Raw genomic sequence first — 144179 nt, forward strand, 5'->3', positions numbered from 1 at the left:
CAAGTGTAGGTTACGTTATGTTATGTTGAGTTGGTGTAATAAAGTGTTGCTCCCAAGACAACGTCTGCGACTCAGTTGGACTCACTACACTGAGATTGTAGTGCATGGCCAAATTTCAGGATGTGCCTATATTGTTTATTGTGCTAAATTTAGGAAACCTCCACTCGACGTCTTATCCTACTTGAGGGTGTTGGATTGAGAACTGGACTCCATGCAGAAATTGTGCATACTCATCTTTGCTAATTTTTATCAGCGACAACGAAAGATAATTGTGTTCTATATTTACAGCTTAACATTCTGAACACCATCAGATTGTGAACGATATAACGTGCAAGACTCTAGTTGACATATGAACCTTATGGCGGGACCCTGGGGTCCCGAATAAACAGAAATCAAAATTGTAATCAATTAATGTATTTTTGGCGACTCCGTCCCACCGCGCACATAAACGCTGCGACCAACCTGGCGTGGATCATTCTGGTGTCGTGTCGTGTCCTAGCGCGGCAGTGAGGACGAATGCGCAGAAGAGCTAAACAAGCGAATGCACTCCATGCTCGGGTATGGGCAGGATCATAAGTCTCATCCAAAGCTGCTCAATCTGCCTACACGACTTAAGTACTTTATTTGTCATAACTGTATGCATAAAACGGTGAAACTGCTCTTATCTTGATTATGTGACCTACCAATATCTGCAGCCAGGATCAATCGATGACAATCCTATTACCTGCAGATATATAACAGATGAGATGCGTTGCACCGTTAATTCCTCCTGTTTGATAATACTTCTCTTGTCAGTATGCATCTGTGCAGATAGGTTTTTTTTGCGGTTAAGCCATAGTCCAATGCGGATAAGAGGAGCGGCGACCCACTACTCTGTAGAGTGACATTGGTATAAACGCTTGTTACAATATGAACACATTGAAAACGCGTACTATTTTATGTACTGTTTACAAAGTGTGTTCACAAATCCACACTGAGAAACACGATGATTGACAGAAGGGTGTAAATTATTTTTTCGATAGTGTATTTAAATAGGTACTGAAGGGAAGAAGTTTTCAGTTTAAAAGGCAAGGTTTAACAAGAAAACACTTGCCACCATCCTTCAAATCCATTGGTGAAAAAGAGAAAAGGTTTGTTTTCATGTTTATGCGAGAGCCGGGGGCTTATGGGACCCCGGGGTCCCGCCATAATGTTCATATGTTGAACTTATTTCGCACCGTACGTATCCAATCATATTAATCGGAGGTGCAGGGGAAGGATAACTAATCACAAAAAGCAATCCTGGCAGTATAGGCGATTTTGAGACTGCAAAGCCTCGGGTCCCCAGTGCCCCCCACTGTCAAGGCACAACCCTTGTTTGCGTGCAACATTTTACTGGTAGGAACCTCCTAGTTACACCAGCCCACAGGGGATTATTGTGTCCGTCGTGTAGGGAGGGGCTGGGTGGGGAGGGGAAGGGCTGGGTGGGGCTGGGTGGGAGGGGTGGGGCTGGGTGGGGAGGGGCTGGTCACCCCGTGGTGCCCTTATAAAACTCAACGGTTAACCTACTCACGCCGGCTTGTGCCCGCCCTCACAGTCGGGCATATTTGCGGAAGACACCACGCCGCTGTTGACCCGGGCCATTGACCGAGCAACCCAACGTTCCTACCAGCTCCCTCCACAGGAATGTGTTCCTGTGCTGGAGAGTGTAGCAGTGAACGTTATCAGGACGGAACCCAGGTTTCAACTTCCCTTGTTCGAGTCTTGCCCAGGCAGTTTCACGTGTAACTTACTTTACCACTTAGTAGGCTTTCGCGACCAATATTATCCATGAGAGGTGTTTGGGTTAGATCGCGGAAATATAAATGTGTCGTTAAACCCGCCACCACCCGACACAGCCAATTAGTAAAGTTTGTCACGTAAACAAACCGTGAATTCTGGCTGTCGCCTGAATGATGCTCGTTATAATTACCGGCGAAACGTCGTACTCGAATTGTAAATGTTGTGGGTTTCCTCTCCAACACACCGGGTGTGCTGTACGAGTAACAAATTGGCATGGTTTGTTTATGCAACAAACTTTACTAAGTGGATGTGTCGGGTGGTGGCGGGTTTAACGACACATTTATACTTACGCAATCGAACTCAATAAACCTCTATGAAAGTGTAACTTGAGAATAGATTTTCCCCTTTTTCTGGCAACAAAACAGGTGTTAAGATGTTAAAACACCAACAACCTATTCTTATATTTTGGTACTGGCAAAGGAGGTCCCATGATGAAAGTGTAACTTAATTAGTCCAAGTTCAACATCCCACCCAGCGCAAGGAGAGAGCGAGAGGCCGTATGCTTTGCTCAAGCAGAATTCTCTGTGACAGGAACATTCAGGCGATCGAGTGCGCGTCACCCATTTCCAGGGAGCAAAGTCCTTGATGTCAAGAAGACAGTCATAATATCGGCATCTGGGAGCAGTGACCCTTATTAGTCCCGAATATCTGTAGCGTTAAGAGTGTTTGGTTTTGTGTCGCGCGTTTAGCTTCGTTGGTTCGCGAGTTAAATTATTAAATGTTGTGGTTTCGAAGTGAGTTGGCCTCCCTTTCGTGGGCTTGAGGCTTGCCCGACTCGGGTGGTTCGGCTTATGGGTCCTGGCGAGTGGGTAGCTCAGACGGTGCCCCCATCACAAAAACTTCGCAATACTTTCACGGCAGTCATGGCAACATTGATTTTCTCTTACAGAGGAACAGCGTCGCCCTCCTCTCGCTCTCTGCCTCACTAACTCTCCACACCCCCATTCGTCTTGGGCTGTGAAACCACTTCCTGTTAATTTGGGGTCACGGAGCGACAAGAAGACATCTCCAGAGCGGCACGGCATGTGGCGCAAACACGACGCGGATTCGCGATGCACAACCCTTCTGACTCGCCTCGCTGAAAGACGGGGGGGGGGGGGGGGGAGACGGGCAGGCATGCTCTATGAATGATAATATAATTACTATACTGTAATGGGCAAGGCTGCGGAAAAGGAAACTATATTCTAATTTGGTCAATGGGCGATAAAAAAAAGAGGTCCTTGGGATGCTGAATACTGGCTTCAGGAGTGTCAAGTGAATTCCTTATACAATGTTAACGGCAGCTATTTTAAATGTATCTTGTTCCTCTCGGCACTTCTACAGAATTTTGTGCGACTTGAACATGAAAGGTTTTGAACTGTGACATTCGCATTTGTATTGTTCATGAGAGTTGACATCTGGAACGCACTACGCTTTTCAGAAACAGTCCACGGCACTGCTCGTATAAACACACAAGCATATGGTGTCAAACTTTTTATGGCCAGTGGTGAAGCAAGGCCCACAAAGACATGCAAACGTATATTCAAATTTGTATAGCTGAACACATGCAAATGCAGGAATTCTCATCAGCATGTTCATGCATGGCCTTTGGATAGAAGAGTTTGTTCATCAGCCACGATCAATCCACTCTGGACGGAGGTCCCAAGCCGTCCGTCACCACCGCTCAGTCATGTGATGTAACAATCCACCAAGAACCTGGAAGGGCTAAGGGACAAATTAATCCTTACACAAGGAGCAGCAACACCACGTGTGCCGGTTCCCGTCAAAACTAAACACGTCGTATATACGGCACTCGAAAATGAAAAGATAACAAAACCAACAGGTAGACAGCACTCAATTATTTTCGTTCTCGTCATCGCGATTCAGATGATGGGATGAGGGGCTTGCAAATCGTCGCTGGAGGCTTTAGAATCGTGAGCGGTAACATTTCCATACGAAGCGTGCCGATTTAACGGGGCTTTTATGTTGATAAGGAACGATGGCAGACATTCATCGGGGACAGAAACCCAATTAATGCCCATTGGCGTTTCACTTTAATGAAGAATAAAACAGCATAAATGAAAAGCAGCCACACTTTGTACTGGGCAGCAGTGTGACCATAACGTTCGTTCTGCATAGAAATGTAACTTTTTTTTTTACAAACGCATTACACCGTGGTACTTAGCAGTTAGTGGTAATTGTATTAACATTAGCAATGATGGTTTTTGATGGTTCACGCAAGTGCGCGAGCCATCTGGTAAACCGATTCACCGGGTGGCTTGGCGGTAGAGCGTGCAGCTCGCAGGGGTTCAAATACTGTGGGTCGACTTGACCAATCATCCCTCTAGGGTCCACGTCTGCAGTAGCCAACAGTAGTTGCATTATGGAGAGCCTCACCCCCGGCAGGACATAGGGATGTGGAACTTACACCTCCCACTCAGGGTTATAAATACGAGATTAGCATCGATACACTGCCTCAATGCTCATTTGAACAGGATATCACCGACTTGCACAGATATTCACCACCCCTAGCAATTTAATAAACTGTTACAATTAGATTATTTCATGCAATTGTTAGTCACATTTGTATCGCATCTCACTGTTTTGTTTGTAGTTGGGTTTGCTCCGTGAGCTTAAATCTAACATCAGCATTTTGTTCACGTAGTTTATAGCCCTGTCAATCGACTATTGGATGAAGGCCTCCCCACGTAGTGTTGGTCATGTCGGTTGACCACAATTGACCACTGTGGGCAGTGCTGGTTGGTGAAGCAGTCGGCCAGGACCGGTTATGGCATCACTTTCCACGAATGTTAACCATGGCTGGGAATCGAACAGAGGCCACAAAGTTCATAGTGCAGTGCACTTACCCTGGTGCCACCGCTCAATCCCACAGGCAAACACTCATGACAATTGTCAAACACATCAACAAAAGAAAAAGAGTCCTGAGACTCGGTGAGACCTCTCTTGAATAAATTAGTGTCATTTATAATTATATGAATGGCAGGTCCATAGGATTGTGACTCCATCCCAGTTGGGAAGAGATCCGTGCGACTACACACGTACAGGTGTTCACGCACCTCTCGGATACTTGTCAAAGCCCTTCCCCGTCAGTACTTTCCATGAACCATGCAAACCAAATCAAAGCGAGCTCCAGTTATGGGGTGGGGATACTACCTGCAGATTTTTTTCCACACGGCCTGCAGCCACATGGGGCCCCCCCCCTACCACATCCAAGCAGCCGGCAAAGAAACATTATAATCCATCTATGCAAGCATCCTAGATGCACGAGAATAGGGTACGAGCAGGGAATGTTTTAACCTAATGAAAAATGTGTGTTCTAGGACGAATTTCAAGTGGATAAGAGCCTAAAAAGGCAATGAATACGTAAAGTTCTCACGTTTGACCCTCGGTAAATAAGTCCTATTTGGCCCTCGGCAATGAAAAGATTCCCCACTCAAACATGATGTTTAATGGTTAGGAAAACAGAAATATCACACCAATTATTAATTCCTTTTCACTGCATTAGGCATGCAAGGGGCAACCAAAGGTAATCAATTACATATGAAATTACAGCCGCAAAGGAAATCCGCAGAAGCCGAGAAACATAAAAACTTTCTAACGACGACGAATATTTAAATATAAACATCTGGGTTAAAACCTCACGGGGAGCTAAACTCTTGTCTTGCCAACAAAAACAATGCAAAGTTTGTCCAAGGAAGTTGGTCGGTTGCTTCTGCGAATTTCTGCATCGTGCGCAAGCGCCGTCGCGTCACTTGAGTCGCCGCTGCAGGTTGGGGATATCGGCCGCCCTTACGGTCTCGGGGACCTCGGGCTGGCCGAACAGCGCCCGCCCACGGTGGTTGAACGTGTAGAAGGACGGCCGATTGCTCATGTTCTCAAACGTTCTGCGGGAAAGAATGGCGTGAGTAGGCACAGTGGATAGGTCGCAGTTACTACACATTTCAGTTTCATTTATTTGGTATAGCCCTGTGAGCCATTCGGCTCTTGAATCGGGTGCAACCGCAACAAACAAAAACATGAACAAGAAAACATCTTAAAGTGACTATATGACTATGTGCAAACAGAAAATCCAAGAAAAGACAGCAAAATATTGCAGAAAAAGCACCGTACACCAACGCTGTGTGCAAAAATCCCAGTGGGATGCAAGTCAAACAACAACAACCACAAGAAAACTTAGATTAAGGCCATCAGTCTAACTCCGTACGACAAACAAACAAACATGGCCAAACCAAAAAACTTTTCAAAATCACCAAAATAAAGCCATAAAAGCAATGTAACAGTGATCATAGGAACTGTTACCGAAATTTCACAATAAACGACATAAACAACATGTACCACCAAACCCTGCAGCCATAGCTAGGTGCAAGAGTCATTCCACAACAGCAGGAGCATCAGTCGGAGTATCAAACATTTTCAATGCACCTTTAAGATCAGCACACTAAATCAAAACACAAGATCATACTTTGCAGCGGTCATCCAGAAACGACACAGCCCATCATTTATCCAGGGTCGATACAAGTGGTACCGTTTTGTGGAATGTCAAAAGTAGAAGCCAAATCGCTGACACCCACAGAGGAGCCTCCGGGGTTCACTTGTCCCACAAAAGTCTGCATTGAACTTTATCAGTGGCCAGTTGACACTGATTGAGATAGGAGCTCTGGCCATTGTTGTCTTTAAGTTGCTCTATGCAATGGGCCCCACGGTTTCAATGGTGGAAGCTCAGCGCTCTGACCTCTGAGCCAACTCATCACCTCGCAAAGCATTTGACTACCACCTCCCCTACCAAAGTGGGTTGGGGGAAGTGGGGGTTAGGGAGTAGGGCATGGAGAAAGGAAGGCTCATTGCTCAAGGAGCACACGGCCAGATGGCTTGGTGCTACTACTGTTCATGGGTCATTCCTGCACCAACAATATCCGAAAACCAGCGGTTATGGTGACAAGGACCGTGTGTGTGTGTGTGCTTGTGAGCACTCAGGAGGAGTTGGAGGCGCTTCTGCTGAAACTGGAGCGTGCCACTAAAGAGGTGGGGCCTTACCATCAGCTCCACCAAAACTAAGCACCTGCCTGGGTATTTTGTACCATCAGGCACTCCACCCCCACAACTCCCAATCGGTGATGGGGCAGTTGTGGAGAGAGGGGAGAGTTTCCCATACCTGGGTAGCGTGCTCACGACCGGCTCCGGTTTGACAGCAGAGGTCTCACTCCGAATCAGTCGAGCGGCATTATCTTTTCATCGGTTGCGTAACGCTGTGTGGAAGCTACCTGGACTGTCGCTCCGCACGAAGCTTCAAGTCTTCTCGACCACGGTCATTCCCTCCCTTCTCTACGCTTGCGAAACGTGGACCCCCCTAATGGAGCATCTTCGCCGATTGGAAACATCCAGCCTGGCACAAGCGTCGTGGTGACGTCACCGCCACTTAGTGGCGAATGCCGGTTGTTGTTGTTGTGAGCAAAAGTAGGGCATATGTGCTCGCGATCAGCACTTACCCCAGCAACTCGCATAGGCTATATGGGGGATCTTTGTCTTTGGCGAGGGATTAGTGGCAGGGATGGCACAATCTCACCTACCTCCACATTATTCACATTGTCGAGGACCGCGCCTCACAGCGACTAAAATGTGGAACGAGAAGGCCGATAAAACTCGATGCCATGGCAATCAAGTGACCTGAGTGATTCGGATGCAGACCTGTGACATCAAATGCAAGAGAGAGACAGAGAGACAGAGCTCCGGGAGGGGGGGAAACTCACTTGTACTTGAGCTCGGCGGTGGCGTCCATGTCACGGAACTCTCCGGCGATGTTCACCACGCCGTACACCGCCACCAGCAGCCCCAGCAGCGTCTGCAGCACAATCTGCACGGCATGGCACAGCGCTCGCTCAAGCCACGTTTAGCAGATCCACGTCAGAATCCTTTAATTGGACAGTGACATCGCGTAGCTAAATAGCACGCTCGCCACTTGTGGCGGAGGTATATAGTTCGAATGCGGCAGGCCCGCTGGTTAACGCCACGGGTGCAATGACCATGAAATATGCGTCATCAGCTTCAAGGTGGGTTTTAAAGATGCCATGGTTATCATTTGAAGAAGAGACGGCATTTTGTCCTGGCGTCGTGGTCCAAGTTTTAAAACAATTACTCGCAAATTAATTAATTGGGGTAACACATACCAATCGTCACTTACTCCAGGAAAACAACCTAGGAGGATTTTCTACTTGAGACTGACTGTTCTGGGTAGTGTGTAATGTGGAACAACATTTAACCAGGAGATTAAATAAACCTGCTGAGACACATGAAACATTGCCTCTTTGCAAAGGGCTGGGTTACATTCAGATAACTTAACTGCACGATATTAAACAGTCATAAAATTGTAAGTAATCTAGACAGTGTACACATAATTTAATGTTAATTTTTGAACAAAGCTATATAAAGAAGGTGCAATGCACTTTAAAAGTGGATAAGCACGAAATTTAATGCAATTTCTGCAAAGGCGATTTCAATCGGTATATAGAGGCAATGGAGAAAACTGCACTAAGGGTTATAAAATGGAAATAAATCAGCTTAACGCAGCCAGAAAACATTAAAACAAGGTTGACTTATCCATACCAATGTTCTAGAATAGCCCAAAATCGCCGAGTGGACTCTCTTAAATAGAGGTCACACATACTGGACTCAGTATTCATCACCGCAATTAGAAGTCTGGTAACAAGAGGGTATCTCTCTCGCAACACTCCAGTGATCACGATCACACCGTGGAGCGCTTTTCTACGTTTACATTACCGGTCTTCTGCATTCAAAAAAACTCATCACGTCGTTACACACTGCACGCAATTCGTCAAAGGCTTGACAAAAATAAAAAAAACAAGCAAACACAATTTGGGAACTTACGAGAAAACCGAAATCACGATAACTGTTATTGTAGCGTAATTTTAATACGGTGTCATAGCGTGAAAAAGATAAAGACTGTGGCAACCCGAGTGGACGGCTGCGCTCACGTATTGCCAGTTGAGGTGGTTCGGGCACCTGGCAAGGGATACCCCCCCCCCCGTAGACTCCCCCTGGAACTCTACCAGGCAGCAGCACGTCCCACTGGGCAAAGACCCGGGGGCCGGCACACACTGGCGGGACGACTATGTCTCTTGGCTGGCCTGGGAATTCCCCAGGAAGAGCTGGAGTTTGTATCGTAGTTTGTTATATAAAGCAGTGTATATAGTGTAGTGTATAGTGTAGTGTATAGTAGTCTATAGAAGTGTATAGTAGTGCATAGTGTAGTCTGTAGTAGATAGTACTGCATAGTGTAGTATTGCTGGAGTCCGTTGCCAGGGAAACAGAGGTATGGACCGCCGCTACTCAACACGCTGCCGCCGCGACCCTCACCAGGACAAGCGCATTGAGAAATGAGCGAACAAACTTATTGCTTGAAATCACGGCTGCTGCGCCGCACTGGCTGAAAGGCACAAGACGCCAAGCAGCAGCCAGCAACAAACAGCACTTACGTCGGAAGGCAGGCTTTCGTTCTCCTGTTCCGTTAACCTTGTGTACGAGCGATCTGAAAACAACATCACAGCGGGTCACTTCAAACCGCCGATTGAATTAACACTCAACGTCTGTCTAAAAGACGTGCATGTGTGTCAGTGCCGGATTAAGCAAGTGCGGGGCCTGTAGCATATGTTATAAAGGGGCCCTAAATATAAAAAAACACAAATATTAAAACACACATGTTTTACTTGCATAGTAAAGTAATTTTATTATTTTATTTGCTATACAGCCAGATAATACGACAAATTGCTAACACCCGGTCGTTCATAAAAGTTGAAGGCGGCATAGTACTACAGTAATAGAGCAAGTGCAGAATCACTGAACCGGAATTGACGGCTTGAAAGCATTTAGCACGGGGCCCTTGAAAGTGCGGGGCCCAAAGCATAACATGAACCTTATGGCGGGACCCTGGGGTCCCGAATAAATGGAAGTCAAAATCGTAATTAATTTATTTGTGGCGACTCCGTCCCACCGCGCAAATAAACGCCGCGACCCACCTGGCGCGGTTCATTCTGTTGTCATGTCAAGCGCAGCAGCGAGGACGAATGCGCAGAAGAGCTGAACAAGCGAATGCACTCCATGCTCGGGTATGGGCAGGATCATGAGTCTCATCCAAAGCTGCTCAAACTGCCTACACGACCCAAGTCCTTTATTTGTCATAACGGTATGCATGATACAGTGAAATTGCTCTATCTTCATTATTACGTGTGACCTACTGCAGCCAGCATCAATCGATGACAATCCTATTACCTGCAGATATTTAACAGATGAGATGCGTTGCACCTCCTGCTTGATAATACTCTTGTCCGTATGCATCTGTGCAGATGTTTGTTTTTTTGCGGGTTAAGCCATGGTCCACACATACCGCTCGTCTATGCGGATAAGAGGAGCGGCGACCCACTACTCTGTAGAGTGATATTGGTATAAACGCTTGTTACAATATGAACAGCGCATTGAAAACGCGTACTATGTCACGTACTGTTTACAAAGTGTGTTCACAAATCCACAGAGAAACACGATGATTGACAGAGGGGTGCAAATTATTTTTTCGATAGTGTATTTAAATAGAGGTACTGCAGGTAAGTAGTTTTCAGTTTTGAAGGCGTAGTTTAACAAGACAACACTTACTTTTTGGGTATTTCGGTAAAGTCACGTAGATATCTACAACGCACTGGAAACGAGTACTATATCTACGTGACTTTACCGAAAGACCCAAAGAGTATGAATTCCTGCAGTCACGAAAGCTTCAAGTCAAGACAACACTTGCCACCATCCTTCAAACCCATTGCTGAAAAAAAAGCAAAGTTTTTGTTAACATTATAATATAATGTTTATGTGAGAGCCGGGGGCTTATGGGACCCCGGGGTCCCCCCATAAGGTTCACATGTAGCTACTTTTGCTACGAGGATAATGCGGCACTGTGTTTGGGTTTGTGGGGCGCGGTAGTGTGGCGGTCAGCGCGCTGCGCTACGAACCTGGCGAACCGGGTTCGATTCCCACTCACGGCCAACACTGGTGATGGTCCTGGGCCTCCCCTAGGTCGACTCAGCCTCAAATGAGTACCTGGTGCGATGTGCAAACATCGCCACTGGAGGAGACAAAGGCGGCCGGGCGTGGTGTTGGCCACCCCACCCCCTCGTGTGCCGTTCCCGCCTTCATAGGTGCTCGCTAACAGCGCTTGCCCCTACAGTCTGTTAAGGCTACTCGGGGGATATTTGTTTTTGTGTTGCTGGTGTCCTTTTGTCAACGCACTGCTGGCCGAGGGCCCGAGTGAGGCTTCAATTTGCACCGCGCGAGTGGCGTTTTATCGTCCACCCGTCCGTGGTTCTTAACGCGTGACGGATGAAGGCGCCACAACCGCAGTGGACTCGGCTCACTCTGCTCGCCTGCAGCGGGGGGGGTGCGGTGTTTTGTCGACAAGAGGGGGGCAGAGCAGGCGAGGCCTGCGCAGCCTGCCGCGAAAAAACACCACCACCACTATCCACTCTTACTACCACCCCCACCACCCACTCCTACTACCACCACCCACTCCTACCACCACCACCACCCACTCCTACCACCACCACCACCCACTCCTACCACCACCACCACCACCACCCACTCCTACCACCACCACCCACTCCTACCACCACCATCACCCACTCCTACCACCACCACCACCACCACCACCCACTCCTACCACCACCACCACCACCACCCACACCTACCACCACCACCACCACCACCCACTCCTACCACCACCACCCACTCCTACCACCACCACCCACTCCTACCACCACCACCCACTCCTACCACCACCACCCACTCCTACCACCACCACCCACTCCTACCACCACCACCCACTCCTACCACCACCACCCACTCCTACCACCACCACCACCACCACCACCACCACCACTCCTACCACCACCACTACCACTCCTACCACCACCACTACCACCCCCACCACCACTACCACCCCCACCACCACTACCACCCCCACCACCACTACCACCCCCACCACCACTACCACCCCCACCACCACTACCACCCCCACCACCCACCCCACCACCACCACTCCTACTACCACCACCACTACCACCCCCACCACCACTACCACCCCCACCACCCACCCCACCACCCACTCCACCACCCACTCCTATTACCACCACCCACACCTACTACCACCACCCACACCTACTACCACCACCACCCACACCTACTACCACCACCACCCACACCTACTACCACCACCACCCACACCTACTACCACCACCACCCACACCTACTACCACCACCACCCACACCTACTACCACCACCACCCACACCTACTACCACCACCACCCACACCTACTACCACCACCACCCACACCTACTACCACCACCACCCACACCTACTACCACCACCACCCACACCTACTACCACCACCACCCACTCCTACTACCACCACCACCCACTCCTACTACCACCACCACCCACTCCTACTACCACCACCACCCACTCCTACTACCACCACCACCCACTCCTACTACCACCACCACCACCTCCTACTACCACCACCACACCTACTAACACCACCACCACCTACTACCACCACCACCACCTACTACCACCACCACCACCTACTACCACCACCACAACCCACACCTACTACCACCACCACCATCCACACCTACTACCACCACCACCATCCACACCTACTACCACCACCACCACCCATACCTACTACCACCACCACCACCCAGACCTAGTACCACCACCACCACCCACCCCTACTACTGTAGGGCTGTTACAGAGAGCCCGTTATGCATGGCAGCCTATGGTAAACAAGCACAGTGGGCGGGGCTACGTCAGTGCACGGGCAGGTGCCCTCTACGACGTCCGCGCTTCGGACGTTACGATCCCCCGGGGCCCCACCCCTCAGGGAGGGGGGTGTATAAAAGGGGAATGTATCGGGGGGCTCGGGAGTGATGTTTAGCTAAAGAAGAGGAGGCGGAAGACGTCTGAGATAGAGCCCTGGACTCCCCCTGGTACGCCGTCCTTATCAGGACCGCGCAGGCTTGAGCCAGTGGCGTGGTACCAGAGCCAGAGCCAGTGCTGGTCTGGACTCTGGGTACCGGGCCCGACTGACCAGTGTCGGGCCAAGATAGCCTCCCCTAGCCCATTAGTGGAGGACTCAGAGGCAGGCTAAGGTTAGCCTAGAGGTGTGTCCTCAGATAGACGGGTGAGGGGGCCGATACCCCCTCAATTGTGTATGTCACAAAGTTGGTATTCAAATAAACAAGTGTGCCTCCAACTCCGGTGTCAACGAGTCATAAGCATTACTACATCTGGCGTCAGAAGTGAAACAAAGTACGAACATGGATACACGCCGGACGACTCGAGTCGGAGTACCAGGAGCGGAGGACACCGCTGCAGTTGGAGAGCCCGAGACGGCTGAAGATGCCATCGAGCAGCCGGGGCTGGGTGCATCCACGCCACAGCAGCTGGAGGAAGGGGAGCCGTCGACGGAGGGGCTGAGGCAGGCGCACGCGAAGCTGGCCGAGCTGCTGTACGCCGCAGCCGCCATGCTCGATAACATCACACGGCTGGGGGCTGCGGGACCGCCACGAGGCGACAGCAGCCAACGACCACAGCGCCTTCCCGCCATTTCAATGGAGCAACATTTTGAAACTCCCGCCATCGCCGCAGCTGCTGTTGAGGGCGTGGCCGCTCTAAGCATCGCGTCCAACGGCGGGAGTACAGTACCTGCCGCGTCACCACGGGTGCGACCGGCGATGCCATCGCTGCTTCGGGCCGACGCTGAGTCGAGTGAGGGAGACGAGGGAGCGCGATCGTCCTCTGCAGCCGCTGCCTTACATCAGCAACTGCCGCCGCTCAAAGAATTTGTGGGCGAGGAGGGCGACTGGGGCGGCTTCCAGCGGCGCTTCCTCGCTCACCAGGAGATGGCACAGTGGACAGACGCCGAGGCTCTCCGAGCACTGCCAGCACTCCTCGACAGCGACGCCCTCGCCACACTAACATCGGCAACGAAGGAGAGGCGTTCCACGCTGCGGAAGGCGATGCAAGTGCTGTCCGCTGTGTATGGGCCACCATCGGACTGTCGTCAACTCTTTTACGATCGCCAGCGGGGGACGAAGGAGTCGCCCCTGGCGTACCGTACAAGCCTCCTGGCGCTGGCAAAGGAAGCCTTTCCACGAATGGACGACGAGGGGATCGACGCCATGGTGACAGAAAAGATACTTTTGCTGGCGGACGACTTAGACATCGTCATTGTCGCACAGGACGATGCAGAAATGTGCTCCCTCCAAGCGGCCCGTCTCCTCCACGCAAACCTGTCCTCTCAACGACGGAAGGCCAGCAAGGCGGCGAGCGGGCGCGCCGTCGCTGCGGCCACCCTCCCGGCGGAAGAGGTTTGCGCCATCAACCATCGACGGCAGCACGGAGCGGGAGCGCGGGGGGACCGGGCCGGTTCAAGCCATCTACAACGTCCATCGTCGCCACCAGCGCTTCCACGCTGCTACAACTGCGGCATCCGGGGCCACGTCGCCTCGGGGTGCCGCTCTCCTCGGCAGCGCGGGACGACACCTCAACGGGACGCCGGCCCTCGTCACAAGCTCCACCATCATAATCCGGCGAGTCGCGGCACCCCTCACGTTTGGCCCACGCACACGCCCGTCGCACACTTAAACACCGCAGCGAAGGGGGGGCCAATATCGCGTACCATGGCACCAACACGCACCGCTCTGGGTACTCACATTGAACCCAGCCAGTGGTCCGTGTTGGCCCATCGGGTTGTAGCCGCGTCGTCGGGGTCGTCGGCCGTTGTGGGTCACATCGATGGGGTGGAGGTTCGCATCTTGGTCGATACAGGAGCATCGGCGACCATTATTTCGGAGTTGATTTATAACATTCTCCCTGCCCAGAGCCGTCCTTTGATGCCTGTTAATGTGCCATTCTTTGCTGCTAACGGGGGTTCACTTGGCATCATCGGACAAATTCGAGCCCAAATTTGTGTCGGGGATATTAAATTATCTGGGCCGATTTTTGTTTCCTCCTCGCTGGCGGTTCCGTGCCTGCTGGGGACGGATTTCCTGGCCAAAATGCCGATTAGGATATTAATCGACCAGGGATGCATTGAGCTCCCATCGGGCCGACGCATGGCGTTTTTGCCATCCCCCGCTACGAGCCGGACGGCGTTCGCGACGGTGCCGGCGTTCGTAGATAGAACGGTGCGCGTTCCTCCGGGGGCGCAAATGTTAATTCCTTTGAGACTTCGGCGGCCCTTCGCTAAGGGCATTGGGGCTCAAGGGGTTTTGCTGGGACCGTCTAGGGCCGGGGTCAGTGGACCTAATTTACTCCCGGCCCAGACCATAGTGAGAGGGGATGGAGAACCCTTCATCGCGGTCCTCAATGTGGGCTCGCAGACGGTGGTGGTCCCACAGGGGACCGTGCTTGCTCACGCAACGCCGGTGCCCTGTGAGGAACCCGTCGCGAGTCATGTCGGCGCTGCCCCTGCACCGCGACCACATTCAGACAGCGATGAAGGGTGGCTCGAGGCGCTTTGCGCGGGATCGACGGACCTGTCAAATTTAGAGCGCCAACGTCTTAAGACACTTCTGAGGGAATTTTCCGACGTTTTCAGTCGGGATAAATACGATTTGGGCTGCACTCATCTGCTGCGTCACCATATTGATACGGGTGACAGCGCGCCAATACGCCAAAATCCTTTTCGGTTGAGTCCCGCCGAAAAGGACCATGTCAAATCGGCTGTTGATGACATGCTAGCCGCCGACATAATTTCTCCCTCCAACAGCCCTTGGGGAGCGCCGATCGTCCTGGTTAAGAAGCAGGACGGTTCGTTGCGGTTTTGCGTTGACTTTCGGCGCCTTAATAAAATTACGGTTGCCGACGCATACCCGCTCCCACGGATGGACGAATCGCTTGACGCCTTGGCGGGAGCGCGATTCTTCTCCACATTGGACTTACTTTCGGGATTCTGGCAGCTTCCTCTGGACGATGATTCAAAGCCTAAAACTGCTTTCCGTACTCCGCACGGCCTGTTTCAATTCAACCGGTTGCCGATGGGCTTACACTCAGCGCCGGCAACTTTCCAGCGGTTGATGGAATTGGTTTTGGCTGGATTGCAATGGGAGTCGTGCCTGATTTATTTGGATGACGTCATTGTCTTTGGCAAAACTTTTGAGGAACATCTCCAGAGGTTGCGGGCGGTTTTCCTAAAGATGCGGGCTGCTAATTTGAAATTTAAGCCCCAAAAATGCCATTTGTTACGCGAGTCGGTGCGTTATTTGGGGCACATCGTGGGGCGCTCAGGTATTTCTACCGATCCCGCCAAAACGCAGTGTGTAAGCTCCTGGCCGACTCCCACCTCAGTGGGAGAGGTTAGGAGTTTTATTGGGTTTGCGTCGTATTATAGACGCTTCGTCGCTAATTTTGCGACTATCGCCAAACCCCTACATGCTTTAACATCTAAAGGGGTTCGGTTTTGCTGGGGTCAGGAGGAGGAGGCTGCTTTTTGCTCCCTTCGGGATGCTTTGGTAAACGCTCCTCCCCTGATTTACCCTGATTTTTCAAAACCGTTCTTGCTCGACACCGATGCGAGCAACACGGGTATTGGGGGCGTGCTCTCCCAGGTGGTTGACGGCGTGGAACATGTGGTTGCGTACGGCAGTCGGGTGTTGTCTCCAGCGGAGCAACGGTATTGTGTCACCCGTAGGGAACTGTTGGCAATTGTCCATTTCGTCCAACAGTATCGCCCATATCTGTACGGTCGGCATTTCACCGTCCGCACAGATCATGCGGCACTGCAGTACGCCCTGAGGGTTCAACAACCATCGGGACAATTGTCCCGATGGTTGGAGGTCCTCCAGGATTACGATTTCCAAACCACATACCGTAAGGGCGTTCGCCACACCAACGCGGACGCTCTGTCACGCTTGCCAACCACCTCCGAGTGTGCATGCCTCCTGGGGTCTGGACGTTGCAGGCCTCCAGGGGACACATCGGTACCTGTCTTGGCGGCCGCCAACGACGACGATGCAATGGTTCCTAATTCGATCGAACAACAGGGCAAAGATTCCCTGTTGGGGTTGCCCGTCATTGAATGGGGGCGCCTCCAGATGGAGGATGTCTCCCTCCTCGGGTGGCGACGTCGCGTTGGCGGTGCGGCGGGGGGAAAAAGAGGTGGTTCCGACGCATGGGAAATGTGCCAAGGTCTGCTAATGCATTGGGACGGGAAGTCACGTCGACATCGGCTGGTTGTCCCTACTGGGTTGCGGGGTAGGGTGGTATGGGCCGCTCATGAGCGCCTCCTACACCTGGGGACCCAAAAGACTCTCGCCTTGCTGCAACTTGATTTTTACTGGCCTGGCATGACGAGGGATGTGGGGGATTTGTTGGGATCGTGCCCTCAATGTGCACAACGCAAACCGCCGGCACGGGAGTCTAACCCGCCCTTGCAATCGATCAAAGTGTCCAGGATAAACGAGCTGGTCGCTCTGGACATTTTGGGACCATTCCCCGCCACCCCCAGAGGGAATAGATATTTGTTGACGGGTGTCGAGTATTTTACACGCTGGCCTATGGCCTGGCCTTTGGCCAACTAGTCGGCAGCAGCCATCGTGGAGGCCTTTGTTCAGGGTTATGTCCTGGACAAAGGTGCTCCGGAGAGGCTGCTGACCGACCAGGGCAGAAATTTTTCCGGTAAACTACTCAGACAAGTCTGCGATCTCCTGGGCACAAAGAAAATTCGGACCTCCCCATATCACCCACAAACTGACGGGATGGTCGAACGTTTGCATCGCACCATCTCGTCCATGTTATCACAACAAGTTTCGGACTCGCAAACGGATTGGGACCTACAAATTCAGGGGGTCTTGGCGGCGTACCGGATGGCACCCCATGCGGCTACGGGGTTTTCTCCCTTTTACCTCATGTACGGCCGAGAACCAGACCCGCCTGTTCGTGCCCAGTTGCGGATCCCCGTGCCGCAGGGAAAAACTAATCTGGCTGACCACGTTAAATTTAATCTGGACAAATTGACCGAGGCACGGGATGCTGCAATGCAAAACTCTGACCTCCGTCAGAAGGCAAATGAGCGCCTCAGATTGAGTCGAGCGCACATGCTGCAGTGGAAGCCGGGGGACAAGGCATGGTTGCACTGCCCCCAGGTGCCACTGGCAACCTCCTCTAAACTTGTGCGGCCGTGGCGGGGCCCTGTGGAAGTGGTGGAGGTGTTACGTCCGCAGTGCGTGCGCATCAAGTGGGGGAAGCGGCGATGGTTCGTGCACCCCTCCAGATTAAAACCCTTCGCTGCGGTACACAACCCCACTTCACACGCGCGTGGCCAAACATGTGGGGGGTCGGCCGACTTGCTGGGTCCGTCTCTGTCGCTCTCACCAAATGCCTTGCCGGCTGTGCCACCTTCAGGAGCATCAGGAGTGACGGGCTCACGCCCGATCACCCCTCCTGCGGATACCGAGGGTCACGCGGAGTCAGAGGAATGCTCACCTCAAGACGGACAGTCGCCACCTGATGGTCCGCCACGCGGGGTTACCCCGTGTGAGGGGCCCGCTGCAAGGACGCGCGCTAAAATGCGCAAACTGTTGTGAGGCCGGAAAATGTGTACATAGCTGTTGTGTTTATTGGCTGTTGTGTGGATGGTGTGTTTCCCGCTCCTCGGATGTACATATGTTGGGTTCACCGTTTGTTGTGTGTGCGGGGTGGGTTCCCTGCTGGTTGTATATAAGCTGTTTTTTTTTACGGAATTCGTATTTATTCGGGGGGGTGCGACGGGTTGTTTCTCATCTTGTTGTTGTGTCTTGTTCTGGTTCCTGTTATGGTTCAAAAATAGTGAGGCACACGTCAGGGGGTGAAGGCACCTTTATTGTCAAATTTTGTATGTTGGCAGCCGGGACGGCTGCATGCTATGTGGGGGGGAGTGATGTAGGGCTGTTACAGAGAGCCCGTTATGCATGGCAGCCTATGGTAAACAAGCACAGTGGGCGGGGCTACGTCAGTGCACGGGCAGGTGCCCTCTACGACGTCCGCGCTTCGGACGTTACGATCCCCCGGGGCCCCACCCCTCAGGGAGGGGGGTGTATAAAAGGGGAATGTATCGGGGGGCTCGGGAGTGATGTTTAGCTAAAGAAGAGGAGGCGGAAGACGTCTGAGATAGAGCCCTGGACTCCCCCTGGTACGCCGTCCTTATCAGGACCGCGCAGGCTTGAGCCAGTGGCGTGGTACCAGAGCCAGAGCCAGTGCTGGTCTGGACTCTGGGTACCGGGCCCGACTGACCAGTGTCGGGCCAAGATAGCCTCCCCTAGCCCATTAGTGGAGGACTCAGAGGCAGGCTAAGGTTAGCCTAGAGGTGTGTCCTCAGATAGACGGGTGAGGGGGCCGATACCCCCTCAATTGTGTATGTCACAAAGTTGGTATTCAAATAAACAAGTGTGCCTCCAACTCCGGTGTCAACGAGTCATAAGCATTACTACACTACCACCACCACCACCCACACCTACTACCACCACCACCACCCACACCTACTACCACCACCACCACCCACACCTACTACCACCACCACCACCCACACCTACTACCACCACCACCATCCACACCTACTACCACCACCCCCATCCACACCTACTACCACCAACCATACCTACTACCACCACCACCACCAACTACTACAACCACCACCACCACCCACACCTACTACTACCACCACCACCACCCACACCTACAACCACCACCCACACCTACAACCACCACCCACACCTACAACCACCACCCACACCTACAACCACCACCCACACCTACAACCACCACCCACACCTACAACCACCACCCACACCTACAACCACCACCCACACCTACAACCACCACCCACACCTACAACCACCACCCACACCTACAACCACCACCCACACCTACAACCACCACCCACACCTACAACCACCACCCACACCTACAACCACCACCCACACCTACTACCACCACCCACACCTACTACCACCACCACCACCACCATCCACACCTACTACCACCACCACCACCCACACCTACTACTACCACCACCACCCACACCTACTACTACCACCACTACCACCTACTACCACCACCCACTCCTACTACCACCACACCTCCTACCACCACACCTACTACCACCACCACCACCCACTCCTACCACCACCACCACCCACTCCTACTAACACCACCCATTCCTACAACCACCATCACCACCCACTCCTACTACCATCCACTCCTACCACCACCCACTCCTACTACCATCACCACCACTCACTCCTACCACCACCACCACCCACTCCCACCACCACCCACTCCTATCACCACCACCACCCACTCCTACTACCACCACCACCACCCTATCTCCCCGCCTCCTTGAACCAAACCGAACCTCGCCGGCGAGAATGGCGACACCGCTTGACATACGACGACGTTAGGCGACGATTGGCGGTGTTGGTGACTCACGCTGCGCGGCAGAGAAGGCTGCGTGAGCCAGGGCGAGCAGGCCGAAGGCGACCATCGCCTTCCACGCCGACTTGCTGCTGCTGCTGCTCGCCATGACTGCGTCGCGGATCGATTCCAGGATCGAATTGTTTTCTTTTAAACAGCGGAATCGATTCCGGCGCCGAATTGTTTCTATTTAAACAGCAGAATCGATTCTGGCGACCGAATTGTTTCTTTCTTAAATAGCGGAATCGATTCCGGCGACTGCGTGCAATTGGTGGTAGCTACAACAATCCATTAATATATTCTCGTTGGTTCTTTCGGTAAAGTCACGTAAGCTTTGCCACCTGTTGTGCCCGAAACGTCGTGATTTATTTCATACCTACGTTACTTTACCGAAAGAACCAAAGAGTATGGATTCCTGCAGTCACGAAAGCTTCAAATCAAGATGAATCCATAAGAGGTTTTTTTTGGGTGAGATCGCGTAAATATATACATGTGTCGTTAAAACCCACCACCACCCGACACAGCCAACTCGTAAGGGTTGTCACGTAAACAGAACGTGGCCAATTCGTCACAGAGGCGTAGACGTGGTGATCACGCTTCTGCACTCTTGCGCAAAGTGGGGGGGGGGGGGGAGAGATTATGGAGGTGTAATGTAGTAACTCGGCGGGAGACGACTTCACGGGTAACACACTCTTTATTTTATCAAACTCGTTCACAGGTGACTAACACCTACTTTGTATCTCGGGTGACAAACACCCACTTAGCTACTTGGCGACTAACGCCCACTGAGCTACTCGGATGACCAACATCCACTTAGTATCTCGGGTGACAAACACCCACTTAGCTACTCGGCGACTAACGCCACTGAGCTACTCGGATGACCAACATCCACTTAGCTACTCGGCGACTAACGCCACTGAGCTACTCGGGACACTCCCTGCCCGGGGTATCCGTCTCGACTGTGGGTCCCCAGCCCGACCCACGGGGGCGTCGGACCCCGGGTCCCACAGCCTCGCCTCCGAGCCACACAGGGCCCCGGTCCCCACAAGGACGGCGGGACTAGGGGTCTCGGGGCACTAGGTCTTCAGCTCCGTCTTCGGGTCTTCAACTGGGTAACTCTCCCCGAGTGCTCTCGCGCGTCCCCCTTTATACCCCACCTGCGGACGTCGCTGCGAGCACCCACTTATTCGACCAATCGCTGGGCGCTGGCTACGATCCTCTTTTCCCACATCTCATCGTGCCTCACCACCCACGCCGCGCCGCCCCGTCATCTGTCACTCCCGGCGCGCGCGTCCACACCACGCCCACAACGCGTGCCCAACCCCGCACCCCGCGCCGCCCCGTGATCCATCACTGTCACAGTCGGCGCACGTCAATACCACCACTACAGAGGCAACATACATTAGGGGCCGTCCATACATGACGTCACGCGATTTTGGACGATTTTTTACCCCCCCCCCTTCGTCACACGGCGTCACAAAAAGTCAGACCCCCCTCAAATATGACGTCACAAAGCTCTGCCCCCCCCCCCAAAAAAAAAAAGCATGCTTCAAATCGCTTTAAACTATTGTCATTGTAGTGTGTTTTTAATGTGGCCGAAGGCCCCCCCGATGGGTCAAGTGAACTCCGGGGCCGAGTGTGGGGTGCGCCGCGACTCGCTTTAGGAAGCAGGGAGTCGTGGGAAGGCGGACGTCCCGGGGGCAGCCGTCGAGGAACCCGGCAGCCCGATTGGACGTGCCCCGGTAGGCCGCAGTTGTAGCAGGCGACACGTCCACTGATGGACTGGGATGATGCAGACCTCGTCCGCCGCCAGTCGTCCCGCTGCCGATCGTCGTCACCCCGACGATCGCCGCTCCGCTGGTGCAGCGAGCACGCAGGAGCAGGCTCCTCGTCCGCGTGGGCCCCGGGCTCCGCGGAAGATGCAGAGCACGCCACCAATACCCTGTCACGTTGCAGGGTCTGCTGCGCCTGTATGCACCTGGCGATCTTGAGTGAAGACACCTCACCGTCTTTGGCGGGGAGCACAGTATGGAGGTCTTTGGCGAGTCCTAACATCTTCTCGAGGACCAAGGCATTTTTGGGAACGTGGCCGTCACTAGCGCCAAGAGCGCACTTCGGTAGGCAAGAGCCGACTCACCATCCCCATTTCGTCTTACGGCGAACTTCTGGCGGGTGTTCAGCGGAGGCTTGAAAATAGCGGCCATTTGGTCGAACACCTGCATGAGGGGCAACCTTTCGGACGGCGGAATGCCATCTGTGTCCACAGGCCATGAGATGACCGGAGGAACGGGAGAAGGGTCGGGTCTTGAAATTAGAAGAGACAGACACACACACGTACACCGGACAAACGGTCACAATCAAAAGGACAATTGTTCTGTCGTGAGAGGAAACCGACAAATCACAGGCCGAGGAGCAAAATCAAAGGAATTCCGGTCCTTTGTGAGAAGACGAGCCGGAGGCTAAACATTTCGGATATAACGAAGAAGCCGAACCACCCAAATGAGTCTTGCAACGGCAAGCTCCGGCGTATGGTCCTCGAAATCAACCATGGGTGTTGCGTCTTGCAGAGGAGAGGGGCGATGTGTTGCTAAGTGTTGAGTTCGGCGCTGACAGACGGAGTATCGCTGAAAGTTTTATTCTACATTCATCCTTATGTTTTGAGTCGCTTGCAGAGTCAAGGACTGCGAGAAGTTGTATTGTACTAAGCTACAAGAGTCGTGATATGCTAAGAGGTGTGCAAATACATTTTATGAGTTTTGGAGAGAGCGGACGAGCAGCTCAGAGCAGGAACCTTCCTGGAGGAAAGGCTGGGAGCGCCAAGGGTGCTCGCGCGAAGCAAGCTACTGAGACAAGGAGGAGAGGCGCGGTCACAGGCATCCCGACTGCTAATCGACCCGGGCGCACAGACAATCTGCGGACGTGCCGACCTCGGAAGCCCCAAGCACACTCCAGCAAAGGTCGAGAACGAGTCCCGATCAACAGTGTCTGGTGCCAAGGGGGGTGACGCGCTGCCGCCCAGCGGACGAGCTGCGATCGCCATCTGGCAAGGCGACCATCACGCACATCAACGCAGACGGAGCCGGACCCATCATCCCTGCCAGCACGGGCACCACCAGCACGGCCACCGTTTCCAGTGTGAGCAGCGTGCCGACTCAGCAACCACCGCAGCGGTGGAGAGAGACTGACGGGCTCAGCCGAGTGCACTGTGTGTTCGGCACATCCACACGCCGACCCAGCGCCCCCTGCCGGGGACCTGTGGTATTTTCGGTATAAGAAACGCTGCACAACGGTGATGCTTCTGATTCGTCAAAACCTTATGTTCCATCCCCCTTATATACCTCTCGGTGTGGCCAGAGGCCCGCCTCTGGCCCCCTTCCAGAACCTTCGAGAATCTTCCTGACTAACCGCACCTTTTAGCTTTAACCCAGATACGCCCCCCTTCTGATTAGTTGTTACATAACCTTGCCCATACCCGTGATTACCCTTCCAGGCCGACAGGTGGCACCCTGTCATTACATTTGTACTGACGTCAGCATAGGTGTATAGAATCGATTCTGGGCTATCCAGATCACGCTCAAACGAATAGAATATTAACATTACGAGTATGGATCTCGCCAAGAGGAATCTACAACTCCCGCGCTATTAACCGCAATTGATTCCCTGATATATGTACTAAGGTTATCAGAAGTTTGTGGAATCGATTCTGGGCTATGCCGATCATGCTCAATTGAATCGAAAATTAACATTGCGGGTATGGATCTCACCAAGAGGAATCGACAACGACCGCGCTATTAACCAAAATCGATTCCCTGTTATATGTGTAGGACTTGGAATATGCCGCGCCACGCGTTCTGTGGGTCTGTTGCTATGCAAGCGAGCAGTGTACAGTAGGGGGTATTTGACGACGATGTTGTTGTTGCTGATGCATGAGGGAAACGCAGTTAAGTGGCGTAACAGGTGTTAAGGGTAACCGGGGATACAGGCCGGTGATTGGCTAAGAGGGTGAGGGCTTAATGACTGGCGTCGCCCAGGCGGGAACAACAAGGCCACGTGAGGCTGGGGGCCTGGGGGGCGAGGGGTAATCGGGGGGTGAGATAATTAATAGGGACTAATTGGTGCGGGGATATAAGACACAGCGTAACAGGGAGACGGGAGTCTTGGTCGGAGTCTTGGTTGAAGCTGGAGCGATGGGGAGCTGGAGTGATGGTGCCCGGGGAAGAGAGGAGCAGGAGTAAGTAGGGAGATACGATAAGGGTAACCGTGATAGGGGGAGTCTTGGTGGAAGCTGGAGTCTTGGTTAGAGCTGGAGTCTGGATAGGAGTTGGAGTGATGGTGCCTGGAATAGCGAAGAGCAGGAGTAAGTAGAGAAGTTACGATAAGGGTAGCAGTGGAGAGAGATAGGACAAAGTACGGTAGCAGTGGATAGAGGAGACAGAGTGAGTGGTAGCAGTGGTAGCAGTGCATCGGAGAGATACAGAGTAGGGTAGCAGCGGAGTGACGGACTCTGGGAGAGCAGGAGAGAGAACGGAGAGACATAGAGCGCCGTTGATGGCGGATAGCGTGACGGAGCGAACGGGGAGACACGGAGCGGTGATGAGGAGAAGGTGTGGACTTAAAGGAGCAAATAAACGAAACGAGAAAGACAACCCGAGTACGAGTCCTACATATGTGCTGATGTCATCACAGGTGTGTGGAATAGATTCTGGGCTATCCCGATCACGCTCAATCGAATCGAATATTAATTTTGCAGGTATGGATCTCGCCAAGAGGAATCGACAAAGACCTATTATTTCATAACTAGCCTTTTGCCCGTCCAAGGAGGGGTGTATTGTAGTAAATCTGAAACTTGCAAGCGAAAAGCAGACCACGACGTGATATTCATTGCATCTATTCGTGTGCAATTTGTAAGGCCGCGGTGACACAGACCTATTTCATTTAAAGGTTATAATCCCTTGTTCATCATGACGTCCTTTTTACTTCGATGTCTCAACAGCGTTACGGAGATCGCGTGACGTGAGGGTTCTGCCTTTGTAGTGAGGGAAGTAAGTTGACGCTGAGGAGGGGGGAGGAGGCGCCTCGCCCCCCTATGTGGAGTGACGTCACCCGCTAATTATTATTAATGGAGGGGGGTCCATGTGGAGGACGTCACCTGTTCATGATTATTAATGAGGTGGGCTGGCCGACGTGGAGTGACGTCACACAGATATTCTTGGCTCATCATAGTAGTAAATATATTAATGGCGTCATCACACGTGTGACAAATCGATTCTCTGCTATCCCAAACACGCTCAATTGAATCTAATATTAACATTGCGCGTATGCATTTATCCAAAAGGAATCGATTCTAACCCTAAACCTCTGGCACACTCGGTGGGGCGCTCTGCCCCACCCCCTCGCCCGGCCCGCAGTCACTCCGCCCTCGCTCTAAATGACTTCGATCACCACAGTGTCACTCATCCTGCAGTGTCACCGAGTCTCGCGACTCTCTCCCAGGGGGGTCCTGCGCAGAGATGTTTGGCCAGTTTCAAATGGCTCACGTGGTTCCCACTTACTGTCTCCGAATGCCCTAAACGCCTTGGAATGCCATCACTTCACAAATGTATTTCATATTTGATCTGCGTGGGAGGGAACCGGAACAACAGCAAATTATCATTTACATCAACAAAACAGTTTGCCTCAGCAGCTTTCCCACTCTTTTTTCTCCTGATGACGATTGCTTGTGTTGCGATCGAAACGTCGTAGTTTTTGGTTATTTTGTTATTTTCTTTGAACCTATCTATGTGACTTTACCGAAAGACCGAAGAATAAGAAAATTATTGCCTTACTGAGTTGGAGACAGAATATTGGAGGAACTACATAAACCAGACACCATAATAAACGGAAATAATGTTGTCGAATCGAATCACCATCCCGAATCGTGACACTCCGTCGAGGTCTAGGAGGAGTATCGGTGAATGGTGACAAGCCTGATGGTCGCTATACAACTAAGCGTAATCCTTCATGATGTCTGGGTTGATTGTATCTCGCACACACGAATATCCGTGCAGTGGTGGTGCTAACACATTGGCAGGCCTAAGCAGAAATTACTTCAATTTATAAAATAAATCGTCAGATGACAAAGAGATGTGGAGACAACAGAGGACCACAAACACAGAACCAGCTTTTCCACCTGGCCCCTTCCTCCTCCACTGTCTCTCTCCCCCCACCTCTCCCTGCCCTCCGCACTCTCTCACCAACCCCCCCAGACCATCGGAACCCGGCTCATGAGACCCCCCCACCCCGCTCGGTTCAGCAGAGCATCATGAGCTCGCTGTGAGGTCGCAGGTGCCTCTTGCTGGACGACAGTTACTTGGATGTGTCCCTTGAGACCAATTAATGAAGCTTAAAATGACGACGATGTCCAATTAGCCAGAGCCATGGCACTGTTATCGGCCTCATGCGGGGTCTCCGAAGCTTGAGCGCTCTGGTGATTGGACACCGCGCGCTCCGCACGAGGTTCGCTTCGTGCCTCCAGCACCAATCCCTTCCCTCGCGCCAGCCAAGCCGATGGTGAGCACGTGGCTACCATGTGACGGACGGGGACTAAAATGGGCTCAGTCATTTGTAAACACAGTGGCCTAATTTCCGTGCGATCTCATTGGCCAATGTGGGCTGGGTCCAAAAAACAAATGGGCCGTTGAGGAAGAATATTTGGGGATGCCGAATATGTGGGGACTCAATGCCAACTGAGAGCGTAAATAAGCAACGAAGCGTACACATTAGAGGTCATATAATATCTTGATTTGAAGCTTTTATGACTGCAGGAATTCATACTCTTTGGTTATTTTGATAAAGTCACGTAGGTAGAAAATAATAGATCACGACGTTTCGATCGCAACACAAGCAACCGTCATCAGGTGAGACCAACACAGCAGGGTAAATGCTGACGAAGGAGAAAGAGCTGCTGCGACAAGAGGTTATATAAGGTATGAACAACTGACAAACGAAGTTGTGTCTGCGGCAGCAGTTACATCGGAGAAATGAAACGACATGTCTCGGACCGTGTTCGCGAACACAAGGCAGATTTGAAACACGGCAGAACCAATACCTCTGCCGTAGCTGATCACTGTTTTAACACGGTGGGTTCACACGATATTGTTTTTCACGAGACCAAGGTACTCTACAAACCTTCGGGCTACCATCAAAGATTTGTCCATGAAACCATCCTGATATATAAATACAGACACAATTTCAACCGAGATGGGTACAAACTGAGCAATCATTGGAAGCACGTTAGTAACCGGTTTAGGTCATAACTGGCTATGATGCCCCTCTTCCTGCCTGCCGATGTTAGCAGCTATTCTCGACTCTCTGAGTCACATTCACTAACACAGCTTTTCTCTCCCCCTGCTACCGATTATCTCTGCCCCACCCCCTCTCTATCCTCCTGCCTCCGATCTCCGCCTTGTCTCACGCGCAGCAGTCGTTTATGGGGTACTCCCATTTCTACCCTTTAAAAGCAGCCTGCATCAGCGGCTTTCCTCCTACCTTATATAACCTCTTGTTGCAGCAGCATTCCCCCTGCTGTGTTTGTCTCATCTGATGACGGTTGCTTGTGTTGCGATCGACACGTTATTATTATTTTCTACCTACGTGACTTTACCGAAAGAAGCAAAGAGTAAGGTCATATAATACTTCAATGAGAAAAAAACTATGTTTTACTCCGATCACATTTCCAATTTCCCCAAACAGACCGGCCCACCGGCCGTCGGAAAAGACCGGCCCACGGGCATGTGATACTGCCTGTAGTGCAGCAACAGAAGCAGTACTGTGGGCACAGCAGCAAGGGTTAGTGGATCGCACACTGATGCCATGCAACTCTCTTCCCCGTGGGTGAGGAATAGCCGTACCCTAGCTCTGCCAGAAGACGGCGGTAGAGTAAAGTGTGGACTAATATCCTTCTGTCCCATATGAATGGGATAGAGTGTTGCCCCCTCGCACGCGTGGGTCTTCTCTGGGTTGCTCCAATTTTCTTCCAAACTTATACAAAATAAATATACTGTTTACTATGAAATACATTTAAATAAAATCTAAAAATACATTACGAATTATATTCTTTGAATTCTAATAATTATAAATTGATTCTAAATATAAATGATAAAAATGATAATTGAGAATTTAAAAAATCGGATGAGAATATCTTCATCTATACAGATTGCGCAGCGCTGGTGTGACGCAGTTACAAAGCCATGCATGACCGCTACTCTATAAACGTTCACTATGATTTAGTTTTAATCATATTTATGATTGTGTGGCGCTGTTGCACTGAGATCCAGCACATCAAACACACATTTACAACACGGAGCTTACGCTGCTTCAGGTCATGAGATGTACAGTTCCACTTGGAGGAGACGGCCTGCAGTGAAACGAGCTGAATTCTATTTTCAAAAGGTAAGATCTCAAAACAGTGCGAATGAGATTACAGGAGAATCGTGTAGTAAACCCTACCTATGCTGCGTTGTTTACTCAAATAAATCCGACCGTTTCGCTGTCCAATTCCACTGTTGTTAATCTCTCGCTCCACCGCGGAGGATGCGCTCATAACGTTGAAACGGGAGAATCCCACACGACAGCTACATTGTGCCTGAGAGCTGCCCCGACCTCAGCCCTAATTGCGTGGGAAAAAAAACTAGAGATGTAAAACAAACAATCAATGATGAGCCTCAGTGGGCTTTACCTGGTAAGATCAAAACAATACTTTAGTTGTATTGTATATTTTTAAGTGATTTACACTTTGATCATGTTTTGTATTGCTTGTTGTTGTGACGTTCTGATCTACCCTTACTAGACATCTGTAAAAATAGCTTAATAGCTCATCGGGTTCCTCCAGTATAAATACATTTCTGATTCTGACTTCCCTCTGGCCTTGAACTCGGTGCATGGCGAGTGAGGGAATGGTCGAGTTCAAAGAGCGGGGCGTTGGGAGAAAATCCGAGCCGCTCCACCAAACAGTTCAGTTCAAGTCTCGTCACCGCGATGGGATGACCGCAGCAGGAAGGTGAGAGGAGGGGGTTGTGAGGCTGACCAGACGGTTGATGGAAGGGGTCGCCACGTCGGAGCTTCGGGGCTCGTGCACAGACAGAGTTTAACTTGAGCCGCAGGTGTCCGGGGATGAGTTCCGGAAAATATTATTTCACACCCCCCCCACCACCACCCCGGAAAATATTACGTAAAAAACGAAGCCCTTGCTCCTGTACACCGATGCGGTGTTGAGACACACTTGGTGAGCTGTCCCTGGTGCTGTCCCTGGTGCTGACCCTGGTGCTGACCCTGGTGCTGTTCCTGGTGCTGTTCCAGGTGCTGTCCCTGGTGCTGACACTGTCCCTGGTGCTGACCCTGGTGCTGTCCCTGGTGCTGTTCCTGGTGCTGTCCTTGGTGCTGTCCCTGGTGCTGTCCCGGTGCTGTCCCTGGTGCTGACCCTATCCCTGGTGCTGTCCCTAGCGCTGTTCCTGGTGCTGTCCCTGGTGGTGACCCTGGTGCTGTCCCTGGTGCTGTTCCTGGTGCTGTCCCTGGTGCTGTCCCTGGTGCTGTTCCTGGTGCTGTCCTTAGTGCTGTTCCTGGTGGTGACCCTGGTGCTGTCCCTGGTCCTGTTCCTGGTGCTGTTCCTGGTGCTGTCCCTGGTGGTGACCCTGGTGCTGTTCCTGGTGCTGTCCCTGGTGCTGTTCCTGGTGCTGTCCCTGGTGGTCACCCTGGTGCTGTCCCTGGTGGTGACCCTGGTGCTGTTCCTGGTGCTGTCCCTGGTGCTATCCCTGGTGGTGACCCTGGTGCTGTTCCTGGTGCTGTCTCTGGTGCTGTCCCTGGTGCTGACCCTGGTGCTGTTCCTGGGGCTGTCCCTGGTGCTGACGCTGGTGGTGCTGTCCTCAGCGACCGTGGAAGAAAAAAAACGAGGCAGGCACTTGCGTGCATTTGTTGTTCACAGCGCTCATCGGCAGCGCTGCGCGTGATGTCATACGCAGCCTTGCGTGGTGAAGTCACTCCAGAGGGCGCGAGTGAGAGCGAGGGAGGAGCGAGGGTGTGAGAGCGAGGGAGAGAGCGAGCGGTGAGGGAGGGGGTGGGAATGATGTAAGCGGTGAGGACACCGACCACCATCCCGCTCACCTCGGCACGGTGCGCACGAACTGGGAGCCGCCCGACCCGGCGCTTGCACGAGTCACGTCCGCGCGCCGCGATGGCGGAGAGCGAGGTGGAGACGCCCAGCACCCCGAGCGAGCTGCTCGAGAACCGCTACTTCGAGTTCAACAACGTGAGGCTGCCGCCCTTCTGCCGCGGCATCATGGACGAGATCCTGGCGTTCCCCGTGCGCGAGGACGACATCTGGGTCGTCACCTACCCCAAGTCGGGTGCGTGTGCTGCGGCTGGGTGCTGCTGCTGCTGGGTGGTGTAGGATAGTGTTTGACCAATGCTGGGTGGTGTTAAATGATGCTGGCTGGTGTAGGATGGTGTTTGGTCGGTGCTGAGTGGTGCAGGTTGCTGATTACTCAGTGGAACTGGTTGGTGGGTGCTGCTGGGAGTTGGGCGTTGCTGAGCGTTGCTGAGCGGGACTGGGTGGTGCTGGTTATTCGGTAGTGCTGGGTGATACTGGGTACTTATTGATGGTGTGTGCTGGGTAATGCTGGGTTTAGGTGAGTAATGCTGCGTATTGCTGGGTGCTGGAAGATTTTGGGTGGTCCTGCATTGTGCTGGCTGGTGGGTCCTGGGTGGTACAGGGTGTTGCCTGGTGGTGGATGGTGACTTGTGCAGGGTGCGGGCTGGTGCAGGGTGGTGGTTGGTGCTGGATTGTGTTGGCTGGTGTTGGATGCTGAGGAATGCCGGGTGGTGCTGTGTGGTGGCTGGTGCAGGATGCTGACTGGTGGTGGGTGGTGCAGGGCGGTGCTGGCTGGTGGTGGGTGGTGCAGGGTGGTCCTGGTTAGTGCAGGCTGATGTTGGTTGGTGCATGATGCTGGTTGGTGCTGGGTCGTGAGTGATGCATGCTGGTATTGGCTGGTGTTGGGTACTAGCTGGTAGTGGGTGGTGCTGCGTGCTGGCTGGTGCTGCGTGCTGGCTGGTGCTGCGTGCTGGCTGGTGCTGCGTGCTGGCTGGTGCTGCGTGCTGGCTGGTGGTGCTGAGTCCTGGATGGTGCAGGGTGGTGCTGTGCGCTGGTTAATGCCGAGTATTGGATAGTGCTAGGTAGCGCTGGGTAGTGCATGGTGCTGGGAGGTACAAGGTGGTACTGGATGGTACTGCGTAGTGCAGGTAGCTGGGTAGTGCATGGTGCGGGGTGGTGCAAGGTGGTATTGGATAGTACTGCGTAGTGCAGGTAGCTGGGTAGTGCATGGTGCGGGGTGGTGCAAGGTACTGGATAGTACTGCGTAGTGCAGGTAGCTGGGTGGTGGTGGAGGGTAGTGCAGGGTGCTGGCTGGTGCAGGATGGTGCTGGGCGGTGCTGGGCCGGGCGAGCACCGCGCTGAAATGGGCGGGGGCGCTGCACACGGGCGCGCTGAGGCCGCGTGTCGCACCACCGGGACGCAGCCTCGGCATCGCCTCCCAAGCGGCCCTCCCTCGCCGCGGCCGCGCTTTGTAACGATCACAGCCATCACAACGATCCCACTCCGGGCTATTGAACAGCCGGACAATGAACGCTCTGTGCTCAATTTGTGCCCATTTACTGGCACGCGAACGTGGCACACGCATCCCACGTAACCGACGTGCTGTATTCAGCACGTCACACCGTACCGACACACCAACTACTATTTCCACGTTGTGCTGTGTGTGGTGTGTACTGTGTGTGTGCTGCGTGCGGAGTGTACAGAATATATACTCGGTGTGCACTGCGTGTGTGGCGTGTTCGGTGTATATTGTATATGTACTGTGTGTGCTGCGTGTTTATTGGTGTACTGAGTGTGCTTACTCTATGGCGCATGAAAACTTCGTGTGTTCTGTGTACTTCGTGTTTACTGTTTGTACTGCGTGTGCGGTGTGTGCTGCGTGTACTGCGTGTGTTCTGTGTAATGCGTGTGTGCTGATGTATGTGCTGATGTATGTGCTGCGTGTGTGCTGCTTGCTGTGTTTGTGTGCTACACATGGGTCCGGGCGGTTGTTCTCTTATCACTGTGACGCGGGTTCTGACCACGCCACCCAGCCCACACCCTCGTGTGCCGATCCGGAATTCGTAGGTGGCGCTACTGTTAAGGCTACACGCTGAGTCGCAGGAGTCATTTTCAGGAGGGTTCTGTCAGATTGCTTATTTATTTTGAGATGTGTTCCGCCAATAAATGGCGAGTCGTATTTATTATTCACGTGGGGAGAAAACCCACACCTTGCGCGAGGGGGTAGCTACACCCCATCCTCCGTACAGATGGAAACAGCTGGCGATTTGTCCACATTTCGCTGCCACCGCCTTCTCCTGGCGAGCCCGGGTACTGCACCTCCTCGACGTCCATGGGTAGAAGGGAGTTTCGCAACAACAGTGCAGTGATCCACCAACCCTGACTGGTGACTCCACAGTGCTGGAGGATTACAGGCAGCCACTTGCAGGAGCGGAGGCACCACAGTGGCATGGAAAGGCTGCATAGAATACTACAGGCAGGGAGATGTTACAAAAAACATAACTCGTTCACAGCCAGACCTGTGCACAATGGGAATCCCGTAATCGATTCAAAACAACGCGCCTATTGCGGGAACTCACAAACGTGGCCTTTATAAATATCGCGGACTCACAATTTCGTGTCCTATTTCTAAGCCTCTTATTAAAAAAATTAAATGGTCAAGATTCCAGACTCGTACGTGATTGCGGCTTGAGCAGCTGAGAAGCGAATTCCCTCTCAGCGTGCGAACCCGCCCGTGCGTCCTCAACAAGAGGACACGCGCACTGCTAAATTGCACGCGAATCAAAAGCAGTAATTATCTAGCGAATTGCAAACACCATTTGCGTGTTTTGTAACGGGGGTACGGTCGATATGTCATTGGGAGCTAATTGCTCAATGCGCCCCTGCCGAGTTATTTAAGCTGCCAGTCACAAAAGGCATTGTCACCGTGAGCAACACGAGACGCGTTAAAGTGTGCTGGGTGTTGGCTGGACCGAAGGATAACGCCATAGCGGATGTAGAACAGAAGTGTGGTGTGTCTGTCTGTGTGTACTCACAGGATGGTGTGTCTGTGTGTACTTACAGGGTGGTGTGTATGTGTGTACACACAGGGTGGTGTGTATGTGTGTACACACAGGGTGGTGTGTCTGTGTGTACACACAGGGTGGTGTGTCTGTGTGTACACACAGGGTGGTGTGTCTGTGTGTACACACAGGGTGGTGTGTCTGTCTGTGTGTACACACAGGGTGGTGTGTCTGTGTGTACTCACACAGAGTACTGTGTCTGTGTGTACACACACACAGGGTGCTGTGTGTGTGTACACACACAGGGTGGTGTGTGTGTGTACACACAGGGTGCTGTATCTGTGTGACTCACACAGATCACGACGATCACAATGCATTATCCAGTCAGACTGTCCCTTCGGGCATTCTACATCTGCACTTGTTTTTAAGTTATTTATGAAATGTAATGCTTGTATTCAGACTGAAAATTAACAGTATAGGCAAACGTTGAAGACAATGTGTGAGTAAACAGTACAGCAACAAGAATATGAATTACAAGATACGTCACCACTTTGCCAGGCTAGGTGCACTTTGAGGCCGCCACTAAGTGTCGAAGGGTCTCACTGCTGGCCAGAAGGTGTCACGGAACAGACCCAGGTGCCGTGGGTTGACTGAGATGACTGGCAGATGCCACTACCTGTGCTCCCCACTGTGCCACCTCGCTGGGTTTAATCTGCCAGGGGCTCCGATCTTTGTTGTGAGTGTCCCTCCTCTGCCCTCATTACCAACATTTGCAATCAAAACAATGGTACCGAGAGTGTTTATGAACGATCCATTAATCCTATTAACTAGATGTGCTAGATTGGCACTGATTGTACGTCACAGATTGATTGGCAGACGGATTGAGTGGCACACAGTGAGTGGCATGGAGAGAGTATAGAGAGAGAATGGAGTGGGCGATAGAGGAGAGAGAGGACGGGGAGGGCATGCAGAGCGAGAAAATGGAGAGCGAGAAAATGGAGAGCGAGATCACATGGAGAGCGAGGGGGCACGTAGAGAATGGAGAGCGAGGGGGCACGGAGAGAGCGCGCTTCTCTTGACGGGGCCCGGCATGGCGCTGGGCAGGCACGAGTCTGCTGCAGGAGGTGGTGTTCCTGGTGAGCCACGGCACCGACGTGGACGAGAGCGCCCTCATGAACATCGACGATCACATCCCCGTGCTCGAGTACCCGCAGCCTGGCCTGGACGCAGTAAAGGTACCCCAACTGCTCCATTCCTACCCCATAACCAACATACGTACGTATACTCTTTGGTTATTTCGGTAAAGTCACGTAGGTTTAAAATAAAATAAATCACGACGTTTCGATCGCAACACACGCGGGCATCCTCAGGCGGAAAAAAATATAATCCAGCAGTGGAACTGCTGAACCAGCGAGAGAGCTGTTACAATAAGGTTATATATGTGGCGATGGGCAAGCAAGCGGGGTCTGAGCTGGAAAGGAATACCATCCACAGACACAAGCACGTCAGTTGTGTTAATGGGGGAGATTAGGGAGAGAGGGGTTAGGGAGGGAGATTAGCATGAATGAGCTTCCGTCACCGCATAAGAGTATCATGCCCGCATATGCGCACAACAGCAGTGTTAATGAGAGATTAGCACCATGAGAGTGCAATCCAAAGGACGTGAACATGAGAGTGCAATCCAAAGGACATGTGAGCATGAGAGTGCAATCCAAAAGGCAAGTGAGCATGAGTGTGCAATCCAAAGGACATGTGAGAGATCTAAGAGAGAGGCACAGGGAGAGAGAGACACAGATAGTAGGAAATAATAGCCGACATAGGCAGGTAGGATGGAAACATCACAGTCAGTTAAGACTTTACCCGGTTAATAACGTTCTTCCAATGATTGCTCAGTTTGTACCCATCTTCTTGGTTGAAGTTTTGTCTTTGTTTATATATCTGGACGGCTTCATGAACAAATCTCTGAAGCTAGCCAGTAGGTCTGCAGAGTACCTCCATCTTGAAAAAAACAATTTCGTGTGAGCCCACAGCGTTAAAACAATGATCAGCAACGGCAGAGGTATTGGTCCTACCGTGTTTCAGATCTGCCTTGTGTTCACGAACGCGGTCCGAGACATGTTTCATTTCCCAAATGTAACTGCTGCCACAACCACAACTCAGTTTGTAGACACCAGGGTATTGCATGTCAGGAATCACATCCTTTACAGATGGGATTAAATCACGGATTTTGTGTGCTGTGTTGAAATAGAACCTGGATCTTGTGTTTGTTTAATATTTTGGAAATCTTTTTGGTAAGCCCTGCTATGTATGGTAAAGTGATGATTTTGGTTGGATCCTCAGAAGGTTGTCTCGCCATGGCTGGGGAGGCAGTTTTGCGGATTGTACGGTCCGAGTATCCGTTCATCCTGAGGGCTTGGTGTACGTGCTCCAACTCAATAGCTAGATGGTGCTGTTCGGAGATGTAGTATTTTGATGAGGGAATTCTTCTGGGCTGAATGGTGGTGGGAGTCAGGCTTTAGATAGGCATCCGTGTGAGTGGCTTTCCTGTAGACCAAATGTCCCAACGAGCCATCAGGTCTCTTCTCGATCAAAACATCCAGGAATGGTAGCTTGCCATCCTTTTACACTTCCATAGTAAATTTGATAGACAGGTGTATGGAATTGATGTGGTTGAGAAATTGTTTCAGTGCTGGCAGGCCATGTGGCCAGATGACGAACGTGTAATCTACGTATCTCTTCCACAAGGAAGGACGTAGGGTGGATGTCTGGATGGCATCTGTCTAAAATTTCTTCATGAAAACATTCGCTACCACTGGCGATAAGGCAGAACCCATTGGAGTACCCTCATTTTGTTGCAGAATGTACCATTCCAGGTGAAGTATGTTTTGGTAAGACAGTGCCTTAGCAAATTTGGTACATCTGGATTCAGTCCTTGTTGGACCAAGTCTTCAATTATTGCAATCGTGTCAGGTACAGGTACCTTGGTGAACAGAAAGACTAGATCGAAACTGACAAGCAAATCATCTGGAGACAGTGAGATGTCCTTGATTAGAGAAACCAAGTGAGCTGAGTTAAGTACAGCTGAGGTGGACTTGCCCGTGAAAGGAAGCAGGGTCTCAGACAGAAATCGGGCCAGTTTGTAGGTGGGTGAGTTAATGGTGGAGACGATAGGACGTATGTTGAACTTCTTTCGCACCGTACATAACCGACTGTGCTAATCGTAGGTGCGGGGGAAGGACAACAAACTAAACACACAAAATTGGACCGGTGTCATGCCGTGTGTCCACTCAGCCGCAGTTTCCTCATTGTTCGTTGTGGCCATGCACGTGGCCTGTAACCCAGTGCTGTGGAGGCATTCGCAAGGGTTGGTGGATCACGCAAAGATGGCTGTGAAACTCGTTTCCCGTGGGCGTCGAGGAGGAGCCGTGCCCTGGCTCGCCAAAAGGCAGCATTACAAAGCATGGGCTAATCTCCATCTGTTCCATCTGTATGTGGATGGAGTGTTGCCCCCTCGCACACGTGGGGTTTTCTATGGGCCCTCCGGTTTCCTCCCACGTGTAAACACACATTAATTGGCCTGTATGCCCTTTAATAAATAGATGACCTCAGAGCTTGGGCAATTGTTGGCGCCGGCTCATCGTGTGGCTGCCTCTCCTCTCCTCTCGTCTACAGTTCCTTCGCACGCCTCCGAGTCGTTCTCTTGTACGAGAGCGAGCAAATCCCATACTAAAAGTTATTTAAATAAATGTAATAATAGTTACTTAATTTATTTTCTGTCTACGTGACTTTACCGAAAGAACCAGAGTAGAAAGAAAAGAAATTAAATAATAGTTATTTCATGTATTTTCTTTCTACGTGACTTTACCGAAAGAACGTGACTTTACCGAAAGAACCAGAGTAGAAAGAAAATAATTCAAATAACTATTATTTTCTTTATTTTCTTTCTACATGACTTCACCGAAAGAACCAAAGAGTAATTCCTGCAGTCACGAAAGCTTCAAACCATTATTATTGTTATCAATATCGTGAGCCTGTGACCGTTGCTGTGCTGCAGGTGCTGCCATCTCCCCGCATCATCAAGAGCCACCTCCCCTATCAGTTCCTGCCCAAGGAGCTGCAGGACGGAAAGGCCCGGGTAATTGAGGACGAGCGTGGCCTCCAAAAGGCTTGGAGCATCGCCAGGATGGGCGATGCTTGTGATGTTAAGATGCTTCAACGAGCGCTGTTGAAGAGTGTTGTGGAATATTTATAAAATACAACACAGAGAGACCCCAAGCAAAGGTCATGCTCACTGACAACAGTTAGGTCAAATGCATTGGCTCTAGAATTCATAGTGCACATAGGTGCACCATCTCAGCAATGCTCTTCATTGCAAGGCCCCACGGGCCACTGGTGGCCACCTTGTGGCCTTTACTGCGGCCCCTGACAATGCACAAATGTGAAAACACCCCCCATGATCGTGCTGCTGTCAAACCATAATGGTTTCAAATGTGTGGCGGCCCTCATACTGATGATGTCTTAGGGGCCGTCCATAAATGACGTCACGCGATTTTGGCCGATTTTTGACCCCCCCCCCTCCCCCCTCATCACACAAAGTCAGACCCCCCTCAAATATGACGTCACAAAGCTCTGCCCCCCTCCCTAAAATCATATTTCCATTAAGAAAACAAAACATGCTTCAAATCACTTTAAACTATTGTCATTGTAATGCGTATTTAATGTGGCGCTGCACTCTGATGTTGTAGGAGAAAACACGGATTAAAAAGGAGGCGTTGGAAAGCTGAAATTTAGCATAAAATTTACTTGAAAATATTAACGTCTAACTAAAACTGCAGATGTTCAGAATATTATATTGAAAGTCTCTTATAATTATAAAATATTACAAGTAATTATAACTATAAAAAAATACTTGAAACTTTGTAGTAGAACGAAGCAAAATGAAGAGTACAATTATAACAATCACACATTAATTTCACAGAATGAAAAGCCCTGGTAGAATCATTAGAATCAAAATGTTTAATTACAATCATTTTATTTTTTTACAAAATTGATGCTTCTCCATTTCCCCAAGGAGAAGCAAAATGCTCCTTCATGGAATAAATTAAAGGTGACCTTAATACATTTGAATAATCAAATAGTTAATAATAAAAATAATCAAAATTAGTGTTGTTATAACAATTCTATTTAATTAATATTTATTTAAAGTTGCGCATTTTGATGTGACGTCACATTTCTCAACCCCCCCCTCCCCCCCTCGTCACACATCGTCACAAATGTCTGACCCACCTCCCCCCCTCTAGGTGCGTGACGTCATCTAAGGACGGCCCCTTATCGGCGAAAGTGGCCCCCCTCAGAGGATTAGCGAAGATCACCATCCTACAGCATGCAGCTTAGAGCTCAAAGTTTTTTTTGCAAATTATTTTCATTATTTCGGTAATCTTAACTGGCTTAGCCCGAATTTTGGCGAACTCGAGTCCAGATTTGGGAGGGGTTTATTTCCCAGGGTTGTAATTGTATGTTGACAACAGGAAACTCAGAGCTGCAGGTCTCTGTTGAATACTCCTGTGGGAAATGCGTGCTCTCCATTGAGCTAATTCACCCCACCCCTTGCCGTGGTATCCACAGCCTGCGCACGTATCAATATTGAACGGCGTTGCCACGTGTACTAATGCGTAGGTCGCCTCCAACTACCACGTTCTGTACTTCCCGATTAAACGTGGAACTTGGGCTGTGAGTCCAATGGTTCCAACGACATGTTAACATTGGACCAACGTTGATCTAACCACATGCCAACGTTGGGCCAACGTTGATCTAACCACATGCCAACGTTCGCCTGACGTCCGTCTATTTATGCGTCCCACGGCTAGTCGGCGGTGACGCGCGGTAATGTCGGTACGTGCCCGTGGCGCTGCAGCTCGTGTACATGGCCAGGAACCCCAAGGACCTGGTGGTCTCCTACTACCAGTTCCACCGCTCGCTGCGCTCCATGAGCTACCGGGGTACCTTCCAGGACTTCTGCCGCCGTTTCATCTACGACAAACGTGAGATCCGCCATGCCGCCTCTCACCCGTCCACGATTCACTGCGCCTGTGCCGCCAAACTCCAGAAGCGTTTGTCTACGATCCCCAGCCGATACCTCCCTCCCAAAGAGAAAACATCCCCTGTGTAGCCTTACCAGACTGTCGAGACAAGTACTGTTAGCGAGCACCTATGAAGGCCGGCACTGCACACGAGGACGTGGGCGGCCAGCCCCATGCCCGGCCGCCTTTGTCTCCCTCGTGGAAATATTTACACACTGCACCAGGCACTCATTTGAGGCTGAGTCGACCTAAAGGAGGCCCAGGACTGGTTCAGATGAACGTCACTGGTCTTGTCCATGAGCGGGATTCGAACTCGGGACGCCAGGTACATAGCGCAGCGCGCGAACCGCAACAGCACCACCGCTCCCCTTATTACTCCCCGCCTCCCCACTTTGCCTGCACCATCGCTGCTATCCCGGCACAACTCTTTTGGCTGATCATCAAACGAAGATGGTCACAGCAATCGCGCACTTTCAGATGCTTGTCTGCGGCTGTCTGGAACGCGCGTACTTCCGATATTAGCAAGCCACTGGAGCTGTGCATTTTTTAATCTAAATTGAAAATGTTTTTCTTTAGAACTGCTTTTGTGTTTAGTTTGTTGTCCTTCCCGCGCACATCCAATTAGCATGGTTGAATGTATCTTCTTTTGCACCATATATAGCCAATCGTGCAAATCGTAGGTGCGAAAAACGTTCAACCGACATACATACTTATACTGTATCTGTGACGCGGTATCCCTTGCCTGCAGTCCATCCATGAAGGATATCACAGAATCCTGAAATCCGTTGTGAATCTCTTTTCGAGGCTGAGATTTTGGCAGTCCCTGGCAGTGTCGGCTCTAGGGCCCAACGACCGTGCCAACATCAATTCCGGGTCAAACGCTGGGGGGTCACCTCTGAAGCCGTCCCTTGGCAGCTGTGCCCTCCCTCTGTGGCCATGCATCCCGCGGCCGGACAGCAACGTGAACGGAGCGCCCACTCTCTCTCTCGGTTGGCGTGGGCCCAACGCCACGGCATTCCCTTATGCGTCTCATGCCTCGCTCGCAGTTCACATCCGGGAGCTCTGCAAATGCGGCGGCAATACTCTGGCCGAAAGCCTTAATAGCTCAATCAACTTTTTGGCAATTAAAAATGTCCCCATTGAAAATGGCCCAAAATATTTCGTGTGAGCAGAATAACGCATGGCGAGAGCAGATTTTGATGGGACGCAAATTGGGCTTCATGTGCATTTAATTTCTTCATGACAAATACTCCGCAACTCGTATTTCAGGAGGCCGCTGCATTAGGGAGGCCTTCATTCAACTGCAGAATAACCATGGCCGATGACAATGATGATGGAAATCGAATACCATTCAAACAAGACCGAAAACTCTCTTGGCACAGCGTTGTATGTACAGTGCTTTGTGTTCAATTAACAAAGAGGCATATGAACTATCTGCTGTTTCCTTCTCTCTTTCGTCCTTACTTTCCCTCTGCCGGCACCACCACCACCACCACCAGTGGGCTACGGATCGTGGTTCGAGCACGTGCAGGACTTCTGGGCACACCGCAATGATGAAAACATCCTCTTCGTGAAATACGAGGATCTGCACATGGTTTGTGCTGCAGCGCCCAAGCGCTCGTTGTCTTCGCGTTATGCGGCAAAATAGCCGGGCGGTGGTGGTGAAAGCTTCCACTTGCCTGGTATACAGGAGGGTCGTGGGTTCAATCCCAACCCTGACACCTATATATTTGGAGTTTGCATGTTCTCCCTGTGATCACGTGGATTTTTATCCACCACACCTGTCACAGAGTGAGACTTTCAGCGACTAAAAATGGCACTTCTGGTAATCCAGTGTAGACGTATGCGGACGATGCTAGGAATTCAGACTTGTATGTTTAGAATACAATATGGGAATACAACATTGTAGATGCAATAAGGAGGAAGTTGTTTTGTGTGGGACACGTGTGTAGAGTGGAAGATAGGGTAAGCAACTTGGAGGTTGAGCGGTGGCACAGTGGTTCACACACTGCGGTGTATGAACCCAGCGATCCACACCCACCTCCTTCACCTACCCACCCACTCCTGTTGGGGTTGAGTCGTGGGCATAAAATGTCAACTACATCGAGAACCCTCCACTTCCCGACACGGCCGGGCAAATCGAGTGGTCACGTGATATCGCTTGCCAGCGCACCTAGCGGTTCGTAATGTTGCAACGCACGTCCGCATCTACTCAAGGGCCCGGATCGGAAAACACTTTTGATCTAGCGCCGAGCTCCTGCCGACGCCTGATGACGCTGATAATCTCCAAAATCCTCAACATAATGCTCGCTTTTCAACGTAACCGGTTTTGCTGGGGAAAAAACGCATCAAATCGGCACATTAGTTAGCCTGTTTCAGGCGGTGGAGGGTTCTAGCTCTGATATTACACCCACACGAAGGTTTAAGCCCAAGAGAGACCAATCGTGAATCGGTAATGACGACCGATTTCTGGGCTTGTTCGCAATTCCAACCGCCGCGGCACGCGACCGTTCGTTGCGTGTCATCCGTGGGAAAGTATTTCAGGAGAGGGGAGGAGGAGGAGGAACATCGGAATGTGACCGTTTGCTGCTGTCGGTGCTGCAGGACCTGCCCAGGGTCCTCGGGAGGCTTTCCTCCTTCCTGGGTGTCTCCTATGAGCGAGCGCACCTGGAGGGCATGGTCGCCTACTGCCAGCAAATCATCGACCACTGCTGCAACACCGACGCACTTCCCATCAGCCGAGGTGCCGCCCCGACTCCCCTTCACCCCTCCTCGCCCCCTGTCCCCCCCCTTGACTGCGTAGCACCTACCATTAGCACGGTTTGTTACGTATGGTGCAAAAAAAACTTTAACATCTATACACACACATCTCCTGAAACGTCTCTCATTCACCCTCTTATTACAATCGGATGTAGAAGCTTTCTGTCAGCTCCTCTTTTGCCTCCTGGAGCATTAGGCTGAAGAATATGGCGAAGAGTGTATGTGCCAGCACGCAACCTTGCTTGACCCCATTGTTGATGAGAAAGCTGTCTGAGAGGCTTCCTTTGTGTTTGACCTGGCCTTTCTGTCCGACGTGTAGTTGCTGCGCGATTGTACGGAACTTGGGAGGGTAGCACCATGATAGCTTCCTTGTCTGTCACAAGGGTTGTGCCATCTGATGATCTTAGGAGGGCTATGTCTGGTGCGAGGGTCCATACACTGAGCATAGAGCTTCATAGAATGCTCGTGACCCCCACTTCTGCATACAGCTGTGTCCTTACTGCGAGGTCTGTCCACCAGCTGTTCTTGAAGACTCTCAGCTTTGTTTGCAAGGTTTTGTATGCAACGCTGTATGCAGCTTTTGTGGCTTGGTCATTGGAACAGGCAAGTAGTCTGGAATGATAGGACCGTTAAGTCTGGAGGAGTGATTTGATTTCCGGATCATTCTCATCGAACCAATCTTTGTGTTTCCGTGGAGAATTTCTCCCTTAACAGGGGGAGCTTCTCTACTTGGATCTTCTTGGGGTGCAGACCTTTATTCTTGTGTGGTGGCTTGATCCTGAGGGTGACTTTTGCTCTGACCAATCTGTGGTCTGTATCGCAGTCGGCGCTGGGCCTGACTCTGGTGTGTAGTATGTCCCTTGCATCCTGTTGGCGAACAAGGATATAATCCAGTAGATGCCAATGCTTGGAGCGTAGGAGTCTCCACGTGGTCTTATATCTGGCTTTTTGTTGGAACAATGTGTTATGCAGAGGTTGTGTTCTGCGCAGAGCTCCAGTAGCACTCAAGCCTTTCCACCACATCAAGGTGAGGATCCTTGGAAAGAAACTTGATTTGAAGCTATCGTGACTGCAGGAATTACTCTTTGGTTCTTTCAGGAAAAGTCACGTAGAAAAAAACCCATGATGGTGTGCGTCTATCTCTGCTTGTATGTCTGTCTGTGTGTCTCCGTGTCTATGTTTTGTTTATCTCAAATTTAGTTATACATGATGACGACTGCTTGTGTTGCAATTGAAACGTCGTATTCTATTATTAAATTTCTTTTCTTTCTACGTGACTTTACCAAAAGAACCAAAGAGTAATCCTTGGAAAGGTGACAATCCTTGAAAATTACACAGATAGCCATAGTTAAATAGCGAACCACAGAGTGAGACAGAGATCAGAGAGTTACATAGAGATGTATAGACTCGGCTGGCGAGGCACACTGAGCCCAGCAGTTCTGTTACAATGACCATCACAGCCCAGGACTGTCACCATTGGCAGGAGCTACAGGGACATGGCTCAGATGTCAAGGGACATAAGCCAATCACGTGAACTCGCAGACGCTTTTGGCTAGCCATGGAACAAAGACGGTCACAGCATTGCACGCTCTCAGTTATTTCCAATATTAGGAAGCCACTGGAGCCATGCACTTTTAAATCACATAGATTGAAAATAATTTCTTTAGAAATGCTTTGTTTAGTTTTTTTGTCCTTCCCCTACATCTCCGACTAGAACGTTTGGCTATGTACAGTATGAAACAAGTTCAACATTCATACACATACAGGAGACGGTTGGATCTTGCAGTACGTCACTACACATGCCAAGTAATTTAGTATATGCTGCAGCTTGGTAATGTTTTTGGCAGACGTCCCAGAGTAGTGCGTTGCAATAATTGAGCCTCATCGATACTATGCTACACGACACCGTGGTGGCTATGTCACGACTCAATAGTGGTCAAAATGTGTCGTAGATCCCTGATATGAAAGTTTCAGGATCTAACGATATTTTTCAAGTGGTGATAAAACGACATATTCTGGTCGAGTACGGTGCCAAGGCTCTTTAGATGAGTAGAATACTGAATCCTGGAGTCTGCGACCGAACACACCAGATCCTCTCATATTTTTTTCGCCCGAGTACCAACGGCTGCTTTTGCATGTTACTCTCCCCATAGTCACGTGGATTTTTCTACAGATCCTCCAGGGTTTCCCTCCACATTTAGAAACAACATGCGTTTAAAGTATTTTGCTGATATACATTTCCACGTAAGCCACTTCGTTGAGCTATCATTTGTGGCCAGGCCGCTTCTGAAAAAAGAGCTATAAAGCTTAGTGGGCTTTACCTGGTAAAATATTTCGTATATAGTTTATAATATTAACTTATTTTTTTAAACAATTGAGTGCTTGCGCCACGTCAGAGCAATCGAGGCCAGTTCTCCACTGTGGTTGATAAAAAAAATATCATTACAAACCTCTGCGTGACATCGACCCTCGTTGTACAAAATGGATGCGAATGATACACAAGCAGAAGACAACCTCAGTGTTGGTTTTTGGACCGAGTAATTACCTTGGGTCAAGTTCAGGTCGATGAAGTAGTCTTTAACAATCCCGGAGTTTGTAAGATTAATTTATTTTCACAATTATTGTGTATCATTGTGGAAGATATATAACATAAAATAAGCAGACAATATCTCAATATCTCCTGCATATGCCTCTCCCCACAATCTATTTTTAAAGTATTTATCCTCACACAACCCATCAGCCGCATGGCGTTATGGTTGTGCATACATTCATCAGTGTTTTGCTTGTCTTGAATCAATGCTGCTGACATTAAGCACTTCCAGGTTGGGTTGTTTCAGGAGCAATCCTTTCATTTGTTTGCATGGAGAGACAGATATATATATCGTCTACTCACCTATTTTGTAATTTCTCCCAAGTTGAAACCCTTTTAACTGAACCTTTTTGTTTTGTTCCTCCACTTTGCAGTTGGAAGCCTGCAGCAAGGTACGGTGAGAAGTCTCCCTATGTTGGATTTCATCAGCACCGCAACCGACATCCAATTAGACTTTTCAAAGACGCACTCTCCTCCTACTAACCCTATTATTTAAAGCAGAGATCAGGGGTGCTGCTTATATTCTTGTGTGTGACCGGATCTGTATAACTTTATTAACACCAGGCACAAGCGTTAGGTGCATCTGACTTTCCGAAGCATCTTATAATCCGGAGAATACAGTAATAGTAATTATGTGTACTGTAGTTTTATATACTGTATAGCATCTCTTACAATCGCCGAGAAACCACAGCCAAAGCAGCAAGGCAGCAGCCATGGTGATGAGCCGGCGCTACCATCAATTCCCCAAGCTCTATACATCAGCCAATTAATTAGTATAACACGAAGGCTTTCGCGACCAATATCATTTATAATATAGGTTTTTTTGGGGGTTATATCGTGTAAATCTGAGTACAGATCGTAAATGTGTACTCAGGATTGTAAATGTTGTGGATTTGCTCTCCAACACACCGGTGAGGTCTACTCGTGTTGTGGCCGACTTTGAGACGTCACTTCTTGGAGGCAATTATTTAATCAAACACCGAGCACACCGTGTACACTATATACAATACACTCCCTTCGCTGTTACACAATCTGTCTATAGTATATACGCAACTCTACACTGGTTGCTAGCCTACACACAACGCTAGCCGTCCGACACTGACGGCGCTGAACTAAGACAGCCAACTACGTCTAAGCAGCGCAATTATCAAGTGGATACGACAGCGACGAAGGCACGAGACGACAGCGGCGACAGCGGCGATGGTGACGATCTTCAGCAGCAATGACAAGGATCCCACTCCAAACAACAGCCCCGAGCTCCCGCTCGGGGTCCCCTTTTATCCTGTTAGCGTGGCCTCACTTCACCCCGGCCTCACTTCACCCCGGCCACGCCCCCCTTCTGGAACTACTAGCGGGCTCTCGACGTGTCCCTTCCATAACTTTTACCGGAGATCCTTCTCGGGTCCATCACGTGGCCTGCTGTCAGTCAGGGCTCCTACAAGCTGCAGATCCCCTTCCTTGCCAGCAGCCAGCGCTATGCTACTTAGTGACCAATTCTATGTCAGTACACCAGTAATGAATTGGAATGTTGTGTTTATGTGACAAACCTTACTAATTGGGTGTGTCAGGTGGTGGCGGGTTTAACGATACATATTTACGCGATCTAACCCAACAACCCAATATATTATGAATTAATGAGTATTTAAGCATGTTTGAGCCTAAATGGATGTTTACAAACAGCCGCAAAACGTCGTGGTGGGTGTTACAATTATAATCAGCTTCACTGGCCGAGCGCGGCACCAGGTGCCATCCCCCGAAGTGAACGTGAAATCGTTGAGTTAACGTTGGTCCAAGGTTCCAAACCGCATGCCAACGTAGGTCCGACGTCGGCTTGGTTGATGCGATTGTAGTCTGCGCGCGTCTCCCCCCGGCGGGCTTGCGTGCAGGCCGCGTGGGTCTCTGGAAGGACATCTTCACCGTCTCCATGAACGAACGCTTCGACAGCGTCTACCGCCAGAAGCTGGGCAAGTCGGACCTCACCTTCGACTTCCAGGTGTAGAGTTGGCCGAGCGTTGCCACCGCCAGCCGCGTCGCGGCCTCCACATGGGCCACGCTTGTACCCACCGCTACTCTCAGACCATCTCCGGGCTACTTTACGACGCGTGTATTAACGACGATAACAATTGGGCACATTTGCTATTTCGTGACGCTATTTAAAGAGCAGGACGACTGTCATGACAAAGGCGCTACGTTCCACATAGTAGGGAGGTTGTGTTGCTATGTGTAACCCAAATTGAGAAACGTTAGTAATAATTAAAATTTGGACCGATTTCTCAGTGGAAGTTTCAAATGTAGTTGTTGTTTAACCAGGTGACAACTTACAAGATTGGGATACAGTAATACCTCAGTTAACGATGTAGATGCGTTCCATGATGTCACTTCGTTATCAGAAACTCGTTACCAGAGGTCAATATAACATAGGAGGCATAGGGATGCATTGCAGGACTTCAGAGATGGGGGGTGCAATCGCACACATTGCTGCACAGTCGACTTTCACTTTATCTGCTTGGTTTATAAAATGGTCTTTCAGGTGAACTGCGTCAACCCTCACCAACAAGCCGATTCACTTTTTATCTCTCCTGCCTCTACCCTCCTTATACTCTGCATTTTCGTTTCCAAAGAAATTGATTTCCACGCTGCACTTCTTGCCCAGTAAGGCCACTAGCACGAGATGTTCGTTGTTTGGATGACATAATGGGGTTAGTAAAATCACTTTAAAACTGTAAAAACCACGATAACGTTTCACCAACGCGAGGAGCTTGAGCAATGGCGGAGGGAAGAGTGGGAAGCGCGCCGCTAATTGCGCCGCGTGAGGGGGGACTCCCAGAGCTCTTCGCTGATTGGCTGCTGATCATGTACAGGACATAAACCCCACTCAGTTGCGTCTACAGGACACACGTAGCATTTAAAAGTGTTCTTTGTTGCAAGGCCTGCAGGCCAATGGTGGCCCCTGGTGGCCTTTAGTGCGGCCCCCAACGTGGGGCCCCCGACAATACACAAATCTGAGAACACCCCCATCATCGTGCTGCCAAACCCAATGTGTGGCGGCCCTCACACTGGTATCTTATCGGCGAAAGTGGCCCCCCTCTGTAAATTTTTGAAGAATACGGATTTAAAGCGTTACTCTTTAAAATGTATTTGCATCATTTCTGAATATATTTGTATTTTTTCTATAATTTTTTGGCAAAAATAGGCGGGTCGAAGGAACCCCCGGCCGACTTCGTTCCCAGAGGATTCGTTAACCGAGGTATTACTGAGCCTAATTTGCAACAGTGACATGCGGCATTAGTCTGCCAATAGGAGGTGATGATTGCTGCTGTGTAAGTCCCAGTTTAGTAATTTGCGGTGTCATTCTCGCATTTGGCAAAATTTTGATCCGGACAACAGCACATGATGGCCGAGTGTCGCAAATAACGTCACGGTAATGGCTTTTTCATAGCACCATTTATGAAGGGCCATTGCCCAAAACGTCACATTATATTTCTTCTTTATTGTTATTTGTTCTTATGCATCACCGCCAGGTAATGTGTTTAACCGTTTGAGCAGCGGGTGTCGCAGCCTTTCCCCAAATGGCACTGTACGAGTCAGAATCTGCAAGCTCTCTGGATGACAGTTTACCAGCGTGTCGCGGCAAATGTGGAACTGTCGAATCGTGATTCCCGTTTGTGTAGCTCGAGAACGGATGCCTTCAAAGATTTAGAGGTAAACCAAGGAGATGGATGATCAAGAGAACCATGTTACAGGATCACGCCAGTTTCCCAGTTAACATGGAACTTTGGGCCAACCACATGGCATCGTTGGGCCAACCACATGGCATCGTTGGGCCAAACACATGCCAATGTTGGCCCAACGTTGCATGTGTACTGGGCTCTTATCCTTTACAACTTTAATAGGAATTTTTGCCAGCCGCTTAGTGTTTTGGGCCTGTGGTGCCGAGCTCGGCAACAGTAAAGACAGGCGTATTTAGGCGGTCCCCGCTTTCACGATGTCACAATGCGCTCCTGGTAACCCTGTCGTAAATCTAACCACTATTTTCCCATAGATGGTAACCAGTAGAAACACCACGTGCCGATTTGTTTTTAATTTTATCGGCCATAATTAACAGGGTTCAACAGGTAAACATCCACAAAAACACTTGAAACCAGACTATGTTCAAATATGTTTGAAGTCGTGTCGGAAGATGAATCGTAAATCAAGTTCCTGTGTCGTAAATCAATGGTGGAATTATATAAACGTAAATGTGGACCATCGTACATCGAAGACCACATATATTTGCTCTGGGAAATGTAGTAACACAGTCCAGGACAATGTCCCAAATCTCAAGACACCACAACTCGCCATCATCGCACACCTACACGTACATTCGTTAGCACCGGTGATCGGGACCTCTTATATTGTTTGCCTGGCAAGAAAGGTTTACCATTGTTTATGCAAAACAAAGAGACTGATTTATAAAACAAATATCACAGCTTCAAGTGAAATTATAATTATTGAGCGTCAATGAAGGAGAACAGAAGTTCTGTAGTGTCGTAGACCCGTTGAGACACACGATACATTACCTCCTGCAAGGGCGACCAGCAGTACTTTTTGGCTGGAACATGTACTGCGACCCACCAGTGGATCACTAGAGATTCTGTTGTGGGTCTCGTGACAGATCAGAACAAACACCGACATCGTAAGCGCACAACAGTTTCCGCTGCATCCGACGGCAAGTAAAAATTCCCCGATACAAATTCATACGTTCAAAGTATGATAACTTGCACCAACGCATGGTGCTCCTCCTTGCTACATCTGTCGTATATCACAGGGTTAAATCCACCCGGGTAATGTTATTCGTCGTAGCTTTCTGGTGGTGGTGGATCGTCGCGGAAGAGCAATTTGAGATCCACCGGAACGGATCGTCACAGTGCTTTGTGTATTGGTCACCGCTGCTTTAAGGCGCTGCTGGACTGCCTGCGGGAAATGTTGATGGTGAACTGCAGCAGCCTGCAGAAGCTAGCTACACTCAGCTAACAGACACCAAAGTACAAACCTGGAAATAATGCATTGCTTTCCCCTGCCTGAACAATTAGTGTTCTGTCCAGAATGCATTTCCCCCCAATTGTGGCTTGCTAAACTGGATGTGTGTGCCGTGCAGTAATCTAGCTATCAGCTCAAGCCTCCCATAAACGACGTGACGTTGTGTGGTCAGCCCCACTCTGAACCTCTCCCCACCGCTTGCTGTGAGAACAGATGCCACTCCTCCTTCATGCAGCAGCGGCGGCGAGACCCTGATGTAGCCTCCTCCTCCTCCCATCTCTCCTGAACCCTTGGCTCCCGTTTCTTCGATCCTTTTTCTCTCAATCCCATTCCTTCTCCGCTCTTTTCCTTTTTTCCATCGATTTATTTTCCCATGCATTCTATCCTTGACTCTCATCCACTTCCCGTGCTGCGTGCCACGTGCCACGGGTTATAAAGTATTGTGCAGTGGGTAATTACGTCAAACATAAAGCTGGAGTTGTCTTTTGAGATGTTTGCTTTCCACGTGTGCCCTCTTTGCCGACAGGTGCTGTATTTACTTCCTGTGACTCAAAGTGTTGTGAGGAATTCTTCGACAAACTGCGGTGCATATTGCCGTGGTCACGTAGAGCTGCTCGCAAATGGTATACGTGTACAGTGTATGTATATAAAGTATATCAACCTATATTCAACGCGAGCGGGCTCTGGTGACCAATATGATTCACACAAATCGATTTTTGGGTAAGATCGTCGCGCGAGTTAAAATTCCAAAGCATCTTGGTTGGCAAAGGGCGTACGACACAGTCAGCGTTTTACTCGCGCTATCTAGCCCGAAACGCAATTACGAATGAGCTTATATTTGATTAGCAAATTCCATCGCGCTTGTCTTAACAGGTCGAACAATTTTTTATTTAAAAGTTCTGTAGGTTCTGACATATCAATGGTGGTCGAAATGTAATTGTGTAGGTGTCAGGAATGACACTGAAGCGTTCTGCGACAGCTCCTGACCACCGCCGTTTCCTCTCCGCGTAAACATCGCGGTACAGGAATCGGAACCGTTCTGAATAGTGCTAGTGACATACATGCGCTTGGTCTTGAGAGAAGTGGCGGTATGGTGTACCGGCGTATACTGGTACGTTGCCACCACTGCATTATCAACAGTTTTTTTTGTTATATAATTACTGCCGATAACTAATGGGTCTTGGCTATGCCATACATTAGTGCGATGAGGTTTTTTTAATATATAATTTTTATTAAAACTCAACGCGAGCCCGGTACAAAGCGCTCACAGAACGGAGGGAGAACAAAAATTCCACGAACAACAGCAACCCGAATTGGGGCCGAGTAAAGGGGGAGAATTGGGTTCACTGCCCCACCCAGGTGGGCACCACGAGCGAGGGCATTATGTTTTTAACCAACGCTGGTGAGGTGTGCTTCTTCAATGTTTTGAAAGTCGTGCTGTTCAAGTGAGACATTAACTGCGAAAGGGAACACGAGTGCGCTGCAATCATGGCCGAGACAAAGTGCTTTAAAATTGTGGGCACACTCTTCAGCGCCCCCCATGCGGTTGCCTGGCCTGCAGGAGTTTAGTTGCATAGGCTGGACCATGTATAGTGGCGGGTACCACCCGCCTCTAGCCCACAAGTCTAAACAGATACAGAATTAGCTGCAGCTCAAACTGTCGGAAAATTAACGCCTTATCCAAAGTCCGATAAGTTTCCTAGGTTTACAAATCGTTTACTCGTAATTTTCAAACTGACGAGGTTTTTTCCCCAGAGTCCGCTGCTGATCAGTGTAGTAACTGTAGGAGTTAAAGGTAGAGACCCGGAAAATATGCAACGTTGGGCCAATGTTGGCATATGTTTGGAACCATCAGACCAACGCTGCCCTAATGTTAACCCAACGTTTCATATTTACTGGGGGATGAGGAGTGCCCAATGAGCTTCAAAATGCAGCTTCCCGAGACTCAATATATCGTGAAAGTGCACTTGTACGTAAAGGCGAAAGCTCTGTGGCTTCTGTAAGATTTTGTTGAAACTATGAAAACCTCATAAACAAAAAAAGGCTACACTTGTTCATCATGTGTTGTTTTTTGTATGCACGACACACAACCACTCGCCACCAATCTTATCCATGGCCACAAAAATCAAACTCGGGTTGCCAGGTTCATAGTCTCGTGCATTAACCACTGTGCTACCATTACACCTGTGGGTACTGCCTATTGCCTTCATATCCCATGCTCCTTTGTATGGCCCTATAGTTTTTGGCTACAACTGATATTAGTCAGTTTAACACGTAGGCTTTCGCGACCAATATTATTCATAATGAAGGTTTTTGGGTTAGATCGCGTTATTTATAAATGTGTCGTAACCCTCCACCACCCGACACAGCCAATCAGCAAAAAAAGTGTCACGTTGACAAAAGACAAATAGTTCACTACTTTAGCCGACCGGTGTGTTGAAGCGTGAAACCACAACATTTACAATTTGTAAGATTATGGGTGGCCACAGAGAAGCCACATCATTTATGGGAGGCTTGAGCTGATTTAGACAGATGCTATTACTACCAGTAACACGAGTAACACTATTGCACTCAGGTGTAGTGTAATCCAGCATGGCCGTCGGGTCGTGACTTAGCATAGGCAAGACATTTTATCGCTGTATTGTTTAGACCAGGGGTCCTCAAACTACGGCCCGCGGGCCACATGCGGCCCACCGAGGGCATTTATCCGGCCCATGGTCACTAATTGGGCTGCGCTTGTGAGCACTAATTGGGCTGCGCTGGTGAGCACTAATTGGGCTGTGCTGGTGAGCACTCATTGGGCTGCGGTGGTGGGCACTGATTGGGCTGCCGTGGCGAGCACTGATTTGGCTGCGCTGGTGAGCAATAATTGAGCTGCGGCGGTGGGCACTCATTGGGCTGCGCTGGTGAATGGTTCAATGGGCCAATTGACTGGACTTGCCCCCCAGGCCTAAGGCTGCCAGCCCTCCCCTGGCTGCGCTTGACTGGCTCTCCCTCCCTCAGCTCCCTCACTTGCCCCTCGGCTCCACTCCCAGTGATATTCCCGTGTGCTGAGTAAATGATAGAGGGGTAATAACAGAGTGATCTCTGATCTCTGGAGGAGCTGCCTGCTGTTTTCCCGTGCTGGTCTGTGACAGACAGCCGAGGAGTAGGAAACCCAATTTAAATGACAGTAAGTGCATTTATATTCTGATTGCTATTCAATTATATGAGGTTATATGTTGTATGTTGTGTAAGCCCCGGTTCATACTGTTGCGATCTCTGAGCAGTGCGAGTTCAGCCATATGCTTGTATGGCTGAACTTGCATTAGATTCGGAAGAAAAAAGGCACATGTGCCTTCTTTTTTCCTGCAGTGGAATCGGATCGCATGGGTCTTCTCCCCCATGCGATCAGATTCCTATGCGAGTTCGCAGATCGCACTGCAATCTGTGAACAAAACTGCAGGTGTAATTAACTTTTTAATGGCACCCGCACCAGTGTGAGCCTGGGGTAAAAGCGGAGTTCCCCCAATCAGACTGCATTGATGGGCAGTGCAGTCTGTATGTCTCTGTGTGGGCAAAGTTATTGCTGGTATATTGTTTTTGTAGCGCTGTATATATATTGGTATTTTACCAATAGCAATTTTGACTCCCTAGGAAACAATGATGTCAAGAAAGAGAAAAATTGACTCGGAGTGTAGGATATTAAAAAAACAGTGGAATTATGATTACTTTTTCATGCAATACAAGGAAAGAGCTGTGTGTCTGATATGCCAGAATATAGTGTCTGTGTTCAAAGAATACAATTTACGTCGACACTATGAAACTCAACATAAAGATAAATATGATTGTTTGGTCGTTGAAGTGAGAAAAGATAAAATATTAAAACTGAAAAATACATTAACAACTCAGCAAAATACTTTTGTGAAGCAGAAGCAGCTAAATATTTCATCACTGCGAGCAAGTTTTCAAGTTGCCAAGCTAATAGTGTGCACTGGCAGACCATTCGTTGAGGGAGAATTTGTTAAAGAATGCCTTCTTTCTGTTGCCAAAGAGATGTGTCCAGAGAAGGCCGATTTATTTAGTACAGTGAGTCTTTCAGGACCTACAATTACACGGAGGATTGAAGAAATGGGAGACAATTTCCATCAGCATTTGCAAAACTCCACAAATAAACGTTCCTATTTTTCCTTGGCACTCGACGAAAGCAATGATGTTCGTGATTCTGCACAACTTCTAATTTTTATTCGTGGGACGAATGACTATTTCGAAGTCACAGAAGAGCTTGCTGCACTGCAAAGCATCAAAGGAACAACTACAGGAGAGGATATCTATGAAAAGGTTTGCCAAACTGTGAATGGTTTGGAGCTGAACTGGGCTAAACTAGCCAGTGTGACAACTGATAGTGCTCCTAGCATGGTGGGGTCTAAGAAAGGAGTAATTGCTCGCATTAACCAAGAGATGGACAAACATAACCATTCTCATCCAATAGCCATACACTGCCCCATCCACCAACAAGCGCTGTGTAGTAAATCACTGAAGTGGGACTCTGTTAACTTCATTAGAGCTCATGCACTAAACCACAGACAATTTCAGGAATTTCTGTCTGAGCTAAATGTTGACTATGAAGATGTTCTGTACCACACAGAAGTCCGTTGGCTGAGTCGAGGAAGAGTTTTGAAACGTTTCTATGACTTACTACCACAGATTACAGCTTTTCTGTTTTCAAAAAACAAAGAAGTACCAGAGCTCAATGATGCAGAATGGAAATGGCACCTTGCCTTTCTGACAGATGTAACAGATCTACTCAACAGTTTCAATGTGCAACTTCAAGGAAATGAGAAGCTCATCTGTGATATGCAATCACATGTCAAAGCATTTGAAGTAAAATTAGGCCTCCTCATCAAACAAGTGAAGGAGGAAAACTTCTGCCATCTCCCCACAACTCAAAATCTGTTAGCAGAAAAACCATTGGTTGCATTCCCAAACAAAACATGTGTGGATTCACTGGAAAAATTGCAAAAGGAGTTCCAATTTAGATTTAAAGAGCTTCATCTCCATGAACAGGACATACAGCTTTTCCGTAACCCATTTTCTATTGACATTGAAAATGTGGATACAATTTACCAAATGGAACTGGCTGAACTGCAGAATTGTGACTCTCTGAAAGACGCATTCAAGTCAAGCAACCTTCATAATTTCTATGCATTTCTCCCCTCTGAGACATATCCTCATCTCAGGAACCATGCACTCAAAATGGCAACCATCTTTGGCAGCGCTTATGTCTGTGAACAAACTTTTTCCAGAATGAAACATTTGAAATCTCCAACCAGATCTAGACTAACGGATGCACACTTGAATCACTTGTTACGACTAGCAGTGACAAATATGGAACCGGACATTGACCATCTCATTAGCCAAAAGCAGGCCCATAGTTCCCATTAAAATACTGGCAAGTTTGTTGATTTAACTTTACTGTTCTTCATTTTAAATATTGTATTTGTTCCCGTTTTGTTTCTTCACTTCAAAATAAGATATATGCAGTGTGCATAGGAATTTGTTCATAGTTTTTTTTAACTATAGTCCGGCCCTCCAACGGTCTGAGGGACAGTGAACTGGCCCCCTGTTTAAAAAGTTTGAGGACCCCTGGTTTAGACTTAAGTGATGTTGAATAAGTTTACGAAATTATGTTGATGCTGCTGTGTTGGCAGTGGTGCAAAAAAAATAAACTCCACTCCTTCCATCAATAACACTGCGGCCTTCAAAGGAAAATATATTCTCGGCTAAAATACTATATATACAAAATATATTTCTATACAATTGTCACATTACTCTTGCGACGACACATGAAGTTGTTTACAGCATGAATTATTGGTGTCAGCCAGATTGAGCTGCCCACATTTTCACAACTTTACCGCCTACGTTTTGACCGGACGCGACGGCGAAATAGCCGAGCCACATGTAACAAAACGACCGCATACCTTTCGGCAGGATCGTCTGATCCACGCCGAGGGGATATTTCAATACGGACTTGAGCGGACTTTTCAATACGAGATCCATGTCGACGCACATTCTCTCGTGGTCAAAATAAAAAACGGAACATTTACACCACCGTGTGCGCGGTGTTGCACAAGCATGAATGAAAAAGAACAACTCATCAGTGACATTGCCTTATCACAGAAAATGTAATCGTGTGATAGGCTGACCAGTGGAACAATGGCTCTTCAAGAGGGGAAACCTTAAATAAATGAGACACTATGCTACAATTTACACCGTGGCTCCTGACTAAAACTGTACCCGATATGTATGTTGAACTTATTTTACGCCTTACGTACCCAGCCGTGCTAATCGGAGGTGCGGAAAAAAAAGGAGGTGCGTTGGTGTCAGCGAGATGGAGCTGGCCAACCTGTGGTGGTGCTACAAACGTATACAGTGTTGGCCTAAAACTATACCCTGTGGTGCCAACGAGGGCAAAGAGTCAAGTGGTGACACCAGGTCACCCAGCTTCTGGGGCGAATGGGATTTTGGCTCCACGTGCCTCGTAGTCCACGGTCAATTTTGTGAAATATTGTGCATGCTACAAATCGCATTATCACTATGATGATCACAAAAGTGCCAGCTGCATCTATAATTTCAATAAAAAAAACAAAAACTCAACGCATTTGTCGATAACAGTGGGGCATGAAAAGACAGCAGTATCGAAGAGGCGACGGCCCTTCTTCATAGCACATAGAGGCCCAGAGAAGTAGGGTCCCCGCAAGTACTGCTATGATACGCAGCGTCACCAAGGCGATCGTGCGATAAAGGTCATGACGCAACACATCAGGATATTGTATTTATATTTATTTGTACGTGGCCAATTCCTGAACCTCTCGCAAAAAGCCACCCAGGAATTATTGGAATGATTAATTCAGCAAGTACATTTGGTAAACTACCAAGTTCGAAGGAGTTATTTTATCGCAAGGAAAATATTTGGGAAAAAATATCGATATTTCTGAGATGTGTGTAACACGGACGCTATAGCTGTCTCTCTCCATCGTGAACATGCACTCTCAAAGCAAGCAACGCGACACGTTCGTCAACAACACAAATCAAACGTTCCGGCTGCGACGTGCATATGGAATGTCGCATAAAAAAAAAAAACCTTTAAAGAACATTTTTTTTGGTGGCAAGGATGTGGCGCAGGGTTCAATTCCTAATTTGAGTGAGTGGAGTTTGTTTGTACTCCACTTGTTCTGCAGAGTGTGTGTGCAAGAGTGAGCGCGCTGCGCTACAAACCCAACGACCCGTGTTTGATTCCCTCTCACGGCCAACACTAGCGATGATTACCTTAAACAATCCTGGGCTTCTTCTAGGTCGACTCAGCCCCAAATGAGTACCAGGTGGCTGGGCATGATGCTAGCCATTTCCTCGTGTGTCGTGCCGGCTTTCATAGGTGGTCCCAAAAGTCTGTTGAGGCTATACTTTGTCTTTGTGTGAGTGGAGTTTGGATGTTCTCCTGATCTGCAGAGTGAGAGTGAGGTGGAGTTTGTATGTTCTCTCCCCCTGTTCTGTTTGGGGTTTCTCCGAGTTCTCCAGATTCCTCCCATAGCTTAAAATACCCCCACACAATGTAACTGGAAGTGAACAAAACATGCCAATGCTGAAAAATTACCTGCAAATTACATAATTGGGATTTTACACATCAACATCGGCCCCTTACTGCAAAAAACTTGGCAGGACCGTCCTGCAAAAGAGCCTTGAGACTCGGTGAAGCTATCCTGGGTAAACAAGCATAAATAAGACCTGAATAAAAGGTATTTGGGTGTTTAAGTCCAGGTGCGCACTAAGGCTGGAAGGCACTGGCGAATGGAAATAGCTTGTGGCACGTCGCTCTGTACGTCTCTGCCTGAGCCTTCGCGCAGCCCAGGCTGCCATCTCTCAGGGCCTCCAGCACAGATGTACAAGTCTGGGAAAGGTCACACAATGGACACATATACCAATTCGTTAAGTCCTCGTGGTGTTCACAAAATGCGTTTTATCTATCACTCAGTTCGTTTTTCGGGGGAACAAATTTCGCACAACGCTGAACTAGCACCGTTACAATAACACGGAATGCCCACCGTTCTAATGCGGCTTCTGAGCGGTCAACAATGAAATACTTTCTTGAGCTGCGCTGCTGAGCGGTATGACACAGTATTGGAGTGACACGGTACGTGTAATGAGACGGTACGCAGCAGCATACCCTCATCTCAGCTCTTTGTCCCGCCATGGGATGGCTGCAGGCCGAATTTACCGTGCAAATGTGATTCAGTAACTCAGTAATTCCTTGCTCTAACAATCGTAATAATATTACTATATCACTTGCTGCCTGTGCCACCGCACCGCAGCAGCAGCGCGACTCACAACCTCCTCCTCTCTCTACACCAAGGAGCAGCACGATAGCCACTGCCGGGCATCGTTTCTCTGTGGCAGCCCCCACGCTATCTGGACCACAACCATCATCGTCTCAACTGCTGTTGCTGCGCATTTACAGGAGCAGTAGAAACGATCAATCCACAAAGACTTAAGAGACACCTCCAGGCTTCATCTCCTCTGTCGCTCTCAAGCAACAATGAGCTTGGCTCTGGTACCTCAGGAGTCATGGTCATTTACATCTGCGAAATAGTGCTGTGCAACAGAGAGGGAGTGGGAGTCCTCACCGCGACATTCCTGTCCGTCAACGCTTCGTCAAGGTTGGTGGCGATAGCGAGGGCCTTCTCCTGGTGAGCCTTATCTAGCAAAAACAACATCCGTGCCCCTGCGAAAAAACAAACACCCACGTGAGTCTCTCCAGGGCACAACGTGAATGGTACGTTCGGGATGGGGACAAATAGTCACATTTTTTCTGCAGACAGCACTGTCGTTCATTAGGGGGGAACTATTCAACTATACCCCCAAGTCCCCCCAAGTAATCACCTCTGCACTGCATACCCTAAATTTGTAAATCTGACAAAACATCACGCAACATGTGGTTTAGTGGTCCATTTGCTGCCTGTGGACAATGATGGCATTCACTCAGGCAAGCGCTCCGTAGGATAGAGGAAGTGCTCTCCGATGGGTGGTGGTGGTGGCTACACCGCACATAGTCTGTAATCCAGTGCTGTGGAGGCAGCAGGGAGGGTTGGTGGATCACAGATAGACATTGCGAAACTCCTTTCCCGTGGGTGTCGTAGAGGAGCCATGCCCTGTCTCACCTGCAGGTGGTACAGCAAAGTGTGGGCTAATATTCATCCATTCCATCGGAATGAGATAGTGTTTTCCCCTTGCATGTGTAATATCTCAATTACGGCGGGAGACGAGTTGACGGGGCAGCACTTATTTATTAACACTGGTGCAACAATAACAGTTACAGCCGAGACACAGCCTACGCTACGCGTGCCTAACTCGGCCACGCTCTCAGGCCCTCCGGCTACGCTCTCCCTACGGGGAGCTATTGGACCCGCCTTGCCAAGCACGGGTCTCGACCTCTGGGTTACACAGCCCGGCCCTTACAAGGACATCGGGCCGTGAATCCCAAGGTTTCGCCTCTGAGCCGCACAGAGTCCCGGCCCTTACAAGGGCAGCGGGGCTAGGGGTCTCAGGGCCTTTCTCTTCCTCCGTCTTCTGTCTTCACTGGTTGACTTCTCCTCGAGCGCTGCTGCGCATCGCCTTACACAGCCCTCCGCGCCAGGGGGCGGGGCCTATGCGGACCTCGATGTGGACACCTGCCTGCGGACCGTGATGTAGCCACCCACTACGCGCTGTCTCACGATCCTCCCCGCCTGCGCGTACCACCTCTACACATGCAAGGGTTTTCCCCAGGTGCTTTCGTTTCCTCCCACATGTAAACACTCACTAATTGGCCGAAATCTATAATTGCGCCTGTGTGTTGCGGATTGTGCAGCTTTGTAAGTTGCAGTTTGCATGAAGACGCTAATATCTATAAACACTATTATTATAGGATAAGTAAGCCTTCTATAGGAGTTTAACACGTAGGCTTTCGTGACCAATAACCCCAAAAAACTCTATTATGGGCCTTCTATAGGAATAGAAAATGTTTAATAGGGAAGGTAAATGTTGTATAGGACAGGCAAGTGTTCAATAGGACAGGCAAGCAGAAATTATTCCAAGACTCCTCTACTTACGAACATTCGACTTACGAACTTTCAGAGATACTAACAAACCTGTATGTCCAGTTGCTTGTTCAGACCGAGAGTCGTAAGTTGGTTGTTTGGTGTCAACCATTGGCTGTTTTGAGTCTCAGGACCCAAATACTGAAAGGGTTACTAAGGTGTCTGCAGCTGTTCATGATGCAATTGCTGTTAGTAGTTGATGAAGAGAAGAAGAGACCAACGTTGCAGACATGTTTTCAAGCGAGGAAACAGGAGCACCAAAGGTAATTTGCATTTACATCTGCAGAACTTAGAGAACCAGTGTCATCTACATCTGCAGAACATGAACAACCAGTGCCATCTACATCTGCAGAACATAAAGAACCAGTGTCATCTACATCTGCAGAACATGAATAACCAGTGGCATCTACATCTACAGGAGATTATACAGCTTTTTAAATCATTACCAGTGTTTAATGTACGTGCCGTACAATATGTTTGGAATCGACAGGAGTAAAGTTGGACTTACCAACAAATCGATTTACGAACAGACCTTTGAAACCTAACTCGTTCGTAAGTAAAGGAGTACCTGTAATTTGCGAGTTTACCCAAGAAAGTTGAGTCTCTTGACTTTCACAGTTGGGGGGCAATGATTGCTGCTGTGCACGATTCCATTCAAGTAATTTAACGGGGTAATTTTTTCAAACTTGCCAATCCAAACCATGACACCAGTAGCACACGTTGTCCTGCACTTGCAAACGATGTCACGGGATCTCTAACGACGTCCACTGAGAGTGAAGTGGACAGCTCGTAGCAGTCATAGCAGTAATTTACAACGGTTACTGCAGTTGTGGCAGCTGGACTCGAACCGTGAACCTCTACAACAAGCGGCAAACGAGCGTACTACTGCTCAGGCGTGCAGGAGAGTCCAGCATCTAGGAGAGCGCGGCGTGCAGGAGAGCGCGGCGTGCAGGAGAGTGCGTCGTGCAGGAGAGTGCGTCGTGCAGGAGAGTGCGGCGAGCAGGAGAGTGCGGCGAGCATACGCCACAACGGGGCCTGGCTGCCAGCAGACTCACCGGCGAGGGAGTGCCGGAGCGAGGTGGCATTGCGCTGCAGGAAGTCCCCATTCATCTGCTCCAGGCTGCCGGCGCCGAGCAAGGGGGGCAGTTCCTGACGCAGGACCTCGGCCACGGGTGCCGTCGTGCCCAGCACGCCCTCCGCTACACTCGGCACGACACACGGCTCGTCGTCGTCATCATCATCTTCAGCAGCATCTAAGATTAATCCGCTGCTGGATGAAGGCCTCCCCAAGCTGATGCGATATCATCTCATGATTCTACAATTTAATCTTAATCCACTGAGCAACTTAAAGAGTTGGCCGCTTGGCGATGGCTATGCACGTGGCTGCCTGTAATCCAGCACTGTGGAGGCAGCAGCGAGGGTTGGTGGATCACACACACAACTCCCTTCCCATGGGTGTTGAGGAGCCCATACCCTGGCTCGCCCAGAAGGCAGTACAGCAAATGTCAACTAATATTCATCTGCTCCATCTGGATGGAGATATAGCGTTGCGCCCCCTCGCAAGCGTGGGTTTCCTCTGGGTGCTCCGGTTTCCTCCCACGTGTATAATTAACGCACTCATCATTAATTGGCTGAAAACATCTCAAAATGAAAACCAAATACAGGACATCCTGAAAGCAAGGCCTATAACTAAGCATGGCTTTCCTGGATACATAATTATTAATATGTCAATTTGAATATAATTAGAAATTAATAATATTAACAGAGGCGGATTTAATCTCTACATTTCTGCAGTGGATGTCCTAGCCGGCATGTTCCCTCTTTTGGCTGCAACTCTACGTTAGTCCCGAGGATCAACCATTGTATCCCCTCTAGTGACGTGTTCTGCAAAAACCCACTTACTTTCTCGAACTCCATACGAGTTCACTGCTCGTGTGTGATTCGCATTTACTAAGGCAGAATTGACTTGAGGGAGGCCCCCAGGATCATTTTAGACATTCTCCAATATTGTCCGTGACCGAGAATCGAACTCGGGTAGCCGGCCCAAGTTCGTAGCACAGTGCGATAACCACTGCGCCGCCGCTCCCTCCCCACCCCGCACTCCCCGCGGCCTCAGCCACACCGCTCGCCGTACCCAACTCAAACAAAACTAAATTATTTTTGATTTTGATTTAAAGCTTTCGTGACTGCAGGGATTCATATTCTTGGTTCTTTCGGTAAAGTCACGTAGAAGGGAAATAATAAAATAATATTAATATAAAACAATAAAAATTCTCACGACGTTTCGACTGCAACACAAGCAATATCACACCTGATGATGATTGCTTGTGTTGCAGTCGAAACGTCGTGAGAAATTTTATTGTTTTATATTTATATTATTTTATTATTTCCCTTCTACGTTACTTTACCGAAAGAACCAAGAATATTTTTGATTTAATCAAGTATGGCCCACTGATCTATATAGCTCTTTTTCAGGGGCTACCTGGCCGCAAATGGTAGCTCAACGAAGCGGCTTATCACGTAGACGTTAATTGTAGCCAAATACTGTGAACGCCCGTTGTTTCTAAATGTGGAGGGAAAAACCGGAGTACCCGAAGAAAAATCGATGTGACCACGGGAAGAGAGAGAGACACACAAACTCTAAATATACAAGTGTCAGGTTTCAGGGTAGAACCCACGACCTCCTGTATACCAGGTGAGGTAGTTAACATCCCGCCACTGTGACTCACCGGCTTTGCAGAGCCGCACCAGGCAGGTGTGCAGCCAGGGGTCGTGGGGGTCAATCGTGGTGGCGCGCTTCACAGAGCATAGCATCAGGAGGGGTTTACCTGCAGACACAAATGGCCGCTGCACTTTCTCGCTCACTCCAACGGTCATATTGAATTGTTGTAATTATCCATCACTCACATCTCCGCAATGTGACGGGTACCAAAATATTATTGGTACGATATAGAATCCACGAGCATCGTAACATAAAATACGCGGTTAAATCTTCATTGTTATTGTTCGTTTTATGTACTTGAAAATACAAATTTCGTTGTGAAATATATGAAGTTATGTAATAAGTTAAGTTCGACTAATTTCAGTGCTTTTTACAGAACGTGTTCTGGAGTAGTTAATGGCTCGGCGGTAGTTTCTTGACAGCGGACACGCATTTGGAAATACATCTCACTTTCCGGAGCCTCCTATAATCCAGAGAATACGTTAATTATTGGTACGGTCGGCAGCTGCAAGGTGATTGATGAACACAAATCGCAGCCGATGCAGACTTCCCCAGCGGAAAACCACGACCGAGTCGGTATAAAAAAAACACACTCATGACTTTCAAACTTTGTACAAGTAACAAAAATTATAACCACGTGACCAAGGTTGCGCTGCTCGATGATGGCGTTCACTCGGGCAGGGGAGCATTCTGAAGGACAGGTAAGTGCTTTCTGCCGTGTGGCGGTGGTGGTGGCTACGCCGCTGCACGTGGCTGCCCGTAATCCTGCACTGTTGGAGGCAGCAGCTGTTGGTGGATCATCGCGCTAATGTTGTGAAAATCCCTTCCCCGTAGTCATTGAGGAGGATGAGGTTCCGTATACCTGCTTGATGGATCACATGATCGCTTACCTCTTCGCAGATGTATTTCGAAGGCGAGCAGGTGCGTCGCGATGTCGTTCGCTGCAAAGTTTTCAAGAGGAGCCAGGAAGCTCACGGCTTCGGAGAGTGGGTCGTCGGCGTCCTGGCCACGCGAGTGGTGGGGGCGGTGGGAGGGGTGCGGGGGTGGGGGAGGCTTGAGGGGTCAGGGATCACTGCGCAGAAGACGCAGAATGCAGGCGAAACGCACGACGTAGAAAACCGCAGAAACACGAAAAACTCATTGACACTGCGTGTGGCCTGTAATTCAGTCATGAAGTGCAATGTGATCGTGGGACTGTGGTGTATTGGTATGGTTTCGAATCGTTGTTCTTTTGTTGCATTGCCCCAGCTCACATTTGATCTTGACAAATCTGCAATTATTTTTACTGTATACTCATTTAATTTATACTTCCAAGCTTTATCTTTCTGCATTTAATTGTACTGCCTTGCTTATCTTTTCTCTTATCATGGTGGTGGGGTTTGTGTGTTCCAATGACCCTAAGAGCTATGTCGCCTGGAGTCTTGTATTTCTGGTAGGGTCTCCCTTGGCGAACAGGTCTAGGGGGAGGTTTTAGACAAATAACAGTCCAAAATAAACCCCCTCATGAATGGTTACAAAATATCAAGATCAGAGAACCTCACCCTGCACACCCCCAGAGCCAGGCTTGGGGGTGGTGTTCGCTGACAAGCGCCTGGTGGACAGGTGACCCACGTAACCTGGTTGGGTCCAGCCCGAAATGGCTATGTGGTGCCGTCCTGTGGGCTCACCATCCGCAGGACGAAGGGTGAGTGAGATGCCAGTATGGCAGGGAAAGGGATGGTCTCAGATGGACTGGACCTTGGCGGTGTACACTAGCTATTGGGAGGTGGAATGTCACGTCACTGGGGGAAAGGAGCCAGAGCTGGTGGAGGAGGTGGAAAGGTACCGACTAGATATAGTTGAATTTATATAGATATAGTTGGTCTCACCTCCGCACACAGCATTAGTACTGGACCAAACTTCTCGATCGGGGGTGGTCTCTCTCCTATTCCGGAGTAACCCCTGGTGAGAGAACCCGGTTGGGTGTGGGGATACTCACAAGCCCCCGGGTGGGTGCTGTTTGGCTGGAGTGTGTACCAGTGGATGAGAGGGTCACCTCAGTGAGACTTCGGGTCTCAGAAAGGAAAACTCTTGACTGTTGTCTGTGCTTATGCACCAAACAACAGTTCAGAGTATTCGGCCTTCTTGGAGATGGTGGGTACATAGCTCTACAGAGTGCCGCCTACCAACTCCATAATCTTAATGGGCAACTTCAATGTTCGAGTCTGTCGCCAGGGAAAGCGAGGTCTGGACCGCCCTACTCAACATGCTGCCGCCGCGACCCTCACCAAGACTAGCGGATTGAGAAACGAACGAACGAGACCCCTTTTCTCTATGTTACTCTTTCATCCATTCTTGTGTTGTTAGTTGATGTAACTCGCTGACCATGGCCGCTACTGGACATCTCTGACAAAGCTTCATAGCTCATCAAATTCCTTCAGGATAAATAAAGATTCTCATTGTGAAAAGTCAAAGGAAAAAATATGTATCTTTCACAGCACATAGATAGGCCAAAGAGGTGGGGTTGATGATACGAGTTAGGGACTGGACTTTACACCATGGGGCATGATGAGAATAGCATTCGAGAGAGTAAATTTGTCATCGTTCTCAAGTTAATAAAAAAATGGTACATTTATTAGAAGTGTGCCTGACATGCCCCCACGTCACCCAAAATGCACTAATTCCACACACAAAGTGCCTGCCACAAATAAACCACAATACCTTGCTGATCTCATCAAGGAGCATAAATCATCACGCCAACTCCTCGCAGCAGCGGTTTTTGGCCCACAATCGAACAAAATCGGTGACCACATCGCCCGCTTTCAGATGCGCTTCTGCAGCCGTCTGGAAAGCTCTTCCTTCCGATATTAGGAAGCCACTGGAGCTATGCACTTATAAATTAAGATTGAAAACTAATTTCTTTTGAATATATTTTTGTGTTTAGTTACCCTGCACCTCCGATTTACATGGTTGGCTACGTACGGTGCGTATTCAACATACGTACAAAAAATAAAAGGCTCTCTCCCCAACTAGCCATGTGTTGTGAGGCTCATTGTAATCACCATCCAGCAAGCAGCATAAAGTGCAACCTCCAAATACGAGCCGAGCTCTCTGCCCTCACAGCCACTTCCACGCAAAAAAGAACATCGGCTCTGCGGATCCACAGTACCAGCTGCACCACGACGCCGGTACTGGTGACCGTGGGACTTCACTTCTCTTGCGTGGGGACACACTTCACCTGCACGCCGAGCTCCTCCATGAAGTCGTGTAGCTCCTTGCCGTCGCACACGTCAGGGTCCGGCCCGCTCCCCGCGCTGCCTCCACCTCCTCCGTCACCACGTAGGATGCGTGCTACCGCCTTGCGCCGCTTGCTCTGCTGCTTGCGCTGCTCGGCAGCCGGTGCTGATCCTAAGCAAAAGAGATCCGGTACGAAACGGCTGCCGGACCTCCCGGGAAACGATAGAGCGATACCCAGCAAGGGGACAATACGCGCCGATGGCACCGACGAGCAGAGAGTGGAAAAAGAGACACGTCAACGCACCGCTGCCGCCACCGCACGGCTCAAGAGGCATGAAGAGGGACCACAGACACGAGCGGCGTCAAACTCCCCCCCCAAGCTCTGTGGTCCTCTCTACATTGTGGTTTTATCGGCCAATTAATGAGTGTTTATACATGTGGTAGGAAACCGGAACACCCAGAGAAAACCCACGCGTGTTGACGCAGCAACACTATCCCATACAGATGAAACTGGTGGAATCCACATGTTGATGTACCGACTTCTCCTGATATGAGCCAGGGTATGATTTTTCGACAGTCACGGGAAGGGAGTTGCACAACATCTGTGCGGTGACCAGAATATTTTTGTATCAGAATCTTTATTTAGACTTGGGGAATCCGATGAGCTATGAAGCTCTTTTTCACAGATGTCCTGTAGGAATTCACAAACATCCATTGATCCAACAACCCTCACTGCTGCCTCCACAGTGCTGGACCACTTACAGGCAGCCATGTGCAGCGTGGCCACCACCACCCATCGAACAAAGACGGTTACTGCATCACGCACTTTCAGATGCGCTCTTCATTTTGATATTAGGAAGCCACTGGAGCTATGCACTTTTAAATATAAATTGAAAACGAATTTCTTTAGAACTGATTGTTGCGTTTAATTTTTTGTCCTTCCCCCCCATCACCTCCGATTAATACGATTGGTTAAGTACAGGGCATACCGAAGTTCAATGTGCGTACAAGCATCGTGCCGCACGCTTGCAAAAAAAACTCCGCGCGCACGACATCGAAACTCACCGCTGACATCCCGTGCTTGGCGGCCCCCGTCCTCTGCGTGCCGGATGGGTGTGGAGGGCCGGTCATGAAGGCCAAGGCAGCAGCGCACGGCCGTGCGGGCCGCACGCACTGACGCGGGGTGGCCGCGCAGCGCGGTGGACGTGCGCAGCATCCCCGCGTATGCGCGCAGCGTGGCCCGGCGCAGGCAGTAGGTGTGGAAGTCCAGCTGGGACGCGGCCACGTCGTTGAAGTGCTGTTTGGAAGACACACAGCGCCAGTGGCGCGGATGATTTGCGCCCTTGGCGACGATCCAGCAAATTGTAACGATCTGGGATGTGCGATCCCGCTCTAGAACTGCTTATTTTTTTATTGCCGTCTCGTTAATACTATTGTATTCCCCAGGTCATAAGATTTACTTATCCCCCCGTACTTTAAAGCAACAGTTGCAGTATTTATATTCTCCATAATTATGCTTATTATTATTTCGAGTTACATTCACTAAAGTTTACATGTGAATGTAATTTTACATGTATGCTGAACTTCTTTCATACCCTACATAGCCAACCATGCTAATCGAAGGTGCAGAGATTGTTATTACGTTTGTGTTTTTAAAAATCTGTAATTGTGGAATGCTTTGATGTTGTCTGCCGGTCAAGTCACCCTTGAAAAAGAGCCTCTTAGCTCAATGGGCTTTACTCAGTGGGATATAAACTTTTGATGACGATTCTGATCACGTGCGGCCAGGTCGCCTCTAACAAACCACTCATGTTGCGGTGGCGAGATGTTAACTCCCTCGCCTGGTATACAGGAAGTTGTGGGTTCGATCCCGACCCTGACGCCTACTGTATAATTTAAGTTTGCGTGTCTCTCTCACCGCGATCGCGTGGATTTTTATCAGAGTCCTCCGGTTTTTATCCCTCCACATTTAGAAACGTGCATTTAGAGTATATATCTGCTATAAATTTCCACATGATAACCCACTCATTGAACTACCATTTGTGGCCAGGTCGCTTCTGAAAAAGAGCAATATATAGCTCAGTGGGCCTTACCTGTGTAGTGAGTTCAACTGAGTCGCAGACGTACTCTTGGAGGCAACACATTTATTTAACACCAACACACGGGGTAACTGCCCCTTAACAACCTATGGTGGTGACCACCAAGTTAACGACAATAATTACAACTTCACTGGCTACTACGGACCGGGACCACAGCTCGGGTCCAGGTCCATGTGTTGGAGAACGTATAACGTAGACGAAGGCTTCTTCAGGATGAACAACGCCGGTCCCTCTGGGGGATCCGGCTTATATTCTCTGCGGCATGGCTGGCTCCGCCCTTGGCCACGACCACCTTCCAGAATCCTCGAGCAGGATCTGGACCCTGACCACGTGACCACCCCTAGCCCCCACTTGAGGCCTCTTTGTAGACTTAACTGGTCACGTGTCCTCTTGGGTCAATCAGAGTGCCATGGCCTTTAGTAATCTCATTCCTACGGCCGGCACTCCCACACCCTATCCTGTAGGGCCGGCACTGCACGCCAAGCGTGGTGCCATCCAGCGCTATCAATCAGTGCTGACCGAGCCCCTCTAGGGCCGGTACTACACCCACACCATAGTAGTATCCGCGATGTCAATACACCGCACCCCGTGCCTCTCTCGGGCCGGCACTACACAAATGTCACTACATCTGTAAAGAAAAAAAGTTTGGTATGCCGTGTGGAGTGGGGCGTGTGATCGGAGCGGCAAACGCCGGTTTGCGAGCACCGACCTTCTCCACCTGGCGGCACACGCGGAGCGCGTCGCGGTGGCGGCACTGCCGCCTGTACGCCTCCGCCAACGCCAGTAGGAACCACAGGGGCTGCGGCTCCCCGGGGCTCTCCTGCACGAAGCCGCTTTCCTGCCACCGGCAGAAAAAACAAATACGACAGATTCCCCACGTGGTTGTGACAGAGAACGTTGCAGCGAGCACCATCCGATCGACTTGCTCTTCCACTCACCCGTGGCTTAGTGAAGAGTAACGCTAAGCTCTCTGTCGGGGGTTTGGAAGCCACGTGATGGCTTCAGCCGAAGCTGAATGGATGGATCCTGCTGCTGCTTCTGCTGCAATGGTGCAACATCTCTGACACAGCATCTCCGGTCCATGGCCCCCATATTTGAAATGCTCTGCCTGTAAAATTGCACCTGACCGTTGAGATTCTCCAATTTAGAAATATATTCAAATCCTACTCATTTCCTAGGATATGTTAGATAAGGGGTCGGCAACCGAAATAACAAAAAGAACCATTATTTTAGAATTTGGTAAAAAAGACTCAATATTTCAAGAGCCACAATGCACGTGAATAGGAAACGGTGGTCCTTAATAAATAACGTCACGGTGCAGTCTATAAAAAGCCACACGCGGCTCCAGAGCCGTAGGTTGCCGACCCCTGTGTTACGTAAACTGGAGATGTTATTATTTATTTTTAGATACAATTTACTGTATGGTGCTCTGCAGCCCTATGTTGGGACTGCTGCGGTTTATAAAAATGTAACCAACAGTAATGAAGCCAGAGAGCAACCTCGCAGACCCTTCCCGCCTTGAGTCAGCCCTGAAGCCTCGCTGGTGGGTGGGAGGCGGTGCACAGCCCCCCCTGCAGGAGGCTCGGCCCCCTTGTGAACTCATACATTGAGCCAAACAACGTCGAGCCAAACAACGTAGGTACGAACGTCGGTACGAATGAGTCGCCGCCAGGCTCATGATGACTCACGCGAGGGACTCACCAGCAGTGCCTGCGTGACGAGCCCCGCGCGCAGTAGGTACTTGATGCGCTTCACCTGCAGGAAGCGGTCACCCGGCTCCAGGCCCAGGGCCTGCCTCAGGCACTCGGCCGCCGCCACGGCATCCCCGGCGTGCTGTGCGACACCCCCACCACGATCATTCACGGCCCTCCCTCCCCGCAGAGACCCACTAAGCATATGCCATTTACTCAACTAAAACTAAAGGATTGATATTTTTATTTTAACCAGGTAAGTAAGGCCCACTGAGATATGTAGCTCTTTTTCAGAAGCGACCTGGCCACAAATGATAGCTGAATGAAGCAGCTTATCACGTGAAAATGTATAGCAGCCAAATACCTTAAACGCATGTTGATTCTAAATGTAGAGCAAACCTCTTCCACTATTCTCATCAGTAGATCCACTCATTTGTTCGTTTACATTATTCGCAGAGATTCACACTGCAGGCCTCTAGTTTTGTGTGCGTGTCGACGGTTGTATGAGTGGGGAGGCCTTCGTCCAGCAGTGGAGTGACAGAGGGCTGTAAATCATTGTTCACATGAATAAAGTGTTCATGTGACGCCACATGGGGCCGTGTGTAATAAAACACAATGCGTTTTTTGTCATCGTCGAATTAAAACAACGTAAGTTACATCTCTAACTCAGCTCAAGCCTCCCGTAGACTTGTGTTGCCACTTCCACTCTGAACCCTCCCCTTTCCCCGCCCACTGTGAGAACAGATGCCGCTCCTCCTCTGTGAAGCAGCATCGAGGTCCTGATGTAGCCTCTTCCTCCTCTCTATCCTCATCTCTCCTGACCCTGTACTCCCGATTCTCTGTTCCTTTCCCCAATGTTTTTCTGGTCTTTCCCATTCCATTCTCTTTCCCTCCCCGCATGCATTACATCCTTGACTCTACTCCCCTTCCCGTGGTGTGTAGCAACGGAGGGTACAAAGGTTGCCAGTGAATCCTACTCAATGCCAATAACGTGATTGCACGCTGGCGATTAACCGAGCTCCTTATTCGTTGACTTTACCTGCAGGTAAATAAGTAATATTAAAATAAACTTTTTTTAAAACACGCTTTTATGAAATGTACTTGTAACGGCAGAACTCCACGACTCCAGGAAGTGGCCCCAAAGCTTGCCATAACGTAAGGGACCGTGGCCAATTACAGCCAACGTTAGTTGACCATGGATAATTAGACCCAAGCCGAAACATAACAGAAAAAATAATGTTTAAAAATAAATATTTTTTATGATAGAATATTGTATTGTCATCAGTATGACATAAGTATACCAAGTTTGCAGTCGATAGCACATTGGGAAGTGGGTTAAAATAGAGTTACAAGATTTGAGGATACAACAACGACAACAACGATGACAACAACAGAGTGAGTTAAATGAAAGCGTGTAAAAAGCGCTTGTTTCGTTGCATCTGCCCCAAACTCTCGCACGCCGCTCATTTGTCCTGGACTCGAAATCATCGCCATTGTTAAGCGCACGTGCGCTAGCACGAGCGTTGCCATGCGCGACCATGGCTCACGCGAGCGTGGCTCCCACAAGCGCCAATGCGTGGTGGTCCACGCACCTTGTAGATGCTGGCCTTGGCAACGAGCAACTCTGGGGAGCACGGGAAGACTGCGAGGCAGCCGTCGATGTAGTCGAACGCCAGGCCTGACTGTCCCACCAAGTCGTAGTGCTGAGCCAGCAGGAAGCGCACCCACAACAGGGTGGGTTCATGCTGCGGCTCGCCGTCGTCTTGCAGCATGCAGCGAGTGGTGAGAACACGAGAGCTTAGCGAGTGGTGAGAACACGAGAGCTTAGCGAGCGGTGAGGATACGAGAGCTTAGCGAGTGGTGAGGACACGAGCGCTCAGTGTATTACAGCGCGAGTGGTGGGAACACAGGTGATTACTGTGATGTTACTGAGCACATATAATTTATATTATAAATTTATAATTTATATTCACTTGATGCAGCTAATTCGGCTGTGACGGTCCCACCTAATGACGGAGACTTGTGTTGCCTCCGAAACGTCGTGAATTTTATTTTTGTTTTGTTTTATTTTATTTTACTTTCATTAATTTTAATGTTTTACCTACGTGACTTTACCGAAAAAACCTAAGAATATGAATCATTGCAGTCACGAAAGCTTCAAATCTAGAACCACATATAATTTCTTCTTTTATAGATTTTAATAGCGCCTTAATCCAATGTGCTTTCTAACAATTATATTGTGCATAAGATGATAGTGGTTAAAGTAAAAAGTGGGGTTATTAAAAGCAGTGGTGTAGTTATGAGGCGGTGGGTGGCCAGCACCAAGCCCAGCCGCCTTTGTATTCCTAATGGCGATGTTTAACACATCACACCAGGTACTCACTTGAGGCTGAGTCAAGCGAGGAAAGGCCCAGGACTGGTTCATATATTCGTCACCGGCATTGGACGTGGACAGGAATCGAACTCGGGCCGCCTGATTCATAGCACAGTGCACTAACCGCCACACTATCGTTCCCCACTCCACCCACTACACTCATTCACTCACACACTACAGAAGAGCGGGACAGAACATACAAACTCCACTTACTCTCACTCTACAGAACAGATGGAGAACATACAAACTCCACTCACCTATTCACTCTACAGAACAAGGAGAGAGAATTTCCAAACTCCACACAGAGGCGCCTGAGTCGAGAACCGCACTCAGGCGCCCCTTCTCGCTGTGAGCGTTACTACCGCACAAACCCTGCCGCCCGACGCGAAGTGCACGCGTCAGGCGCTCGCATGTCCCGTGACCGTAGGCGATGTGAGGGGGGTGGCAGCGGTGCTCACCGTCACGGTGAAAGAGGCCGTAGTTTTCCAGCGATGTCTCATACGCCACCGCAAGCTCCTCGATGGCAAGCACCTTTAAAACAAACGAGTGCTTCACTTTACTGAGCACAGCTACGGTACGAGGTACGGCCGCATCCCTGCAATTGCACCGGCGGAAGGGCCGTCCAGCTGAAAGGAGCTCTAGAACGCCCACTCGAAGATAGTAAATTTGGCCTACTCTTCCACAATGGACCGACGTCTTGGAAGAAGTGGGAGTACCCACACTTTACCCCACCGCACGCAACCTGCCGATCGACTAACTGTGGTGAACCCATTTATTTACTAATAACACTATTTTTATTTTACCAGGTAAGGCCCACTGAGCTTTTCAGCTCTTTTTTAGAAGCGACCTGCCCACAAACAAAACTCAATGGAGTGGCTTATCACGTGGAAATTTATAGCAGCCAAATACTCTAAAAGCATGTTGATTCTAAATGTGGCAGGGGAAAACCAGAGGACCCAAAGAAAAATCCACGCACCCACAGGGAGAACATGTAAACTCTAAATATACAGGTGTCAGGGTCGTGATCGAACACACAACCTTCTGTATACAGGCGAGGTAGTTAACATCTCACCACCGTGGTGCCCCGCTGGGTAGACGGAGGTAGGGGGGAGAATTTAAGAAACTTGCCTCCATTGTTTTAGATGCCATGCCAGGAGAATCAATCTGAACCAGCGACCTCTGGATATCAAGTCCAGTGAGCGAAGCGTTGCACCACTGCGTAGCCCACTTCAGGGTCATGGAACTGTGCTTAAACGTTTGTGGATTTCATGTGACCAGTGAAGAATTCGACATTACGGTACATTATGTAACACGATTTTTGTTCCTGTGTAGTAAGTGTTATTTTCTAATTGCTTATGCCTCAAAAGTATATAAAATGGCTATTAATCCCCACAAACTTTGCTTTTGTGACCAGGACCTTATGTGAAGGAATGACACAAATGCACACGTTTTCTCATTGAAAATAGGTAACTTTGAAAATATCACTGTCCTGGTCACAAAAGCAAAGTTTGTGGGGAATAATAGCCATTTTCTGTACTTGTGAGACATAAGCAATTAGAAAATAACACTTACTACTCAGGAAAAAAAAAATATATGTTTTTGTTACACAGTGAATTATCATGTGGTTCAGTCAACAAACACCCTGACACAGCATCTACTCAAGGGCTTGGATCGGGAAGCGCTTTCACTCGAGCTCCTGTTCACAACCTGAGTATGCTGGATGTGATCTGCAGAGAATAGTCCATACCCAATGTTAAACGTGGTGTGGATCACTCTGCAACAACAATGCCAGTGGTGCTGCTGAAGTGGTGATACATTGCCCATGTTTGATTGATGCGACACTTTTAAACAACACATATATACTTGCACAACCTAACCCTAAATAATAAATGAGAAAGGGCCTCCGGTTTATAACGATCCACATTTACGACATTAATATAATGCCACCACGGATTGCTTTGCGACGACGCAGAAACTTGATTTACGACATCTTCCGACATGACTCGGAACACATTTGAACAGTTGGTCTGGTTTCCGATGTGACTTGGCGTGGAGATTGTGTTATTCTCAAGTGATGTTTCTGATGTTTCGACCAGGAACACATTGCCAGTGAACTCAAACACGTACGCCAAGCTCTTAAGGCTAATGGTTACTCCGACTACACAATCCGCAAGGCCATCACTCCAACCGTCAAGAAGGATCCTGCTGAGGAGCCTTTCAAAACCATCACCTTACCCTACATTGCTGGGGTCACAAAAAAGATCTCCAAAATCCTGATTAAACACAAGATTCAGGTACGATTCAACACAGTACATAAAATCCGTGATCTGGTCCCGTCTGTAAAAGACGTGGTTCCAGACATACAGTACCCTGGCGTCTACAAACTAGGTTGCCTCTGTGGTAGCAGTTACATTGGAGAAACCAAACGACATGTCTCGGACCGCATCCGTGAACATAAAGCAGACCTGAAACACGGTAGGACAAACACCTCAGCCGTGGCAGATCACTGTTACAATTCAGTGGGCTCACATGACATTGACTTCTCCAAGACAGAGGTTCTCTGCAAGCCATCTGGCTACCATTAGAGATTCGTTCATGAGGCGATCCACATATACAAACACAGAGACAATTTCAACCGAGAAGATGGATTCTGGCTCAGCAATCATTGGAAGGACGTAATAAACCACTTCGGATCTTAACTGATTGTTGTTCACGTTTATGGTGACTTTCAGACCGCAGTCCACTCACTGGCATTAACTGTGTATGTTGTGTTCTCCACAGGGAATGCATTATTTGCTCCGCTGCGGGTCTCCTGCCACCGTTCTCCCATTCACATGTTTCATTGCTTCTACATACTATTAACATGCCCTCCCTTTGTTAATGCTACCCCCCTCCCTTTGGTGCTGCTGATCCTGCATAATGCATGGGCATAATATGACTTTGAAACCCCCCCGCCCACCTCCTACGCATTTCCCATGAATATGCTAAATTCCTCTTGATATGCACATTCTTTTGTTAAGGCTCTCTTCTTCTTCCACCTCCAACTCAGCTTATATATAAGCTCCTAGCTTGGCAGTGTCTCATTCTTCACCTGAAGACGGCTGCTTGCGTTGTGGCCGAAACGTCGTGATAATGATTTGATTTCATTATGTTTCATTTTTATTATTTTATCACTTCCCTTCTACGTGACTTTACCGAAAGAACCAAGAAGATAAAATAGGTGCCGATTTACGATGACGGGGTTTCCAGGAGTGCGTTGTAACGTCGTAAAAGCGGGGGACCGCCTGTACAGCGCAGCACTAGCCTTCTCTGGGTGACACACACCACTCCTCGCAGTCCCCACACTTTGCTGGAGCACCTTGTCGGGGTCCCTGTAAAGCCCCTTGATGGTGGTGAAGAGCGGCGGGCAGCAGACGCTCAGATGCGGGCGCAGGTATCGGTCCATCGAGTCTCGAAAGCGCGTTCCTACCAATCCCGCACCAACAAGACGAGACGGCCTCCAAACTCAGCAGCTGTTGAAAACACGTGTACTAACCAGGGCACGCGTATCCACCGGGGCACGCGTACCGACTAGGATGTAAGTCCCTGGAACCATTTAATACTTTGTTTTTAATATAAGAGAATGTCTGATTATGTTGCCGCTGCTGCTGTGTTGGCAGTGGTGCACAAGCACAAACAACAAAACAGACCTAAACACCACAGCCTTAAAAGGAAAAAGTATTTAAGAAATTACGTTTTGAGCAATGGCCCTTCTTCATGGCACTTAACTAGAGAGGCCAGGAGGAGTGTTCATACCATGGGGGCCTGATGAGAATTACATTTTAACAATGTTTTCTCATGACCGGTTTTTAAACTGGCATTTATATAGTTACATTATTAGCTTCTGTTAAGTAACAGAGAAAGCCTTTGATAAATCAAAAGGTGTTGCTCCTGAACACACTCATTTATATTAAAAGTTAAATATACACCACTGACACCAATGAATCAATAATGCAAAATGTATTAAGCAGCCGGCAAGTTGGATCGCAACTAATTCATTCACTACGATCAGAAATGTTCACTAAATAAGAAAAATTCATCCATCTGCCTGTGGGCTATAATGATCAAAATGAACGGGTCCTACAGTGTTCACAGAGATCTCTTGCCAATACCATCAGCCAATTCAGCAAGAACATTTGTTCAACAAGATGCACTGATATAATTAAAACCAGTTCACAGTTTGTCACTTTAAACAAATAATCTTGGAAATATTGGTCGGAAAATCCCAACGATTGGTGGACTATTTTTACCATATGTGGCCTATAATCGCATCTAATCCAGCCCTGTGGAGCCAGCATCAAGGGTTGGTGGATCGCCGCACAAATGTAGGAGCCATAGCCTGGCTCTGCCAGGAGACGGTAGGACAGTAAAAATATGAACTTCAACTGTTTCATGTGTACGGGATAAAGTGCTTTTATCCGTGTACTCCTGTTTCCTCCCATATGTAAACACTCATTAATTGGCCAATAACACCTCAATATAGACAGTACCGCAGAGCTTGGGGGAAAATTTGGTGCCAGATCACCGCGTGGCTGCTGCTGCTACTACTATGACTGCCATTCCTGCCTGTGGTCCCTTCTTGCGCCTCCAAGTTCTTTGCGAGTTTGAGTGAATCCTGTGTGGCCGCGTGGCGTTACAAGTTGAAATGATTCACTAATTAATAAACTATTTTTATTTTAACAGGTAAGGCCCACTTATCTATTTCTGTTTTTTTCAGAAGGGACCTGGACACAAAATGATAGCTCAACGAAGTGTATGTATGCTGAACTTCTTTCGCACCCCATGTAGCCAACCGGGCTAATCAGAGATGCAGAAGTGGCTTATCATATGGAAATGTATAGAAGCCAAATACTCTAAAAGCATGATTATAAATGTGAAGGGAAAAACCAGAGGACCTGGAGAAAAATCCACACGACCAGAGGGAGAATATGCAAACTCTAAATATACAGGCATCAGTCTGGATTGAACCCACGACCTCCTGTAAACCAGACAAGGTAGTTAACAGCTCGTCATCATGGCACCCTCATACTCCGTTAATATTATAATTGTACACAGTGATAACATTATTATAGAGATAACCAGTGGTCAAAACAAAACAAAGATTCCCCTATAGCCACATGGTAGGGTTAAGTGCTGATACCGGGTTTTTATGAAGGCCGGCCCATTAGCTGTGTACCTGGCCATCTTTGTCTCCCCAGTGCTGATCGTTTACATAGCACACCAAATCACACTATGCTTTAAATTTTACATTTCAATGCTTACATTTAAGGCCGAGTCAACTTAGGGGAGGGCCCAGGGCTGGGTTGAAATATCTTGCCACTGGTGTTAGCCGTGTTCGGGAATCAAACTTAGGTAAATTGAGTTCGTAGTTGCGGTGCGCGTACCACTACACAGCCGCTCCACCCAAAAAGCACGCTTGGACACGCACACACATAAACATGACACAGATCCCCCGTATAGCCTTAACAGACTCGAGGCAAGTGCAGTTAGCGAGCACCTATGAAGGTGAGAATGGCACACCAGGGTGTAGGTGGCGAGCAATACGCCCAGCTGCCTTTATCTGTCACCAACCCTTCTGTCTCAGCACCAGGTATTCATTTAAGGCTGAGTCGACCTAGGGGAGGCCCAGGACCAGTGAGCGGGAATGGAACTCGGGTCGGCAGGTTCGTAGGGCGGTACGCTAAGCACTACGCTACCGCTCCCCACACAAGCAATGACAAAACCCCCCCATATAGCCTTAACAGACTTTTTGGGGCAAGTGCTGTTAGTGAGCACCTATGAAGTAGGGCTAAACGATTAATCGATTTCAAATCGAAATCGATATTTGAAAAATGTGATTAGCAAATCGCAAAGGCTGCGGTTTTTTGCGATTTGAAAAGTCCTATTACTTTCTTATTGGAATTGTTTTATTGCTTATTATTATAACTTTATTCCACTAAACAATTGTTCTATGTTTGATTGTTCTATTTCAATTAAAACATTTTAATAAATACATGTTGGAAGCAATTAATATCTCTTAAGTTCTCATCCTTGCATTAGAATATAAAGAGCAGTTCATATTTTGATGGTATCATGTGGTAATGCTCCACCACATGTTATAAATCTATTACACAATGAATATTGAACTGAAGCTTGACTTAAAAAAAATGTAATCGCAAATCAAATCGCAATTAGATTTTTCCCCAAATCGTTCAGCCCTACTATGAAGGCAAGCAGGACATGGCACACAAGGGGGTGGGTGAGCAGCAGGACACACGTTAGCGTGCACACACACCGGTGAGGAAATTAAGGGGAAGCCTTTGAGGAGCACTGGCACTTGGGTGTATCTTCATGACATGTTGATAGATCTTCCACCGATCTTCCTCCGACTCTGTTGAAAATGACATTGAGCAAGTGATCAACGAATCCATATATTCCACCTTCATAGGGTCGGCTACTCTGAAAAGTTACCGGAAAACAGTTTGGGGAGTGCCTCATCGGTCTAAAACTCACGGGATCATCATCACAGGCATCTGGTGAAGCTATGGATGCACGTACATCGAGGTGTGCCCGTATAACAAATCGAATTTAGTAAATTTCTATCATGAAGTTGGCACGTTAGGAATGACATGGCGGCATCTTTAACGTCCGTTTTACAGTTAATGCATCCACAATATTAACCAGGGCGGCATGCCCCATTCGAACCGCAAACCTCTGCAAGAAGAGCCGAATGCGATAACTGCTGGGTGCCACGCGTCAATGCCCCGATCTCGTCAACAACTTCTCGCGTGGTTCTGCACTCATCAACGCACCGATCGGCACCCACCCCCACGCATCAACACCCCAATCGGCACCCACCCCCACGCGTCAACGCACCTATCGGCACCCACCCGCACTCGTCAACGCACCAATCGGCACCCACCCCCACGCGTCAACGCGCCGATCGGCACCCACCCGCACTCGTCAACGCACCTATCGGCACCTACCCGCGCGCGTCAACGCACCTATCAGCACCTACCTGCGCGCGTGGCCTGCTCCAACCTCTGGTAGTAGGTCCAGTTCTCGGGATTCCTCATCACGAGGCCGTGAAACAGCTCGGCCGCCTCTTCGAAACATCCCAGAGCCAACAGCAGCTCCCCTGGCCGCGGCAAGCACCGTTCAGAAAATACAACGCGACTACGTTTACCTTCCAACTAATTATGTTGGCAATTGTTCTGAACAAGCACAGTAAACAACAATAGCACTCAACACGTTCACCAATAACACTGTGTGTGCATGGCCTTGAAAGAAGAAATACGTAATAGGCGACATTTCAGGGAACGGCCCTTCTTCATGACATGTAAATAGAGAGCCCAGAAGAGGGATACATAGAGTCGGAGACCACTTGTTGACATCATGTGGGTCTGGTAGGATTTACATAAAAAATATAATTGTGATTTGCAGTTTTATAAACGAGCACATGAATAAATTTTGACTTAAAGCTTTCTTGACTGCAGGAATTCGTATTCTTTGGGTCTTTCGGTTAAGTCACATAGATGGTTCAGAGAAAATAAAAAACTACGACGTTTCAATCACAACACAAGCGATCGTCATCCTCCTCACTCTCTTGAAGACGATCGCTTGTGTTGTGAAAGGTCGTAGTATTTTATTTTATTTGAACCATCTACGTGACTTTACCTAAAGACCAAAAGAATATGAGCACATGAATAGTTGCACAATTATTACCTACTGAGCACCAGACTAACACGAAATATTGTAAACTGGAAATTAATAAATCGAGGGATACCTGTATACAATAATATATGTTGTGGGTTTGCTCTCTAACGCACAGCGATGGTGCTGAAAAAGCAATACGCTGATTGGCACGTTCTGTTTTAGTGTTATAGTTAAGCACCTCTGTGCTCGTCCAGCGCCTGCTTGTCGCAGATTTGCTCGCTGTGCTGGGCGAGGTGCGTGAGAGCTTCCCTCCGCATGCCGGCCTCAGCCATCAGCTCCGCCTGGTACAGCATGAGCTCGCTGTGCTGATTGCCTCGTGCGTCACCCATCACCTGCGAAAGCCACGCAGCTGCATTATAACCCACTCGCCACTACCACCACTCCCGCCGCCATCACTACTACAGCCACCACCACCATCACCACCACTGCCCTCACTACCGCTCCAGTTTCCTCCCACAAATAAACAATCATTAATTGGCCAATCACACCTTAATATATATAGGACCGCAGAGCTTTAGGGTAGAAAAGACAGACGGAGGCGTGAGAGCACAATGGGTAAGACTGCAAACGTGGTGACAGTAGCGTCGTGCGGCTGGAAAATCGGTGCCAGTCCAGTTGCACCACCTGCGTACTCGACAACTACGTCGCCACGCATATACACATGCACTTAAGGTGGCTAAAATTGAAACAAGAGGGGGCACATTTGGTGCATCTGCCAGCCATACCAATCAGTCAATCCATGGCACCTGGGTTTGTCCTGGGACCTCCTATCAGTGAGCCTTCGACACTTCACGTGGCCTGAAAGTGTGCCTGGCCTGGCACAGGCGGCCTGGTAACATCACCACCACTTCGTGGTGAATGCCGGTTGTTGTTGTGTGTACGTGGGTGCATGTGGGCGTGGGTGCATGTGTGGGTCGGTGCGTGTGTGCGTGCGAGTGTGTGTGTGGGCGCTGTGTATGTGTGCGCATGCGCTGTGTGTGAGAGTGCGTGGGTGCGTGTGTGAGTGGGTATGTGTGTGCATGGTCAGTAAAACAACCCCCGATCTCCTCGTGGTGCCGGACGGGCAACGCTGTCGTGGACAGTGCTGTTGGGGGGAGGGCCAATTCCGATTGGCCTTTCCCCTCATGGCGTCTGTGACCACCACAGCGGCTAAATGGGGACTACGACCGAAAAATGTAATTAACAAGCTTGTGCCGGAGGCCCCGGGGGGACAGGCGTCTATGACGTCTCCTGGCCAAACCCCATTTGGTGGAGCCAGGAGATTGAATCTTTACCCTCGGGGCTCCTCCAGAAACAACAAAAAGCCACTACGGATGGCCACGTGGAATGTTGGAACGCTCACTGTGGAGAGGCTGCCACTCCTCTGTCGGGAGCTGGACTGGTACCGCCTGGATCTCTGTGGTATTCAGGAGGTCCGTGGACCAGCTCTGGCTCCTGTCACCAAGAGGGTTAGACAGTACTATATTCGGGGCAGGCGACTGCCAAACAACAGGGAGTGGCTCTTCTTCTGAACAAAAGAATGAAGGGGGCGTGGGGGCGTGGGAGCGTGGTGGTGAGGTGTGGGAAGCTGTAAGCCCCAGACGAACATCCGTGGAGGGATGCAGGCAAGGCTGATGAGTCAGATGCCTTGTATGACCTCCTGTCACAGGTGCTAGCTAAAGTGGCCCCTCGGGATAGTCATCTTGTTGGGTGACTATAATGCCCGAGTTGGTCATGATGCTGGTACCTGGTCTGGAGTGATTGGAAGGCATGGGGCCAGATCAGCTCAATTACAACGGTAGGAGGCTGCTAGATTTTTGTGCAGCCCATGGGCTTGTAATTACCAACACGCTGTTCCGGCATCGGCGTATCCATACAACATCATGGATGCATGCCGGGTCCAAGCAAGAACATCTGCTAGACTACGTAGTGACGGACCAGCAGATGCGGGCCCATTTCCGTGACACCAGGACCTACCGTGGAGCTGATCTACCCTCTGACCATCGACTAGTCATCTGTAAGATGCGCCTGCCATTCTTCCACTCCAGTGGTGGGTGTACACCCAGGACCCCATTCAAACCTAAGGTGGCCTGGTCTCAGCTAGCTGATGAAAGTTGCAAGCGAGAATTTCATCATAGCTTGCGGCTGGGGTTGGCATCGTCCCCCACTCCTCCAGATGTCGAGGGTAAATGGGCGAGGTTTAGGACTGTGACTCAGGCAGCTGCAATGGCTGCTTTGGGTACCCGGTCCAGACTTCCCCAGAGACCCTGGCTGACAGAGGAGGTGTTCAAGCTGGCTGAGAAAAAGCGACAGGCCCACTCTCATCGGCTACAGCATCCCACGTCGGAGAATGAGGAGGCTTACCGTAGCCTTCGCTCGGTGGTTCGGAGAGCCATGAGGCGCTTCAAGGATGGGTGGTGGTCGCGGGTTGCTGAGGAGATGGAATTTGCCCCAATGGCCCGCGATCACAAATCACTATTTAATTCCATCAAAAAAGTGACCTGCAGCACCATCCTATTACCATCATTAGGGGAAAAAAGGCGATCCAATCTCCGACCCCCAGGAACAGGTTTGCAGATTTGCTGAGCATTTCTGTGAAGTCCTGGAGGAGGGGAAATCCCACCACATGGAAAACATTGTGGGACAAAGTGGGGAAGACCCTGCTGAGGCTGCGGTGCCTCAAATATTGGAAGAGGAAGACACCCCCTGTTAGTGGCTGTCTGAGGTGCCATCTGTTGAGGAAGTGCTGAAGGATATCCAGAAGCTGAGACCAGGAAAGGCACCGGGCAGAGATGATCTCCCAAGCGAAATGTTGAGGGAGGGTGGCGTTTGTGCACAGACTGTCCTACATGACATCATATCAACAGTCTGGACCACTGGATGGGTTCCGCAGGACTGGAAGGATGCCCTGGTGGTCCCCATCTTTAAAAAGGGAGACCGCACAGACTGTAACAACTACAGGGGCATCTCGCTCCTCAGCGAGATGCCCCTGTAGTTGCCAGGAAAGGTCCTGGCAAAGATTATTCAACACCGCCTTGCCAGGCAAGCTGAGGAGAGGCTTGCGGAACCCCAATGTGGTTTCAGGAAAGGGCGGTCCTGCACAGATGCCATATTTTCTGTCCGTTTGCTACAGCAGAGGTGTAGGGAATTCCAACAAGATCATTAAGGATCTTCATGATGGTGAGCGGGCCCGGGTAAAACTACGTGGCCGGGAGTAGGAGCCATTCCCTGTTCACCTTGGGCTGCCACAGGGATGTCCTCTGGCTCCAACATTATTTAACATCTATTTCGACCACGTAGTTCATGAAGCCTTCAGTAGCTGTACCGGACAGATACAATGGGAGGCTGATCGATGCCCGGGTGCGGTCAAGGGATGGCTCCCTATTGGTCAACCACATTATGTATGCCGATGACCTGGTAATTGCGGCTCACTCAGAGGAGGAGTTGGAGGAACTGCTGCTGAAACTGGAGTGTCCCACTAAGAAGTGGGGCCTTACCATCAGCCTCACCAAAACGAAGCACCTGCCTGGGTATATTGTACCATCGGGCACTCCACCCCCACAACTCCCAATCGGTGATGGGGCAGTTGTGGAGAGAGTGGAGAGTATCCCATACCTGGGCAGTGTGCTCATGACCGGCTCCGGTTTAACAGCAGAGGTCTCACTCCGAATCAGTCGAGCGGCATTATCTTTTCGTTGGTTGCGTAACACTGTGTGGAAGCTACCTGGTCTGTCGCTCCGCACGAAGCTTCGGTTCTTCTCGACCACTGTCATTCCCTCCCTTCTCTACGCTTGCGAAACGTGGACTCCCCTAATGGAACATCTTCGCCGATTAGAAACATTTAGGCTGGCCTGCCTGCGATCCATCCTGGGTTTAACCAGGCTGGATTGTGTGAAGAGCTCACAAATCCTTGAAAGATCTGGGCAAAGTCCCATCGGTGAGCTCCTCCGGCAGGCAAGGCTGCATTGGCTGGGCCATGTAGCCCGCATGCCCAATCACCGCATGCCGAAACTGCTTTTGTTCGGCCGGATCGAGGGGGCTAAATTGGCGCGGCACGGGCTAGAGAAGAGATGGAGTGATGTGGCACAGGAGGATGTGGAGCTGAGTGGACTTGCCGATGACTGGTACCAGTGGTGTAAAGAACGGCCTCTGTGGAGGAGGCTCGTGAAGGACGCTACTGGGCAGTTGGAGGCAGTCGCCCTCCAACAACAATGGAGGGCGGAGGAGCGACGCTCACAACAACGAGCAGAGCGCTGGGTGGCTAAAGCACAGAAAGTTGACACAGTAGGGAGCACAGGTGGTGCATCAGCCAGTCATTTCAGTCGACCCGTGGCACCTGGGTCTGCCCCGTGACCTCCTGCCAGCGGGCGTTCGACACTTCACGTGGCCTCAAGGTTCACATAGCCTGGCACAAGCGTCGTGGTGACGTCACCGCCACTTAGTGGCGAATGGCGGTTGTTGTTGTGTGCGTGGGTACATGTGTGCGTGTGTGCGCTGTGTGTCTATGTGTGTGTGTGTGCACTGTGTGTCTACGTGTGTGCGTGTGTGCATGCGTGTGCGCTGTGCCGCGGTACCGGGTGTCTCGTGAGCAGATCCTGCAGTGCCTGCAGAGCAGCCGTCGGCTCCCCCAACAGGTGGCATGCAACAGCGTAGCCCAGCCATGACGCGGGCACCGAGGGCAGCGAGTGCAGGAGCCGCGCCTGAGACTCCTGCCGGGTCGAGTCGGCGTAGCAGTAGCGCAGTAGTGACGGATCCAGGGGGGAGAGCGGGGAGGAGTAGGGACGGGGAGGAGTGTTACCCCCCTCACATGCATGGATTTCTCTGGGTGCTCCAGTTTTCTCCCACAAGTAAACACTAATTCATTGGGTTAAAACATCGTCGTATTTAAAGGACCACAGAGCTTGTGTTCATTGCACTCCTCCCCCCACCTTTGATATTACATATTACTGGAGTAAATAATGTTTTCAAACATATTTTTTTTTGGTAGCCAAAACTCCTATACAGGTGTAAAGGGTTCCGGAGACACTTGTAGAGGTAACTTCATTATTACAACACAACACTCCAACAGTCCTGATACTCTGTTACAGCCTAGGTACACAGCCTAGGTACACAGCCTAGGTACACAGCCTAGGTACACAGCCTAGATACTCTACTCTGGCTACGCTCTGGAACTCGCCCTCACAAGGTCGTAAAGTCGGGAGTTCCAGAGTCCCACCACTCGCTCTCACAACATTCCAGGGTCTTCAGATGGCTGGTCGTGGGTCTTGGATCTTGAGTTACAACTCGCCCCGATCGTCTAGGGAGCTCCCCTTTTTATGTCTAGTCCAACGAGGGGTGGGGCCGTGTGCGCCACCAGACATCCCACAGAGCACACACAGCCCCCCCCCCGTTGGCGGCGCCAAAAGGCTTAAACGCCTGGGAACCCAACGCCTGGCGCCCAGAGGCTTAAGCGTCTGGACCCCCTGGGAACCCAGCGCCTGGCGCCCAGAGGCTTAAGCGTCTGGACCCGCCTGGGAACCCAGAGCCCCCAGCAGCCCCTCCCTTCTTATGTCACTACATTACCCCCCTCTACGTAGCCTCCAGCCGACCCGGCTGCCAAAAAAAAAATACAATTGTACAATAAATTATTTGTTAACCATCAGAATGAGTGTGTGACAAATCAAGAAAAAAAATTAGAAGAAAGCGCCTCTCCCCCTCCTGTGGTCACCGATGCAGAACAACACTGTATAAACACATATATGCAGGATGAACGCACGCCCCAATCGCCCATTATACATGATGGCAAGGTGAGTGGCGTCACGTTGGGACGAGAGTTCGTGGGCGGGGGTCATGAAAATCGTTTGAGTTTTGAGCGAGTCCAAGTGGCAGGTCCATCGGTCGCGACGGAGGCGGGAGGGGACCGACGACCCGCTGTTGCGCTTGTGTCCTGGGTCGCTGATCCCGCGGGCAAGCTTGTTCCCGCTGGGTCGGCCGTGGCGGGTTTCATTCCCAAGGCACCTGAGGGCGGGACAGCGGGACCTGTCCGAGAGTTAGAAGCAGCATCATCGCGGCGCGGCTCGTCAGACATGTCGCGCTCTCGGCCCCGGAGAAGTGAAGGAGGTGTGTAGGGTTGAATGTAAGGTTTTAGACGTGACGGGTGCACGAATCAACGTCGCTTGCCATGCTGGATCCTGACACACTGCGGGCGGAGAACGCGAATAATAACAACCGGGCCTCTCCAAGGCATAAGCAGTTTTGAGGAAGTAGCCAATGGTACCTGCGGGCAGTGGAGCCAGGCGCGGTCCCCTTCTATCCAAACGTGGCGGGACGTGCGGAGATTCTGCAACCGCTCGTTGGCAAGCTGACGGGCTTCTGAGTTATTTTGAGCAGCCTCCCGGGCATCCACGAGATGACGCATATTAGCACGGATGTGGTCGGCAATCTTAGCCTTAGGTGCGGGCTATTTAATGTGCAATTGTACGTCGATCGGGGGGCAAACCTCCCTACCATACATAAGATAGAATGGCGAGTACCCCGTGGCAGCATGGGACGCCATTCTATAGGCGGCCAAGACACCAGGTATGTGGAGATCCTAATCAGTCTGTGACTCAGACACCTGGTGGCTTAGCATGGAGGTAAGTGTCCTATGTAATCGCTCGACCATACCGTCAGTCTGGGGGTGATATGGCGAGGTGCGAATTTTGTGTGTCCCTAGCAGGTTGCACACATCCCGCAACAGGGTGGAAGAGAAATTTTTCCCTTGGTCGGTCAGCAGGCGTTCGGGAGCACCCTTATCGAGGACGTAGCCCTGGAAAAAGGCTTCTGTAATGGCTGCTGCAGACTGGTTGGGGAGTGGCCAGGCCATGGCCCATCGGGTAAAATATTCGACCCCAACCAAAAGGTACTTACTACCCCGAGGAGTAGCGGGAAACGGACCCAAAATATCCAATGCGACGATCTCATTGACCCGGGAAACCTTAATGGATTGGAGCGGCGGGCAGAACGGCCTAGCAGGTGGTTTCCGCCGTGCACATTCTGTGCAACCTTGCACAAGGTCAGCCACATCGTTTGACATGCCCGGCCAGAAAAATTCCAATTGGATTTTTAGCTAGTGTTTTCTGAACACCCAAATGCAAGAGGCGACTGTGGGTTTCCCACACAAGTCGCCCCCGCAGGGAGGTGGGCACCACCAATATGTGGGATTGGGACCCCCCATCCCAATGCATGAGGACGCCTTCCCGGATGACATATGATACGGGGCCCCCCTGCCCCCTGTGACCCTCGGCATCCCTAGCGCGGCGTCTCAATTTGAGGAGGGAGACGTCTTCCATCTGAAGACGTCCCCAGTCGTCCAACCCGAGGCCCAGCAATGCGTCCTGCGGAACTTGTGTGGAGGGAGCCCCGTGGTCCCCGACCCCATCCCCGGCCGCGGCCGCAAAGGATGGGGGCGGTACCCCGTCAGGCTGCCTACAACGCCCCGCACCCAAAAAACAAGCACAGCGCCCATTGTTCGGCAGTCGCGACAACCCGTCGGCGTTCCCGTGTTGAATCCCCTTGCGGTAAATGACAGTGAACGCAAAGTCCTGGAGGATCTCGAGCCAACGCGAGAGCTGTCCAGATGGTTGGTCCACTCGCAAGGCGTATTGTAGTGCCGCGTGGTCGGAGCGTACTGTGAAATGCCTGCCATACACGTATGGCCTGTACTGCTTTATGAAAAAAACGATAGCAAGCAATTCGCGGCGCGTCACGCAGTAACGTTGCTCCGCGGGCGACAGCACCCTGCTGCCATAGGCGACGACGCGCTCCACTCCATTGACAATTTGCGACAGCACCCCTCCAATTCCGGTGTTGCTGGCGTCTGTATCCAGAATGAACAATGCCTGTTCTAACTCTCCCCAGCGGAATTTGACCCCTTAGGCCGTTAATGCGTGGAGGGGCTTTGCGATGGATGCGAATCCCGCAACAAATCGTCGATAATGAGGTGAAGCCGATAAAACTCCGCACCTCCCCAACAGAGGTAGGAGTTGGCCATGAGCGCACGCAATTTGTCTTTTCGGGGTCCGTGGCAATTCCCGAGCGGCTGACAATATGGCCCAAATAACGAACCGAATCCCTCATGAGGTGGCACTTTTGTGGTTTGAATTTGAGGTTAGCCGCTCGTATTTTAAGGAAAACTGCCTTCAATCGCGTGAGGTGTTCATCAAAAGTTTTGCTGAACACGATTACATCGTCGAGGTAGATTAGGCAAGAATCCTACTGGAGCCCAGCGAGGACCAGCTCCATCAGGCGCTGGAACGTCGCCGGGGCCGAGTGAAGACCCATGGGAAGTCTGTTGAATAGGAACAGTCCCTGCGGCGTGCGAAAGGCCGTCTTTGGTTTTGATGCGTCATCAAGGGGTAGCTGCCAAAACCCCGAGAGGAGATCCAAGGTGGAGAAGTAGTGCGCACCTGCTAAGGCATCGAGCGACTCGTCCATCCTGGGAAGCGGGTATGCGTCGGCCACAGAAATCTTATTACGTTTCCTGAAGTCAACACAAAAGCGGAGGCTCCCGTCGTGCTTCTTAACAAGAACGATCGGCGCCCCCCATGGGCTATTTGATGGCGCAATGACATCGGCCGCCAACATATCGTTGACGGCCACCCGTACATGTTCCTTTTCGGCCGGGCTCAACCGGAATGGGTTTTGACGAATTGGAGCGGCATCACCCGTGTCGATGTGGTGGCTTAGCAATTTAGTGCAGCCAATGTCGAATTTGCTTTGACTGAAAACGTCGGCGAAATCGCTCAGCAGCGTGCGTAATTTAGCATGCTGTAATGGTGACAAATCGGCAGAAGTGGAGCAAAGCGCGTCGAGCCATCCTGTGTCAGGACCTGGCTTGGCAACGGAAGAGGACTCGCCCCCTACGTGACCCACGATCACATCTTCTGGCGGGGCTGGTGTCGCGTGAACAAGCACCATTCCCTGACAGATAACGGCCGTTTCCAATCCCGCGTTAAGGACCTGGATAAAGGGGTCGTGGTCGCTTCCCACGAGCGTTTGTGCACACACGAGGTCCGACACCCGCTCAGCTGAACGCGAAGGCCCGATCACAGCACCCCCCATGAACGCGTCGTAATCAAGGGGTTTACGAAACCGGAGGGGAACTAACATCTGAGAGCCGGGAGGAATGTGAATTGTGCACGCCGCCAACGCCTGCACCGTCGTAGATGCGGAGTGCAACCGAGTGGGTGTGGGTAGGAAGGCCATGCGTCGGCCGGAGGGGAGCTCAATACACCCTTTGTTAATGAGAATTTTAATGGGCATCTTCCCCAAGAAATCTGTTCCGAGGAGGCACGGAACGGCGAGGGTTGATGAGACCAAAATGGGCCCAACTAATTGGACGTCAGCAATGCGAATCTGAGCATTGATCCGTCCGGTGATGCCCAACGAACCCCCATTTGCGGCATAGCATGGCACATCAACTGGCTGCAAGGGACGGCATGTATCGGGCAGAATATTATAAATTATGTCTGAAATGATGGTCGCCGACGCACCCGTATCGATCAATATACGAACATCAACGCCCTCGATGGAACCCACTACGGCAGAGGACCCTGCCGCCGCGGCAACGACCCTATGGGCCAACTCGGACCATTGACCTGGTCCGAGCACCCGGTTGTTCAATGATGGGCCCGAATCCCCCTCCTCCGAAGCATGACCCCCCTGTGTGGTGTGAGGGTGCGTGCTTGTTGTAAGTGGGGGCCGAGAGTGCGAGGTGTCGTGACTCGCCTGGGTATGCCGAGGATACGGTGGTGGCCGAGGCGCCGGAGGTCCTGAAGTCCGGCGTCGGGGGACCCGGCAGCCGGACGCCACATGGCCCCGAAGGCCACAGTTGTGGCAGACAATGGACGCCCCGTCCTGGCGCGAGATTGGCCGGTCCCGCTGGTGGTGATCTCACTGGGATCGCCAGTTGGACGATCCGCGATTTTCTGTTGCCGCGAAGGCCTGATGAGGCCCCGAATGCACGTCATAGGCTTGTGCATCAGGTGGGCCTGCGCAGGCGGCGATGGTTGTGTCCTCATTGCAATGTAGGTGTGCTTGGATGCACCTGGCAGCACGTAGCGACGTGAAGTCGTCGTCGTCGTCGGCTGTCGGCATGGCAACTCGAAGCTGGCGGGCCAAGCTCATGAGCTTCTGCAGCACGAGTGACTCCACAGCGTCTTCATCCATGCGAGGGTAGGCAACCCGCGCCATGGCCAGCAGCGCGCTGCGGTACCCCATCGCCGACTTGGAGGCCTTCTTCCTCCTCGCATCGAAGCGGTGACGTGCATTGGACGGGGGTCCATAAATCAGCCGCATCTGATGAAGGGCATCCGTGAGCGTGGCACGTTTCGCCCGTGGCACCGCAAGGAGTGCTGCGAGGGAGTCGTCGTCGAGCATGGCCGGGAGGCCCTGGAGCGCTTCATACTCCGACCAGCCGGACGTCTCTATAAGAGAGACGAACCGGCGTTCGAACGCTGCCCACTCACCTCCCTCTGAAGAAAATGCCTTGAGTGCCGGCAGGCGTTGGTCGACGTGAGCCCCGCGCTCGTTGCCTGGCAACCCGGCTGAAGCTGGCTTCGCGTTCCCAGCGCTGTCACTCGGCGGTGAGGGACGCAGCGCTGATGACGCGGCGTTGCTAGGTTGCAAACAGCTGTCACCCGGCGGTGAGGGACGCAGTGCTGATGACGCGGCGTCGTCGGGTTGGCCCACGCTGGGCCCGGAAGTGACGTCGCTCCCAGCGGTCATTGCTCCCCCGGCAGAAGTGACGACACACCCGGATGTATTTGCGGCGGGAACGGCTGCCATCTTTGTGTTGGAGCCGGCGGAATGGCGCGGCCGCTGTGCCGCCTCTCTCTCTCCTGTCTCCGCCTGTGAGCGACGCATATCGTCCAGGATGGAGACGGTGGCGTGGAGCAGCTCGGTGAGGCGAAGCAGCGTTTCCTCCATTGCTGCTCCCGACGCTGGAGGAGGATCGGCAGGTGTGGTGGACGACTGCTCAGCCGGCGGTGCGGCGTCGTTGTCGGCCCGAGTTGGCTGCCCCGTCGCCGCTTGCTCCTCATCATCGCCGTCAGGACTGAAGGTACGTGGCTTACTTCTTGTCTCCATTGCCATTTCTGACGCCAAATGTAACGGGTTCCGGAGACACTTGTAGAGGTAACTTCTTTATTACAACACAACACTCCAACAGTCCTGATACTCTGTTACAGCCTAGGTACACAGCCTAGGTACACAGCCTAGATACTCTACTCTGGCTACGCTCTGGAACTCGCCCTCACAAGGTCATAGAGTCGGGAGTTCCAGAGTCCCACCACGCGCTCTCACAACATCCCAGGGTCTTCAGATGGCTGGTCGTGGGTCTTGGGTCTTGAGTTACAACTCGCCCCGATCGTCTAGGGAGCTCCCCTTTTTATGCCTAGTCCAACGAGGGGTGGGGCCGTGTGCGCCACCAGACATCCCACAGAGCACACACAGCCCCCCCCCGTTGGCGGCGCCAAAAGGCTTAAACGCCTGGGAACCCAACGCCTGGCGCCCAGAGGCTTAAGCGTCTGGACCCCCTGGGAACCCAGCGCCTGGCGCCCAGAGGCTTAAGCATCTGGACCCGCCTGGGAACCCAGAGCCCCCAGCAGCCCCTCCCTTATTATGTCACTACACAGGTTGGCCCAAAAGTCAGGAAACATAACATTATTCTATTTAACAAAGGAACCTTATGGAGAGACCCCGGGGTCCCATAAGCCACTCGCTCTCGCATAAACTGCGTTGCGACGTCATTTTGTGTTTGTTGAAGACGAACGATACGGTAACCTATTCCTCTTGAAGAACTCTACACGATGTGCTAATTAAAGTTTCAAAGTTTTGTTTATGACTACGGCAATTTTTGCAACGACGGGTGCTTGGTGAAGAACGAGAGGATTTATTTCTGGTGGGTCGTAGCATTTATGTGCGCGGTGGGACGGAGTCGCCAAAATTTAATTAATTACGATTTTCACTTCCGTTTATTCGGGACACCGGGGTCCCACCATAAGGTTCAAATCAAAAACGGTTATTTAATTTATTCCAGTACATCTTCCAAATGACTCCCATTAACATTCATGTACGTTGTATGAATTATCTTTTGAAATTAATTTAGGACTTTTTTTGAGATGAGAGGTGTAATCTTTGAACATTTATAAATTGTTTCACCTCAATTAATTAATTCAGGGTTCTTTATCAAGTTTTGTAAACGACGGATATGAGTTGACTTCACAGGGAGAACAAAAATAGATATCAATGATGATGATAGAAAAAATAGTAATTTAAAGAAAAAACTTTTGGGCAACCCTGGATATACCGATTGTGCTTGGAATTCCGCATGGCCGTGCGCCGTGCATGGCAGAGCGCCGTGCATGGCAGAGAATGGCTAAAGAGATTCTGTCCACTGAATTTCTCACTAATAATTATGTGCCAGTGGACATCGTACCTTTTACACCGTAGGGCACACAATCTCCCACACACACGCACCGCTGTACGACCACCACGTAGTTATCATGCTGACATATTGCATTCTCACAACTGAATTTCATCAAAATCAAACCCATCATCTCTTCTCCCCTCAACCATCCTCCTGCTCTTGCCCGCCCACCTGCTACGACCAGGCCTACCCCAACCCCTACCCTATTACCACCCTTACGCCTATCACTACCCCGACCACTTTCACTATCCCTATTACTACCCCAACCCCTCCTTAACCACTCCCGCCTGTTTTCCTTTCACCACAAATACACCACCACATTTAATAGCACAGATGAACCTCCGATTACCAGTTGTCTAGGTACGGTGAAAAATAAGTTCAACATGAATACAATAACAACCCCACTCCTTATTATCTCAACCACTACCATCTAATGTACAATTTTATGATGGTTGCAAACAGCCGTGGATTAGGGCACTATATCAATATATATAAGATATAAGAACCACAATTTATGTGATGCTCATGTTTTTGTGCAGCCAATGGTGACTGGGGCAACGTGCAACTGATTTAGTGGGGCGGTGACACAGCCTGGTGGTGGCACATTCGCCGTTTCATGGCGGACGTTAAAGATCTCCTGGCACCGTTGGAAGCGAGCAAAGCGGGCCACTGTGTGCCAGCATTACGATCCAAATTTGATGAGACGAGAATTTTGGCAGCCTTATTCTAGCTCCTGCGGAGGGCTTCTCAGCGCATCGCCCGTCACCCCCATTGATGCCCCCCCCCTTCCCAATGTTTGCAGATACTACTGCCGTTATTGTATGTAGGGTGTGTAGGCATATATGCCTACAAAAGACATTTTTTTGGGGGGGGTGGTCAAAAACATTTGGGGGGGGGTCGACAATTTTTGGAAACCTGTCAGATCAACTTTTTAGCCCCACATCTGGGGGCTCCACTTATCATATTTTTTTTTATTCAGGACTTCTGAAAGGCTCTTATAATTTAGTGGATGGACAGACGGACAAACGGAATGCTGGGCTTTTATAATAGACTAGCTAAGTTACCCGGCTTCACACAGGTCGCAGTAATCAAGTGGTAAGAGTAATTTATTGCCATGCTGTCCTCTTAGAATAATTGAATGCTGCAAATGAAGTCGGTAAAACTGTATTTTGTGAAGGTATTTTGGTTGTCTGATACAGTCGCATGATTGTTTGTTTGATATGACATCTTATAAATGTGTTACCCTTATAGAGCTTCAGTATAGACAATGTTGGATGTATTGCAGGGGTCCTCAAACTTTTTAAACAGGGAGCCAGTTCACTGTCCCTCAGACCGTTGGAGGGCCGGACTATAGTTAAAAAAAAACTATTAACAAATTCCTATGCACACTGCATATATCTTATTTTGAAGTGAAGAAACAAAACGGGAACAAATACAATATTTAAAATGAAGAACAAGTAAAGTTAAATCAACAAACTTGCCAGTATTTCAATGGGAACTATGGGCCTGCTTTTGGCTAATGAGATGGTCAATGTCCGGTTCCATATTTGTCACTGCTAGTCGTAACAAGTGATGCAAGTGTGCATCCGTTAGTCTAGATCTGGTTGTAGATTTCAAATGTTTCATTCTGGAAAAAGTCTGTTCACAGACATAAGTGCTGCCAAAGATGGTTGCCATTTTGAGTGCATGGTTCCTGAGATGAGGATATGTCTCAGAGGGGAGAGATGCATAGAAATTATGAAGGTTGCTTGACTTGAATGCGTTTTTCAGAGTCACAATTCTGCAGTTCAGCCAGTTCCATTTGGTAAATTGTATCCAAATTTTCAATGTCAATAGAAAATGGGTTACGGAAAAGCTGTATGTCCTGTTCATGGAGATGAAGCTCTTTAAATCTAAATTGGAACTCCTTTTGCAATTTTTCCAGTGAATCCACACATGTTTTGTTTGGGAATTGCAACCAATGGTTTTTCCGCTAACAGATTTTGAGTTGTGGGGAGATGGCAGAAGTTTTCCTCCTTAACTTGTTTGATGAGGAGGCCTAATTTTACTTCAAATGCTTTGACATGTGATTGCATATCACAGATGAGCTTCCCCTTTCCTTGAAGTTGCACATTGAAACTGTTGAGTAGATCTGTTACATCTGTCAGAAAGGCAAGGTGCCATTTCCATTCTGCATCATTGAGCTCTGGTACTTCTTTGTTTTTTGAAAGCAGAAAAGCTGTAATCTGTGGAAGTCATAGAAACGTTTCAAAACTCTCCCTCGACTCAGCCAACGGACTTCTGTGTGGTACAGAACATCTTCATAGTCAACATTTAGTTCAGACAGAAATTCCTGAAATTGTCTGTGGTTTAGTGCATGAGCTCTAATGAAGTTAACACAAGATACCACAATTTTCATAACAGAGTCCCACTTCAGTGATTTACTACACAGCACTTGTTGGTGGATGAGGCAGTGTATGGCTATTGGATGAGAATGGTTATGTTTGTCCATCTCTTGGTTAATGCGAGAAATTACTCCTTTCTTAGACCCCACCATGCTAGGAGCACCATCAGTTGTCACGCTGGCTAGTTTAGCCCAGTTCAGCTCCAAACCATTCACAGTTTGGCAAACCTTTTCATAGATATCCTCTCCTGTAGTTGTTCCTTTGATGCTTTGCAGTGCAGCAAGCTCTTCTGTGACTTTGAAATAGTCATTCGTCCCACGAATAAAAATTAGAAGTTGTGCAGAATCACGAACATCATTGCTTTCGTCGAGTGCCAAGGAAAAATAGGAAAGTTTTTTTGTGGAGTTTTGCAAATGCTGATGCAAATTGTCTCCCATTTCTTCAATCCTCCGTGTAATTGTAGGTCCTGAAAGACTCACTGTACTAAATAAATCGGCATTCTTTAACAAATTCTCCCTCCACGAATGGTCTGCCAGTGCACGCTATTAGCTTGGCAACTTGAAAACTTGCTCGCAGTGATGAAATATTTAGCTGCTTCTGCTTCACAAAAGTATTTAGCAGAGTTGTTAATGTATTTTTCAGTTTTTATATTTTATCTTTTCTCACTTCTCCGACCAAACAATCATATTTATCTTTATGTTGAGTTTCATAGTGTCGACGTAAATTGTATTCTTTGAACACAGACACTATATTCTGGCATATCAGACACACAGCTCTTTCCTTGTACTGCATGAAAAAGTAATCATAAGTCCACTGTTCTTTGAATATCCTACACTCCGAGTCAATTTTTCTCTTTCTTGACATCATTGTTTCCTAGGGAGTCAAAATTGCTATTAGTAAAATACCAATATATATACAGCGCTACAAAAACAATATACCAGCAATAACTTTGCCCACACAGAGACATACAGACTGCACTGCCCATCAATGCAGTCTGATTGGGGGAACTCCGCTTTTACCCCAGGCTCACACTGGTGCGGGTGGTGCCATTAAAACGTTAATTACACCTGCAGTTTTGTTCACAGATTGCAGTACATCCCCAGCACACAGGAATATCACTGGGAGTGGAGCCGAGGGGCAAGTGAGGGAGCTGAGGGAGGGAGAGCCAGTCAAGCGCAACCAGGGGAGGGCTGGCAGCCTTAGGCCTGGGGAGCAAGTCCAGTCTATTGGCCCATTGAACCATTCACCAGCGCAGCCCAATGAGTGCCCACCGCCGCAGCTCAATCAGTGCCCACGGCCGCAGCCCAATGAGTGCCCACCAGCGCAGCCAAATCAGTGCTCGCCACCGCAGCCCAATCAGTGCCCACCACCGCAGCCCAATGAGTGCTCACCAGCGCAGCCCAATTAGTGCTCACCAGCGCAGCCCAATTAGTGCTCACAAGCGCAGCCCAATGACCATGGGCCGGATAAATGTCCTCGGCGGGCCGCATGTGGCCCGCGGGCCGTAGTTTGAGGACCCCTGATGTATTGTCATCTGGTGCTAATATGAAAAGTTTTTTTGCATTACCAACTCTGAAGCAACCAACAAAGAGTTGGCCATGAGAGAAGCATGGGCTTAGCAGGTTGAGGCCAACAACTTTGAGTGATTGACCCTGTGCTTTGTTGATGCTCATTGTGAAACTGAGGTGGACAAGGAATTGAAGGCATTTGAATATCAGAGCAGGTCAGAGGGAATGAGTGGAATGAAGACATGATGTGCTGCTGTATGGCCAGTCATGATGGTAGCTTCAATTACATGGGGCATAATTGTCTTCACAGCAAATCATGTACCATTGCAAAGTGTTGGTGGGTCTAGATCCCTGAGAAGCATGATGGGTGCACCAATCTTGAGATTGAGTTTGCGTGGAGGCACAGCCAGTGGTTGTGGAGAGTTGAGAAATTCTGTAGGGTAGTTGACTGCCTCATTAGTTTCCAGTACAGTGGCAATTGACTTGAATGAGTGAGGAGTGCCTGGCAAATTAGAAAGGTTGTTGTTAGTGATATTGACAGCATTATTTTTGGTGTGAGGATGGCTCTTTTGCATAGCCACTTGTGGTCAAGGAAATGGCATACAACATCACCAAAGACAGCTTATTTAAGTTTGTGAAGTGTTCCAACTGTAGGACTTGTACTGACGCGACAGCTTCTTTGTCTTTCCTTGGTTCTTTATTAACTTATATAGTTCCACATCTCCTCCGTCGACATCACTCAACGTTCCTCCGTATACTCCAACTCACAACCCCCCGTCAACATCACTCAATGTCCCTCCGCTCCTCCAGCGATCCTCCTCTCCGCTCTCTCTCTCCAGCTCGGCTGCTATTTGTTAACTCTGTCGTCTCACTCCGTCGTAACTCTCCGTCGTCTCTCTCTCCACTCAGGTCCGTTACTCCGCTGCTATCCTACGCTGTACTCGCTCCATCCACTGCTACTCTATACTGTATTCTCTCTATCCACTGCTACCGTATACTGTATTCTTTCTATCCTCTGCTACCTTATACTGTACTCTTCTATCCACTGCTACCCTATGCTATACTCACTCTATCCGCTGCTCCGTCTCTCCATCCGTTCGTATCTCGTCCCAGGCACCAACTCCCCGTTTCACTCCACGCTCTCCACTTTTATCCCTGAACCAATTCCCCTTAATTAATTGGGTCATCCCCCGCGACGCCACTCGCCCCCCCCCCCCCCCCCCCGTGGCGTTGTTGTTGCAGACACACCGGCGCCAATTCCAGACACCAATACCTCTCGTCCAATCACTGGCCTCCGTCCTTAATTACCCCCGGCCACCTGCAGCCCCCTTAACTATCACGCCACCTTAATTAGTACAATAACAACAGTAAGTTGCTCAGCGCCCTGTGTCCTCGTTTGCCCTCACTGTCCGCCACGTGCACGCATACCGACCCCGCGCGTGACCCGTGTTTCTCAAGCGCTACACAACTGTTGTGTCAATGCTAGTTATCCAGATACTTTGATCTGCATTGTCAGAGAGTATGGCTCCATTACCAATTTTGACCAGACTTGCAGCAATGTACTCGCATATTGATATTTAGGCTGAGCTGCTGAATGCCTTTCCAAATTTATGCTTTGAGGTAGGCGTGGAGTTAATCAGCTTTCGTTCCACGTGGAATGACTGACAGCGTTTGTTGGAAATCCACAGCCTCCCGTTGTTTTGTCATTATGACAAAGGTCTTGCAGGGTGCAATCAACAGCTTCTAAGGCAGCTTTGTGAGACATTGTGCACTCATCCCAGACAATGAGGTGGCACTGCTGCAGGACCGTGGCTTTGCCAGTGGGCCAGGCAATGTTGCAGGTAGGTGCCTCTGCGTTAGCAAAATTGAAGGGCAATGTATGTTGCCCTGGTGGATTTCAGAAAAAAAAAGATTGATGAAGAAAGTTTTGCCAGTTCCACCCAGATCATTAAGAAAATAGCACCACTGCCCATGAAAACAGCAGTAGTAATCTTGTAGAAGGCTTCTATCTGGCTTGGAAGCAGACTTGGCTCATGTAGTTGGATGTATTCAGTAAGCTGTTGCATGTTGTCGTTGGTTTCTTGCAAAAGGTCATGGGCCACGTCATTATCAGTGTTTCGTATTGGTTCAGGAAGGGGGAAAGCTTCGACGCAAGAGCAAACGAAAGTATTAATCTTGTCTTCAATGATGAGAGCCTGAGTGAAGATGGTATCATTGTAATGCTGTAACAGGTTTGGATTTAGCACTTGTGCCTGGTGCAGAATATCCTCTGCCAGGTTCTGCTTGTGGTTGTGCCATAGTTGCACAGGATTAGTTATGGCACATATGTGCAGCATGATGGCAAACAGGTTTCACATCATTTTTGGCGACTGAGTTGCAGCTGCCTCATCCAAAATACTGTTCCACTGCGCATCATCCTCTAGCAGGCCTCGAAGTTGGCAAGCGTGTTGGTAATTATCACAGGTAGTGCCATCAACTGTTCACAGGTCTTCAAATAACTTAGGACTTTTGGCCTCAAATAGAAGCAGTCAGAGTAGAAAGCATTCAAATGTGTTGGGATGTATTGTCTAAACACAGCCAAGTGCATAACTGGCTTTGATTTGAGGGTAATTTGGCACGTTTTGTGCAACTTTGAAGCGCACCCACTTTTAGCTGCCAACATTTCATTTATAGTACTTGGGTACCAGATGCTAAAGCAGTGTCTGAGCAAAAGCATCATTCCTACAGAGAAGGAGTGAGAGTTGTGTGTTGTGGGACTTGGGCTCGCGTACATGCATGTGTCTCTGAAGTAGACTCTTTGCCCATTCTCAAGGTGCATCGCTTGTGAATGGGGAAGTTGAGGATTCTCCAAATGGCTTCATTGGTGCTGATGTATCTGCCCAATTCATATTATTGAACCTCATCATGCACTGCACCATCTATTGTGAGGCCAAATATAGCATTGTTAGATCCTTTGTTGACATACTCGCACATATTTTATGAATATAACAGAGTGGCAGTACTAAACATTGATGTGTGCATTGAAGGGGCGTGAGAGAAGTGGACAGTATGGAATAATCCACCTGTTGTTGTTAATTTCAATGTGAGAATCACGAACTCTGAAAGTTGTAAAGCCGCCATATTCGGGTGTTTTGCGACAATACATTGGGTATCCATCTTGTGCAGTCTGTCTTTGAGAAGTTGTCATAGGAAACGTTTAGTGCATTTGTTGCCTTTCATGCATGGTGATTTGGGATTGATGGCTCCACAGGGACAATGCACCATGTATGTTTTGAAAGTGTTGTGAAGAAGAGGATCAACGTGTGGGTCTGGTAGTTCAGCGCACATGAAGTTGGTCTTGAAGCCACAGCAGAATATATGCATGTGGAAGGCCATGCTTTAGCCACTCAATGTGTACATGTAGCATCGGGTTGTGCCAAAAAAGATTTGCCTTGTTGATGGCATTCATCAAAACTGCATTTTTTTGTCGGAATATTCTGGCCAGTAAATCATGGTGGTAATGTGGTTTTGGCCTTCTATGACTTCATGAGCCACTTCGTCCGAAGAAGGATTGCAGGTGAACGTGATACAGTGGATGAATTTGGAGGGAATGCTGCAGGGCTGATAATAAGTATAGATAACATGTTAAATTGTAGAAAAAATTACAGTACAGTGCAGACACTGTACTGTACCCCCCACTGTGCCAACTTGCTGCATTTCAGCTGCCCGGCGCTCCACTCGTTGTTGTGAGCATCACTCCTCTGCCCTCAGTTGTTGTTGGAGAGTGGCTGCCTCCAACTGCCCAGTAGTGTCGTTCACGAGCCTCCTCCACAGAGGCCGATATTGACACCGCTGGTACCAGTCTTCGGCAAGTCCACTCAGCTCCCTCTATGCAACCAAATAGAAGCTGCTTCGGCATGCAGTGGCTGGGCATGCGGGCTACATGACCCAGCCAACGCAGCCTTGCCTGCTGGAGGAGCTCACTGATGGTAATGTGTCCCGATCTTTTAAGGATTTGTAAGCTCCTCACACAATCTAGCCTGGTTAAACTCTGGAAGGATTGTAGGCAGGCCAGCCTGCAAGTTTCTAACTGGTGCAGATGTTCCACCAGAGGGGTCCACGTTTCACAAGTGTAATGACCTGTCGGCCTGAAGGGGTAATCGCGGTTATGGGCAAGTTACGTAATGCTTAATTATGAGGGAGGCGTATCTGGGGTAAAAGTGAAAGGCGGAGTCAGTCGGGAAGCTCCGGGAACCAGCTGGAAGGTTTTGGAAGGGGGCATGGGCGGAGGCGGGGCTTGGCCGTGCCAGGATGTATATGAGGGACCGAACCAGAGGTCGGTGATGTTGCGGGTCCTGGCTGCATCGCTGCTCGCCGTCATCTCTCTTCGTCGTCTGGCCACGTGGCCCATCTTCTGCAAGGCTCTCATCGTGGCCTTCGCTGCGCTCATCAGACAGCTGTGTAGTTGGACGCCGACGATGGGGTTGTGTAGAAGGGTCGGCTATGTGTAGCTATGTGAAAACGTTACGTAGATGTATCGTCCAGTGTAATGCTGAAAGTGTGAGAATACATAAGAAGCCTTCTACACGACGTGTCTCGGATGTTGCTCACTACACAAGTGTAGTGACATCGCTGGATGTCACCATGCTGTAAGTGCAGTGCCGGCCCTACAGGACACGGTGTGTGGGTGTCGACCTAAGCCGACATGGCATTCTGGTTGAACCGGGAGGACACGTGACCGGTTAAGATGACAGGGGAGCCCCCAAGAGGAGGCTAGAAGGGTTACGTGAATGGGACCCAGGTCCTTCCCGATGGTTCTGGAAATCTGGAAGAGGGACGCGGCCAAGGGCAGAGCCGGCCATGCTGCAGATAATATAAGCCGAGTCCTGAGAGGGATCGGGGTTGTTCATCCCGGAAAGAAATCCTTCGTCTAAGATTCTCTGTCCTACGAGTCTTCCAGCACGTGGACCCGGGCAGATGCTGTTGGTTCCGGGTCCGTAGTAAAAGTTACGTGGTAACTAGTGTAGTTAGCCGGGTGTTCACCACCCAAGGTTGTTATTGTGTTAAGGGGAAGTGTACCCCGTGTGTTGGAACTAAATACATGCGCTGCCTCCAAAGTCTACGTCTGCGACTCAGTTGAACCCACTACACAAGCATAGGGAAGATAGGGCAGGGCATGACTGTAGCCGAGAAGACCTGAAGCTTCATTCGGAGCGACAGACCAGGTAGCTTCCACACAGCATTATGCAACTGATGAAAATATAATGCCGCCCCCGACTGATTTGGAGTGAGACCTCTGCTGTCAAACCGAAACTGGTCATAAGCACACTGCTTATAACCACTCTCTTCACAATGCTTCCATCACCAATGGGAAATTGAGGGGGTGGAGTGTTTTATGTCACAAAATACCTAGGCAGGTTCTTAGTTTTGGTGGGACTGATGGTAAGACCCCACCTCTTGGTGGCACACTCCAAGGTGCACAGCAGCACCTCCAACTCCTCCTCTGAGTGAGCAGCAATCACCAGATCATCAGCATACATAACATGGTTGACCGTCAGAGAGCCATCCCTCGACCACATCCAGGAATCGATCAGCCTCCCATTGTATCTGTACCAGATGGATATTCCTCCGGTACAGCCATGGAAAGCTTCTCGAACTACGTGGTGGTCAAAGATGATGTTAAATAATGTGGGAGCCAGAGGACATTGCTATCGCACCCCAAGGTGAACAGGGAATGGCTCCGACTCCTGGCCACGTAGCTTTACACGGGCCTGCCCACCATCATGAAGGCCCTTAATGATTGTGAGCAGAGAGTCAGGGACTCCAAAAGTACAAAGAACTGCCCACAGCACTGGCCTGTTGATGGTATCATAGGCCTTGACCAGGTCAATAAAGCAGGAGGTGTGCTGGAATACCCGATACCTCTTCTGTAGCAAACGGACAGAGAATATGGTATCCGTGCAGGACCGCCCTGGTCTGAAACCACATTGGGGCTCCGCAAGCCTCTCCTTAGCGTGCCTGCCAAGGCAATGTTGAATAATAATCCTTGCCAGGACCTTTCCCAGTACACTGAGAAGAGAGATCCCCCTATAGTTGTTACAATCTCCTTCCAATCCTGCGGAACCCGTACTGTGGTTCACAGTTGTGATGAAGTCACGTCGGGCAGCCTGCACACAGATGCCACCCTCCTTCAGCATTTCGCTTGGGAGATCGTCTCAGACTCCGAATCACCCCTCGCACTACCTTCACAGATGGCACCTCTGCCAACCATTCAGAAGGGGTGGCTATTTCTGTCAATAGTTGAGGCATGGCAGCCCTAGCAGGGTCATCCCCACCTTGCTCCATTATGTTGTCTGAGCTAAGCGGAATTCCTCTCCCCCAAGACCTTACAAAAATGGTCTGCAAACCTGTAGACCTGTTCCTGGGGGTCGGTGATTGGATTACCGTTATTTCCCTTATGGATGGTGATAGGTGAGGCGCTGCAAGTAATTTTTTTGATGGAATTAATTAGTGATATGTGATTGCAGGCTACTAAGGCAGATTCCATCTCCACAGCAACCCGTACCCACCACCCCTCCTTGAACATGCAAAGGCTGCTTTATTTATATAGATTTTTTAAAACTACACTGCAAATTACTACGCTAGGATTAGACAGAGCAGCAGAAGCTGCAACATCGCCACCTCCTGCAAAAATATTGCTGACTGCGTCTGTGAAACAATGCCTTCGTGATAGTCCTCTGCTATAAGAAAGGTATAAACACCAAAAGTGCTCAATTATTATTGTTATTAATCACAGATGGCTGAACCCCCAGAATAACCCCCAGATTTGAACCCGGGCTCTCAATGACACTAGCTCAGTGCTTCGAGCCCTTAACCGCCTGGCCAACTTACAACACCCACCGCTGCAACGACAACATTCGGACCACGAGTCATGGAAAGAGGAGCGCTCACCCTGAACCCGGCCAGGTCGGAGGCGAGCAGCTGCAGGGTGGCGAGCTCCTCGAGGAGCCGCGTTTCGCCCTCCCGGCCACACCTGCCCAACGCCCTTCGCACGCAGGCAGCCGCCTCCACGTAGTGCCCGTCGGCACGCTGCAGTGAGCCATATACGCGCCAGCCTGCCGGGACGCGCCGCTAAGGGGGCATCAGCCGAAGGTGGGGCTTGGTCGCGGATGGAGATGGACATATGGCGCGCCGGCAAGGCAATGCCGAGGGGTGCTAGGGAACGTGTTCAGCGCAGAGACACGTAGCGACGTGACACATGCTGCTAGAGACACGCGCTGACGTGGTGACACAGTGGTGACACTAAGATGTGCATATAATACGAACTGTACAGAGACACAAAATGACATGGTGACATGGTAAATCAGTGGCACAGTGGTAACACCAAGGCACGTGCAGCGAACAGGCTTAACCCATAGTTCCAGCCTCACAGCCAATGGTATTGGACGATCAGCCAGATGCGTTAAGAGGAAGAGCCGTGGGCGACCACGGCGGGCGTTCCGCGATGTCGGTACGACGCGGCCTCGCAGGGTGGCAGCAGCATACGGGCCGTTGATGCCGGCCAACACTGGGTGGCGGTGACTCGACGCCAGGGTCACGTTGCATGCGGAGGATACACACATGACTCTCCAGGTTGTTGCGGAGGCCCCGGCGGACGCACTCGCGAGCCTCGTCACGCCGGCCCAGCTTGCTGAGCGCCAGCGCTTTGAGAGCCAGCGTCTCTGCAAGGGACGTGGGTACAACTGAAACTCATCAGCATACATAGGGGGGTGCGGGTCCCCCCCCAAAGCATGCAGCCCAGGGCGGTCTCCCTAAATTCGCCATACCCTAGAGACAGCTCTGGTTTTCAGCAGGTTCCTGCTGCTACATTTGCTTTTTATTTCAGGATGTTTTCAGCCGATCAATGATGCATCGGGTGCTGGCCACCCACCCCCTTAGTGCGCCTTGACAGCCGATATAAGTGCTCACTAACAGCACTTGCCCAAACAGTATGTTAAGGTTATACGGGGGATCTTTGTCCTTGCGTGTCTGTATCACCATATCTCTGTGCTTCTCTGTGCGTCTGTCTCTTCAGTTTCTTGGATAGACAGAGATACACAGATATACGCACATCTATAAACATTTCCAGCATATATCATACACATCAACCCCGACTTTAATTATGCTGTCACAGGAAACACTGCAGTTAACCCCTTAAAATATAATTTTACTGTGAAACATGGAATGTTGATTGTACGAACAAAATTAACAAACGCTTCATTCATTGTATTTTCCCAGCAAGTTTGCCGATTAGGTAAAAAAAATCTCTCCACATGTTACGATGATTTTCAATGTTAAAGCTGTGTGGATCGTCAGTGTAGAACCCAGGTCACCTCCGTGCTCAGCGAGCTGTGGGTTCGCCAGGATCTGGTTGCATAACTTAAGACCAAGCCTGTACTGGGTCTTCTCGTAGCATTTCTGCGAGACACGGAGAGGAAGACACAGTGAGGGTGACGCAGAGAGCGAGATGCAGATAAGGAGATGCGAACAGGGAGACAGAGACCGTGAGTGCTGTGATGCCAATGAAACATGATCCACCGCAGTGACGGATGTTATCAATGAAACACACTTCTATACGGTCTTTCTAACCCATATCAAGGCTTCTGGACAGACTTGTGTGGCCACGCCAACTCTGCATCTTCCCTCTCCCCGACCTCTGTGCATCATTCAGCTCACTTTGATCACTCCTTCCTTCTCTCTGTTCCCTCTCTTCTCTCCCTCTCATCATCATCCTCTCATCTTCAACATCTTGGCACCGTCATTCCGTCTCCCCCTCTTCCCCCTCCTCCTCCACTTCCTGCCCAGTACTCCTCCTTCTCTCTTCCTTCTGCTCTTCTTTGTTCGTCCTGGGGACTTCCCTCCCGGAATCCATTTCCTGCCCCACTCATTGGGATGGTCATCCAGGACAGACCATTACTACTATAATGAGCCAAGAATGTCTGTTTGTGTGTAACATGCGTGACGTCATTCCACATGCCCCCCCCCCCCCCCGTTATTCATATTAATGAGTGGGTGAATTTCTACACTCACGCAGAAGGGCGAGTGGAAATTATTTTTTTCGCAAATTCGCTTTAAGTTTGACGTTTCTTTATTGAAAGTGAATCTAATAAATAATTCTACGTAGCAACAAAGTGGATTTGGTGTCTTTATTTATTTCTTCAGCACTTGAGACAAAAGGTAAGCCTAATTTATGCTTCTATATTATGGTGAAATAGACATCTCTCGGTGATTTTGCCATATATTGTATCAAATTCCTATTTATTCAACCCCAGCAACTGAAAGCAGAAGAGAATAAAGTATCAGAGCAGTGAATTTGAACAAATTGGTCAGTTATATACAGTGCTACAGTGACATGAAGTGAGGTATTTTATGACTTCGTTTTGTGCCAGATTCACTGCCATTAATACAGCGCTACAGTGAAATACAGTGAAGTGTTTGATGACATACTTTCGTGCAAGATTCACTGCCATTAAATTTACACAAGATACAATTATATTCTGCTCAATTTTTTTTCGTAAACATTACAGCTTCCGTCCTAGGACGGGCAAACAAGCTCGTACAACTTCTAACGACGCAATACCCGATCCACAAATTTGAGGGAGACATCGACACAGCAATACTCTCCTCTGCTCCTGACGCCGTTATCTGGGCCTGACCACCTGAATGTGAAATTGTAGTTGTTGCTCTGCATCTACATCAGCCGTACGGAAATAGAAAATCTTACCTCCATTGCCTGCTGCCCTATTGCGCAACTGGCTCGACTCCCCTTCTAGTGGTGGGGTGCCAGGGGTAACACGCTTTTATTACACGCTTTTATTTAACTCACTCTGCCTGTTGTTGTTGTTGTTGTTCTTGTCGTTGTTGTCGTATCCTCAAATCTTGTAACTCAATTTTTACCCACTTCCCAATGTGGTATCGACTGCAAACTTGGTATACTTATGTTTTACTGATGACAATACTATATTCTAGCATTAAAAAAACATATTCTAAAACATGATTTTTTATATGTTATGTTTCGGCTTGGGTCTAATTGTCCACGCTCCACTGACGTTGGCTGTAATTGGCCACGGTCCTTTACGTTATGGCAAGCTTCGGGTCCACTTCCTGGAGTCGTGGATTTCTTCCATTACTAGTACGGTACATGTCATTACAGCATGTTTTAAAAATATATTACTTATTTAGATATAAGTGTATGTGTAATGTAGTAACTCGGCGGGAGACGACTTCACGGGTAGCACACTCTTTATTTCACCAACTTCGTTTCACAGGTGACTAACACCCACTGTAGTATCTCGGGTGACTAACACCCACTTGGTTACTCGGGTGACCAACACCCACTCAGCTACTTGGGTGACTAACACCCACTGAGCTGCCCGGGTGACCAACACCCACTTAGCTACTCGGGTGACTAACACCCACTGAGCTACTCGGGTGACCAACACCCACTTAGCTACTCGGGCGACTAACACCCACTGAGCTACTCGGGTGACCAACACCCACTTAGCTACTCGGGTGACTAACACCCACTGAGCTACTCGGGACACACCCTGCCGGGGTGTCCGTCTCGACTATGGGTCCCACAGTCCCGACCCACATGGGCGTCGGACCACGGGTCCCACAGTCTCGCCTCCGAGCCACACAGGGCCCCGGTCCCTACAAGGACAGCGGGACTAGGGGTCTCGGGGCACTACGTCTTCAACTCCGTCTTCGATCTTCAACTGGTTAACAACCACGAGTGCTCTCGCGCGTCACCCTTTATACCCCACCTGCGGACGTCGCTGAGAGCACCCATCCTATTTGACCAATCACTGGGCGCTGGCTACGATCCTGTTTTCCCACCTCTCAGCGCGCCTCACCACCCACGCCGCGCCGCCCCGTCATCTGTCACTCCCGGCGCGCGCGTCCACACCACGCCCACAACGCGTGCCCAACCCCGCACCCCGTGCCGCCCCGTGATCCATCACTGTCACTGTCGGCGCACGTCAACACCACCACTACATCACCCCCTACCACATAGCTCGCAGCCGACCCGGCTGCTATAAAAATATACAACACCCCCTCCCCCCTGTGTGCCCCGTAACACAACAACAAGAACAACAACCAACGTAACAACACAACACAACGCGAACACTGCCATCCGTAACCATCAACCAATGCCACTACAACAAACAGAACAATATGTACAATCCGGCGAGTGACAATACCAAATGTGTATGCAGAAAAGAAAAATAATTTTTTTTTTCTTTTTTTTTCCCTTCCGACTCGTGCAGCGTCCCATTCTTTCCGAGCGTCCCTAGAACGGGACATTACCCCGGCAGAGGGGGAACACTGGGCGAGCTCGGGGTTGAAAAATGTCTTCATGAAAAGTGTTGTGCCCTAGCCCGAGTCCGCCTTGCCGGTCCGTCGTATGGCACCAGACGCGGTTGACCGTCCGGTGGTGCCGGCAGTTCAGGAAGACATGGGCCAGGCATCGGGGATCCGCGCGTGCCGCGGGGTTCCGGTTCCCGACGGTCAGCAGCCGTCAGGTCCGAGACACCTGGGGGTGGGTCAGGTGGAGACACGTGAGGATCAGCCTGCGACACATCCCTCCCCGAGTCGACGGTCACATCACACGCCCGGTCGTTACGGCACAGAACGGGGTCACACGGTGCCGCATAGGGTTTCAGTCGGGAGGGGTGCACGTACCAACGGCGTTTTCCCCATTTAATCTGTATACTCTGGGGTCGTGCAACCCGCACAATTTCCACCGGTCCCCTCCAAGGTCTCAACAATTTGGGGGACGTAGCCAACGGTGCATGTGGACAATGCAGCCAGGCCTTATCGCCTGGTTTCCAATCGTGCGTATGCACCCTCCGTCCATGCAATCTCTCGTTCGCGATTTGCCGAGACCGCGAATTCAATCTCGCCGCCTCCCGCGCTTCAGCCAATTTGGCGATATTAAATTTGATGTGGTCTGCCAATTTAGATTTTGCACGTGGCTGGGAAATCCCCAGTTGGACGTCCATGGCCGGATCGGCCTCCCGCCCATACATAAGAAAAAATGGGGAAAATCCCGTCGCCGCATGAGGGGCCATTCGATAGGCCGCGAGTACCCCCGGCACCTGTAAGTCCCAATCAACCTGATCGTCGCAGACCTGTTGGCACAGCATAGACGTAATCGTCCTGTTCAGACGTTCAACCATCCCGTCAGTCTGCGGGTGGTACGGGGAAGTACGCACTTTCTTTGTACCCAACAGGTCGCACACCTCGCGCAACAAAACGCTCGAAAAATTCTTCCCTTGATCCGTCAGCAAGCGTTCGGGGGCGCCCTTGTCCAAAACATAACCTTGGACAAAGGCGTCCGCCACTGCTGCAGCCGACTGGTTGGCGAGTGGCCATGCCATGGGCCATCGGGTGAAGTACTCTACGCCAACCAGCAGGAACCTATTTCCCCTCGGTGTAGCAGGAAAGGGCCCCAAGATGTCTAACGCAACCAATTCGTTTGTGCGCGAAACTTGAATGGATTGCAGCGGTGGATTAGCCGCCAATGGTGGCGGTTTTCTTTGGGCGCACCCGAGTCGTTCATGAGCAGCCAGAACGACCCTACCCCGCATAGCAAAAGGCACAACGAGCACGTGACGCCGGGACGTTGTCCCACTTCATCAAGAGGCCCTGTCTGCACACCCAGGAACCGACCCGCGCATCCCCTACCTCGGGAGCGTCAACTTTCCGACGTAGCGTGAGTAGGGAGCTGTCGGACATTTGGAGACGGCCCCACTCGATGAGGGGCAACGATAACAGTGAGTCCCTCCCCGTGGGAGCGTCGACACCCGCGGTGTCAGTGGCGGCGAGCGCAACTCCCGCGGGGTCGGTGACCGGGGGTTTACACCACGCCGATCCCAGCAAACATGCGCAGTCCGTGCGCGGTGGCAACCGCGACAAGGCGTCCGCATTTGAGTGTCGCAATCCCTTGCGGTAAATCGTCGTGAATTGGTAGTCCTGAAGGACCTCCAACCATCGGGACAATTGGCCGGATGGCTGCGCCACCCGCATAGCGTATTGGAGAGCCGCATGGTCCGTACGAACCGTAAAATGACGGCCGTAAAGATACGGCCTGAATTGCTGTGTAAAAAACACAATCGCTAACAATTCATGACGAGTCACGCAATAGCGTTGTTCGGCGGGGGAAAGAACTCTACTACCGTAGGCGACCACCCGTTCAACCCCCCCGACCACCTGTGAGAGCACTCCCCCGATACCCGTGTTGCTGGCATCCGTGTCAAGCAAAAACGGTTGCGTGAAATCGGGGTAACACAAGGGGGGAGCCTGCACCAAGGCGTCACGAAGGGAGCAGAACGCAGCCTCCTCTTCCGGCCCCCAGTGAAACCGCACACCCTTAGCTGTCAAAGCGTGCAGGGGCCTGGCTATGGTGGCAAACTGCTTGACAAAACGACGGTAATAGGAGGCGAATCCAATAAAGCTGCGAACCTCCGTGACCGAGGTTGGCGTTGGCCATGAGCTGACGCAGTGCGTCTTAGCAGGGTCTGTCGAGATCCCTGAACGACTCACGATATGGCCCAAATACCTGACCAATTCCCGAAGCAGAAAACATTTAGCCGGTTTAAATTTAAGCTTAGCGGAACGCATCCTGAGGAACACCGCTCGCAGTCGCTGGAGGTGCTCCTCAAAAGTCCGGCTGAAAACGATGATATCGTCGAGGTAAATCAAACAGGTGTCCCATTGGAGGCCCGACAAAACCAATTCCATGTGCCTCTGGAACGTGGCGGGAGCGGAATGTAAGCCCATGGGCAAACGGTTGAATTCAAATAGGCCACCAGGTGTCCGGAAAGCGGTTTTAGGTTTAGATTCGTTATCGAGGGGCAATTGCCAAAATCCGGAAAGCAGATCGAGTGTGGAAAAAAACTGTGCTCCCGCCAAGGCATCCAGCGACTCATCCATCCTGGGGAGCGGATACGCATCCGCCATCGAGATTTTGTTTAAGCGGCGGAAATCGACACAGAACCGCAAAGACCCGTCCTGTTTTTTAACTAGGACAATAGGAGCACCCCACGGACTAGAAGAGGGCGAAATGATGTCGGCCGCCAACATGTCATTAACCGCCGACTGCACATGCTCCTTATTGGCTGGGCTGAGCCGGATGGGATTCTGTCGAATAGGGGCCGCGTCCCCCGTAGCTATGTGGTGGCGCAACAGGTCTGTGCAGCCAATATCGTACTTATGTCTGCTGAACACGTCAGCAAACTCGAGTAGCAAACCCCTCAATGCTCCCAATTGCACCTTGGACAAGTTAGCAGACCCGGCACACAACGAGTCCAACCACTCTGTCCCCTCATCACTTGGAGGATGCGACTCGACACTGAAATCGGCGTGAGCAACGAGCTGTTCCTCAACGGGTAGCGGCGCGGCGTGAGCCAGCACCGTTCCCTGCGTAATTATGGCCGGCCGCGACCCCGTATTCAGGACCATTACGAACGGCTCACTGTCCCCTCTCACCATGGTTCGAGCTACCGCCAAGTCGAGACCACTTTTGGCCCTGTTAGACGGCCCCAACAGTACTCCCTGTGCCCCCGCATCCACCCCGAGTGGTTTCCTCAACCGAAGGGGTACCAACATTTGCGATCCCGGGGGCACCCGTACAGTCTGAGTTGCCAGCGCCTGCACCGTCGCACAAACCGTGCGTATTTTGGTAGGGCTCGTCAAGAACGCAACCCGCCGTCCCGACGGAAGCTCAATGCAGGCCTGATCTATGAGAATTTTGATGGGCATTTTGGACAAAAAGTCCGTACCTAGCAAACAAGGAACGGCCAGCGATGATGATACAAAAATAGGGCCCGCCAATTTGATGTCACCAATGCAAATAGTCGCCCGAATCTGGCCGATGATCCCCAGGGATCCCCCATTCGCCGCATAAAATGGCACGTCCACAGGCAGAAGGGGTCGACTTTGGACGGGAAGAATGTTATAAATAAGGTCCGAAATGATAGTGGCCGACGCACCCGTGTCCACAAGCACCCGGACCTCAACCCCGTCAATAAACCCCATTACCACGGACGACCCGGCCGACGCAGCCACTATCCTGTGGGCCAATTCGGACCATTCGACTGCTTTCGGGCCGTGTACGGACCCCCCTCGCCGAAGTGAACCCCCGGCACCCAGACGCGGACCCCCCACCGCCAAGCGGCGACCTGAACGTGCCGCGTATGTGGACCGAGCGTGTGAGGTGCCGCGACTTGCCGGGTTTAGTTGGGATGACTTGTGGGCCTGGTCGTCGTCCCGACGTGGTCCCGTGGCGCGCTGACGCGGAGCCCGGCACCCGGCTGCGACGTGACCCCGAAGGCCGCAGTTGTAGCAGACGACGAGGGACGTCGTAGGTTTCGGTTGCTCCAGCTTGCGGGATGAACGTGTGGGTGAACGACCTCCCGTTCTCCACTCCCCCGGACGCGATACAGCGAAGGCCTGCTCCCGATCCGCAGCTGGCTGAGGCTCGGCGATCGTGGCGGCCGGTGCCGCATTCCCCGCCAATTTGCAGACGACCGTCGGCTTGCGCTTGAGGACCTCGTACGCGTGAATACTCGTGGCGATCGCCAGGGAGCAGATATCCATTTCGTCCGCCACATTGATGGGGACTCCCAACTCGTGGGCCAACGCCAGCAGCTGCTCCGTCACCATGGCGTCCTTCCCCTCCTTGTCCATGCGGGGAAAAGCTGCGTCCGCCAGGGCGAGCAGCGCCGTGCGATAGGCGAGCGTTGTTTCTCCAACCACCTTCCGCCGATCGTAGAATTGGTGGCGGCAGGTCGAGGGCGGGCCGAACACCTTAGCCATTAGGTGTAGCACGGCCTGGAGCGTTGAGCGAGACGACCTTGGGGCAGATGTGAAGGCTGCAAGCGCGTCGTCGTCGAGCATCGCTGGCAGAGCGCGCAGGGCAGTGGTGTCGGACCACCCCGACATTTCTTGATGTGCGAGGAACCTTCGGTGGAAGGCTCCCCAGTCGCCTCCGTCTGCCTTGAACGCCGACAGCGCGGGCAATCGTTGCTGGAGGACTCGGTCGTCGTCGGAACGATTTTCCCGCGCGCCACTGTGGTTGTAGAAAATGTCGGCTCTGTCAGCAGTCGCACCCTGGAGAGCTCCGGTGCGCGCCGATGACGCGGGCCGCGCTGAGTGGAGATCTCCGGCCACGTGGTGTCCCCGCTTCCCGCCAAACAATGGTGGTCCCTCAAAAACGGCGCCAACTTCAAAACTTTTGGCGCGAAGCGCCTTCTGGCGGGAACCCTCCAGCCGCGCCGCCTCCTCCAACCCCGCAGCCGTCCCTCCGCCCGCTGGAACGGAGATCTCCGCCAAAACTGCAGCGGCGGCGAGCAGCAACTCCGCCAGGCGGGAGTGTGCGTCCTGTAGGCTGGTGTCGGAGGCGAGCGGAGCGTCGGCCATCGCCGCGAAGTGCTGCATCGGCGGCAACTCCTCGTCCTCTCCTCCCGAGGTTGGTGTCTCCGGTACGCCGTCGTCTTCCCGATCTCGCTCGTGGGTACGGGTAGTCTTCCTAGTATCCATTCTTCTTGAAGACAGGTTTACTTCTGACGCCAGTTGTAATGTAGTAACTCGGCGGGAGACGACTTCACGGGTAGCACACTCTTTATTTCACCAACTTCGTTTCACAGGTGACTAACACCCACTGTAGTATCTCGGGTGACTAACACCCACTTGGTTACTCGGGTGACTAACACCCACTTGGTTACTCGGGTGACTAACACCCACGTAGTTACTCGGGTGACCAACACCCACTCAGCTACTTGGGTGACTAACACCCACTGAGCTGCCCGGGTGACCAACACCCACTTAGCTACTCGGGTGACTAACACCCACTGAGCTACTCGGGTGACCAACACCCACTTAGCTACTCGGGCGACTAACACCCACTGAGCTACTCGGGTGACCAACACCCACTTAGCTACTCGGGTGACTAACACCCACTGAGCTACTCGGGACACACCCTGCCGGGGTGTCCGTCTCGACTATGGGTCCCACAGTCCCGACCCACATGGGCGTCGGACCACGGGTCCCACAGTCTCGCCTCCGAGCCACACAGGGCCCCGGTCCCTACAAGGACAGCGGGACTAGGGGTCTCGGGGCACTACGTCTTCAACTCCGTCTTCGATCTTCAACTGGTTAACAACCACGAGTGCTCTCGCGCGTCACCCTTTATACCCCACCTGCGGACGTCGCTGAGAGCACCCATCCTATTTGACCAATCACTGGGCGCTGGCTACGATCCTGTTTTCCCACCTCTCTGCGCGCCTCACCACCCACGCCGCGCCGCCCCGTGATCCATCACTGTCACTGTCGGCGCACGTCAACACCACCACTACATATGCAATAACCACCCCACACGTGATATCCGTGTTCTCCCCAGAACCTTGTCAGGACACGGTACTAAACGCATTTGAGAGGTTTGTCAGCGGTGGGCAGTGCAGCGAACGCCATTGTTGTACTGTACCTCTATGCCCCAACGTCTATGCTCCAGGCCTTCAGCAATCAACACTGACTTGTTCAAATATATGTACACACATCACTTGCACCATTTATAAAAATAGACACAAATCCCCAGGGTAGCCTTTAAACCACAGCTGTGATCAGTGCTGTTTGTGACTACCGATGAAGGCCGTTACGGTACATGAGGGGGGAGGTGGCCAGCACCACGCCCGACCGCCTTTGTCTCCTCAGTGCTGTTTACATAGAGCACGAGGAACTAATGTAAGTCTGAGTCGACCTAGGGGATGCCCACGACCTGTTCACACTAGCCTGCCACCATCACACACTAGCCCACACCATCACACCAACCCACACCATCACACACACACCAACCCAGAACCATCACACACACACACCAACCCACACCATCACACGCATCAGCCCACACCGTCACTCGTTTGTTGCGAACTGTGACCATGCCCGCAGACGAGAGGCGGAGAGACGAGGAGACTGAGGGGAGGGAACGAGAGGCGAGGGGTAGGAAGCGGGAGGAATGAGAGGCGAGGGGAATGAGAGGAGGTGCCGCGGGAGACGGAATGAATGGAGATGAGAGTGGTGGAGATGACGAGGAGACATTCGGGGCGAGGAGGAGAGAGATAATCGTCATAGAAGAGAGATGAGCAGAGACGAGGCGAGATGAAGGGTGCGTAGGGACGATGCGAGATGACAGAGGAGGCAAGAAGATCGCGATTGGGGGATGCCGCCGAGGGAGAGGAGAGAGCGCGGCTGGATGAGAGGACACGGAACGCGAGACCGGCAGTGAGGAAGACGAGAGGAGGTGTGGGAATATGAAATACGATGACGAGGTGTGAGGGGGGGGTTTGATGAGGGGACGACGAGGGGGTGTGAGGGAGCCTCACCAGGATTTGGCCGTAGAGCGCCGCCTCCCTGCTGGGCAGAGCCGCGGCCTCCGCGTCCATGGCCTCGCGCCACGGAAAATCCTACGGCGCGTGCGCGTGCACACTGCGTGTGTGTGTGTGTACACGCGTGTGTGCGTGTGTACACTGCGTGTGTGCGTGTGTACACTGCGTGTGTGCGTGTGTACACTGCGTGTGTGCGTGTGTACACTGCGTGTGTGTGTGTATACTCGTGTGTGCACGTACTCTGTACACGCGCGTGTGTACGTGTTTTGTGTACGTGCACGCACTGTGTGTACACACTGTATGGGTACACGCGCGTGTGTACGTACATGCGTGTGTGTGTGCGTACACTGTGTCCTCCTGCCAGACGCCAGTGGGCGTTCGACACTTCACGTGGCCTTAACGTGCACATGGCCTGGCACAAACGCTGTGGTGACGTAACCGCCACTTCGTGGTGAATGGCAGCGGTTGTTTTTTCACTGCGTGTGGGGAGCGATAGTGTAGCGGTTAGCGTGCTGTGTGTGTGTGTAGGGAGCGGTGGTGTAGTGGTTAGTGTGCTGTGTGTGTGTGTAGGGAGCGGTGGTGTAGTGGTTAGTGTGCTGTGTGTGTGTGTAGGGAGCGGTGGTGTAGCGGTTAGTGTGCTGTGTGTGTGTGTAGGGAGCGGTGGTGTAGCGGTTAGCGTGCTGTGTGTGTGTAGGGAGCGGTGGTGTAGTGGTTAGTGTGCTGTGTGTGTGTGTAGGGAGCGGTGGTGTAGTGGTTAGTGTGCTGCGCTACCAACCCGGTGACCCGAGTTCGATTCCCGATCACGGCCAACACCAGTGACGATTATCTGAACTGGTCATGGGCCTTTCCTAGGTCGACTCAGCCTCAAATGTGTACCCAGTGTGGTGTGTTAGCATCGACACTGGGGAGACAAAGGCGGCCGGGCGTGGTGCTAGCCACCCACCCCCTTCTTGTGCAGTACAGGCCTTCATATGTGTTCTCTCACAGCACTTGCCCCAACAGTCTGTTAAAAGGCTATCGCAGGTGGGGGGGGGGCTATTTGTGTTAACGTAGGTGTGTACACACGTGTTTAAGAAGGCGTAAACATGTGTTTACGAAGGTGTACACACGTGTGTGTACACTGTTGGATGCCGCAAAGCAAACGTCAGCAGGCAGAGTCATCTCGACCAAGTCCAGAAGAGCTGCTGGTGGCGAGCCGACGAAGCCTCCTCGCTCCATTGCTACACGCTGATGACACGATGTAACAGTTTTTGTTCCTGGGTAGTAAGTGTTACAGCCACTCATCTATGGAGATTATTCACACTGTGCGAGCTTAAAGCAAATATGAGACAACAAGGGTGATAATACATTCATCACTGTATTGAATGCACGGCGAGTTGGAGAAATGAGAGCTGAGCATTTCGGAGTATTGGAAAGCAGACATCTTAAACAACCAATTGGAGAGTTTGCCATAGATAAAGCTCTGCGAAACTAATCAATGAAGAATCAAGGCCATGCTCATAATGAAGCATTGCTTCAATACTTCAGAGCTCTTAAGACCCCTATGTACACAATACCAGCACAAGATCAATTAGTGGATGCCGCAAGAAATGTTGAAAATTTAACACGTAGGCTTTCGCGACCAACATTCATAATCAACGTTTTTGGGTTTAGATCGCGTTATTTATAAATATGTCGTAACCCTCCACCACCCGACACGGCCAATCAGTAAAAAAGTGTCACGTTGACAAAAGACAAATAGTTCACTGCTTTAGCCCACCGGTGTGTTGAAGCGTAAAACCACAACATTTTCAATTTGAGTACGACGTTTCGCTGGTAATTGCATCCAGCATCATCGGGAGATGGTTTTACGCTTCAACACACCGGTGGGCTAAAGCAGTGAACTATTTGTCTTTTGTCAACGTGACACTTTTTTACTGATTGGCTGTGTCGGGTGGTGAAGGGTTACGACACATTTATAAATAATGCGATCTAAACCCAAAAACGTTGATTATGAATGTTGAAAATATCGAAATAAACAATCATTCCAAAGGACATCAATAAGACTAGAGGCTTGCCACGTGAATTGCTAATATTTATAGGAGCCAAAGTCATGTTAAGATCCAACATTGATGTCTCGAAAGGATTTGTAAATGGGGCTGTTGGATATATCCTAAAAATCACTTGCCCTATTCCTAGTTGTGCACAATTGCACAAAAGAAAAATACCTGAAATAGTTGCAATAGACTTTGGCAAGGACGACGCAAACCAAATTAAGCCGAAATAAGTTCAGTTCCCTGCTATTCGTGGCTATGGTACAGCTGAACGAAGAATGCTGCGACTAATTATATCATGGCCATCGACACTACACAAAATGCAAGGATGTACAGTGGATCATGCAGTTGTGTACTTGGGATCAAAACTCTTCGAAGCAGGTCACGCATATGTTACCTAAAGTTGTGTTCGCTCGCTGGATGGACATTCAAATGAAGATTTGGACAACCTAAAACTAACCATGCTATAATGAAGCGTTACCAAAAATTGATAACGTAAAAAATCATCAATCAAGTTAAGAAACTCGATTTGTGTCTCACCATCTTATATACACAAATATGGTTGAGTACGTTGCAAACAACATCAAGGCAATGTATCCAGTTAAGAACAGTGCTCTCGGATCGCACTATAAAAGGTAAGGTCCACAAAAGAAGTAGACTTAGTCTTAGATTGAGTCTATTTTTTGCAAGTATTTCAAAAAAGTATCAAACAATATTCCTTGTGAAAAATCATTGTTAAAATTAAGACAAAAATTTTAAAAATACTTGCACTCATAAGTTAAAAATAACTTTTTTTCAGCCGTCACCAGCTGATCAGAATAGTATTTTACATTTGTAGCTAAAAATAAAACCATGGGGTGCTTCTTTAATATCACTATAATCCTAATCGATGACCAAAAATAGCTAAATATAATTATCAACACATGGTAGTCAATATCATGACAAAATACTATTAGATTTCCAATTATGTAGCAGGGTTATCTCTTTTATTTATTTATTTAAAGCTTTCGTGACTGCAGGGATTCATATTCTTGGTTCTTTCGGTAAAGTCACGTAGAAGGGAAATAATAAAATAATATAAATATAAAACAATACAAATTCTCACGACGTTTAGACTGCAACACAAGCAATCATCACACCTGATCACACCTGATGATGATTGCTTGTGTTGCAGTCGAAACGTGAGAATTTTTATTGTTTTATATTTGTATTATTTTATTTTTCCCTTCTACGTGACTTTACCGAAAGAACCAAGAATATAGGGTTATCTCTATTTGCTCTTACCAATCTCATTATGGCACTTTGTTGGTTTAGATGCCTTTGTGTTAGTAGCACGTTTGGAATCATCTAAACTATTCCATGCTAAAATTGTAATATTTAGCTTTTGAGGAGTTGGAACTAAGTATAATATGAAATGGCTTGTAGCGTTCCTTTGTAAACTAAAGGCTCACAATATGAAGGGAGTGGTATCTGATATCACTAGAAAAAGGTAAGGTGTAAGGTCCTAAGCAATGTAGAATATGCCTTATATGGAATTTCACTTATAAATAATAAAAATCCTAGTCTTAAATTATAATACAAAGTTCACCATTCATCTGCAAATCTCGACGAGCAAATTTTACTTACCAAAAGTAAAAACTTTACAACATCAGTAATACGTATTTGAAGCAATTGAAACGCACATGTCGACTTGATTATGATAGGAACATTAACAAATGCATAAGCAATAGCTAAATAATTACAATTACAAATACTTGACAAATACCTTCAACATAATTTGAACCAAATCTACGCTTTTATTATATTATCGGATAAAGCAAACATCGATTGCATTATCTATATATAGTAATTACATGTACATGTAATTTATGTACTTGTCTTCCCTTCGACTAATATACTCTGTTCATAATCAACGTTTTTGGGTTTAGATCGCGTTATTTATAAATGTGTCGTAACCCTCCACCACCCGACACGGCCAATCTGTAAAAAAGTGTCACGTTGACAAAAGACAAATAGTGCACTGCTTTAGCCCACCGGTCATGTTGAAGCGTGAAACCATAACATTTACAATTTTTTAGTACCGAAAGCCTACGTGTTAAACTAATATACTCTGACTGATCATAGAAGTTGCCATAGGAAGTTCAGAAAACAATGGGTTTAGGTCAGTGGTTCTTAACCTGGGTTCGATCGAACCCCAGGGGTTCGGTGAGTCAGTCTCAGGGGTTCGGTGGAGGTTAAGACACACACCCGACTCATATGATTCGTGATGACACGGCCGGCTTGGCCATCATTGGCTGCAAGTGATCACGCTACATCGCTTGGCCTATCTGTGCTGCAGGGAATTTGGTGCGCTCGGTAGTCGACTTGTGACTGTCGTGATGGTACGTCGCGTGATTTCTTTCTTAATATTTTAATCCCTTCATACTAACTATGTTGAGCAAAACAAGAAAGTGGTCGGACGAATATGTACAATATGGATTCACATGTATAACGGAACGTGATTGGAGTCAGCGTCCTAACTGCATGATTTGCAATGCCAAGTTGAGCAATTCTAGTCTAGCACCGGCAAAACTAAGGGAACACTTCCTTAAGCTGCATGGAGATGGGGAATACAAGAACACAACGCTCGCTGAATTCAAGGTGAAGAGAGCCAGATTCGATGAAAAGGCTACTCTGCCTGTTCTCGGCTTTGTACCCATCAACAAACCGATCCTCACAGCATCGTACGAAGTTGCTTACCTGATCGCAAAGCAGGGCAAACCACACACCATTGGTGAAACACTCATAAAACCAGCTGTGTTGAAGATGGCGAATATCATGCTGGGAAAAGCGGCTGAAGTTAAGTTATCCCAAATTCATCTTTTAAATGACACCATCAGCGACAGAATAGAGGACATGAGCAAAGACATCTTGGCTCAAGTAGTTGCAGATCTGCTTTCAAGCCCGGCAAAATTCAGCCTGCAACTCGACGAGACCACAGACGTTTCCAATCTAAGCCAGCTTGCTGTATTCGTGCGCTATGTGAAAGACGACGTGATAAAGGAAGATTTTTTTTATTTTGTAAGCCTCTTACAACAACAACTTAGGCAGCCGATGTGAAGAAACTTGTGGATGACTTCTTCAAAGACAACAATCTTTCGTGGGATATGGTTTCTACAGTTTGTTCGGACGGAGCTCCAGTCATGCTGGGAAGAAAGTCTGGTTTTGGTGCGCTAGTGAAAGCCGATGCACCACACATCATTGTTACGTATTGTATTCTGCACAGGCATGCGTTGGCAACCAAAACCTTGCCTCCAAAACTGACAGAAGTATTAAAAATTGTAGTGGAATGCGTGAACTATGTGCGAAATAGTGCTCTGAGGCACCGCATCTTCAGTGAGCTGTGTAAAGAAATGGGCTCTGAATTCGAGGTACTTCTGTACCATTCTAACGTTCGGTGATTATCCCGGGGACAGGTGCTGAATCGTGTTTTTGCCATGCGTGTGGAATTAGCCCTGTTTTTGCAATAGCACCAACATTGTCATGCATATTGCTTCAAAAATTTTGAGTTCATTCTCATTTTAGCGTACATGGCTGATATCTTCGCAGCTCTCAATCATCTCAATCATCAGATGCAGGGCGGTGGAGTCAACATCATTGAAGCGGAAGAAAACCTGACGGCTTTTCAAAAAAAGCTACCATTATGGAAACGATGAACAGAGAACGATAACTTCGCAAACTTTCCCCTGCTGGACGACTATGTAAGTAAGATCGAAGATGTATCTGGAATCGGAAACATTTCTGTACCCGCGGAACTGAAGCAAGCAATTGCCATGCACTTAGATGAGCTTGCAAAGTCTCTCGACGGATACTTCCCTACAAGAGAGTCATATCCAGCATGGGTGAGACAGCCGTTCACGTTTAGTGTTGAGACAGCAGATGTCAATGATGAATACCTCGACGAAATCATTGAAATTCAGCAGAGCCAGGTTCAACAGCAACTCTTCAGAACAACAACGCTCTCAACGTTTTGGTGTCAACAAATGGTAACGTACCCTGTTATTGCTAAGAAAGCCCTGGAGATTTCCATACCGTTTGTTACAACATATCTTTGCGAGCAATCCTTTTCGAGGATGCTGGACATAAAAACAAAGAAAAGGAACAGACTTTGTTGCGAAAATGACATGAGAGTGGCACTTGCCAGGGTGAAGCCGCGCATTTCTGAACTGGTCTCTGAAAGGCAACAGCAGAAGTCACACTGATTTGCAGTAAGTATTCATTATTATTTTTTCGTGTGAAAATCATGTTTTGCTGGTTTTGTTCTTTGAACACAGTGATGTTGATGCACAGTTCATTTTGTGCACCAGTAAAACACATACCTATGTTTTGAATTTGAAAAATCATTTTATTTTCCAATTAAGAAGGGTTCGGTGAATGCACATGAAACTGGTGGGGTTCAGTACCTCCAACAAGGTTAAGAACCACTGGTTTAGGTACACTTTTGATCACTTTGCAGTCAACTGTTCTTAAAAAAGCAGTTCAAGACGGATACGAGTAGAAAGAGCTACCTCATACGGAAATAATAATTATACTCAAAACACTTGTAAATGTTCTACACTTCATCGCAAAGTTAAATGACATCATTATCAACATTTTTCCTTCTACTAAAAATGATTTCCATACATACATTCTATCATGCAAATACACTTTTATCAAACTCTAAAATTATAAAGCAACTCATTATGCATACAAAAATGCAAGGAGCACCCCACGGTTTTATTTTGAGTTACAAATGTAAAATAATATTCTAATCAGCTGGTGACGGCTGAAAAAAGTTATTTTTTTACTTTTGAGTGCACTTTAAAATAAAACCGTTGTTTAAAAAAAAATGTTTAAAGGAGTTTATTTATGCTTCTTATACTCGAGCATTGGGGTGAGACGGAGGCATCTGCTCAAAAGTTTGGCTCCTGATTTGTGAAGCCATTGAATCTCGCGGCTCTTGTCTTCCCCTGAACGCAATACTCGTGTTGTGTAGGGTCCCTACTCCGTTAAACCGTATGGATTGCACACTACTGTGTACATCCTGAGATCCGAGTGGTAGGGTATCAGTTGTCTAGTCCTGGGCCTTCCTTAGGTCGACTCGGCCGCAAATGCGGACGTGGTGTGGTTGTAAACTTCACCACTTAGCAGATAAGTGACCGGGCATAGTGCAGGCCACCCACCCAGTGTGGTGTGCTGGCCTTGAAGAGATTATCGGTAGAAAGGCTGTACGGGTGATCTAGCTTCATCATTGTGTAATGAATGTACGTGTGTTCATTGAAAGACTCGTGATGCCTTCGTCTGCCGCCGCCATAGAGGATCTGATCGCTGTGATGGACATCTTCGTGCGCGAATTCTGCGCCAACTGTGAAGGAGGCGCGGGGAGCGTCTCCATGAGGAAGCACGCGCTGCAGAATCTGCTCGTGAAGCACATACGGCCCTACCTGGTGGTGGGTTTCCTGTGGGCTCCGCTCGGCGGCTACACTACGCACGCGTTTCTCGAGCCGTGAGCGTCACTGACCGTCTCTCCTCGCGCAGCCGGTCGGTTTGGAGACCGGGACCTGGATCCGCGAAGGTTCTAGGCGGCGCTTGGGTCCGTGGCTCTGGGTCCGTGGCTCTGGGTCCGTGGCTCTGGGTCCGTGGCTCTGGGTCCGTGGCTCTGGGTCCGTGGCTCTGGGTCCGTGGCTCTGGGTCCGTGGCTCTGGGTCCGTGGCTCTGGGTCCGTGGCTCTGGGTCCGTGGCTCTGGGTCCGTGGCTCTGGGTCCGTGGCTCTGGGTCCGTGGATCGAACGACTGAGCGCGCGTACCCACTGCTAGGGGTTGATTGCGATTGGGCTTTTGATGGCCACCATAGCATCTTCATTCTTGTTGATGCAGTCTGAGCAGAGTGATTGGTGCGTTGCCTGTAACAGAAACTGTTCCAGCTATCACGACGCCTGCGACCTGGATGAAATGCGCAAGATGATGGGGGATCTTCACGAGAACCAAGGCGGCAGCGTGGACTTCCAACCGCTCATGGCCGCATGGACGAGGAACCTCGTGGTCGGCCATGCCCCGTTCCAGGAGCACGTGATCCCCACCAGGGGGCCCTGTGGCTTGCCCATTTCTGCTGACGAACCGAAATAAATCCCTTAAAATTAGATGAATAATAAAAACGCTGGCAAACTGGTCCTGGTCTTGGTGAATCATGCGTGTGAAGTTGGGAACCAGCGACCTGTGGTTGGCTCTTGTGATGCAAATTGGGTTACTGGCAATGGCGGTGGGCTTCATGGATCGCTGGGTTTGCTTGGCCCAAAAGGAGCAACGAGCGTGGCACTATCCTCACAGATGTTAGGAGAATCGGGCTTTGTTCTGTTTAAAAACAGGTTCGTGATATGTGGAACTTGACACCCAATTATTAGCTCCCCGAGAACTGGTACATCTATGGAATATATTTAATACTGGTAGGAACCTCCTGGTTACACCAGCCCACAGGGGATTATTGTGTCCGTCGTGCAGGGAGGGGCTGGGTGGGGAGGGTGGGGAGAGGCTGGGTTGGGAGGGGCTGGGTGGCGAGGTTGGGGTGGGGAGGATGGGGAGGGGCTGGGTGGGGAGGGTGGGGGGGTGGGAGGGAGTGGTGGGGCTGGGTGGGGAGAGGCTGGTCATCCCGTGGTGCCCTTATAAAACTCAACGTTTAACCTACTCAGGCCGGCTTGTGCCCGCCCTCACAGTTGGGCATATTTGCGGAATACACCACGCCGCCGTTGACCCTGGCCATTGACCGAGCAACCCAACGTTCCTACCAGCTCCCTCCACAGGAATGGGCTTCTTCTATAGAAATAGGGGTAACACTTCCTTTTCTGTTTGTGGCGCATAGGCAGAGCTTGGAAAGAAAATAACGGAATAATAAAGCGGTCAACCTCACACCTGATGAGTGAACACGTTCCTTCGGAGTGGGCAGGTAGGAACTTGGTTGGACAGCGCATTCGTGCGATCCGTGTCACGTGGCGCAAGCTGCGTGGAGTGGCGCGTCACGTGGTGCTGAGCCCGCCCGAAATACAAATCGAGGGCGTGGCTATGCACGACAGACAGACAAATAATCCCTGGTGGGCAGTGTGGAACCTGGTGTTCCTACCTGTTTTATGAAGGTTTTATACTGACATGCCCGTTCAAGTTAAAAATCTAGTTCTTGAAGAGACCAACTATGACGTAACCTTGTCCCGGCCCTTGCAGACTATGAGAAAGCCTTTGACTCCGTGAAATTAAAGCCATGCTCTAACCTCAGATGGCAAGGGGCTATGCCGACGTGCAGAAAGAGGCTCCATTGATATTTGAAGGGATTCACCCTTTAACCAAAAGGTATTCACCGGGCATTATAATGTTTCTCAAAACTTTGGTAGAAACAAAGGCATAGGGGGGTGACCACCTCTAGTAGTTAGTGATACAATCTAACGTGCGGTGGGATTTGATGTGAAAACGCGAGAATCGGGAGTGGAAGCTCCCAAAGCTGGGTAAACGAGCTAAAAAAAAAGTCATGCACAAGGTCGCCATGCACCTGGAGAGCTCCGCTGGAGGCACACAGCTGGGAAACATCACAGAAGGTTGACGGAACTCGGCTAGTTATTGAAAGCGGAGCGAGGTCACTCGTGAAATAGAGGTGGTTAAATGAACGTGGAGTTTATTTGAAAACTGAATTTGGTAAAACAAAGCAATGTGGCAGTGTAAATGAGTCCTGCATAAAACGAAAAATCGTGCCAGCAGCGTCGAATTTAACATGTAGGCTTTCGCAACCAATATTATTCATAATAAAGGTTTTTAGGTTAGATCGTGTAAGTATAAATGCGTCGTAGCCCTCTACCACTCCACACAACCAATTTGCAAGGGATTTGTCACGTAAACAAAACGCCAATTAGTTATTATTTCAGCCAACCGGTGTTTTGCAGAGTAAATCCACAACGTTTACAATCTGAGTGCGCCGTTTTGCTGGTAATTACATCCAACATCATCGGGCGATTTGAAAGAATAGTGAAGCAATCACCTGCTTCCGGTCTTAAATAGAGCAGGACAACGTCACCACTGAACCCAATCAGGTGCAGAGACCAGAGGCGGAGCAGGGGGGGGTATTGTAAGTATATAATAGATTACTAAACAGTTAATTAGTATGTTTCCTCTATAAAGAATTGTAATCGTAAGATGAATTACTTAATAATACGCTTCTAGGCCGCTTGTACTACGCGATCTAACCCAAAAACCCTTTTTACGAGCGTCTGTAATGCACGCGGGGTTCTCATTGCTATGTTCGTGATGAATGGTGATAATAACACCGAAGGACAAATGGGTTGGATATTGCGGATCTAGCGTGTGAATTGGCATTCGTTTCCCGACGAATGATTCAGACATTTTGCTGCGGAAAGCAGAGGCCGCACTCGGTTGCGATATTCCCCGCAACACCGGTGGCTCCACTGCTCGGAGCGCTGCTCCATTTCCACTCGAAGTGCAGCCGCAAAGCGCCAATCCCAGTGCGGTGTCTATGAGAGGGGCTATCGAGTGCGAGATCTGTATTCCTATTGAAGGGGCATGACGCAACAACTGAAACGGTCCTGCCTCATCCCATTCACAAACACTGACTTACCACAGTGAAGTATGGTCAAACAGCACCGCACGAATCAAAACGTTAGAAAAGTGAAATGTATTTTGTTTAACCAGGTGAGATGAAAACTCCAAGAGACCAGGATAAAGTCTCATTTGCAAGTGACCTAGATCACCGAAATGACAGGAAAAATGATTAAACTATAGAATAAAACAAATAGCAATCTGTACAAAAACAATTGCGTCACGAGAAATCCAAAATAGGCCACTAAAATAAATGTTGAATGAGTTATTTGTTGCCTAAATCGGCTCAAGTAGATGATACATTTAAAAGTGATCGTAACTCGTCCCGGCAAAAGAACGGTGAGTGGCATCTTCACGACAATGGTGAAATTCACAGAGAAAGACAAACTCAGCCAACCTCATCATCATCATTACCCCGCACGCCCGAAGGATTCGGCTTAATGAGTGGATGCACTGGATTGGTTTGATTCGTACACGGAGACTCGATGAGTCATATGACATCAATACAACAGGCCAATATAATTATTATTAACGTCAACAGCACACCTGTATACAATGATGAGTGACGTCACCAGCAGAGGTGAGGATTTAACCGCCCCCCTCCGCCCCCGAGTCCGTGGTTGCTCATCATCGTCTTTGTTGTTGCGCCTTTCCATCGCGGTGAGTTTCGTCTTTTGGCATCTTGAATGCGGTGGGGCCTCGTGGAGACGGCATCCCTGGATTTCTCGCTGTGAATCTTCTCTGCGATGCTTATACTCGAGCGTTGGGGCGAGATGAAAGCTACTTAATCTCGCGGCTGTTGTCTCCTTGAAAGCAATACTCGTGTCCTGTGTAGTGTTGCTGCGCAAAGCTAACCCGTGTGGCGTGTATACGCGTGTGTTATGATGAAAGCGGTAGTGTAGTGGTTAGCGCACTGGTATCATGAACCTGGCGAATCGCGTTGGATACCCACTTGGAACCAACACCCGCAAAGTATTAAACAGTCCTGGGCCTTCTCTTGGTCGACTGCCGCCAAATAAAGATGTGGTGTGGTTTTAAACCAATATGACCGGGTGTAGTGATGGCTAGGGCTGAACGATTTGGGGAAAATATATAATTGGGGACTTTGACGGATATTGCGATTTGACTTGCGATAAAACTTTTTTTTAAGTCGATCTTAAGTTCAATATCCACTGTGTAAAATAGATTTAAAACGTGTAGTTGAGCATTGCCACATGATGCCATCAAAACATGAACTGCTCCTATATATTCTAATGCAAGGATGAGAACTTGAAAGATGAATTGCTTCCAACATGTATTTGTTAGATTCCAAAGAACACAGGATGAGATGTTACTATCCTTTGTGCAAGCACTTCCAAGAGTTCATGAACAGTGAGCCTGGTGAAATTTGGGGAGCGCATCGTCAGTAGTGAACCTTTGGTTCCTAGGGTGTTTCGGCCTTTCATACTATACACCCTCCCCAAAGGCGGCCAGCGACAGGGTGATCAATCCTACGCTTGCGTCCCATTCCCAATTAGTCATAGGAGTTGCCTTGGTGTTGATAGCCAGCATCCCATGGGACTATGCATGGCAGGGGTGTCCTCCTCCCTGAGTCAAGCATTGTTGACTGCATACCTCCTGGCCCCCTCACTTTGGGGCCCAGCTGGGGTCTTTCCTTTTCATCCAGAGCCACTGACTGCTGCCTTCTGCCGCCTCCAATACAGCTCTGATTGCCGAACGCTGGCTCTGGCCCTGAATTCCCAGGTCTCTAAGCAGTCTGGTTGTAGATGTTGCCACAAAACCTCTGCAGCCCACCTCCACTGGTCGGACATCTGTGTTCCAGCCATGATGCCGTGCTTCGGCAGCTAGATCGGCATAGCGCAGATGTTTTCGCTCATAAGCCTCATTTACTGAGTCCTCCCAGGGTACTGTGAGCTCAATGATGAAGACCTTCTTGAGCGAACGGGACCAGAGCACCATGTCAGGTCTTAGGGTGGTGGTTGCGATCTCCGGAGGAAACACAAGTTTTGCCGGCCAATGTCAGCTTGCATTTTTCAGTTGCGGGCCAAGCGCAGCTGGTCTCGCTCTATTGGTGTAGAGCCGCTCTTCGGTGGTTTAGCCCCTTCGCGGACAAAGGTCGTCCGTAAGGGGTGTGATGCTGCTGGGGGTGGTAGGGAGTTGGTGGCAGCTCGCTTGTCCTCCAGGGCGGACGCAAGGTTTTTAAGGACTTGGTTGTGACGCCAAGTGTAGCGTACTTGGGTGAGGCTTGTTTTACACCCTGTGAGAATGTGCCTGAGGTTGGCTGGCATGGAACAGAGGGCACAGTCTGGATCTTCACCATACCATTGGTGAAGATTAACTGGTGTTGGAAGGACGTCATATGTTGCTCTGATGGAAAAGCTCAACCGCCTCGCTTCCATGGGCCACAGATCCTTCCAGCTGATCTTCCTTTTCTCCACACTGTCCCATCGAGTCCACTGTCCCTGTTTGGCAAGAGAGACTGCCTTGGCCCACCTTGCAGCCTCCTCCTGATGGCGTACTTCCTGCACTACCATCTTCCGCCGCTCTGGTGCAGTGGCTTTACTCCAAGCAGCATGGCTAGTTAGCCCAAGGCCTCCTCTCCCTTGCTGAACATGACCCACAATGTCAGCATGTCTGAGGGCTGCTGTTGCTTCCTGGACTGCTTTTCCTGGCCTCCATTTAAAATGTTTCAATTGAAATAGAACAATTGTTAAGATAAATAAAGTTATAATACTAAATAAAACGATTCCAATAAAGTAATAGGACTTTTCAAATTGCAGCCTTTGCGATTTCTTAATAGCATTGTTTCAAATTGCGATTTCGATATGATATCGCTTAATCGTTCAGCCCAAGTGCCGACTACCCACCTCATGTTTTGCTGGCATTAATAGGTGCTCGCTAACAGCACTTGTCCCAACAGTCTAAGGCAAAACTTGTATTGTTCTTTCCCCCAGTCAAAGAATCTTGTGATTGTCTTCGTCTGCCACCGCTATGGAGGATCTGAGCGCTGTGATGGACATCTTCGTGCGCGAGTTCTGCGCCAACTGTGAAGGAGGCGCGGGGAGTGTCTGCATGAGGAAGCACGCGCTGCAGAATCTGCTCGTGAAGCACATGCGGCCCTACCTGGCGGTGGGTTTCCTGGGGGCTCCGCGCGGCGGCGGCACTGCGCACGCGTTACTCGAGCCGTGCGCGTCACTGTGATCGCATTTCCTCGCGCAGTCACTCTGCTCGGAGACGCGCGCACTGCGGGAACCCCCGCGGCCTGGAGCCTCGACGGCTCCTGGTCCGTGGCTCGGACAACTGAGCGCGTGTAGCCACTGCTAGGGGTTGGTTGCGACTGCTGATGGTCACCATAGCATGTTAATTGCTGTTGATGCAGCATTGAGCAGAGGGATCGGTTCATTGCCTGTAACAAATTGTTCCCGCCGTCACGACTGCAGGGTGCTTGCGACCCGGATGAAGTGCGCAACATTATGGGGGATCTTCACGAGAACCAAGGCGCCAGCGTGGACTTCCAAGCGTTCATGGCCACGTGGACGCGGATCCTCGTGGCCGGCCATGCCCCGTTCCAGGAGCGCGTGTTCCTCACCAAGGGGCCCTGTGGCCGGCCCATTTTTGCTGATAAACCGAAATAAATATCTTTAAAATATGAGATAAATAATAAAATTGGTGGCAAACTGGTGCTGGTCTTGGTGAATTGTGCGTGTGAAGTTGGGAATCAGCGAGCTGTGGTTGGCTCTTCTCATGATGCAAATTGGGTTACTGGCAATGTCGGTGGGCTTCATGGATCGAGGTTTTCTTGGCCCAAAAGAAGCAACTAACGTGGCACTGTCTTCACATGTTAGAGGAGTTGGGCTTTGTACTGTTTAAAAACAGGTCCGTGATGAGTGGCATTGGCACCAGATTATTAGCTCCCCGAGAACAGGTACGTCCATGCAAAATATTTCATTCAAAAAAAAATTAGGAGGTCCATAATAGGTTGCATTTGACACCCAGTTATTAGCGCCCCGAGAACGGGTACTTCCCTGGAATGTATTTCATTCCATAAAAATCAAGTTCCAGGAAAGGCTAACTATGAAGTAACCTTGTCCTATGAAAAAGCCTTTGACTCCGTGTAAGTTAAATATATCCTCAAACCTCATGGCAATGGGGGCTATGCTGACGATGTGCAGATAAAGACTCCATTGATATTTGAGGGGAATGGCACTTTAGCCGAAGTTATTCACCGGGTATTAAAACTCGTTTTCCAAGCTTTGGTGGAAACAAAGGTATAGAGCGGAGTGGCCACCTCCAAGAGTTGGTGATCCAATCTAGCGTGCGATGGGAATTGATATGAAAACGTAACTCAGGAGTGACCCCCTCCCCTAAAAAGCTGAGCTTGTGGCAAACGAACTGAAAAACAATCTTGACTTAAAGCTTTAGTGACTGCAGGAATTTATCTTTTTGGGCCTTTAGGTAAAGTCCCGTAGATAGGTTCGAATAACAAATAACTACGAGGTTTCGATCGCAACAAGCAATCGTCATTAGGATAAAAAAGTGGGAAAGCTGCTGAGGCAGGCTGTTTTTAAAGGTTTGAAATGGGTGTAGCCCAAGGTTCATGAAGTGGGTGGGGCTAGTGATGATAAAGTGAGATATTTGCATGTAAGGTCCGAGAGCTACCTCCACGAAGGTAGCCATTGTATTAGGAGATTAATTGGCATGCCAATGTAAAATCTCAGAGCCCCGCCACATCGAGGACACGAGCGACGGTTGCTGAGTTTGTGTGAGATATTTAACCTGTTAATGTAAAACCAGAGTCGAAAATAATTACTAACATCGGAAGGGTGGAAACGGCACGGCCAGTTATGACTTAAACTGGTTAATAACGTCCTTCCAATGATTGCTCAGTTTGTACCCATCTCGGTTGAAATTGTGTCTGTCTCAATACATGGATGGCTTCATGAACGAATCCTTGTTGATAGACAGTGGGCTTGCAAAATAACTTCATCTTAGAGAAATTAATTTCGTGTGAGCCCACCGCATTAAAACAATGATCAGCCACGGCCGAGGTATTGGTCCTACCGTGTTTCAGATCTGCCTTATGTTCACAAACACGATCCAAGACATGTCGCTTAGTTTCTCCAATGTAACTACTGCCGCAGACATAGCTTAGTTTGTAGATGCCGGGGTATTGCATATCAGGGATCACATCCTTCACAGAGGGGATCAGATCACTAATTGTATGTACTGTGTTAAATCGAACCTGGATCTTGTGTTTGCTCATGATTTTGGAAATATTTTTAGTGACCCCTGCTATGTATGGCAAGGTGATGGTTTTGACTGGGTCCTCAGATGGTTTTTTTCCCAACGGTTGGCGTGATAGCTTTACAGATTGTGTGGTCTGAATATCCATTCCTCTTGAGAGCTTGGTGTACATGTTCCAGTTCACTGGCTAGGTGATGACGGTCGGAAATACATCGAGCTCTATGGTGCAGAGTTTCGATGAGGGAATTGTTCTGGGATGGATGGTGGTGGGAGTAAGGTTTTAGATGGGCATCCGATTGGGTGTCTTTCCTGTAGACAGTGTCCCATTGAGTCATCTGGTCTCTTTTCAATTAAAACACCAAAGAATGGTAACTTGCCATCCTTTTCCACCTCCATGGTGAATTTGATGGCAAGGTGTATGCAATTAATGTGGTTGAGTGTTGTATATATTGGGTCTTGAAAAATGCATTAAAAATAAGTAAAAATAAACAAATGTGTAATTAACCAAAATTATGCTAATTTATGTAATTATGATAATTGGGCTCTGCCTCGTTGTCTGGGGTTGTATTATCAATCGGGATAATACAGTGCATTGTATGAAGTTATGCAAGTGTGATGTAAGTATGCTGATTAAGCTTGGCTTCGTTGTCTAGAGTTGTATTATCAATCGGGATAATACAATGATTCTCGCTTTAACTTTTACTGATTATGTTTAGTGTGTTTTATGTCAGGTCTCAAAATTCATATCTCTCCGAAGGATACAGTTCTTATAATTAAGATTATTATGCATGAACTTAGGAAGGCACCACTCAGACTCTTGTGTGTTAAGCAACTTTAATTTCTAAACAAAAACATAACACTCTAAAATGCGAATTCTTATGCTAGGAATGTTAACACAGTATTCCTAGAGATGTTCTCCTCATTGATCCATACATTTAACCCTCAATGATTACGTTTGTTAAACTGGGTAACAGAACAATCGATTAATTCCTCAGAGTAAAGCTAGCATACACGGCGATCGGAAAAAGTCCTTAAAAATGAATGTGACAATATTCATACGAACAGCAATAAAGAAACACGTCCTGAAAGCAAAAGTAGACCTCAATGAATTCATTGGTAAGATTATGCAATTAACAAAATGTCTTGGAACAATGGTGTGCGGCAGTGTGCCTGCTTCATCAAATGCTTATCCATTGGCTAAGGCTTCAATAAATTCGCGGGCAAGATTCTGTGATCAAAAGAAAGATTTGAACACAATAGTCTTCCTGTAAATGTGTAGATTCGTAACATATATGTTTCTAAATGCTTAATTTCATCAATTAATTAATTGGTACAGATGTAGAGGTGTAATTGTGTATGGGCGCGGATGGCTAACAAACACAAGGGGCGTGGTTAGGGCCGTACACAGAGGAGGTGCTCACACCGACGTCCGCACCTGCATCCCCTGCGGGCCCCTCCCGGGGGCTGAGTACTATAAAAGGTGGTGAGCCGGAGGGCTCGAGGTGGAGTATCAGCTTAAACCAGCGAAGACTGAAGACCAGCTAGAATAGGCCCCGGAGCTCCCCTGGCTCGCTGTCCTTGTCAGGGCCGACCAGGGCAAGCCGGTGGCGTGGCCCCGAGAGCCCAGACTGACGTTCTTATAAGAGCCGGTCTGGAGACTCAGGGTGCCGGGATCCCAGCTTGACCAGGGCTGGGATAGGTAGCCTCCCCTAGCTCCGTAGTGGAGGACTTGGGCATAGGTTAGCGGGGTTAGATGTTGTGTCTCCCTGTTAGCCGAGTGAAGGGGACTATACCCCCTTAAGTACTGTGTATACCCGTTACTGTGCACAAGTTGGTGTTAATAAATAAGTGTGCCTCCGACCCCGTCGTCAAAGCCTCCTGAATACTTACTACATCTGGGGTCAGAAGTGAACGTTCAACGATGGACACACGCGGGAGGACACGTACCAGGGAGTCGGAGATGGAGGACACCGCGGCCGAATCGCCACCAGAGATGGCCGAGGTCGGATCGGAGCAGCCGGGGCTGAGTACACCCGTGCTGCTACGACAGGAAGGGGGGGATGCGTCGGCCGAGGGACTTCGGCTGGCTCACTCCCGCCTGGCGGAGCTGCTCTACACTGCGGCCGCCGCGTTGGAGGAGATCACGCGGCTGGGGGCTGGAGGGGCTGCGCGGGACGACGACGGCAGCCAACGCGCGGCGACATTTCCCGCCACCCCGACGCGGCTTGCGGTTAAATTTCCCGCCATCACTACAGTGCGAGCAGAGGGCGGGGCCGGCCTGCGTCAGGTGACTGCTGAGGGCCAAGCACAAGCCGTGACATCATCAACACCGGCCAGCGCATCAACAACGGAGCGACCGGCGATGCCATGCTCGCAGCCCGCCGACACTGTAACGTCTGCTGGGAACGACGGAGCGCGATCCGCAGCCACGGACGTCGCGTTACAGCAGCGACTGCCGCCTCTCAAAGAATTCGTGGGCGCGGACGGAGACTGGGGCGGCTTCAAAAGGCGGTTCATCGCTCATCAGGAGATGGCGAATTGGACGGACGCCGAAGCACTACGCGCGCTGCCGGCGATGCTGGACAACGACGCCCTGGCTACTCTCACCTCGGCGCCTAAGGAAAAGCGCGCCACGCTGCACTTGGCGCTGCAGCTGCTGTCAGCTGTCTAGGGCTCGCCTTCGGACTGCAGGCAGCTATTCCACGATCGTCATCGGGGTGCCAACGAATCGCCCCTGGCCTTCCGGACGGCTCTCCTGGCCCTGGCGAAGGCAGCTTTCCCGCGGATGGACGAGGAGGGAGTGGACGCTATGGTGGCTGAAAAGCTGCTGCTACTCGCGGATGAGCTGGACGTCGCCGTCTTGGCTCAAGACGATGCGGAGATGTCGTCCTTGCTGGTCGCGCGCCACATCCACGGGGGCTTGCGGTCCCTGCGTCGCAAGGCCGCCAAGGGGGTGGCCGGCCATGCCATGGCGGCCACCACCCTCCCATCGGAGGAGGTCTGCGGGGTGGAGCGGCGGGGGGAATGAGATCGGCGGCACCACAGGCTCGGAATGGACCGAGCCGCCAGGAGCAGCCCAGGCCATCTGGGGCGCTCACACGTTGCTACAACAGTGGCCTTCAAGGCCACGTTGCTTCAGGATGCCGGGCTCCCCGTCAGCGTGGGGCGACACCTCGTCAGGACGCCGCGCCGTCTCCACCCAAGCTCCAGCAGAGAAATACGGCGAGTCGTGGCACCTCACACGTTTGGCCCATGCACACATCCGACACACACTCACGCGCTCAACCGAACAGGGCTCGCAAATCGACGGCCGTTGCGCCCGATTGTTCTGAAATGCGGCAAGCGCTCCAACCGGGTCAGTGGTCGGAGCTCGCCCATCGTGTCGTTGCAGCGTCGGCGGGATCGTCGGTTGTGGTCGGTCATATTGATGGGGTAGAGGTGCGGATTTTAATTGACACAGGAGCGTCGGCGACCATTATATCTGATTTGATTTATAACATTCTTCCCGTTCAAAGTCGTCCCTTGCTCCCCGTTGACGTGCCATGCTATGCTGCTAACGGGGGCTCGCTAGGCATCATTGGCCAAATCCGCGCCAAAATTTGCATTGGAGACATTAAATTATCCGGCCCTGTTTTGGTTTCCTCCTCACTGGCGGTTCCGTGCCTGTTGGGGACGGATTTCTTGGCCAAAATGCCCATTCGTATCTTGATTGACCAGGGGTGCATCGAGCTCCCGTCGGGTCGACGCATAACGTTTTTGTCTTCCCCCGCCATGGAGCGTCGGGCGTTTGCAACCGTGCAGGCGCTCGTGGCAAAAACTGTGCGCGTACCCCCGGGGGCTCAGATGCTCGTCCCTCTTAGGTTGCATCGGCCGTTTGCTGAGGGGGTTGCGGATTGGGGGGTCTTGTTGGGACCATCTCGGGCCGGGGTCAATGGCCCTGATTTACTAGCGGCTCAGACCATGGTGAAAGGGGATGGGGACCCCTTCATTGCAGTCCTTAATGTAGGATCGCGAACGGCCGTGGTTCCTCAAGGGACCGTGCTTGCACACGCAATGCCGGCACCCTATGAGGAACCACTCGTGGGTCAGGTAACCACCGATCCTCCGTCGTGACTGCATTCGGACTGTGATGACGGATGGCTGGATGCACTTTGCGCGGGATCAGTGGACCTGTCCGACTCGCAGCGTGCGCAGCTGAGTTCTCCTGAAAGAATTTGCCGACGTTTTTACTCAACACAAATTTGATATTGGTTGTACTAAATTGCTGCGACACCATATTGACACGGGTGACAGCGCGCCAATCCGCCAAAATCCCTTTCGGCTGAGTCCCGCCGAAAAGGATCATGTAAAATCGGCCGTTGATGACATGCTAGCCGCCGATATCATTTCCCCTTCCAACAGCCCGTGGGGCGCGCCGATCGTTTTGGTGAAAAAACACGACGGCTCACTGCGGTTTTGTGTCGACTTTCGGCGATTGAACAAAATTTCTGTGGCAGATGCGTACCCGCTTCCTCGAATGGATGAGTCGCTCGATGCCTTGGCGGGGGCGCGATTCTTTTCCACCCTCGATTTACTTTCTGGATTCTGGCAGCTTCCTCTGGATGACGAATCAAAACCTAAGACTGCTTTTCGTACACCGCAAGGTCTCTTCCAATTTAACCGCTTGCCGATGGGCTTACATTCTGCGCCGGCAACTTTTCAGCGGTTAATGGAACTGGTCTTGGCAGGCTTGCAATGGGATTCGTGTTTAATTTACTTGGACGATGTCATCGTCTTTAGCAAATCCTTCGAGGAACACCTCCAGAGGTTGCGTGCTGTTTTTCTCAAAATGCGGGCTGCCAATTTGAAATTTAAACCGCAGAAGTGCCATTTGCTCCGCGAATCGGTGCGGTATTTGGGTCACATTGTTGGGCGCTCGGGGATATCCACTGATCCCGCCAAAACGGAATGCGTCAGCTCCTGGCCGATTCCCACCTCGGTGGGAGAGGTCAGGAGTTTCATTGGGTTCGCGTCGTACTACCGACGGATTCGTTGCTGGGGTTGTCGGTCGCGGAGTGGGGATGCCTCCAAATGGAAGACACCTCCCTCCTCGCTCTGCGCCGTCGCACCGGGGGGGTTGGTCAGGGGGTGGCGAACATTGACTCGTGGGGGTTGTTCCAGGGGCTTTTAATGCACTGGGACGGAAAATCCCGCCGCCAACGGCTCGTGGTGCCTGCAGCATTGAGGGGTAAGGTGGTATGGGCTGCGCATGAGCGGCTCCTGCACTTGGGGGTTCACAAGACCTTTGCCATGCTCCAGCTCGATTTCTTCTGGCCGGGCATGGCAAAGGACGTGGGGGATCTCCTGGGGTCATGCACGCAATGCGCGCAGCGGAAGCCACCAGCGAGGGGGTCCAACCCTCCGCTGCAGTCCATAAAGGTTTCCCGGGTTAATGAGCTCGTTGCTCTAGATATTCTCGGGCCATTTCCCGCTACACCCAGGGGAAATAGGTATTTATTGACAGGGGTCGAATACTTCACGAGATGGCCTATGGCCTGGCCCCTGGCCAACCAGTCGGCAGCAGCCATCATGGAGGCCTTTGTCCAGGGCTATGTCCTCGACAAGGGTGCTCCGGAATGGCTGCTGACTGACCAGGGTAAGAATTTTTCGGGGAAACTCCTCCGCGAGGTGTGCGACCTCTTGGGTACGGAGAAAATTCGGACCTCCCCGTATCACCCACAAACTGACGGGATGGTGGAACGGCTGCATCGGACTATCACGTCCACGCTGTCCCAGCAGGTATCGGAATCCCAGACAGATTGGGACCTTCGCATTGCCGGTGTGTTGCAAGCCTACAGGATGGCTCCCCATGCGGCCACCGGATTTTCCCCTTTCTTTTTAATGTATGGCCGCGAGGCTAACCCCCCTGTGACGACCCAGCTGAAGCTCTCGGCGCCTCAGGCGAAGTCTACATTGTCCGAACACGTTAAATTTAACATCGGCAAATTATCTGAGGCGCGGGAAGCGGCCGTGCAAAATTCTGAACTCCGCCAGAAGGCGAACGAGAGGCTTAGGCTGGGGCAGGTACATGTGTTCAAATGGAAACCAGGGGACAGGGCATGGTTGCACTGTCCCCAGGTGCCGCTGGCGACCTCGTCAAAGTTGGTACGGCCGTGGCGGGGGCCCGTGGAGGTCGTACAGATCTTGCGGCCGCAATGTGTACGCGTCAAATGGGGGAGGCGTCGGTGGTACGTGCACCCCTCAAGGTTGAAACCGTTCATTGCGCCGCCCCGTGGTTCGCACACACACACGCATGGCCAAACGTGTGAGGGGTCTGCCGACTCCCCGACGTCGCTGCTCTCGCCTAACCTGACATCAACTGTTCCATCTCCAGGTGCAACTGGAGTGACGGGTCCACGACCGCCAACCCCTCCCGGGGGGGTCGGGGGTCACTCGGCAGCGAAACCAGACTGTCTCGCACCCGGACCGTCAACAACCGCCACTGAGCGTGCCGGGATGGGCCCTTGTGACGGGCCCGCCGCGAGAACGCGCGCCAAAACACGCAGACTATTGTGAGGTCGGCCGTTGGGGGGCCCTTGCGGACGGTGGGGGGAGGCGTCCGGAGCGCGTGTATATATGTTGGTTTTGCGGAATGGGGTATTTATTCGGGGGGGTGCGTCGGGTTATTTTTTTTTCTTCCTGTTTCCTGTTGTTGTTGTTGTTATGGTTCTCATTGTTCTTGTTCAAATTACGCGAGGCACACACGGTTTTGGGGAGGGATGCACCTTTATTCTGGTTTTGTTGCAGCCGGGGACGGCTGTGAGCTGTACAGGGGGGGGGTGATGTAGAGGTGTAATTGTGTATGGGCGCGGATGGCTAACAAACACAAGGGGCGTGGTTAGGGCCGTACACAGAGGAGGTGCTCACACCGACGTCCGCACCTGCATATAAAAGGTGGTGAGCCGGAGGGCTCGAGGTGGAGTATCAGCTTAAACCAGCGAAGACTGAAGACCAGCTAGAATAGGCCCCGGAGCTCCCCTGGCTCGCTGTCCTTGTCAGGGCCGACCAGGGCAAGCCGGTGGCGTGGCCCCGAGAGCCCAGACTGACGTTCTTATAAGAGCCGGTCTGGAGACTCAGGGTTCCGGGATCCCAGCTTGACCAGGGCTGGGATAGGTAGCCTCCCCTAGCTCCGTAGTGGAGGACTTGGGCGTAGGTTAGCGGGTTAGATGTTGTGTCTCCCTGTTAGCCGAGTGAAGGGGACGATACCCCCTTAAGTACTCTGTGTACCCGTTACTGTGCACAAGTTGGTGTTAATAAATAAGTGTGCCTCCGACCCCGTCGTCAAACCCTCCTGAATACTTACTACACAGTTATGCAATTAACAAAAAGAATGACTAAAATACTTCTAAACGACCGTATCTACGTAACTCAATGGGCAAAAAACAAGGATAACATTTGGAATACTCTTATTAGTCCCGATATGTGCGTTATGTCTGTGTTGGTGTATTGTCTTCTTGCTCAACTCTTTGCGTTAAGCAGACGCCGAGGTGGGGCGTTTCTTGTACCAAAGATGCCTTGGTTCCCTGCTGGGTGATAAGTGTGTGAGTGTGGGCATGTCATACACACGGCTCTCTGTCTCTCTCGCTCGGCTGCAGCTGCAGGCTCCTCCGCTGCTGGATGTGAGTGGAGTCGGCACGACCCTTGTCTTTGAAGGTGCTCGATCGCGCTCGCAGCTCGTCCACAGGTCGCAGGGGCTGGCACTCTTGCTCGGTGCTCTCTGGCGATGCACGATTGCACTCGCAGCGCGTCCGCAGGTCGACGGTGCTGACCCTCTTGCTTGGTGCTCTCTGGCGATGCACGATTGCGCTCGCAGCGCGTCCGCTGGTCGATGGTGCCGACACTCTTGCTCGGTTGCGCTGGTTATGCTCTCAATGGTGAAAGAAACAATTTAAAAAAAGAACGAAAAACAAGAAATGAACTCCGCGACTTGTGGCTTCTGCTGATGCAGCTCCCTATCGTGCCTGTCACGGGGGCAGATTCCCGGAGTCTGCCGCTCGCAGAACTAAGTTGTATGATCTGTTTCCTTGCTTATATGTGAAATTCTCTCCCCTATGCCCGCCTTCTCACAAAGGACCAAATTTCCTTTGATTTCGCTCTTTGCTTGTGGGGGCAGTTGCTTATCCGACGTACGTGTGTGTGTGTATGTTCTGATTTATTAAGCCCCACAAAGGCCTGGTTCCTGTGCCCCTCCTCAAGCCACCTCGCCATCAATGGAAACAGATGCTCCAAATTGCCCCCAAGTGCGTCCTTCCAGTCCTCCGACCCTCTGAAATAATTAATCTGGAAGGAGGGGGGGGGGTCCTCCTGTCCGGTTGCATTCTCCCCCCTCTTCCTTCACGGTCGGGGTGTTACATTTTTGTCTCTCTCAAAGAGGGACACTGTGGCCTTTGAAGTCGTGTTCGCTCATACCGGTTGGAAGTTAAAAATATTATTTTACCTCTTATAGCTTGATACCGTACCACTTTTTGCAGTTCTGACTCTGTAAGTGACTCAATGTATATTTGGAGCAGTGTTTACAGTACTTCCATCGTGGTTTGGAATTCCTTTGATTTCTCAAGTGGAGGCGCCCTCCCTGCATATGTGATGTATTGCTATCACGTGCTTCTGGAAGAAAAAGGCGGTTTGGAGGCTCTATGGGATACATTTTATCTTGGTCATGTGTGATTGACCTATTTCACCTTGTATCTCTTCTGGATGACCCTCCGTCTAATACTTCCCAAGTAGTATTTGGTCTATCTAGATTTGAAGCTTTCGTGACTGCAGGAATCCATACTCTTTGGTTCTTTCGGTAAAGTCACGTAGATAGAAAGATACAATAACAAACAATATATATGGTGAATAAGAGTAAAGTAAAGTAAGTAATAATAAAAGCCACTAATGTAGACTGCAGTCTGGTTTTTAATCTGGGTGAGTGTGTTGGCAGTCTATGATGTCTACTTATTCTTATAGCCAAGTTCCGAACTTTTACCGTTCTATTAAGAAAAACAAAAAAATATTCAATAAAAGTTGTCTGTTTGGTTCTCGTGGCGCCTGTTGTTCGTACGTGCTTTTGAGGCAGTCTTTGAAACTGTGTAGAGATTTCCCCAGAATATCATTAGCAACCCCCCTCTACCTTTTTTGAACCGGGTTTTTTAAAATTACCTTTTATGGCTACTTCCTTGCCTGGTGTGTCTTGTGGAAGGCAGCTGCTGTGAGGGGTGAGGGTGGTTGTTACATTTTTTTTGTGCCCCATGCTACACCCCGATTGATTATTATAAAAAATATATTGTCAGAATTATTCTTAATATCAATTTTGGAAAAAAGCCTATATATACATCATGAGGAATTGGTTCAGTGCTGGTCGGCAATGTGGCCAGATGACGAACGTGTCATCTACGTACCTCTTCCACAAGGACAGACATAGAGTAGATACCTGGATGGCATCTGTCTTAAAGTTTTCCATGAAAACATTGGCTATAACTTGAGATAAGGGAGACCCCATTGGGGTACCTTCAACTTGTTTGTAGAATGTTCCATTCCAGGTGAAGTCAGTGTTGATGAGGCAGTGTCTCACCAGGGCCAGTACATCAGCATTCAGTCCTTATTGGACCAAATCTTCAATGATTGCAATGGTGTCAGGCACAGGAACTTTGGTAAACAAAAATACCACATCGAAACTAATGAGCAAATCACCTGGAGATAGTGAGATGTCCTTAATTAACGATGCCAAGTGAGCTGAGTTGAGTACAGCTGAGGTGATCTTATCAGTGAATGGTTGTAAGGTCTCGGACAGAAATCAGGCCAGTTTGTAGGTGGGTGAGTCAATGGTGGAAACGATAGGACGAAGGGGTGTCCCTTCTTTATGGATTTTTGGTAAGCCATACAATCTGGGTGGTCTAGCAGCAGAGGGGTTTAAGGAAAACCGCTTGGTTGGTTCGATCAAAGATGTCAAATCAGTGATGATATTGTTGGTTTTCGTAACTAGGCGATTGGTTGGGATCTCTTTAAATGTTGGTATAGCTGCCATCATTCAGTAGGTCCTGAATTTTCTTATTGTATGTGGTTTTGTCCATGATGACTGTGGCATTGCCCTTGTCAGCTGAGAGCATGACGATGTCATCTCTTTTTTTTTCAGAAAGCTCAAAGCGGTCATCTTTACTGATGTTGCTAATAGGTGTCTTAGCGTTTTTGAGGATTGCAGCGATTTCCGATTTTTCCACGTCTGCAGTAATGTGTCCCAAACCCTTAAGGGCTACGTCGACCTGGGCAATTATATCATCAACTGGGATGTGTTTAGGGGTGACTGCGAAATTCAACCCTTTGGCTAGAACCGATTTTAGGCTGTCTGAAATTGGACTGTTACTCTGATTGATAACAATCTTGTCAACTTTTTGATTTGTGGATCTGGCTTTTTCTTGGAAAGTAGGTTGAACTGAAAATCAGGTTATCTTTGCATTTAGCTGACGTTGAGGCAGCTGAAGAGGCTGTCATGTTGTTTACATGTTTCCAATCAGATGTAGACATTTTTCGGTCAATGTTAAGTGTGATTGCAGGAGAGTCGTGTCTAAATTGCCTAGTTCAAATCGGAGCAATCTTAATCTCTCTGAGATCAGGGCTAGGCCAGCCCTGAACAAGATCCGTTTAGCATTGGGAAAAGTGACAGCAGCAGATGTCAGTGTAAAGGCGATTGATATTATCTGAATGTCGCGGCATCTCTTCAGAAATGTGAGCGACTCGATCAGATGAGCCTTCTTGTCTCGAAGTTCGTTAAAAGATCTAATATTTGTGTGGAAACCCTCCCCGTAGAGGTGGTTACATCTTGACTTAAAGATTTAGTGACTGCAGGAATTCATATTATTGGGTCTTTCGGTAAAGTCACGTAGATAGGTTCAAACAAAAATAATAAAGATAACAAAAAACTACGGCGTTTCGATTGCAACACAAGCAATCGTCATAAGGAGAAAAAAGGGGATCCAACCTTGCCATACATAGCAAGGGTCACTAAAAAGATTTCCAAAATCATGAGCAAACACAAGATCCAAGTTCGATTTAACACAGTACATACAATTCGTGATCTGATCCCATCTGTGAAGGATGTGATCCCTGCCATGCAATATCCCAGCATCTACAAACTAAGCTGTGTCTTTGGCAATAGTGACATTGGGGAAACTAAGCGACATGTCTCGGACCGTGTTTGTGAACACAAGGCAGATCTGAAACACGGTAAGACCAATACCTCGGTCGTGGCTGATCATTGTTTTAATGCGGTGGGCTCACACGAAATTGATTTATCAAAGATGAAGGTACTTTGCAAGCCCACTGGCTGTCAAGAAAGATTCGTTCATGAAGCCATCAATATTTTAGACACAGACACAATTTCAACCAAGAAAATGGGTACAAACTGAGCAATCATTGGAAGAACGTTATTAACCAGTTTAAGTCATAACTGGATATGATGTTTATATCCTAACTTCCGATCTTTGACACCATTACCTGCACTTGCTGCTCCGAGCAGCACAGCCGCTGAACAAAGTACACCCCCCCATCACCACTCCCGATACAGCATGGGCTGATATAATAGGGCTTCGACATGCACCGTCTCTTCATCACCTGAACCTGGAATCCGCGCTCCTGAGGATGCTCTCTGGCCTCGGGCTTCTTCAAGGTCAACGTCAGAGACTACATTGGCACCGTGGTTGCAGAGGCGGTAGGGGTCGCTGTTCACAGCTATTTTCTCTGATCTCTCGACGCCGCCCCTCTACGGATCTTTACATACACCCTTTCCCATCCGCCTCGGCCATCTTAACTCACGCTCCATTACCAACAAATCATCCCTGATTCACGATACCATCTTCGACCACCACATCGACCTTTTGCTGATTACCGAGACCTGGTGCAGGCCAGACTCCCCGCCAGCCATCTCTTTGGAATTTTTCGATTTAAAGCTTTCGTGACTGCAGGGATTCATCTTCTTGGTTCTTTCGGTAAAGTCACGTAGAAGGGAAGTAATAAAATAATAAAAATAAAACATAACAAAATAATTCTCACGACGGCTAGTTATTGAAAGCGGAACAAAGTCACAGTCGTGAATTAGAGATGTTAGATTAACCTGGAGTGGGTTTTGGAAACCAAATTTGGTGATAAAAAAGCAAGGTGACAGTGTAAATGAGTTCTGCATGAAAGGCAAAATCGTGCCAGCAGCGTCTGTAATGAATGCGGGGTTCTCATTGCGCTATGTTCATGATGCATGGTGAGGATGACACCGAAGGACAAATGGGTTGGATAATGCGGATCTGGCACGTAAATTGTCGTTGGTTCCCGGAGTCTGACCTCGGGGAAGGCTTCAGACATTTTGCTGAAGGTGGAAAGTAGAGAAGTCGCGCTCGGGTTATGATCTACCCCGCAATTATAGTGGCTCCACTTCTCAGAGCGCTGTTCCATTTCCACTCGAAGTGCAGCCGCAAAGCGCCAATCCCAGTGCGGTGCCTATGAGAGGGGCTAGAGAGTGCGACATCTGTATTCCTATTGAAGGGGCATGATGCAACAACTGAAACGGTCCGGCCTCCCCCGCTTCTCATTCCATTAACCAACGTCGACTTACCACAGTGAAGTATGGTCAATCAATACCGAACGAATCAAAACGTTAGAAAAATGAAATGTATTATGTTTAACCAGATGAGATGAAAACTCCCCGAGACCAGTATAAAGTCTCATTTGAAAGTGATCTGGTTCACCAAAATGACAAGAAAAAATATTAAACTATAGAAGAAAGCAAATAGAAAACTAACCAAAAAACAACTGCGTCACGAGAAATCCTAAATATTTTATGGGGATGAGCTGTCTGGGTGGGGATGTATATATGGTTTCAAGCGTGATGGCTGGACGAACCAACGGCGATGCCCTGCCTGTATCCGCAAACACTGTGGCCGTTTCACTTCTATGACCTCCACTGGATCACCCCATGGCCGGTGTAGTTTGGGGGACTACGCGGCGGCACCTGTGGGCAATATAACCATTCCCTGTCCCCAAATGCCCATAGAAGCAAGTGCTCACGCTGCCCTGCGTCCTTTTCATTAGCGGCAGTATTTTCTCTAGCTGCTTTGCGCACCTCTGCCACACGACCGTGCGTAATCTGCAGAGGTCTGTGAATGGATATTTTTTTCTTCCCTGAGGCCGTACCCAATTGAGCCCATACATTAGAAAAAAAGGGGAGAATCCCATAAAGGCGTGTGGGGCCATTATGTATGCTGCCAGGACCCCCGGAACATGCAAGTCCCAATCCGTCTGTGCCTCATTAACCGCTTGACAGAGCATAGCTGTTATAGTCATGTGCAAGCGTTCCACCATCTCATCCGTTTGAGGATGGTATGGTGAAGTTCTAATGTTTTTCATACCCAGTGCGTCACACACTTTGCGCAGCAATTTAGACGGAAAATGTTTAACCTGGTCAGTGAGAAGTTGCTTGAGGGCTCCCTTGTTCATCACGTAGCCGTGCAGGAATGCATCAGAAAAGGATGCAGCAGTTTGGTCAGGCAATGGCCAAGCCATTAGCCACCGGGTAAAATATTCCACCCCGACCAGAAGAAACGTGTTCTCTTTTTGTACATAAAATTCGTGATCTGATCCCATCTGTGAAGGATGTGATCCCTGACATGCAATACCCCGGTGTCTACAAACTAAGCTGTGTCTGCGGTGGCAGT

General features: G+C 49.9%; 4 protein-coding genes and 1 long non-coding RNA gene across 6 annotated transcripts; 3 read left to right on the forward strand and 2 right to left on the reverse strand.

The window, feature by feature from the left end:
• Positions 1-3831: 3831 nt before the first annotated feature.
• LOC144732687 (ER membrane protein complex subunit 5-like) lies at positions 3832-20476 on the reverse strand. The gene is made up of 4 exons (XM_078614261.1): positions 20346-20476; positions 9312-9364; positions 7569-7672; positions 3832-5705 (listed from the first exon to the last, which is right to left on the reverse strand). Exons 1-4 carry the CDS (start codon positions 20437-20439, stop codon positions 5570-5572), a joined length of 387 nt encoding a protein of 128 aa, XP_078470387.1. The 5' UTR covers positions 20440-20476; the 3' UTR covers positions 3832-5569.
• Positions 20477-30356: 9880 nt separating this feature from the next.
• On the forward strand, positions 30357-51953 carry SULT4A1 (sulfotransferase family 4A member 1). The gene is made up of 8 exons (XM_078614262.1): positions 30357-30709; positions 34560-34690; positions 37510-37590; positions 39370-39496; positions 41035-41129; positions 42140-42278; positions 45260-45277; positions 46772-51953. The coding sequence occupies exons 1-8, from the start codon at positions 30538-30540 to the stop codon at positions 46882-46884; spliced, it is 876 nt and encodes a 291-aa protein (XP_078470388.1). The 5' UTR covers positions 30357-30537; the 3' UTR covers positions 46885-51953.
• A 4758-nt stretch (positions 51954-56711) lies between these two features.
• LOC144732689 (N-alpha-acetyltransferase 15, NatA auxiliary subunit-like) lies at positions 56712-114644 on the reverse strand. Of its 2 annotated transcripts, XM_078614263.1 has the most exons (20): positions 114573-114644; positions 104523-104607; positions 103767-103871; positions 103102-103265; positions 84406-84540; positions 80031-80184; positions 79155-79274; positions 78432-78527; positions 75477-75583; positions 72577-72649; positions 71337-71506; positions 69755-69886; positions 68763-68891; positions 67020-67251; positions 65956-66125; positions 63629-63740; positions 62746-62844; positions 61072-61215; positions 58565-58662; positions 56712-57831 (listed from the first exon to the last, which is right to left on the reverse strand). In XM_078614263.1, the coding sequence occupies exons 1-20, from the start codon at positions 114630-114632 to the stop codon at positions 57709-57711; spliced, it is 2508 nt and encodes an 835-aa protein (XP_078470389.1). In that variant the 5' UTR covers positions 114633-114644; the 3' UTR covers positions 56712-57708. The 2 variants fall into 2 exon arrangements, 1 of the variants encoding a protein (XP_078470389.1); XR_013588224.1 differs by lacking the exons at positions 56712-57831; positions 58565-58662; positions 61072-61215; ... (2 more) ...; positions 65956-66125; positions 67020-67251 and having other exon boundaries at positions 71337-71447.
• Positions 114645-121584: 6940 nt separating this feature from the next.
• On the forward strand, positions 121585-122794 carry LOC144732690 (uncharacterized). The gene is made up of 2 exons (XR_013588225.1): positions 121585-122076; positions 122538-122794. It is a non-coding gene; the product is annotated as an uncharacterized LOC144732690 (long non-coding RNA).
• Positions 122795-125773: 2979 nt separating this feature from the next.
• LOC144732693 (uncharacterized) lies at positions 125774-128897 on the forward strand. The gene is made up of 3 exons (XM_078614266.1): positions 125774-125877; positions 128172-128346; positions 128658-128897. Exons 2-3 carry the CDS (start codon positions 128209-128211, stop codon positions 128850-128852), a joined length of 333 nt encoding a protein of 110 aa, XP_078470392.1. The 5' UTR covers positions 125774-125877; positions 128172-128208; the 3' UTR covers positions 128853-128897.
• Positions 128898-144179: the final 15282 nt, after the last annotated feature.

Source organism: Lampetra planeri, chromosome 43 (genome assembly GCF_965212315.1).
Source record: "Lampetra planeri chromosome 43, kcLamPlan1.2.h2, whole genome shotgun sequence".
In the NCBI taxonomy this organism is placed as follows: domain Eukaryota; kingdom Metazoa; phylum Chordata; class Hyperoartia; order Petromyzontiformes; family Petromyzontidae; genus Lampetra; species Lampetra planeri.

What these genes read in the sequence shown, in the direction of transcription:
- LOC144732687 (XM_078614261.1), bottom strand. Translation starts at nt 20,439, where the DNA reads ATGGCGAGCAGCAGCAGCAGCAAGTCGGCGTGGAAGGCGATGGTCGCC. An exon ending in ACGAAAGCCTGCCTTCCGAC is followed by an intron (nt 7,673 to 9,311) that starts GTAAGTGCTGTT and finishes CATGCCGTGCAG; the next exon opens with ATTGTGCTGCAGACGCTGCT. An exon ending in ACCGCCGAGCTCAAGTACAA is followed by an intron (nt 5,706 to 7,568) that starts GTGAGTTTCCCC and finishes TCTTTCCCGCAG; the next exon opens with AACGTTTGAGAACATGAGCA.
- LOC144732693 (XM_078614266.1), top strand. Translation starts at nt 128,209, where the DNA reads ATGGAGGATCTGAGCGCTGTGATGGACATCTTCGTGCGCGAGTTCTGC. An exon ending in ACATGCGGCCCTACCTGGCG is followed by an intron (nt 128,347 to 128,657) that starts GTGGGTTTCCTG and finishes TCACGACTGCAG; the next exon opens with GGTGCTTGCGACCCGGATGA.
- LOC144732689 (XM_078614263.1), bottom strand. Translation starts at nt 114,632, where the DNA reads ATGGACGCGGAGGCCGCGGCTCTGCCCAGCAGGGAGGCGGCGCTCTAC. An exon ending in CCGACCTGGCCGGGTTCAGG is followed by an intron (nt 84,541 to 103,101) that starts GTGAGCGCTCCT and finishes TCGACCCGGCAG; the next exon opens with GAGTCTCAGGCGCGGCTCCT. An exon ending in TGACGGACAGGAATGTCGCG is followed by an intron (nt 57,832 to 58,564) that starts GTGAGGACTCCC and finishes GACCTTTCCCAG; the next exon opens with ACTTGTACATCTGTGCTGGA.
- SULT4A1 (XM_078614262.1), top strand. Translation starts at nt 30,538, where the DNA reads ATGGCGGAGAGCGAGGTGGAGACGCCCAGCACCCCGAGCGAGCTGCTC. An exon ending in CTGGCCTGGACGCAGTAAAG is followed by an intron (nt 34,691 to 37,509) that starts GTACCCCAACTG and finishes GCTGTGCTGCAG; the next exon opens with GTGCTGCCATCTCCCCGCAT. An exon ending in TGCAGGACGGAAAGGCCCGG is followed by an intron (nt 37,591 to 39,369) that starts GTAATTGAGGAC and finishes GTGGCGCTGCAG; the next exon opens with CTCGTGTACATGGCCAGGAA.